General features: G+C 38.3%; 1 pseudogene; it reads left to right on the top strand.

Moving 5' to 3' along the window:
• The first annotated feature begins 27,888 nt into the window (after window positions 1-27,888).
• LOC143386709 (heparan sulfate glucosamine 3-O-sulfotransferase 3A1-like) lies at window positions 27,889-118,052 on the top strand (annotated as a pseudogene).
• Window positions 118,053-144,179: the final 26,127 nt, after the last annotated feature.

The following is a 144,179-nucleotide window of genomic DNA, read 5'->3' as shown; positions in this document are numbered from 1 at the left end:
TCTCCTTCTCTCCTTCTCCTTCTCCTTCTCTCCTCCTCCTCCTGTCCTCCTCCCCTTCTCCTCCTCCTCTCCCCCTCCTCCTCTCCTCTTCCCCTCTTCCTCCTCCTCCTCCTCCTCCTCCTCCTCCTCCTCCTCCTCCTCCTCCTCCTCTCCTCCTCCTCTGATACCTCCCCTTTCTTCTTCTTTTTTCTTTTTCCACCTTCTTCTCCTCTTCTTTGTCCTCCTCCTCCTCCTTTTATATAATTGGTAGATTGGGCTTGAAATTGATGTCAATCATTTCTTAGTTTTTATCCATTTTATCATACTGGGAAAAAGATTTTCTATGAAAAAATTGCAACCTTATAGCGGAAGTCTAGTTGACTTTTTTTTTTAGAAAGGCAATATTTTCTTGATTTTAATACTAATTTTAATTATTAAAAGTGTTTTTATGGTTGTTTCTTCTGTTCACTATTTTATCTCCTGGTGTTCTTTCTTCTTTTCATCCAATCAAATATTGGCTTTTCCCAGTGGTTCAAATTAGGGGGGACCAGATGTCATGACTGATGTTTTGTTTTCTTAATTGACAAAATCAGAAGTTGCACATGGTTCAGCCTAACAGTTGGAAAATGTGGTGAGAATCATGCCTTTGCTTTTCCATGCAGTTTGGTCACTGCAGTGAGGCACACGTCATGTGGGCTGGGACCCCTGAAAGTGTCCACTGCAGTGCCACACAAGCAAGGAGCCTGCACTGGGGAGTTCAGGGAAGAGAGTTGAGCATCAGTTCCTGTTTCTCCACCTGCAGGAACTGCCCTTTGCTTTCCCAACATGTCTCCCCTGTCCACTTGGGCATTGGGACCACTTGGGGCCACACCTATCCCTGAGATGGTTTCCTCCTGGGTATTCAAGGCAGCTCTTGGCTCCATACACATGACCTATTCTTCCATCTTGCTTTCATGCAGTCTGCAACAGTTCTAGTATGCTTTTATTTTTCCTTTTTCTCTCCATAAGCTAATGGGTTCATTTTGAGTGATGGAGAATGTGGGTGTGTTTAGTTTACCATTGAGTTCTTACTTCTTATGAATGGTTTTAAGTAACAATTACTGATCAAAAAAATGGCAGAAAATCTCAATATAAATACTATGAAAAATATTTTTTAATTAACAAGGAGTTGCCTTTCCCATGAAGACTTCAGATCTGAAGTACTCTATGGATAATTCTCATATTATTCTCAAGAAATGTGTAATCTACTTTTTTAAGGAATCTCATTGTTTTTTTTATTTTATAAAAAGATTAATTTTTTATAAGCTCTAAAGTTTGAATGTTTAATCCCACATCAGAGGTTCTATTGGCATTTAGTGTTACGTTCATCTACCTAGATTCCTAGATCATCTCATTTTTTTATTATTAGTTGTTCAAAACATTACATAGTTCTTTACATATTATATTTCATACATTTGATTCAAGTGAGTTATGAACTCCCATTTTTACCCTGTATACAGATTGCAGAATCATATCGGTTACACATCCACGTTTTTACCTACTGCTATACTAGTGTCTGTTGTATTCTGCTGCCTTTCCTATCCTCTACTATCCCCCCTCCCCTCCCCTCCCCTCCCCTCCCCTCTTCTCTCTCTACCCCATCTACTATAATTCATTTCTCTCCCTTGTTTTTTTTCCCTTTCCCCTCACTTCCTCTTGTATGTAATTTTGTATAACAATGAGGGTCTCCTTCCATGAAAGGGAGAGAGAAGGGAAATTGCATGGAAATGGAAGGTGTAATCTACTTTACTTAATCTGACTTATACTTAATATGATGTATACTTTTTTCAGAGCACAGAAAAAATATAAACAACAAAAACAGAAGAAAAAATTGAAAGTTTTCACATCATTTTAGAAACCCAGCTTAATCTTAATGAAAAACATGACAGAAATTGAACACAACAAAAGGCTGGGTTTTTGAGTAGTGAGAATCTTATTTTTGGGGTTTTGGAGACTAAAGACAAGTGTCAGACTATAGACATAATCACCCCAAATAAAATCTTATAAAATGCATATAATAAAAAATAAATAATAATAAAACCACACACCAGTAGGTGAATTGAAGACACTTCAACATTAAAACAAATTGATTTAGAAACTTGATAAAATGTAAGAGATCACCAAAAACAAACAACCACAAAAAAGAAATATATCAGTATTAGTAAAATGTACTAAACAAAATTCAACCATTTATAATAAATTTGTATTTTTAATATTAGAAATAAGGTTGGCTAGTTCCTTATTAAGAAAGAGACTGTATATTGGAATAAAAAGAACACATGTCATAAAGATCACACTACAGAAGCACCAACATTGATAACCTAAGTAGAAGAAAATCTATTATTTTACTATTACTAAACCAAATAATATAAACCAAAGATTACTTTGCAATCTTAGAATTCTAACCAAAGTAACGTGGCATGAAAGACAATGATTTCAACTTTTTGAAAAGAGGATTTTTGAATCTTAATCATCAGCAGATTAGGTGATCTTTCTACTGATAAATCATAAAGCTAGCAGAACTGACTGGTAAAGACAGCAGCTATGGAATATAAATATGGAAAATATGGGGGAAAAGATTTATTCACAAAAGAATCCTATATCCAAGACATTTAGGAATGACTGTAATGACCACACTGGGATCTTATTAAGATAAAAAAAAAATTTCTGTATGATAAAATGGTTTCATTGAATGAGGATAAAAAGGCAAATGTTGTTGGAAGAAATCATATATTATTTTATAAATATGTGAAGCCTTCTCCCATCAATCAATAAAGGTAAAAAAAAAAATTAATGAAAGTATAAAAAGCATAATTGGGGGGGGCGATTTATATAATATACCAAAAATTGGGAAAATCAATTTGAAGAAATAATTATTTTTAAATACCGTTGTCTTCAATAGTTTGGTTTTAAACAATGGACCCTTATTTCTCCCAGTTCCAGAGGCTTGAAGTCCAAGGTCAGGGTGCCAGCATGTTTGGATGAACCCTGGTGAGGGCTGTATTTCTTGTGTGAAGAAGAATCTTCTTTTATTGTTATTGATTTTTTTTTTAAAAAAATAAATGACCGTGGAATGCATTAAAATTCTTATTGCACATATACAGCACAATTTTTCATATTGTATACACAGTATATTCACCCCAATTCGTGTCTTCATACATGTACTTTGGATAATAATGACCATCACATTCCACCATCATTTCTAACCCCTGCCCCCTCCCTTCCCTCCCACCCCTCTTCCCTACCTAGAGTTCATCGATTCCTCCCATGCTCCCCCTCCCTACCCCACTATGAATCAGCCTCCCATATCAGAGAAGACATTTGACATTTGTTTTTTGGGGATTGGCTGACTTCACTCAGCATTATCTTCTCCAGCGCCACCAATTTACCTGCAAATGCCATGGTTTTATTCTCTTTTATGGATGAGTAATATTCCATTGTTTATATATGCCACATTTTTTTTTTATCCATTCATCTACTGAAGGGCATCTAGGGTTAGTTCCACAGTTTAGCTATTGTGAATTGTGCTGCTACAAACATTGATGTGGTTCTGTCGATATGGTATGCAGATTTAAAGTCCTCTGGGTATAGACCGAGGAGAGGGATACCTGGGTCTTCTTGCCAACTCCTCACATGATGGGGAGAGATCATTTCTCTCATATCTCTTCCCATAAGGGAAGTCTCCATCCTCATGATCTCCCAAAGGTCTCATCTCCAAATACCAGAGCTTCAGCATATGAATTCTGGAGACACACAGAAATTCAGTCTATAGCAGCTGCTTTAGGGATTGGAGCCAAAAGGCAATGCATTAATTATGATAGTAACATGGGACACTGACGAGAGTGACAGATCAATTGAAGAAAATAAAATGTCCCTGGGCATATGTCCAGTTCAGTATAAGATAAATGTGTCATTTCAAGTGATGAGGGAAAGAAGGAAAACTGGTTAATCATTTGTGAGAATAGTCATATGGTCACCTTATAACCAAAAGAGACCCTGATTAGGAAAGCGCTGTGGGTTGAATATTTTGTCCCCACCCAAACTCATGCTGTGTTTCCATCATATAATGGTGGAGACCTTAAGAAGTGGTTTGGGTCATAGGGACTTCTGCTCTCATGAACGAGTTAGAGTAGTTTCCTACAAGAGCGGGTTAGTTACGAAGCATCTATCCCCTCCTTTTTATTATACCTGCCCACTTGCCTTTCTGCTTTTTACCATGAACTGATGCAACAGGAGGCACTCATCAAATGCTGGGCAGATGTCAGTGTCATACTTTTGTATTTACAAAGCAGTGAGCCCAAACAAACCTTTTTCCTTTATAAATACCTAGTCTCAGGTAATCTGTAACAGCACAGAACAGACAAAGAAATAAGAAACGTTCTTTGAATCTTCTTCCCTGTAACTCTTTCTGGTCTTCTAGTCTTACTCTCTTTCTTAGGATATTTAATACAGAAGGTTAAATTTCACTATTAATAAAAGTCCTAAACATACACAAGCAGAGTAGGGAATTTTTTTTAATGTCACAATGTAGCCTTGCCTAAAAACATTATTTTGTTTCTATGAAACAGATAATAAAATGTCACATTCTTATATAGTTTGGAAGTTATCAGAGTTCTTTAAAAGAGTGAGTCCTATGTCAGAGGTCAAACTGTAAAAGGATTAAAGGTAAACTTGGACTTTCAATGTTTAATTAGTAAAGTTAAGCATTATCTGTGAAGCCTCAGCTAATACTATTTAACAGTTAAAGGGCAAGATGCTAGAGCACAGAGACAATCAGATACATGAAACACTTTTTTTTTGATTGGGAAATAAAAGTTACCTTCAGAGAACTGAACTAGCTCTCTCAATATCTCTCCTCTCTCTCCCTCTCTTTCCTCTCAAGAATTATGAAATCAGCAAAGTATATAAGAAAATAATCCTGGGGATCCAACATGGCGGCGGGCAGAGAGGCTGCACTTTCACTGTACTCCCAGTGATGGGGGCATAAAGTTGCAAGGATAACTCTTGGATCCTTCCAACGGAGATTCTCCTAGCAAAATTCCATTGAAGAGAGACCGCCCGGGAGCTACTAGGATTTTTTTAAAACGTCTATGTGACCCGGACGAGCGGGACCCTGCCGCTAGACGCGGAGTACCAGATTCACCTTCCACAGTCCGCGCACCGCGGGCACAGCTGCAGATCTGTCCATCCGCCCGCAGCAAAAGTGACTGGGTCCTGCTAGATGCCGAGACACAGCTTGGCAGGAAGAAGTCTTTAGCCAAGCCCCCACGACGCAGGAGCTGAGGCGAACCAGGAGCTGAGGCGAACCGGGTCGGACTAGTTTCACCCCTCCCCTCGGACACTACAGCAAGGAGCCTGGGGCCCGCCATAGCTGAGAGGTGACGTCATCGGAGTTCGGCCGGTGGAATTCCTTCCCAGCAGAATCCACTTTAGCAGGTGCGTGACTTCCCATACTGATACAGGCAGCCAGGAAACATCATTGACTTCTCAGGGGTCGTGTCCGTAGGGAAGCAGAGGGGATCCCAGACCCCAAGGCCCCCATATCACCAGCGGTGACCGCCAGGGTCTTAGCCGCCAGTTTACCACAGCACTGGGGCTTAAAAGGGACACACGGTGGGGCTGCAAGTGTAACTAGACCTCTGGAGAATCACTTATGGGGAACAGGACCTGGCTGGCAGGCTGACAGGAGGAAGGGGGTTAAGAGCTGGAGAAGTGAAATGGCTCGGGACTGACAAGTCTGAGAGACTCCCAGGAGACGCCCTACAGAGATAGCTCTCGGCAGGTACAGAGCAGACGCTCCGCTTGGAGGGCACAGCTTCACCTACTGGAAGAGAAGAAGGAGGATCTCCAAGACTTTAATTTATTTTTTATTTTTTATTTTTTATTTTTATTTTTATTATTTTTATTTTTATTTTTTTGTGGTTGTTGTTGTGGTTGATGCTGCCGATATATTTTTTTTCTCTCTCCTTATTCTCTCTCTGATCCTTTCCCCCCTACTCTTTCTCTCTTTCTATCCCATTTCAAATTTTATTGTTCTTTTCATTCCCCTCTAATCTATCTCTCCCTCCATCCTTTTATCTTTTTAACAGCACCTTCATCCCCTTACCCCCCAACTCTCATCCCAAGCATTACATCTTCCATTGCGTGTAATTGTCTAAATGCAAATAGGTGAATATTTCGAGGCTGTCTATAAGACTCCCAAATACCTAGCTACTAACAACACCCTGATCCAATTGCCCGGTAGTATCCACCTTCAGTGGAGCAATCTCCTAAAGTAGCCAAGACATACTAACCATCGTACCACCAGAGCACCTAACCTAAACGTATAGACCTAAGAACAAACAGCAAAACATTATATGCATACAGAACCTAGAAGCCTTATATGAATTGAATGAATCTGCTTTAAAGCACAACAAAGCCCAACATTTCTAGGCATAATCTCCCAACACAAAAGAGAGACAACAGAGATATACAAAGCCAAAACAAATGTATAGGAGAAAGCAGTTACAAAGCAAACAGAGCTGGATAGCGACGTGAACAATATGAAAAAACAAGGGGAAAAAGGGTTACAAACAATGCAGGACAATCTAAATGTACAAGAGGACATAGCAGAAACAGAAACATGGACAGGGAAAGAAATCAAGACATACCTAATTCAGATGGAACGGAATATTAGAGAAGACATGAGACAGCAAATCCAAGCATTGAAAGTATATTTTGAAGAGGAACTAACCACACAAATTCAATCAGTAAAGAATGAGCTTTATCAGGAGATAGAGGTGTTAAAAAAAATCAAGTTTTAATCATAGAAATGCAAGAATCCGTAAATCAGATTAAAAGCGCTAATGAGAATATTACAAACAGACTAGATCAAGTAGAAGTCAGAACATCAGATAATGAAGACAAAGTTTATCAACTTGAAAAGAATATAGTTAACACAGAAAAGATGCTGAAATCTCACGAGCAATCTATCCAAGAGATATGGGATCTTATCAAAAAACCAAATTTGAGAGTCATTGGGATAGAAGAAGGCACAGAGAATCAGTCCAAAGGAATGGATGGCTTACTAAAGGAGATAATACTAGAAAACTTCCCAGAGATGAAAGATGGAATGGATTGCCAAATCCTGGAAGCTTACAGGACCCCAAACATCCAAAATTATAATAGACCAACCCCAAGACACATAATCATGAAGATAGCTAACATACAGGACAAGGAGAGAATACTAAAAGCTACGAGAGAAAAGAAGCAGATTACATTTAGGGGTAAACTAATTAGGTTAACGACTGATTTTTCATCACAGACTTTGAAAGCGAGAAGATCCTGGAACAACGTATTTCAAACACTGAAAAATAATGGATTCCAACCAAGAATACTGTATCCAGCAAAACTAAGCTTCAGATTTGACAATGAAATTAAAATATTTCACGATAAACAAAAGCTAAAAGAATTTGCAGCCAGAAAACCAGCACTGCAAAACATTTTGACCACAATATTACAAGAAGAGGAACTGAAAAATAGCGCCCAAAACTAACAGTGGGAGGTATCTCAGTAAAGGGGAAGAAAAATAACCAAAGAGGGAAAACTAACCAATCTAAAATAAATAAATAAATAAAAATGACTGGAAGTACAAACCATATTTCAATTGTAACCTTAAATGTTAATGGCTTAAATTCACCAATCAAGAGACATAGGCTAGTAACCTGGATTAAAAAAACAAATCCAACAATATGCTGCCTTCAGGAGACTCATATGATAGAAAAAGACATTCACAGACTGAAGGTGAAAGGTTGGGAAAAATCATACCACTCACATGGCCATCGGAAACAAGCAGGAGTGGCCATTCTCATATCGAATAAAGTCAACTTCAAACCTAAGGTAATCAAAAGGGATAAAGAAGGACACTATATACTGTTAAAAGGAACCATCAACCAACAAGACATAACAATTATCAATTTATATGCACCAAACAATGGTGCTGCAACGTTCATAAAACAAACTCTCCTCAAGTTCAAGAGTCAAATAGACCACAACACAGTAATTATGGGGGACTTCAACACACCACTCTCGCCATTGGACAGATCCTCTAGACAAAAGCTGAACAAAGAAACTATAAAACTTAATAACGTAATCAATAACCTAGACTTAACAGACATATATAGAATATATCAACCATCATCAAGTGGATACACATTCTTCTCAGCAGCACATGGATCCTACTCAAAGATAGACCATATATTATGCCATAGGGTGACTCTCAGTAAATATAAAGGTGTGGAGATAATACCATGCACCATATCTGACCATAATGGAATGAAGCTGGAAATCAATGATAAAAGAAGGAAGGAAAAATCCTGCATCACCTGGAAAATGAACAATATGTTACTGAACGATCAATGGGTTACAGAAGATATAAAGGAGGAAATCAAAAAATTCCTAGAGATAAACGACAATACAGACACAACATACCGGAATCTATGGGACACAATGAAAGCAGTTTTAAGAGGGAAATTCATTTCCTGGAGTTCATTCCTCAAAAAAAGAAAAAACCAACAAATAAATGAACTCACACTACATCTTAAAACCTTAGAAAAGGAAGAGCAAAACAACAGCAAATATAGCAGAAGACAAGAAATAATTAAAATCAGAGCGGAAATCAACGAAATTGAAACAAAAAAAACCATTGAAAAAATTGATAAAACTAAAAGTTGGTTCTTTGAAAAAATAAATAAGATCGACAGACCCTTAGCCACGCTAACGAAGAGAAGAAGAGAGAGAACGCAAATTACTAACATACGGGATGAAAAAGGCAATATCACAACAGACACTACAGAAATACAGAAGATAATTAAAAAGTATTTTGAAACTCTATATTCCAATAAAATAGAAGATAGTGAAGATATCGATAAATTTCTTAAGTCATATGATCTGCCCAGATTGAGTCAGGAAGACACACACGATTTAAACAGACCAATAACAAAAGAAGAAATTGAAGAGGCCATCAAAAGACTACCAACTAAGAAAAGCCCAGGACCGGATGGGTATACAGCAGAATTTTACAAAACCTTCAAAGAAGAATTAATACCAATACTTTTCAAGCTATTTCAAGAAATAGAAAAAGAAGGAGCTCTTCCAAATTCATTCTACGAGGCCAACATAACCCTGATCCCAAAACCAGACAAAGACACTTCAAAGAAAGAAAACTATAGACCAATATCTCTAATGAACTTAGATGCAAAAATTCTCAATAAAATCCTGGCGAATCGAATGCAAAAGCATATCAAAAAAATTGTGCACCATGATCAAGTAGGATTCATCCCTGGGATGCAAGGCTGGTTCAATATACGGAAATCAATAAATGTTATTCACCACATCAATAGACTTAAAGATAAGAACCATATGATCATCTCGATAGATGCAGAAAAAGCATTTGACAAAGTACAGCATCCCTTTATGTTCAAAACACTAGAAAAACTAGGGATAACAGGAACTTACCTCAACATTGTAAAAGCTATCTATGCTAAGCCTCAGGCTAACATCATTCTAAATGGAGAAAAACTGAAGGCATTCCCTCTAAAATCTGGAACTAGACAGGGATGCCCTCTTTCACCACTTCTATTCAACTTAGTTCTTGAAATACTAGCCAGAGCAATTAGACAGACAAAAGAAATTAAAGGCATAAAAATAGGAAAAGAAGAACTTAAATTATCGCTATTTGTGGATGACATGATAATATACTTAACAGACCCAAAAGGGTCTACAAAGAAACTGCTAGAGTTAATAAATGAATTCAGCAAAGTGGCAGGATATAAAATCAATACGCATAAATCAAAGGCATTCCTGTATATCAGCAACAAAACTTCTGAAATGGAAATGAGGAAAACCACCCCATTCACAATATCCTCAAAGAAAATAAGATACTTGGGAATAAACCTAACAAAAGAGGTGAAAGATTTATACAATGAAAACTACAGAACCCTAAAGAGAGAGATAGAAGAAGATCTTAGAAGATGGAAAAATGTACCCTGTTCATGGATAGGCAGAACTAACATTATCAAAATGGCGATATTACCCAAACTTCTCTACAGGTTTAATGCGATGCCAATCAAAATCCCAATGGCATTTCTTGTAGAAATAGATAAAGCAATCATGAAATTCATATGGAATAACAAAAGACCCAGAATAGCAAAAACAATACTAAGCAGGAAGTGCGAATCTGGAGGTATAGCGATACCAGAGTTCAAACTGTACTACAAAGCAATAGTAACAAAAACAGCGTGGTACTGGTACCAAAACAGGCAGGTGGATCAATGGTACAGAATAGAGGACACAGAAACCAATCCACAAAATTACAAATTTCTTATATTTGATAAAGGGGCTAAAAACATGCAATGGAGGAAGGATAGCATCTTCAACAAATGGTGCTGGGAAAATTGGAAATCCATATGCAACAAAATGAAACTGAATCCCTTTCTCTCGCCATGCACAAAAGTTAACTCAAAATGGATCAAGGAGCTTGATATCAAAGCAGAGACCCTGCACCTGATAGAAGAAAAAGTTGGCTCCGATCTACATATTGTGGGGTCAGGATCCAAATTCCTTAATAGGACGCCCATAGCCCAAGAGTTAATAACAAGAATAAACAAATGGGACTTACTTAAACTAAAAAGTTTTTTCTCAGCAAGAGAAACAATAAAAGAAGTAAATAGGGAGTCTACATCCTGGGAACAAATCTTTACTCCTCACACTTCAGATAGAGCCCTAATTTCCAGAATATACAAAGAACTCAAAAAATTAAACAATAAGATAACAAATAACCCAATCAACAAATGGGCCAAGGACCTGAACAGACACTTCTCAGAAGAAGACATACAGTCAATTAATAAGTACATGAAAAAATGCTCACCTTCTCTAGCAGTCAGAGAAATGCAAATCAAAACCACCCTAAGATACCATCTCACTCCAGTAAGATTGGCAGCCATTAGGAAGTCAAACAACAATAAGTGCTGGCGAGGATGTGGGGAAAAGGGTACACTTGTACATTGCTGGTGGGACTGCAAAAGGGTGCAGCCAATATGGAAAGCAGTATGGAGATTCCTGGGAAAGCTGGGAATGGAACCACCATTTGACCCAGCTATCGCCCTCCTCGGACTATTCCCTGAGGACCTTAAAAGAGCATGCTATAGGGATACTGCCACATCCATGTTCATAGCAGCACAATTCACAATAGCCAGACTGTGGAACCAACCCAGATGCCCTTCAATAGATGAATGGATAAAAAAAATGTGGCATCTATACACAATGGAGTATTATGCAGCAATAAAAAATGACAAAATCATTGAATTTTCAGGGAAGTGGATGGCATTAGAGCAGATTATACTAAGTGAAGCTAGTCAATCCTTAAAAAACAAATGCCAAATGTCTTCTTTGATTTAAGGAGAGCAACTAAGAACTGAACAGAGGAAAAGAGCATGAGGAAAATATTAACATTAAACTGAGACGAGTGATAGGAGGGAAAGGGAGAGAGAAGGGAAAGTGCATGGAAACGGAAGGACACCCGCATTTCTATACGAAATCACATATACAAGGTTGTGAGGGGAAAGGGGGGGAAGGGAGAGAATGGAACAACAACAGATGAGATAGAGAGGGAAGATGAGAGGGGAGGGGAGGGGGGATAGTAGGGGATAGGAAAGTCAGCAGAATACAACAGTCACTAATATGGTATTATGTAAGCATTGTGAATGTGTAACTGATATGATTCTGCAATCTGTATTTGGGGTAAAAATGGAAATGCATAACTCATTTAAATCAAATGTATGGAAGATGAAAAAATAAAAAAAAATAAAATAAAAAAAAAAGAAAATAATCTACAGTTTTTTTCCTAAGAAATAGAAAAAAATAAAAATGAGAGAATGTCTAAGAGAAGATAGACCATGGAGTTTTAACATATGAGGGTATTTCTTTTAGTTCTACAAATGTGACCAAGATATAGCAAAGAGCTGCAGATTGACTTGAAAAGGTGCTTTTACTGAAGTCTGTGATAAAATTTGTGCAACTTTTTTTGATACCAGGGATTGAAACCGGGGGTGTTTAACCACTGAGTGACAATCCCCAGTCTTGTTTATTTTTATTGATTTTTTAAATTTTGAAACAAGTTCTCACTAATTTGCTGAGGGCCTTGCTTGCTGAGACTGGCTTCAAAGTTGAGATCCTCCTCTCTCAGCCTCCCAACTTGCTGGGATTATAGGCGTGCACCATCACACCTGGCAATGAAGACCTTTGAAGAGTAAGTTGATTAACTAGGAAAATGCCCAGCCTAGTGATTAAGGTCATTGGATTTGGACAGAAATGCATGAGAGCCTGCTCTTGTTACTTATTCGGACATGGTTACTCATTGTTGAACCTCAATTTCTCCATCTATCAAATGGGATAGTAAAGCCTCCTTTCAAGGGGACCTTATGAGAATTAATTGAGGCAATATTTGCAAGAGTCTAAAAATATTAATTATTATTACTAAACTAATTGCATTGATACATGTATATTATGGGCTATATTACGTCTCAAAAGATATGTTCAAGTGCTAACCCTTTGTACCCATGAATACAACCTTGTTTGGAAGTGATATTTTTGCTAATTAAGATGTAAATTAAAGTGAATTGATACAAGATTCAGGTGGACCCTAAATTCAATATCTGGACTCCTTATATAAAGAGATACACAGAAAGAGAATGGACATATCACATGGAGGCAGAGATTAGAGTGAGGATCTATAACCCAAGGAATGTAGGGTGTCAGCAGCTATTGAAACTTGGAAGAGACCAAAAAATTAAAAAAAAAAAATTCTTCCCTGGAGACTTGGCGGGCAATGTGGCTCTGTCAACATGCTGATTTCAGACTTTAAACTTCCAGAATTATGTGAAAACAAATTTCTGTTGTTTTAAGTATAGGGTGATTTGTCACAGCCACTAGGAAATGAATACAATGTATGATATCTAATCTTTCACTTTTAATTGCTTTATAATAAACCTGGAAAAATATATACCATTGAGTGTAAGGTAAAAATTATAACTACAAATGGGCATTGTTTTATACTGTTGTACTCTATGTTTTTGTTGTCTAAAGATAAACAAACCAACCAATGCAATCATTTGTCCCTGGAAGGTCCATTGCGAGTAACTCATACAGAACTAAGAGATGAGGAAAGAGGAGGTGGGTATTCATTCTATGGGCCTGACATCATTTGGATCTTCCTCTTTGGTGGCAAAAGTGCAATGGAGGAGGAAAGAGAAAATGTGGCCAATAGTGCTGTGAACCTGATCCCCTGTGTGGAAGAGAAGTCTGTGGAGGACCACAGATACAAGTCCTCAAGACAACCATTGCCTGTTATCATTTAGTTACCTGACTACGCATCAAGCTTTTTTTTTTCTCTCTGTGTGATTTTGCAGGTAATGCGGTACCCACCTTCATCTCTACTTTATGCGCTTTCTCAACTAGTGACTGAAGTTGTGTGACAGTTTGGATCTATGAAGTCCCACAAAGGCCCTTGTGTTGAACGACTGGTCTCAACCTAAGATGTTGATGGGAGATGGGAAAACCAACAGGAGTAGGGCCTAGAGGGAGGAGAAATCAGAGGTTGGAAACCCAGCTCCTTCCTCTCTCTTTCCCTTTGATTTCTTGCTTCCACAAAGAGAACTGACCACCTCTGCCCCCACATGCCTGCTGGGACCACAGACTGAAACCTCTGAAATGATAAGCTGGAATAAATCTTTCCTCTTCTTAAGTTGACTATCTCAGGTCTTCTGTTGCAGGGACAGAAAGCCGACGAACACAAGGTGGAATCTGCTTAAGTGGAATACTAAATCACCCAAGGAGCATCTGCAATGATCTTTCTAATTTCAGTTAATATTCATGCTCAGGCACATTCATCATTTTTTTTTTTTTAATGATTAAAAAATTCAGTCTCCGGAAGGGAAATGAGATGAGTCCTAAGAGGACAATCAATTCAAATCTCTTGCAATAAATATGAAGCTGTTTGTGTTTCTGTGTGTCTGTATGCTGATGTGAGATGTGTTTCTGCCTTCACTCAGTATTCCAGAGAACAAGAAATAAGACATTGTGTTAGCAAAGCGAGTAGAGGAGGTATCTCATCTTGAAAGGATGTCAATCTTTACAAACCTTATGAACATGTAATAACTGGACCAAATGAGATTTGTTTACCCTGTTGGAGATCAAACCATTCAAACTTTTAAAACCGTATTTAGATGTGACCAAGTTGATGTGCAGAAAGATCAGCAGTAATTAATCTTTCACTTTTAGAGCTTCATATGACTGAAGCAACTATTTTGTTGGGCAGGAAATAAGAAGCAGAACTAAAGAAAATAAGAAATGTTGAAAAAGATGGTATGGAGAGGTGTTTCAAGGTATGACTTACGTGCTACGTGTTAGTAAACTCATTTAATCTCCATATCAGTGAAGGTTGTAGACACAGAATCCCAGGCTGGGCAATTCATGTGCAAAAGACAACGTCCATGTGCTTTTTGGAAAACTGAACTGCATTTCCATTTTGAAGGTTGCCAGTCTGCTTTCTATTGGTAATGATGCTATACCTCAGGCTAGGAAAATAAAGAAAAGAGCTTTATTTTGGCTCAAAATTCTAGTGGCTGCATCTGTTCATGGTCTTCTTACTGTTAGAATCTGGAGGATGTGCAGAGTATCACATGGTAGGAGATGTGCATTTGTGTATACACAAGAAAGGGGAAGAGACAGAGAAAGAGAGAAAGAAGCATCACATTTAAAAAATAAATAAATCATAAAAATAAAGGAAGCAAGAGAGAAAACCAAGAAAGCCGGATTTACTTTAGAATAGAATGATGTGCTCTCACAGTAAGTAATCCAGTCCCAATTTCCATGAGAAAAACATGAATCTCTCTAAAGATCCTGCCACTTCCATTTCCATATGGCTACTCAGAGGAATGAAGCTTCCCTGTGAGTTTTCGTGGGTCACACCACATTCATACTACAGCTGGAGTTTCCTGAATTCATTCTGGGTTATATCAGGATCTATGCCCCCCCACCTCTTCTCCCACCAAGTCCTTTGTCAGTTCTTCCGTTTCTGTCCCCAAATCCTCAGGGTACTCTTAGAGAGCACAGAGACATTTTAGGGAATTGGGGCTTGGACCCAATTCCTAGGGAATTGGGTCCAAGCCCCAATTAAATATTAAATGTTCATAAGGATTGTAAAGATGAGATATCTCCTCTACTCAAGTTGCTGCAGGCCACTTTCTGATGAGGAAATCCAGGGCTCTTCTCCTTTTCTGCTTCCAAACTGCCCTGAGGTGGGGGTATCTCTTTGAGATTTCCCCCTCACTGTAGTCTCTCAGAGGGTCAAGAATAGGTAGAGGTCTCCTTTGCAGTCAGAGTCCCTTGGGCCTATCTAGAGATCCATCTCTTTCCTCCAGCTCTTGCTAGACTGTGGTTTAGGAAGGGGGTTTTGGTCAGGAACTGCTGGGGAGCATTCTGATTCTTTTCCTCTTGTCTTGAAACACAGGATTTCTTTTAAATCTCCTGCAGAGGAGAGAAACCTATGAAATTCAGATTCTCTTACATTTCAGGTGTATTATTCATACCCCACAGCCTTCTAAGATTCGCCTAAAAGATAATTTTATTTACTAGGAAAAGTACAGGATATCTTTAAAACAAAAGAAAATGACAATATTGGAGTAAAACCAAGACAATTATGGACCCAGTGTCCTCGACTTTCAGAAAACAAGCTGGGACGAGAGAAGAAATAAAATGACCACAGCATCCTCACTGAATCAACTTTTGTCACTAAGGGATATGTTTAGCTATATCTCATTTTTTTCCAACCAAGAGTTCTTATTTCTTCTGATGCTTAATGTTTATTTCAGCCAATTTTGAAAACTTGGATGATTTATTAAAAAGTCGCTCTTCATTCTATTGCAATATAAATGCATTTCGTGATAGGGTTATCTTTCCAAAACCTATACCCATTGCTTTCATATGTCACAGAATACAAGAGATTTGAATTAAAATAGAAGCAAGAGGATATCCCAATGTAATTATCAACCTTTCCAATTATTTTTGGCCAAATCAATAATTCATGAAAATTACCATTTGTCAAGACCTTAGTTAAAACCTCATCCCTTAGGGGGAGTGGGACCCCAGAGAAATAACAGAACAATGGAAATCTCAGATACTTGGTAAAATATGCCCCACCTGGTCTCTGACTAAACCAATCCCTCACTGTATGCAGCTGAGTCCCCAATGTGTTCAGAGAATGCGCATCTTGAGTTCCAGTCAACAGCAGGCTTATACGGATGAGGGTTCTGTTTCTTTTTTTGTTTTAATTTTTATTTGTTCTTTTTAGTTATAAATGACAGTAGGATATATTTTGACATTTTAGACATACGTGGAGAATAACTTCCCTTTTTTTTTTTTTTGTACACAATGTGGAGTTACACTGGTTGTGTATTCATATAGGAACAGGAAAGTTATGGCTGATTCATTCTACTGTCTTTCCCTTCCCTTCATTCCCTTTTGTCTAACGAAGTGAACTTCTGTCTTTCTCTGCCCCCACCCCCCACATTAATGTGAGATAGCATCTGCATGTCAGAGAGAACATTTCTGGTTTTTTGGGGGGATTAGTTTATTTCACTTAGCATGATAGACTTCAGTTCCATCCATTTACCAGCAAATGCCATACTTTCAGATATTCCTGGGTAAGACATGGATACAGGAAGTCTGTGGCCTTAAAGACATGGAAAACATTGGTATTAGACAAAATTTAACTAGTTTCTTTTTGCAAAATCATCTCAGAGATTATAATATGCATGTTTATCATGAAAGTGTCTTAGCCAGCTTTTTACCACTGTGACCAAAAGACCTGGCAAGAACAACATAGAGGAGAAAAATTCATTCAGTGGTCACAGTTTCAAGGGTCTCAGTCCATAATGGCCAATTCCATTGCCGTGGGCCCAGGCAGCTCAGGTCATAGCTACCTCACGTAGAGAGAGAGAGAGAGAGAGAGAGAGAGAGAGAGAGAGAGAGAATGCCACTCACCAGGCATAAAATATGTACCCCAAAGGCAAAACCCCAGTGACTCCCTCCTCTGACCACACCTTACCTGCCTATAGTTAATACCCTGTTAACCTCTATCAATGGATTAATCCACTGAATAGTTTACAACTCTCATAGTCTCATCTTCTCACCCTGGAACACTCTTGCATTGTCTCACACATGAATAGGAATGCTGAAGAAGGGGATATGGCTTCCCAAATTTATATCATCACAGAATAATATTTTACAGAACTTTCCTAGGATGAGGGTTACATTTGAACTCATTCTCTCTAACTCCCAGTCCAGCAATGAACAAATTTCTTTTTTAAATCATCATCTCACCAGAGATTGAGAAAGTGATTTGGCTCCCAACATGAGATTAGCAGGAATTGGGTATGATTTAGACAGTGGTTGAAGTGATCACCGTGGACTCCATTTCAGGCCCACTGTGTTCTTGGGTGATAAGTAACTGGCAACCCAGGCTGCGGGCTCAAGTCTGATAACCTTTATCCCTGCTTGGCTACTTGTCTGCCACCCACTCAGTCCACCTGTCCAGTCCTATTGGCACATCCCCAAGTTAATTTAGAGCAGGGCATCAGTATGCCCGACTGCAATGACAGATGCCAAAGCCAACTAGCAAACACATACCAGGCCACTGCAGAAGGACAGATTCAATGGTGGTGCTTGAAGTGGCTTTTGCCTCCTGTCTTAAAGTTCACCAGCTGTATTTGCCCTGTCACAAACTTTTTAAAATTATTATTATTAGCTGTTCAAAACATTACAAAGCTCTTGACATATCATATTTCATACATTTGATTCAAGTGGGTTATGAACTCCCATTTTTATCCTGTATACAGATTGCAGAATCACATCAGTTACACATCTGCGTTTTTACATACTGCTATACTAATGTCTGATGTATTCTGCTGCCTTTCCTATCCTCTACTATCCCCACTCCTCTCCCCTCCCCTCCCATCTTCTCTCTCTACCCTATCTACTGTAATTCGTTTCTCCCCCTTGTTTTTTTTCCCCTTTCCCCTCGCTTCCTCTTATATGTAATTTTGTATAACAATGAGGGTCTCCTTCCATTTCCATGCAATTTCCCTTCTCTCTCCCTTTCCCTACCACCTCTTGTCCCTGTTTAATGGTGATCTTCTTCTCATTCTCTTCCTCCCTGTTCTGTTCTTAGTTGCCCTCCTTATATCAAAGAAGACATTTGGCATTTGTTTTTTAGGGATTGGCTGCCTTCACTTAGCATAATCTGCTCTAATGCCATCCATTTTCCTGCAAATGCCATGATTTTGTCATTTTTTATTGCTGAGTAATACTCCATTGTGTATAAATGCCACATTTCTTTTTTTATCCATTCATCTATTGAAGGGCATCTAGGTTGGTTCCACAGTCTAGCTATTGTGAATTGTGCTGCTATGTACATCAATGTAGCTGTATCCCTTTAATATGCTCTTTTAAGGTCATTGGGGAATAGACCCAGAAGGGGGATAGCTGGGTCAAATGGTGGTTCCATTCCTAGCTTTCCGAGGAATCTCCATTCTGCTTTCCAAATTGGCCGTACCAATTTGCAGTCCCACCAGCAATGTACAAGTGTATCCTTTTCCCCACATCCTCGCCAGCACTTGTTATTGTTTGACTTCATAATCGCTGCCAATCTTACTGGAGTGAGATGGTATCTTAGGGTGGTTTTAATTTGCATTTCTCTGACTGCTAGAGATGATGAGCATTTTTCTGTGTACTTGCAGATTGATTGTATGTCCTCCTCTGAGAAGTGTCTGTTCAGGTCCTTGGCCCATTTGTTGATTGGGTTATTTGTTTTCTTATTGTTTAATTTTTTGAGTTCATTGTATACTCTGGATATTAAGGCTCTATCTGAAGTGTGAGGAGCAAAACTTTGTTCCCAGGATGTAGGCTCCCTATTTACCTCTCTTATTGTTTCTCTTGCTGCGAAAAAACTTTTTAGTTTGAGTAAGTTCCATTTGTTGATTCTTGTTTTTAACTCTTGTGCTATGGGTGTCCTGACAGATGAAATAAATTAAAAGCATAAAGATAGGAAAATAAGAACTTAAATTATCACTATTTGCAGATGACATGATCCTATACCTAGCAGACCCAAAAGGTTCTACAAAGAAATTACTAGAGCTAATAAATGAATTCAGCAAAGTGGCAGGATATAAAATCAACACACATAAATCAAAGGCATTCCTGTATATCAGAGACAAATCTTCTGAAATGGAAATGAGGACAACCACCCCATTCACAATATCCTCAAAAAAAATAAAAAATACTTGGGAATCAACCTAACAAAAGAGGTGAAAGATTTATACAATGAAAAACTACAGAACCCTAAAGAGAGAAATAGAAGAAGATCTTAGAAGATGGAAAAATATACCCTGTTCATGGATAGGCAGAACTAACATCATCAAAATGGCGATATTACCAAAAGTTCTCCATAGGTTTAATGCAATGCCAATCAAAATCCCAAAGGCATTTCTTATAGAAATAGGTAAAGCAATCATGAAATTCATCTGGAAAAATGAAAGACCCAAAACAGCAAAAGCAATTCTAAGCAGGAAGAGTGATTCAGGTGGTATAGCGATACCGGACTTTAAACTATACTACAGAGCAATAGTAACAAAAACAGCATGGTACTGGTACCAAAACAGGCGGGTGGACCAATGGTACAGAATAGAGGACACAGAGACCAATTCTCAAAATTACAACTATCTTATATTAGACAAAGGTGCCAAAACATGCAATGGAGAAAATATAGCATCTTCAACAAATGGTGCTGGGAAAACTGGAAATCCATATGCAACAAAATGAATCTGAATCCCTTTCTCTCGCAATGCACAAAAGTTAACTCAAAATGGATCAAGGAGCTTGATATCAAAACAGAGACTCTACATCTGATAGAAGAAAAAGTTGGCTCTAATCTATCACAAACTTATACATTTCTTTTTTTGTAAGTTAATTTAGATTTTTTTTCTTTTTCTCTTTTTACCCTCTGCCAACATTGCATTTGGGATTGTAGGATTTCATGACTGGCATCGGATTGTAGCTTCAGCACTGGGTGGTCTACTTTAAGCTGTTCCTATCTATCTCTCATATGGTTCTCAAAGTTTTCTAAAGCACTCCCTTTTTATTTTATTCCTGGAACAGAGAATAAAAATTAGGCACTTGTATTTGAGGTCTGAAAATCCTGAACTCTAATATTTTTTTTGTCTGTTTGTGTTTAGCTATAAATACACCTGAGTTTTTGAGAGCAGGTAGCTTTACATTCCAAGAAGTACTGACTCAGACTTCTAATATCTTAACACTGTTGTGATTGAAATGAGTTCAGAGATGCGAATAGCTTTCATGCATGAATAACTTAACGTTTTAAAAACTGTATTGGAGTGGTATACACACATAATCCAAAGAAGCAGATGAATTTTTGTATCCAAATTATGAATTGGATCTCAAAGAGCAAAGGATCTCATAGTAAATAATTTAGTAGAATGTTAAATATATTATAGGGTAAATAAAGAGGTGGGATAACTACCTCCACTTGTGCTAGGCTCTCTGGAGTCAGGCTAGGTTACCACAGTCCAGGTCAGGCTGGTGTGCTGGTGCCCAGAGAACAGGTACAGTCAGACAGGTGAGAGCAAATGGTGCCTGGCGAGTCTTAGCTGATGAGCAGACAGCAATACTGGCTGAGGTCATTTATAAGACCACCACCAGCAAGGACACCTGTAGGGTGGGATAGAGAACCAAATCTGATAAAATCAAGACAGACATGATGCTCTCACATCCTGATGAATGCTGAAAACAACAATTAACAAAACATCAATGCATACAACTCCAAGCACCCAAGTATATATGAATCCAGCAGCCTAGACCACATTTCCTAGAATATCTCTCTCTCTCTCTCTCTCTCTCTCTCTCTCTCTCTCTCTCTCTCTCTCTCACCTCTTCATGCCTGTGTTGACTCCATCAGAGGAATGCACAACCTGTAACAACTCTGCTGGTACCCTTTCAGCCTGGCATTTCTAGAGAAAAGGGTACATTTTTTCTAGTAATTCCAGAAAAGTCTTGCAACTGAACCTCTGTTCCTGGCTTTATTTTCTTGCACCTTCTAAATCAAACCCTCTGGACATAAAGATGGCTACTTTGATACCTAAACCAAGGGATGAGATTTGCTTTATTGGGAAACTGGAATTTGTAGCATGCGTAAGAGAATCATTTACCCGCCATCCCCCCAAAAAATTAAATGTGGGTGCTTATAATAGAAAAAGAGAAGACAAAAATTAGAGATGGTCATTGTAATAGCTACAGTTGCTAATCTTTCCCTCATCTCCCCCTCTCTAGGTTGCCTTCCAGTACATATAGTAGAAAGCACCTCTCCCCCAGGTCGGGAACAAACCTCATTTGGGAGAGTGTTATAATACATGAGTCTACTTGACACCAGTGTACAAATTAGATTAAGGTGTGGCTTCTTCAAAACATTTTACTGCCAGAAAATTGTCATCATAAATTACAAATCTGCAATGACTAATAATATGGTTTGGAAGTTTTCCCCCCAGAATTCATATGTTGGAAATAGAACACCAAAGTCACAAGTTAATAGCATTTCAACTTGGGACCTTTGGGGAGGTGATTGGCTCATGAGGGTTTGGCCCACAAGAATGTATTAACCCATTCATGGATTAATAGGTTATCAAGGGAGCCCATTGGTTATGAGAGGAGGACTGTTTTAAAAACCAGTTTGGCCATTTCTTATGAGCCCTTCTCACTATGCGATGCCTAGTTGACCTGCCCTAGAACTCCACAAGATACTATTGACCTGCAAGATTATCTAACCAGGTGATTTTCCCATCACCTTGGATCTCCTAAGTCTCCAGAACTGTAAGAAATAAATTTATTTTCTTTGTAAATTCCCTAGCCTCGGGTATCCAGTTATACTAACCAAAAACACAGTAAAGCAACTACTACATGAATGATGTGCCCTGGGATTAATGTGTGGGCAAAACCCACACAACCTAACTACGACACAAAGTTTGGTATTCCTTTGCTCCCCACATTTCAGGTAAACAAGGCAATTTTGTGAGGTTCCTCAAGATGGTCTTCAAGATTGTCACTCAAGATGCAAGTTGAGATAGATAGAGAGAGAGAGAGAGAGAGAGAGAGAGAGAGAGAGAGAGAGACAGAGACAGAGACAGAGACTGATGGAATCAGAAATGATGGGTGAGAATAAAAAAAAAGAAATATGTCTTCTCATCTGGTAACCTCATTTTCAGTAATGGGTGTAAACTAGAGAAAATAACAAGAAATATGTGCAACAGGAAACAGAAGCTACAATATAATGCAAAAGACTGCTAAAATCAAACTTCTGCTCCCAGGAAGCTTCTTCCTTAATAGATAAGAGAAACACTTAAAGATACAACAAGAAAAATATGAAGGTCTAGTCATAGTCAAACATCCAACAAATACTTTTCAACTACTCCTTTGGAATGTCACCTTGGTATTTATTGCTTCTGACACAATATGTAATATCCATCCCCCAATTCCCTCAAGGACCATTTTAAAATCTGCCATCTCCACCAAACCTCCCTTTCAATTGCCAGCGAGTAATTGACTGCCACCTATGCTCTCCTCTAGTGAGAATTGGTTATTCAGCTTGAATTCTACTGTGTTGTCTTGACGATGCAAATATAGCCATGTCCCTGTTCACATACTTGCAACAGAAGTACAGACTCCCAAGAGCATCATACAAGTCTCCTGGTTTCTTCTCTTTCCCAGGCCAATTACATAATCCATTCCCACCAAAACACAAACTGCTTACAATACACCACTTCCTCTCATCTTCTGGGTCTTTCTGTATGTTTCTCTTTGCTACTAAATGCACCCTCTCCATCTCTTCTTTTGATGCAGCACATCTTTATGGGGTACCTCCTTGCATCAGGTAATATCTTAGATCTTCCAGGTATATCAATGAGCCATGGTTGTGGCCCCATGGGGCACATGTATTCAAAGGGGAAGGCATAGACATAATTATCCATCTATATAATTATGAACCCTCTCTGAGAATCTGTACTGGGAGCTTTCATCAAACTAGGAGCAGGAGATGGACAGGGAAGACATCCTTGAAGATGAGTTTTGAGCTGATAATCACAGAACAGGTTGAGAGAGGTGCATTCTAGGCAGAAACTCCACATGCCTTGAGACAGGAAGGAAAAAGGCACATCTAAGAACTGAATTTGGAGCAAAAATATCTGGTAGTTCATTCTAAGCAGTGTGTACATGTTTTGGCTCATGAAGATGATAAACTCTTGTAAGTCATGTTTCCCCACAGACAGGACATATTGAGAGCTCCTAGATCCATATTGCCCTCTCCTCATGCTTTAGGAAATTGACCTGGATATATGACATAAATGGTCTCCTGAGCATTCTGGCTTCCAAATCAGTTTAGCTAGTGTGATGCCTTGAGAGGAGATGGAGGTAGGAATGAAACTGGGGGAGAAAGAGGAAAGAAATGGGGTGTTGGAGGGCTATAACCAGGTGTCTCTTAGATCAGCTCATATCCTGGGAAGGGAAGGTAAAAAGTCCAGGAAAGCACTATATATATATATATATATATATATATATATATATATATATATATAGAGAGAGAGAGAGAGAGAGAGAGAGAGAGAGAGAGCGCTGGGGGTGGGGGATGAGAAATTTAAGGGAAACTAAGCTTATCACTTGAGTTTTTAGATCAGTGAAATTTGGGGAGTGATTTTTTTTTCTTTGTAAATTTTTATATTACATATTAAATTGTCATTTTTAAATGAAAGTGCCTTATTGATACTTTAGCAGGTGGGAGGAAGTCATTTTAAAACATATTCCTTACTTTAGAATGTAAACCCCATGTGGTAAGATGTAAGAAGAGATAAATAACCTGTTTCACAACAGCGTAATGGATCCATAATATCCAAGCTGGGAAGGATTTGATATTCAGATGCCTTAGAGGACTTAGAGTGACATCTCAGGAATGGACATCACATTAAGGAGTAGAGAAGGGGACAGAGAGGCAATTCAAAAGTCCCTGAATATAAACCTCACCTACTTCATCAAGGAGAAGCCAACCAAGAGAGAGCTTTATGCTTTTTTGAGGAGTGAGATAGGCTTTAAGATGGAATTACAAAGAGAAAAGGAAAAACAGGAAGAAACTGGGTGGTAAAGTCTATTGTACTTTCTGGTGTTTGGGTAGACATTTTTCCCCCCTTTAAAGAACCATAATAATTATTAGCTCTGACTTGCTTCCATTCTAATCAATACTTCTGAATACATGAAAGAAAGCATTTTTTCTAAGAGACTGTGGAGTAAGACAATACATAATGCGATTGAAAGTCTTTAATCCCACGTCTTGGGTTTTGTCATGATCAGATGCAACACCACCCACCTATCCCCTACTGTCATGTCAAGACAGTATTATTTTCCTGACTCTTCCCCCTAGGAGACTGACTTCAGCAAGCTGTCTCACAGTGAAGCATGCTGCTTCTATGTGACTTTCGCCTTCTAGTTTCAATTAGCTTTCCTTTCCTTTATGCCTTTACATGCTCCCCGCTTCTAGACCAGGATTATAGTCAGACTCTGTCTTTGCTACTCCTTTGTAAACATTTTTATTTTTATTTTTGTCAATAAACTCTCCATAAATTAGCTTAATTTAAATGTGTTGTCTGACTTCTAATGAGAACCCAACACATATACTCCTGCCACCAAAACAACATCTTCATCTTTGTGTTCTACCAGAGTAGCCACTGGCCCCCTGTATGTATGTAACATTTGAAATGTGGTGGCCAGATCCAATCAAGATGTTCTGGAAATATAAAATACATTGGATTCCAAAGACTTACGATGGAAAAAAAATGAATGAGTATTAGTCTGTTTTCTGCTGCTATGACAGAATATCACAGATTGGGTAAATAATAAATAATGAAAACTTAATTGGAGCATTCTTCTGGAGGCTTGTAAGTCCAAGAGCAAAGGGCTGGCATCTGGCAAGAACATTCATGCTGAATCATGCCAGGGCAAAAGGTAGAAGGGATGGCAAGTAAAGCCTTAATTCATTTGTGAAGGGAGAGTCCCCATAACCTAGTCATCTCTTAAGATTCCTACCTCTTAATACTGTCATGATGGCAATTACATTTTTTTAAATATTTATTTTTTAGTTTTGGGTGGACACAATATCTTTATTTTATTCTTATGTGACGCTGAGGATCGAATCCAGTGCCTCATGCATGAGAGGCAAGTGCTCAACCACTGAACTACAATCCCAGCTCCTGTAATTAAATTTTAATATGAGGTTTGGAGGGGACTTTCAAACCACAGCAGAACATAAATGACCTAATAATTTTTGTACTGACTACATGTTAAAATCACACATTTAGAGATGAGAAGTAGTTTTACCTGTTCCCTTTTACTTGCTTTTTAGATTACAAAATTCAGTCAAAATTTTTAAGTTACCTACATGGCACATATTTGTGACTTATAATTCACAGAGCTGCCTTAGATGTGTGAGGGGTGGTGAGAATCATATTTCCAGCCCAGTATGAGTCTTTAATACCCACATAAAAGAAATACTCACGCTTACAATGAGAAAGCAGGAACACACCATATCAGATCACATTGGAGCTACAAACAAACTTTGAGCCCAACATTTTCCAGATGAGGAAACCCAGCCATGTTTGTAAGCATGTATGGAATTGCACGCTTTTAATTTAAGATGGTCTTGGTTTTCTTCCTTTAGCAAATCAGGCTCAAATAACTGGAGAAAAGTTTGGGAATGTATTAAACTTAAAGCTGGTATTAAATCTCAACTGGTTTGTCAATATCCAATTTTAGGACACAAGAGGATATTAAAGTTTGCAGGATTTGCTGTTCATTCTCGTAAAAGTCCAAAGGTCTATAACATCAGAATGTAATCATTGATGGTGGAATGGTAGTTTATACATAAAAACCATATCCAGCAGTGAGTACTTTTCTAGCAGGGAACAAATACATCCTTTCCATCCAAGCCCCGAGTTAGGTTTCCCCTTTAAAGGCGACTTCCACTTCCATAGCCAAGTAGAATATAGGAAGTAAAATGAGGGAAAAGCCATCAAGCCCCAACACTGGGCAACAGGAATTCCTAATGAATTTCCTTACACCTGGGTAGTGTTGCAGCTGTGGCCTCTACAGAAAACTGCCTCCACAATTTAGAGGGATTGGAATGAAGCTTCCAGGCCACCACCCATATTGCGAAGTGTCCTGGGGAGACAAGGAAGCTTAGAAAAAAAGGAACAAATAGGAATGGAACAAAAACCCCATCCCATGCGGGTTCCACCCGCCACCTCCCGCCATTAAACAGCAAGGCGGTAGGTATCCTTTTCAGACCTGCTCTCTGGGGAGTGAGTGAAGAGGATATAGGATATAGGGTCAGGGAAGGCAAGAGAAAGAGGAAATCTCTGTTTATGAAAGGGCATTTAACCCCTTGAAGCACACGAGCGCTCGCGCACACACATAAACACATACACACAACATTAACTAAAAGACATTTCATAAAAAAAAAAAAAAAAAAACTAGGCATATGGATTTGGAATCAGAGCTGATTTTTTTTTTAATCTTTAATTTCTGTCTTTGATTTATTTACTGGTTCACTTTCTAGGCTCTGAAGGATCCTGGATCATTCTAAATAAATTCAAGGGAATATATATATATATATATATATATATATATATATATATATATATATATATTCATTCTGCAAGAAGAAATGACTTCGTTCAAGGGTCCGCAAAGGACAGCGGTTGCGATAAATTCAGTTTGCCCCAGACAAATGGGGACGTGGCGTGCAGCATGATACTGGGCACCACTGAAACAAAACTTCCAAAGGTTCAGGAGATAGAAGGATCAAGGCAATGGGAAGGGGTAAGGGGTTGACCGATGTATGTGGAAGCAGAAGCAGGAGGGAGGCAGAACGCCGGGAATCTGGAAAGGATCAAGGGTGCAAAGTTCTGAGCAGAGTTGGAAAGGTTTGGCAACCCGAGCGAGCGGCTCTCTGGGTGGAAGGCAGGCCCTAGGGATAGGAATGACTCTAGCTGTCAGTCAGACAATCCTGGAGCCCCGGCAGCCCCCAGTTCCGCTGTCTGGAAAGGGGCAAGACAATTGGGAGTGAGTTGGATCAGTGAGGAAGGGGCGTCTCCCCTATCGCCCCCACCCTCTTCAGTGCCATTGGGCCGCCGCTGTGGAGCCCGCGCCACCTTTTCTCCATCTCACCCCGCCCGCCCGACTGGCCCAGCCCTACGCCGCGGTCTGCGCCCCAGCGCGCTGGTCCGGGGGCTGGTCCCGCCCTGGCCGTTGACGTCACCGCCAAGTTTGCTGCCCTCCGCGCCCCACGTGTGGCTGCAGCAGCCTGGGAGGTTGCAGGGAAGCGCCTGCGAGAACTGGGACCGCAGCAGCTGACAGGTCCCGCGCAGCCAGCCTGCGCCACGCGGTTCACAGGTGGGGCCCAAGAACAGTTTGCAGCCTCCTGGAGCGCACCAAGCTGGGTGGACCGCCTTGGGGCGTAGGCCTTCTGGGTCACACTCGGACAGAGGGACTAGGGGGCACCTCGCACCCAGAAGGATCCGAGCCCAGACCTAGAGGGCGCGCCCAGTCGGGCAAGGAGACTAGAGGAAGCAGGGTCTGGGGCACTGTTGCTCTACGCTGTCTGGAGTGCACGCAGCTCAGGGGCCCTGGAGCCGCGCGTCCCTTCTATGGGGACCAAACCCAGAATGCATGACCTCTGAGGGAGATCCGCGGGAGAGGACGCTCAGGATCCGGGCTGAGTCGCTCTTCTTCGCCACTATCCCAGCGACTCTTAGGGAACTGGGGCGTGAGCGCTGCCCCCAAGCCTCAGGACTTAAGCGAGTTTAAGACCTAAGACGATGGTTTCTTAAGCACGGCATCGGTCCCCCCTCTTCTCCCCTTCGACTGGAGGCAGGGATCCCGCTCAGGGCTCCCGGCGCTCGGTTCCCTGGAGGAGCCCGGCTGCCGCCTCCCAGGGTAGCTCGCACCGCCGCAGGGGCGCACAGCCTATGTGGCCTCGGTCCAGAGCGCTGGCCAGCCTAGGGGATGTCATGGCACCTGGCAGAGTACCGGCCTAGCATGGCCCGCGCGCTGCCCCAAGTCGCCTCCAGCTAGGATAGCCCCTCCGGGCACAGCCGGCGGCCACCCCACCTCGATCGAGCCGTTGTCCCGCAGCATCTTCCGGAAGTTCTTACTGATGCTCTGCTCCCTGCTCACGTCCCTTTACGTCTTTTACTGCTTGGCCGAGCGCTGCCAGACCCTGTCCGGCCCCGTCGTGGGGCTGTCGGTAGGCGGCGAGGAGGCGGGGCCCCGGGTCGCGGCGTCCTGGCCGGAGGCACGAGGGAGCTAGCGGTGTGGCCCGCGGTGGCGCACAGAAAGCGTCTCCTGCAACTGCAGCAGTGGCGGAGACGCCGTCCTCCCTTGCCGCGAGACGAAGGCGACGATGAGGCAACCTGGGTAGAGGAGACCCCTGGCCTGGCCGCCAGTCCCGGAGGTTCAAGGGCGGGAAGCAGCGTGGCGGAGGCTCCGCCGGGGACCTTGGCTCTACTTTTGGACGAAGGCAGCAAGCAGCTGCCGCAGGCCATCATCATCAGCGTGAAGAAGGGCTGCACACGGGCTCTGCTGGAGCTCCTGCGCGTACACCCCGACTTGCGCGCTGTGGGGGCGGAACCCCACTTCTTCGATCACAGCTACCACAAGGGACTCGCTTGGTATCGGTGAGCGGGCGCAGGCCCTGGCGGGGAGAGTCAGAGCGCAGGGGTGCAGGGCTGGTGGAGACTCCGGAGAGCCTTTGGAACCTAGTACATTTCCCTCCCCGCTTCTTGCCGAAGGCAAACCCGTCTCTAAGTTGAGGAAATGAAACCCATTCCTCAAAGTACCTTCTCTTCTGGGGGAGCGGGGAGGTGGGTGTTGAAGGAGAGAGCGAGTGGGAGGGAAACTTTTGTCTTAATAATTTTGGAACTTGGGATTCCCTTTCTCCAAAACCAGTCTCATCCCTTTCTCCTGCCCTGTGAAAGTATGCGCTTACTTAGCTAAAGGGGGTGGGGGAACCTCCCCCCACTGCCTCCCAAGCCCCATAGTTAGAAACCTGTTCACCATTACTAAGTTACCTCTCCCAAGGAAATCTGTTTTTATTTCTTCTTTATCTTTTGGGCAATTCCCTTTGGCTAACACAGTTCTTATCATCAGGTATTTATTTACCTTGACGCTTTGCCAGATAGTTATCCTAGGTGGTAAGTCATATAGAAACACAGTGCAAGTGGCAGAAAGTGGACATAGTTTGGATAATCTAAGTCTCAGCAAGTGCCAGCAACCAGTCACCATGTTTTAAAGAAGCTTCCTTGGTAATCACTTTTGTTTGGGGCGAGGAAGTGAGTTCGGTAAAGGGCTTTTGATATTTATAGGGAAAAGGAACTTTTGTCTCTGGACTAGCAAAAAGTTTTCTAAGCAGCTTCTAGCAATCCTTTTTTACAAATAAGGTAGCTAATTTTAAAAGGTAGGGGAGGGTATGAAAAGTAAAAAAGTACATTGTGGAAAACTCTGAGAATACAGTTTAGGAAATAAGTCTCATTTAGACATTAATGTTCAATTTGTCAAACTCTACAAATTTCAGCCACCTTTAATAAAGGAATTGGCCAAACTCATAAATTGTAGTGTTACCTGGATTTTGTTTGCCATAAAATATTGACTTTTTTTTTCTTCTCTCCGAGTACAAGGAGAAATTATGGGACTACAACTTTTACTTTATAAAGTTTATTGTGTTCATAAAATATTCATTCTTGTTATTTTAACTGAAACAATATTATCAAGAGTTACAACACAATTTACATATACTCCAAAAGTCTGCTCAATTAACCATTCATTCACCAAACAGAAATGGACATAATTTGACAAGTTTATTTACTTGAGGGGTCAAGCACACCCTCAGATTGATTTCAAAAGCCGAATTTATAGTAATTCAGCTCACGAGGAAAGGTTTGGTCCTAAAAATCATATCCAAACATTGAATGCTTTTAAAAGAGTAACTTTCCATTTGTTGGAAAGAAAAACAAACAACCTTCCCTTAATATAGAATATATATCATTTAAAATCATCGGCCACTTAAAACTATCCCCTTGTGTTTCTGTCATTTATGTTATATCCTCTGGGAAGTTCTTATAAAAATGACCTGTTGAATCTGGAAACAACAGGTCCTTCTTTTAGCACAAAGGCAGCTCTGTTTTTTTCATCAAGGACACAAGAAAGAGTGAATAAAGACCCCTAAAACTCTTATCTGTAGCAGCGTGCATTGAATTTGGGTTCGTACAGTTCTAGAAGGGAACACATTTCAAGCCGACAGTCTGAACCATCTAATCCAACATTGGGCTCTGAGGTGCTATTAAATATGGTGAAATATTTAGTACTAAACCCCTTTATTTTCGTTTTACCATATAAACTTTATTTCCACAAAGTAGGATTGTTTCTTCTCACTCCAGCAATGAGTATTTGAGGACACAGTATATCTACAGACCTGGATCTTATTTTCTGTAGAACTTTTTGAACAAATGTAAGACAGGAAGGTTTCAAGGTAACTAGAAACACAAGTATTAAAAAAAAAGAAAGAAAGAAAAGAAAAAGAGTCATAAACTTTGAGGCCTCTCCTTTGGAAACTGGATGCATGCTGTAAAGTAAATCTCTGCTTGGATTGTTTATACCGGCAGAAGAGTTCTATAAAACAATTTATGGTGGTTACAAAAATAACTGCACAGTAGACTTCATGGTTTGGTGAATTTAATTTTCCAAGTGTTGGAGCAATATCTTTGTTTTACCATTTGCAACTTTTTTTTATTGAATGCATAAATTTAAGCTTAACTCAATTACATAGAAAACTTTTATTAAAAAAAAAAAAAACCTATGGAGCCTGGATTATGTGATTATTTAATGAAATTTCCCCATAGTTCTCTTTCATCTTGGCTCTGAACTTGGAGTGTAATGTTTGTAAGAAAGACTGAAGATTTAGCTATATTTAAAAAAAAAAAAAAGTACCACACAGAATGTCTCTTAACTAGTAAATGCATTCTCACCACTTATATTTAACTAATATTCCAGAATAGGGTATTCAGTTAGTCCTTCCTGAGTTGCCCCAAGTTTGCAATATAGGACTTCTACTCACCCTAAAGACCACACACGTACACATTCACACAAACAGAAAGAAAAATCCCAATATTGCTCCCTAAAGTTAATGATGGAAGAGAAAAATATCTAAAAAAATATTTTTAGGCACTCACTGACTTGGGAGAATCCTTGTGTTTTTTTTTTTTTTTTTCTCAGTGGAATCTCTCATGTTGCCATAATAGTTTGCTGTGGCAGCGCCCCCTACTGTTCTCATAAGGAGACACTGCTATTAGGAAGTTTGAAGAAAAGCTCTTGGAGAAGGAGTTTGAAAGTTAGAAATGCCTGTTACGGAGATGTTCCAATAAATTTGCATGTTGTGTTCAGTGAATCAGACAGTGCCATCTCCCCCAAGATTTGATCTTAAATCCTCAATAAACCCTGAAGCATCTTGAAAAAATAAATAAATAAATAAATTTCCGTCACTCAGAAGAGAATAAAATTATTTGTAAACTGCATCTCTAGAGTCGAGTCATCAGCTCTTTGTTTTGTATTAAAAACAAAGAAAATGAGTCTGTTAGGTGAGATCTCCAAAGAAAAAAAATATTCTTATTGATTTAAAATGTTTTAATATCCTAAACAAATCTCCTGGCAAACTTTTATATGTGTAGGACTTTGTTAATAATAATTAGGACACTTCAGTGGAGTTCACTGGATATGAAACTCCACTCTGATAGGGTTTAAAAAACATTCCTCATTACTTAATTTAGCAGACTATGATATCAGTACAACAAATGTCTGTGGCTTGCATATCATGGGAAAGCAATCCTATTGCAATGAATAGTCTCCATTTCCATTGTATGTGTGGTGGGTTCACAAAGGAAAGTGGAAAATTATTTAATTCATTTAAAAAATGTCAAGATCTTTCCTAGAGGTCTAGACCAATTGCCTCTACTGTAGTTCCAGAGCATGTGAGCTTACTTTAAGAACAAGAATTTCTTCTCTACTTATTTATACCTGCACCAACTAAAAGGTATGTTTTTTAATCCTAAGATAATAGACACTTTTTACTTATAAAGTAGTTAAAAGATATATATATATATATATATATATATATATATATATATATATATATCCATCTAAATGTGTATATACCTCCCCACACACATAGGCACACTGTGGGGGATTTTTCCATGACCCGCTATGTATACCAAACTCAGATTTTCAAGTACCTTATAAATGGCATGATACTTTGTTATAACCTATGTACATGCTACTTCAAATTATTTCTAGATTACTTAAAAGATCAAATACAATGTAAATATGTTGTAACAGTCAACTGTTATACTGTATTGTTTAGGGAATAATGACAAGAAAAACATCTGTATATGTTTGGAACAGTTAAGAATATTTTTCTGAGACTTTGTTTTGTTTTCTGTTTTGTCTTTTGAAGTAGGGTCTTGCTATGTTCCCCCAGGCTGGCCTAAGACTCATGATCCTCCTGCCTCAGCCTTCTGAATAGCTGGGATTACAGGAATGTGCCACTACTGCCTGGCTTAGTTTCTGAATATTTTTTATCTGTAATTATGAATCTGTGAATTAGGAACTTGCAAATGCAAAAATCCTACTATGAGTCTGTCTTTCTATCTGTCTGTGTGTCTATGTACATATAAGCTCATATATAAGTAGACTTTATGACCCGTTAGTCTCTTATTTTGGTATAAGATAGGAAGTACTCATGAGTTTCTTATTCTGGCATGTCTACTTCGTATATTTTCATTTCTTTGATAAGTGTGAACAATTTCAGCAGAGAAGAATATCACTAGAAGCACTTTACAGTGTATAGGAAGATCAAAGATTACTCAGCTTACAGTATGAAGTTAGTACTCCCTTGACTTCATCAAAATTTGAAATCTTATGGTCTCTAGTGATCATGGCCTTATTTTTCGAGGCCATTGGAGAGACAAATTGAGCAGAGGCACTTTCAATTCCTATAAGGAGAAATCGGCATTTTGTAGCAGCTGGGAGCAGCTGCAGAGTACCTCCATGTGCAGTTTCCCACCCTCCTGAACCGAGAGCCCTTCTGTGTGAAGGGTTTGAAATGAAATTGGAGCCAAGGGAGCTGCAGGGCTGGCCACCCATGCAAGGCCATATGGACTGAAGTCCTAAGGCGCTGGCTGACCTTAGAGCAAGGGAAGAACATTGGGAGAGGCTAACAGCTGGGAACAGGGTAGGAAGAAATTGCTTTAGACCCTCAGTTTCACATCCATGCTCATGGAAGAAGAGGGTATAACTTCTTTCTTGCATGTAGTTCTCAGAATCTCTTAGTGACTAGACACTTGCAACCCAGCAAGAGGTTGATGTGTCAAAATGTTGTCATTTTTTCCCCCTCAACTCTGGGCTCATCCCCAGTAGTGATGGAATGCAAGTCAATCAGCCTAGTTCCTGTGTGCATGCATGTGTGTGCACATGCATGCCCTCATGCACATGCATGCCCTCACGCACATGCATGTGTGTGCAAAAAAAAATACCTAGAAGGTAGGTAAAATGTAATGGAATTTTTAAGAGTAAAGTCATGAATTGGTTGGGGAGCTTCTAAGCAATATCAGACATCATGGATATGGAACAAGCTTTAAAGACATTTTTGGTGAATCTCAGAATTGGAATACCTTGTGTGAGTGTACATTCCCTTATTATGATGAGGTTTATGGTATACCAATATACTTTATATGAAAGCATAGGCATCTTTGGGTAGAAGCTCACTATAGCATTGTGTTCTCCTGCCTTCCCCTCAAAAAGAAAACACTCTGGCCAAAATATTTGTCTCATATAAATAAATCTTGATTGGCCAAGGAAGAATAAGTGCCAAGTCTGTATTTTGGAGGGGTCATGGGAATAAAATAAGCCTGTGCAATTAATGACAACAGGGACTAAACTTACATAGACCAGATGCTCACATAATGAGGAGAAGAGTGTCAGTCTCAGAGCAAACAAACCTTCCTGATATAAAAAACACACAAGGGGCCTCATAGATCTATTTGGAATGAATATGAACAATCACAAATTGCAATTACCACCGGTCAAATTGTTAGGCCCATTCAGGAACTTGATATTCTTAGTTCTTTTCCTTAGGGGGAAATCTTCCACCATGAAGTAATAATAACTCGGCTGATAAAAAAGCACCATGGCTTGATCTATGCTTCCCAATGACATGAGACCCTAAGCTTTTAGAAATTTGTTTCTTGCTTACATAATTGTGAAAATAGATTGTATTAAATATATGACTTTTATATGTAATTGGAGGAAACTGCACAAAGTAATATCTTAGCTCCCTAGTATTTGTCATTCTAAGAATGTCTTGAAATATTTGTCAGCAGTTTAAATTCTTTGCTAATTTGATACAGTTTTAAAATCTCTTGGGGAGTATATGAAGATAGTTAACAAACACACTTACGTGAAGCCAAAATTTAGGTTATGTGAAGCCAAAATTTAGATTTGAGGCAAATGCTGAGTTCAGCGAATCAAAGAATCTCTCCAAATTCTTGCCTGTAATGATGTGACCCTTTAATTTTTTTTTTTATTTCTCAAAACTATTCATGCTCAGTGAAAATTTACAATGATCCTAAGATCACTTGAGTACTATATTCCAGACTTCAGATTTGGCTCATTTCAGAAGTTGTCTGGTAACAGTAAATTTGAAAAAGGAAAGGGGAAATGATTATTAAGAATGCATTAAATCCTTGCCATTAGAGAAAAACTTGCAAGGTTATAAACAAAATCTTGTTCACTGAGAGCAGCTTAATTTGAATGTGATGTGTAGTGCCACCTAGTGGTAGGGGGAGCATCAAAGACCCCCCCCCCAAACACACACACACACACACACACACACACACACACACACACACACACGGCCTCCCCAGAGGGAGAAATTGGAAAACTTCATCTCCATCAGGGTGTATTTGCAGTCTCATTTAAAAGAAGAAGAAAGAAACAAAACAAACTGTTCCGGTAGTACCCATAGCAAGTCTATTTTCCTAGCACTCTGAGCTTGTACTTTGCCTCTTTCACACAAGGATAGTTCATGTCCGTTAGGAAGGGAGTTTATTATTTGGAAAGAAAGAAAAGATACTTGACTTGACAATAAAACTGAAAACCAAGATATAAATGATTAGAGGATTTATATTAGAAATATGTTTGGCGGAAAGGAATGCCATATGCCCCAGATTACTTTTGTTAGTGTGTTTTGCCTCTGTTTCTGATAGCCGGCTTCAGATGAAAATACTTCCAGATGATTTTATTTCAACATCACTAATGCAGACTTATTCCTTCCCCTGTGTGGTACAGGCTCTGGAGGAGGGTCCCCTGTTTCCTAGCAGGCAGCAAACAGAAGCCTTTTTAACCCTTAATGCACCTGAGATACCCTGTGGAATAATCCTGCCCTTTGCACAAGGAGACAGCTTCTCAGGGGACAGTGCTCTAGCAGTTCCACAGCAGGGAATTTCTAAGCTTGCAGTCCCGGGACTAGGGATAGTAGGTTGGGAGGCAGGGTGATGGTTAGGTTAAATCGAGGACAGAAGGAAAGAGATGAATAGAAACATTACATTGGGGGAAACCTGGCAGACACCCCCTTAATCAAGTGACCAAGGTTAATATCCCTGGTTATGTTGAGGTCATGTTTCCCTGGTGTAATCCAGAGAGAATGATGCTTCCTCTCTGTGGACTACTCTTCCCCCACATCCATAAATCCAGTCTGACCATGAGGAAAACATTGGACAAACTCAAATTGAGGAACATTCTACAAAGTACCTCAGCAGTACGCTTCAAAAGCTTCATGATCATGCAAAGCAAGTTAAAACTGATAAACTCTCTCAGATGAGAAGAAACAAAGGTGACTCATTAATATGAGTAAATAAATATAGGGATAACCCCTGATTGGATTCTTAAACAACAACAATGAAAAAAAAAGAACTTAGGCATTTGTGGGGGAAAAAAGGGGGGGAAAATATGAAAGATGTGTGTAGTTTAGTTAACAGTATTAGACAGTAGTCCCCCCCTCTCTTATCCAAGGTTTTACTCTCTGAGGTTTCAGTTACCTGTGGTCAACCACAGACTTGAGAATATTAAGTGGAAAATTACAGCAATTAACAATTCATAAGTTTTAAATTTCCTGCCTTTCTGAGATGCTACTCACACTGTCCCACTAGATTGGGACTCAGTCCCTTGTCTAGCATATCCATGCTGTATACACTACCTGCCTGTTAGTTACTTTTAGTTACCTCACTTTCTAGCTCCATTGTTGTGGTCTCATAGTGTTTTTGTTTAAGTAACCTTTCATGTACCTAAAGTTCTCAACATATAGGAGTAGTGATGCTATGTGTGTACTAAAGAGAAGCCACAAAGTGCTTTCTTTAAGTGAAAGGGTGAACATTCTCAATTTAACAGGGGAAATATCAGATATGGAGTCTGCTAAGTGATATGGCAAGAATGAGGCTTCTACCTTTGAAATTGTGAAGAAGAAAAAGGAAATTTGCATCAGTGTGTCGGTTGCTCAAAATAAACGAGTTATAGCTACAGGGTGAGATAAGTTCTTAGTTACGATGGGAACAGCATTAAATTTGTGTATATATGTGTAGGAAAAAATATAAGGGCTCAATAACATCTGTAGTTTCAGGTATTTACTGGGGTCTTGGAACATGCCCTCCTACTGTACTAAGCTAAATGTCTTTGTTTGGATCATCATATTTGTACCCAAGGTAGTATAAGATGACCTCACCTTAAGGGAGTCTGGGTGACTGGTATAGGGAAATTCTCTGTGCTTTTTTTTTTTTTTTTTTTTTTTGCAATTTTAATATCTAAATTAATTCTAAAACCAAAAGTAACAACAGTAAAGGAAGAGCCTAACCAGCCTCAAAGAAGGCAGGCTCATGCTGAAATACTCTGTGCTAATTTCCTTCATTCTGTGTTCCTGCTTTCCTTGGGAAGACTCCTGGAATGGGCCTGCTGGCCTACCTCCTTGAAGCACCTGTTGCTTCCAGACATGGTGATTCTTCCCTCAGAGCTAATTGCATAATAAACCTGGCTGGTGGCTTCCCCACCTATTCATTCTCATATCCTTGAAACAGGCATAGAGAAATTTGCTTTTTTTTTTCCTTTCTTCCTCTGAGATGATTGGTAAATGTAAAATGAAGAAGGTATAAAAGAACTCCATCTCTGATTGATTCCCTCCAGTGATGGAGAGCAAAACCTTTCCTGTAAATGGAAGGTCTTTGAGAACCGAAAGGGCCCAAGTAGGGGTCAGAGGAAAAATGAATTTGGGAAGCTGGTTTTTGCAGTGAAAACCTGGAACCAGGGCTGTGGATGTTCCTTAAGGCTAAGGTGACATCATGATCGAGATTTTTCCAAACCTACTTAAGCATTCTGTCTACTTCCCAGACTTGGTTTTTAAACCCTTGACTTAAGTACTGTGGCTTATGGACCAGATGCAGGAACAAAACAGACCTAGAGCAATTATGGTGTTCAGTAGAGAGGGAAGAAGAGAGAGTCCAAACTCCAGAGCTTGCAGGACCAGGTCTTGAGCATCCTACAGCTATGCCAGACTCCAAGTCCCCTCTCTAGGTGCCACGCTAGCAATTTCTCCTTCTGTTTTTAAACACAAGGGTGTGTTGCGGGGCTTTTGGGTTAGCAGAGAAATGAAAATCTCCCTCCAAACATTTCCCCTTTAATATTTATAACAACTGTAAGAATAGTTTTCTCCACATTATTTTTCACTTAAGCAAAATAACACCCGCTCCATCTAGAGACTCCAGGAAGCTAACAGTATTTTCTTGTATTAGATGATTCACTTATCTTTATTGAATCGATTTTATAAACCACTTTTATGCAAGGCATTGGCTACAAATGCTTATTTAGATAAAAAATAATTTCTGTGATTTAATACTTTTCTCCACTTATAGTTTCTTTCATCATTCTAGTGGGTATATGCTGTTCTTTTTACCCTTTGAATCAGTTTTAGAATAGCAAAATACTTGAACCCTGTAATGTATATCTGATAAAATCCATCATTTTAGGTGAAAAGTGACAATAACTAAATATGTTGAGCCCTCACTAAGCACTCAATGAAGCTGAATGATCTGCTGAATGATATTATTAGTCGTATTAAATATTTTTAAAGAGTTCTATCATTTTCTGCATTTTATATATCAGAAAACAGAGGCTCAGAATGGTGAAGTAAAATCCCAAAGTCAAAGAATTAAAAAACTCATACAATTGGTGCTGAATCCAGAGCCACCCACTTGGGAAATGGCAGTACTTCCCTAGAGGAATATTCTATGATGTTCTTTGACAGAATTTCCCATATATAGTTCCTCCCCAAATAGCAAGCCATCAGCGTCCACAAACAGAGTGGCCTTTGAAAGGCTGTCCCATGCTGGAGAGTTGATTAGGATACATTTGACCCTGATCTTTGACCTTCCATTAGAAAATTGGGCAACACATCAAAATTCAGTTTAAAAAGGTGAATTTTAAAAACAGTTTAAAGATCCACATTAGTTTATTGGCCTATTATGTGGCATAACCAAAGTCACCTGGTTTTTGTCAACATTTTTTTTTCTCTAATCTGATCACAGAACTCATCCTGTTGGACCCATCAGAGAAATCTTATTTTTGTTTTGTTGTCAAAATTGTTTTACTGATTCATTAAAAGTTGAAGTAACTGCTACAGAGACCTCTTCAGTAGACCAAATGAGCAACTTCTAAACTGTTTCAGGAAGAAGCCAAAATATTGTTAAGAAGTAAAATCAGCAGGATGCTTATGGCTCCTGTAACTGGGCAAGGTGAATTGATGGGCTTGGTCTCACCAAGTGGTCTGTGGTCCCTTCTGCACTTGCAGGGATAACCCAGTGAACATTCTCCAGGCTAAGTACTGTCTTTCTCATTCTTTATATATCTCTAAAGTGACAAAAAATGTCAATTTTTATCCTTTAGATATGTTAATCCCTCCAAGCAGGGCACAGCCCCCAAGAACTATCCTATCTTCATTGCTTTTGTTATTGATAACTTTTATCTAAATGATTTCCTGACAGCTGGTCATTATTAGCACCAAGCCCTTACTAAAGTGACCAGGCTGTCCCTGAAGAAATGGCTGTTGATATCCTTTAGTTCCAGTGAGACAGAAATGCAAACCCATAGCATGTTGGACAGAGTAGGTATCTTAGTGATAAGGATCAACTTTTACATATAAAGAAGCAGGGGTGCTTTGGCAAAACTTAAAAGACCAAAGAGACTATACATGGGAAAAAACTTTGTGTGCCCTGACTTTATATATATATATAAAAGTTTTGGAGGCTTTGCAACAATGATACACATATTCCTTGAGTGAAATCAGTTACAGCATTATCTTTTTCTTCTCCCAGAACTGGTGAATTAAAGCATTGAATGGAGTCGGATCAGGGGTCTATTCATCTTTAGATTTCTGTTTTTCATCTCAGATGTTTTCCTCAATATTTTGATGCATATAGATTTTGCAACCCAGCTAGCATGATTGGCCTTTGGATCCTTGTAAGTAATTTGTGTTTTATGGTTGTTGCCTGCTTGTAAAAGATTAGTGGGAGAAATCCAAGTACAGACAGGAAAAAGTTTTCTTTTTCTCTCTTGGGTGTTCAGAGTAGGAAGTAATCAATCAAATTATGGGAATAAAATTCCTTTTCCCTTTTGCAGAGTTCTTACTTGGATTCGATCTCTTCTTTCACTAGGAAATATCAAAGTTGCCAGGCTGGTTTGAATGACAAAGTCAAAAAAATGATGTGTTTGTTACAGTCATAAATCCTTGCAGATTCTCGTTAAATTCGGGTATTTAACAGAAGGAACTGGATTAAGCTACATAAAGTAATCTGCCCCGAGCTAAGAGCTGGCTCTCCTCATCACCTTTCTTAACTGAAGCCTTGTTGGCACACACTTTGTGTTTTGAAAAGTTCTGGTGGGAGGGAAGAAAATGCAGCAGCAAAAAGCCCTGATTTTATGTCACAAACAAAACTATTTAAGTAAACAAAAATACGCATCTGTTTTTTCTTTCTTTTTCTTTTAATTTCCTGGTGGACTCTAATTATTCTTGTAGTTTCTTTCATCAAATGTTGTGGGTTATTTTATTTTAGGTTTTTTTTTTTTTTTTTTTTTTTTTTTTTTTTTAGAAATAAAGGCCATTTGTTTTTCTTTCTAAAGGGCCTTACTCTTTCTTCTTGGTGTAGGAGGCCTTGGGATTACAACAGTATCTGTTAAAAAGCCTTTCTCTGAAGCCAGAGGGTCTACTAGAATGCCCTACGAGGGTTTAATGATGGAAAGAAAACAAATTGGATCTGTTTTATATTTGTATGGGGGGAGGTTCGTGGGGAGCTAATGTACTGTGATGAAAATTCTTGGGATTTTCAGGTGCATTTGCCCTGTGGCGAAGGGTAGCAAGTTAGCAAGCACTGGAGAAAATTCTCCTCAGCTCCAACTGATGATTACTGGGTAGAAAAAAGGGGACTTATGATTTCCATGTCCTCTGATTTTTCCAAAAGAACATCAGAATACAGAAATTTTAACATTTTCGAAAATAATGCATCTATTAAAAACCTGAATTAAAACAAAACAAAAATTCTGCAAGGAATGAGTGAGTCCATCTCAACTGAAGCTAAACAGCTACTAGTTTATCATTATGACTTGTGGTGAAGACCAGAGTTAGACCATAGAAAGCTGTCCTGCACCAAGACTTTTTCAACCTGTGAATCACAGGACATCAGTGCATAAGAAATCAATCTTTTTATTTTATTTTATTTTATTTAATGGTACTACTGTAAAGGTAAAATCTGTAGAGATATAAGAGTTGATCCTGTGTAGTAAGCAAGGCAAAGGTTACTTTGAAAAATGTTAGTTCTGTTTGTTATTTGCATATACAGAAAGGGTTAGGTGTATAATCTGCCTGTTATTGCGGATCTTAAAAATTTTTTGAAAAACACTGAATAGTGTAAACACAAGTTCTGTTTGAAGAGGCTGAGGTCAGTGTGTTTCAAGGACTCTTTAGAAACTATGAGTTTTCTGTGCTATGAATTCTAGGTTCTTTGTCAACCTTGCATGCTTGGGACCTGGAACTATACCTACCTGTCACATATTGGGTTTACCTGTTTTTAAATGAAAAAAAAAATTGTAAATAACCCCTTAAGCTAGGAGTCAGCAATGTTTTTCTGGAAGAGGCGGATAATTAACATACTAGGCTTTGCAAATCTGCTTTTGAATGAATGAATGGGTGTGGCCGTGTTCCAATAAAACTTTATTCACCAACACCACAAGACCACTGGCTATTGTTTGCCAACTTCTGGGATAAGCTAAAGTCCTCACACAGCTCGTGCACTCTTCCTTTGTATTATTTCACTTACTTTCAGATAAGCACCCCCAAAAAATATCCAGGGGAAGTGAGAGAATACACAACATAAGCAAATAACCTCCCATTCCAGGTCCATTCAGAAATGAGAGAGTCCCCTGCTGTTGTGTGGGAGAAGTGAATTGGGATTTTCCATCTGCAACTGCAGGGCAGAGACATAGGAGGAAATTTTGGAAATATGCAGAGTTGTTTGAGATGATGTCATTTTCTATCAGTGTGATGAGTGACTCGAACTACAACCATTCTATTTTGGAATGGGCCCATAAGCACCAAAGAAATTGTGTTTTATGTTTTTAAGCTGAATAATCCATAGAGTGTCCATGACTCTATACTTGAGAGTGTTTCATTTACAGATCTTCTCTACTCACCCTTTTCTTTTTTCTTTCTTTTTTTTTTTTTCATTTGGATGCTGGGGCATCATGGGGATCATTTGAAAGGATTAGTATATTACACTTATTCCCCCTGATCTCTGCATACAGAAACAATCCAAAAATGTGGTTTCCTTCAGCATTCTTTAGGTACATCAAATTGGGAAACAAGATGGGAGAAAGAGTTTTGAGGATTATTAAATGGAATATTTGAGGGTCTTGGACTTTAGACCCCATCAGCAGAATGTAGAAATGAGATTTGAATGTTCCTAACACAAATGATTAATGTTTAGGGAGATGGAAATAATAGTTATCCTGATTGTTACACCTTGTATAATGTATCAAATTATCACACTACATTCCATAAATATATACAATTATTATTGAATAAAAATATTTTTTTAAAAAAGAAATGTAATGGAAACTGTATGTTTAAACTTTCTTGTAGCCACCTTAAAATGGTAAGAATAAAAAGGTGAAGTTAATTTTTAACAATATTATAATTTAGGCCAATGTCAAAACATAGTTCAATATGTGATCAAAATATAATTTAAGTGAATATGTCTAAAATTTACTATAACATGTAGTCAAATTAAACACGATTAAAGAGATAGCTTGCATTTTTCATACCAATTCTTCAAAATCTAAAGTGCACATCACACTTACATCACATCTTTATTTGGATTAGCTACATTTCAAGAGCCCAATAGATCCATGAGGCCATTGGCTACCATATTGGCTCCACGTAGCTCTAAAGGCAGCATTGGGAAATATTGAAGCCTTTTATCAGAGGACTGTTTCACAGACCTCCTGGTTCTGCTTAGGGAACCTAATCCTTAAGGTGGCTTCTGAATGCATAGTCAGGTAGGTGGCTGTTGAAGAATCTAGAAGATATTATCGATGGTGGAGGCAGGGACTTACACAACTCAGGGAGCATGGGAAGTGGGGAAAGATTAGCTGGATGTTTTATTATTGGGAACTATAAAACTGTGTATGGAATGCTAGCAATGAGGAAAAGGAGAGAAACTGGAGAATATTTGATGATTATCAGCTTAGGCATATTAATTAGTAACTATACCTCTGATAGTGAACCAAAAAGGGGAATAATAGCATCAAACAAACTAAACAACTGTAGAAATGGAAAGTGCCCTGGGGATGTTCAAGTTTGTGAATAAGGTCAGACTTAGGAGGTATCACAGGACATGGTTGCTGAGGTTGTGTCAGTTGTCAGCTAAGCCGAGGAGCAAAGGTGTGTGGCAGAACATGGGGACGGTGGAAAGACTTTATATTCTGGCCTCAAAGGGAGATAGGTTTCTGTAGTTTATGTCCTGTCTTCAGAAGTGTTTAAAGCAACTGTACCAATGCCTATGGTTTACTTTTGAAAAGTGGATTGATGGATGGATGGATTTCTTGAAATTTTTGATAGAAGGATGGAGAAAGATGTGTCAATAAAAGAATAAAAATACACATTTAGAATTAAGTTCATGGGGAGATAGGTGTTTGTTGTATAGTTCTCAAAACCATTTTTTGCTATATTTAAAATTATCACAGGTTGTTGGTGGGGGCAAGGATAGTTTCAAGTTCAGTTGTGTCAACTGCTCTAAGGAAAAGCTGAAAAGAGATTTGAGAGTGTTAACCTTGTCAGTGAGGAAGTCTTTGGTGATCCTGTCTCAGTCTCTCTCTTCTCTGTCTCTGTCTCTCTCTCTCTCTCCTATTAATTGCTGATTGTGCTCTTGGGGCGGATGCTGATGGTTTCCTGCATTAGTTATTGAACACAGGAATCTGATATGCCTGTTTATATGCCTGAGTATTTTTGTAAAAGAGTAGTCGCTCCTTTCCAAAGTAGTACTATACCAGCCTATTCTCAATCCCGGGACAAGAGTGAAAAGAAAATCAAACTTGCTTTAAGCATCTCTATTTTTTTTTTAATACTTGATTGAAAGTTCCACGAGACAGTGAAGAAATTTAAATACTTTATGTTTTCTTTCACACACACACACACACACACAAAATTGAAATTTGCCTTTGAAGCCTCACCTGTTGGCTGTTTGTCCATCAGAACATGGATCCTTATTTCTTCCCCGTGAGCATCAAATACCTGGATAAAGTTCAGACACTCTGTCCCTGCTCCTGAAACTTTCTTTTCTCTTCTCTGAAAATGTTGGTATTGAGGAGAAAGCATCAAAAACAAAACAAACAGAAAATCCCTGAGAATGAAAAAAACCAAAGCAAACCAATTGACTTCCCTATTGTCTGACTCACAGATTTATTGCTTGTGCCCCCAAAGCACACCTGGTGATAGGGTTTAATTTCTCATTTAATTGACAGTGACTGGGACTGGAACATTGTGAATAATTCATTCATTTCCCTATCAGTGGCCTTCTAGTCTGCTCAAAAATCTACCAGGGAGTCTTTAGCTGACAGATTAAGGGGGGATGTATTTGGAGGATATGAGGGAGTTGGGAAGAGGGGCCCAGAGAGATGAAAAAGAAAAAAAGCTATTGGCTTAAATTGACACAAATAAGTGCAAAAAAATATATATATTTCCATCTCTAATACCCCGATAGAAAATAGAGGCAGCCTCCAGGTGACCCTCTACACACGTGTGACAGGACTTCAAATGTTTCACTGCGTGACCAGAAACTCCACAAAACTGGAGAAGAGGGGAAAGTAGGAAATTAGAACAGAAAAGAAAACATGCCACTGATCAAATGCTTCACAGACCAACCCAGAAAAGCACCAAGGGGCCACCAGGAAGGAGGTCGGTTTAAAAAGCAGTTCCAGGATTTTTTTCGTGGTCCACCTGGATATTTTGACGGGGATAACTCTGGAGACTTTCATGAGTCCTGAAATTCACAGGTGTTGAAATGCGCGTCCTGACTCTCTCGCATCTCCCCAATTTCATGCCTCTCTGTGGTCCTGGGTTTTAGTGAATGTCCTGGTAGCCTCAATTTATAGTCGTTTCAGTTTCCGCTGTCATTTGGTTCCCTGGGTCTGTGTTTCACAAAGAAGCATTTCTCCCTATTTCTGGAAAATGAATTGCTGTCCTGTTGTCCCAGGAATTTCAATGATCTACCTCTACAAAATTGTGCAGGGTACTTACACGTGAATTGTGCAGGAAACTTACACGTGAGCCGTGTGAACCTGTGCATGCTGAGGGTCTCTGTGGATGAATGACAGTGTTAGTTTAAAAATATGGCATTTGGAAAGACGGTCACAGTGTTTCAAATACAGCTTCTAATAGAGTACTGATTTGTCAGTGGGAAGAAGCACGGAAATCCTTAATCAAGTATTATAACCAATGAGAAAGCAGTGCTATGCAAATATAAAAATGTGATTATTATGAAATGCTTAGAAATCTGTCAGATATGAAATGTGTATATATGTATATATATATATATATATATATATATATATATATATATATATATATATATATATATTTTTTTTTTTTTTTTTTCCCCCTAAGCATAACCCTTTGGTCATTCAGCGAGCTACACAAATGGATTGATTGTATTTTGGTTTTATTCCTCCTAAAATTTATTTCTTAAAAAAGCAAATAACCAATAGTTAATTTAAACAGCTTTATGAGTATATTGATTTAGACATCTTAATTACATAGACTTATTATCATAATATGCAAACCGGGACTTAAAGGTTTAAAGAAAGTCATTGCCCTTCAAAACAGGAAATTGAAAAAAAAAATTAACCATTGGATTTTTAAGCAACTGAAATCTATTGATTTCGACATCTTACATTTTATATGTGTCTGTTATCAGACTTTTGTAGAATAAGCTGGTTCGGTTTTGAAAGCTCAGGCAAAATCATTTTTCTTGAAAACAGAAAGTTCTTTTTCTTCCTCCCCAAGGCCTCTAGAAATTTGAACTATTGAACTCAGATTTGAGTGATGATGTACTATACTTTGCCAAACGAGTTGTTTCCCCTTTTATAACATCCATCAGGAAAAAAAAAAGGAAGTGTTTAGTTGGACAAACTGTTCTTCAGAAAAGACCTTTCTTGTATGTGTTTATTTAACTCAAGGTAATTTTAAAATGAGAGGAAGACTTCACACTGTTCTCAGGTAACATTTAGTTGTGGGTCTGTGGGTTGTACTTTATTGACCCAGAAATGCCAAAATAGTAGTTAAAAAAATACATGTTCTCCCTTACTAGAAGAGAGTAATTTAAACTGTGTAATAACATTGTGTTTGTAACAAATAGTGAAAATGAGAGATATTTCACATATTAGTACCTTAGTTTTGAGACAACTACAATAAAGTGCCTTTTTAAGCATTTTTTTTATTAATTAGAATTATGAAGTCTCAGAATGGTGTGACTGAATTTACTTTCATTCTATTTTTATTTGAAAATCAAGGAGTTTGTACCAAATCTCCATCCTTTGGGAACTGAACTTATTTATTCTTATCTAAAAGTAAAGTGCCTGATTATGAAGTGAAACGTGCACTATCATTAAATCTCATTATTAGCATTGGAAATGACCTGGGGGTCATTTAGTTCAGTGCTTATATGATAGAACAAAGTTTATTAAAACAGTCCTATAGTTATTCCTGTCATAAAAATGTTTTTAAGATAAGTTCTCAAAATATTGATATAACATAATTTATTTGGATTGTCAAATATTTAGTTGTTCCATTGCTTGTTTTGCCTACTCTTTGCCCAGGAGATTCTTTTTTCATGTGACTGGTTGTTTGGGGGATAGTGTAGTGAGTGTGGGAAACTTTGAAAATTTATTTTATTAGCTTGTATTAAAATTTATTTATTAGGAAGATATCAGTTTTGAAATTGTGAACTGGGAAACCATTGGAGCATAACGTGAATTTTGCATGTGTCTTACATATGTTCGTCCACAAGAAAACATGGGATGAATGCAGAAAACTGCATCCAACTGCACCCAGACATGCAGGAAAACACAAACATACACCTATATGCCTTGGTCACTGTGTGTGCTACAAGTCATACCCATCCATGTATGATGTCTTCTAAATGTTAAATATTTTTGTAAAGTGCAACTTTAAATAATTCTCCTCCCATCACTTCACAGTAACTCACGAGCTGCATTCTTTGCAGTTCCCACTTCCACATGAAAACCTTAGGGCTTTTTCAAGAGCAAAGTGTCATAGTAATTATAGTATTTATAGGTTGCTTAACCATTTACCATGTGAAAATTTTGCTCCCATTGTTATTTGATCTTTTTTTTTTTGGTTTTAGTGTGGGAATGAAAGAGTTGTTAAGTACCATACCTTAACCCTGTATTTTCCCATGAACCCTAAGATTTTTAGTTTGCAAAATTTTATATACACCAGTGACTAGAAGTGCATACATTGGCATTATCACACAAATGACTGTCTTTGCTCATCCATTACAGAAACCGTAGCAAGTGCAAAAAAATGACAACCTTTACAACCAGCTAAATGTATTTGCTCCCAGGCATTTTTACTGTGGATCACAGTTTGTCTCGCTCTAGTGATGTGTGTATATTGTTTTTAGCCTAATTAGAATAATAATATACGTACAACTTTTTGTAATTATGACTTAGAAATGTGGCATGAACATTCTCTTACTCTATTGTTAAGTCTTTTGTAAATATTGTAATGACTTTTAAATTCTCTTTTAAGAAGATATCATATTTTACTTATTTCACATTTTGGATACTTTCCAATCAGGGCTATTAGAAACAGTGCCTTTGATGGAATTTTTTGTAATGCTTATTTTACTATGGAGTTATTTATAGTGTATTTCCAGAAATAAAATTACAAGTTCAAAGGCTAAGGATGTTTGGTACATACTGATAAACTGATTTCCAAAATGATTATATAAATTTATATTCCCACCGATATTGTACAGACAAAACTATGATAGAGTTTGCCTGTCTTTATGATGGGGAAGCTGCAAAGATAGAAACATTCACTTAAATGGTAAAATATGTTCATTATATGAATGTTTTGATTTTTTAAAAAAACATAACACACTCAATGTCAGGCATATGGATATTTTAAAATATACACTGTATGATATGGTCAAAAATGTTCATTTTTATCTAATAATAAAATATTTTTTCTAGACATTTAGACATCAGTCAGCTACAAGTTGCTTGCATATTTTGTACAAATGAAAAATTTGGATATCACTAATAATGGAGAATCAATGCCTGTTTTCACAACATGAGGTAGTTCAAACTCAGATAATTACCATACTTGCAAATAATTGTTTATATTGACATAATCTTTATAATTCCTGGGGTAAAAGTTTGTTATTTGGGTGCATCCAGTGTCATGCTAGGAATCTAGCTATCATGCATTCATATACTCATTCATTAAGTATGACCAAGTCCTTGTCCCGAACTGAGCACTGTGACATGAATAGAAAGAGAAGCCAAGGGATCCAGACTCCAGATTGGGTTAAATCAACCTTAAGATGACACCGCAGAAGCCCTGTCTTTAAAGTGGATTTTAAACATTTATAAAAGAAAAATCGAAAGGCTGCATGATTCTGTTATCTGGATGTGTCATAAGTCACTTAAGCATCCATTGTTTAACTTGATTCCAATATTTCATGCTAACAAATACTGCTGCAGTGTGTTCCTTATAACTAAATCACTAATGCTCACCCATGATTATATTTTCTTAGGATAATTTCTCAGAAGAACGTGGTTGACTAAAACTGTACTTATATTTTTTTAAAGATTATGGAGATATTTTGCAAATTTGCCCTTTGAAAAAGTTGTGTCGAATTCTCACTTGGATTGTGTGGAAGTACGTTTGATTGGTTTCTACATTGATACCAATTTTGAGAACTTGTTTACCAATATGTGTGTACGTGTGTGTGTGTGTGTGTGTGTGTGTGTGTGTGTGTGTGTGTGTGTTGGGTATTAAAAGATTTCTCAGAACGTCTGCATGTATATGGATAGTACCTATATCATGATGTTTTGATTTGCAACTTTTTGACTTTATTATAGTGTAAAAGCCGTATGTATTCAGGAGAAATCATAGTTTGAATTGTGAATTTGGGAATTTTCTCTGGCTTGCAGTATGTGACCCTGTGATCCCATCCTCTCATACCATGCTGGGCAGGTCTAAGGAGCCAGGGAGCCTGAATTGTCAGTTCAGCCCTGCCCCCCATCACATGGGGAAACATTGAGACTCTACAGCATTTTTTTTTTTTTTTTGCTATTTGATTTTGTGTTTTCATATCCAGTCATGCCTACAAAATGCCCATCTGTGTGTACATGAGATATCCAACCCTTCATTATAAAGTGGGCTTGTTTTAGATGATTTTGCTAAACCATGGCTAATATAACTATCTTGAGTATTTAAAATCAGCTATGAGGTCCTGTCGATTAGGTGTATTACATGGTATTTTCAACTTATGATGAGTCAGAATGTAACCCCATCAAAAGTTGAGGAGCACCTGTATATATTATTTTGTGTAAGTACACATTTTGTTATAGACATAAAACAAAAACTTATCAAAATTTCTTGGCTTTCTTCGGGTAGTCATTAGACATAAAAGTTGGTGCACACCTGAATTTGATGCAAATGGCAATCATATTGATTATGGTAATAATGTGTTTTCCAGTGAGATCTAGACCTGGCTTTGTCATAAATTAGATTTTACAAGACACTTGATTACCTTGTGACTGAGGTTTTTTCCAACTTCCAATTAAGAATGTCAAATCCAGTGATTTCGATCAGTTCCCTCCAAGCCTGAAACTGTGCTATTCTTATATATGTTCTGTACTATGTTGAATGAATATGGACTGGGGAGAGCATGTAAGCGGGACTCTCTCCTTCTTTCGTAGGAGGGGCAGTTAGATTTGCAGGTTTCCTCAGACCTAAAGGGTGGGTAGTGTGGAAGCAGAGGCAAAGGCAGCCTTTCTTTAAAGAGGTGGCTAGGAAACAACCCCATAGACACATTGGAAACTGAGAACCCATAGTGGCCTGGAGGACGAGGTACTTGCAAGAGCTCATGCAGACCAGAATCAGAATTTATGTAAACCTCAATTGCATGAATTAATAGACTGCTGGAGAGCTCGTCCTACCAAAAAAATACCTGCCACATCATTGGTGCTGGACACGAAAATTGTAATTAATCACATTAATCAAGTTCCTGCCCCCCCCCCTCAAAAAAAAATTCCTTTACAGTAGTTGCTTGCTCTAGGAACAATGAACTAATTCTCAGGATGTCTCTTGATCACCCACAGTGACCAGTTCAATTTTTTGATGCTGGTGCTGGTGCTGATTGAAGCCAGGGTCTTGCACAGGCTAGGCAAGCGCTGTACCATTAGGTACATCCCCAGCTTCCCATGGTGATCGCTTTTAAGTAACATTAAAATGAAAAGTCTAGATTCTCTGTACTGTTTAAGGTTGCTGGACACCTCTAACATTGTTGAGTTGGTTTTAAGGCTATGTCTCTCTCTTTCTACATATCCCTTCTATTATAATATGTGATATATTATATTGTATATATAATTATATATAATGTAAATATAATTATAAATATATATCACCTGGAGTCCCAAGTGATCCTGATGCTGCTATATAATTATTATATTTGCTATTATATACCATTAGTGTTCTTATTATTTTATATGTCATAATATATAAATATATATAATAAAATATATTCATATTTATATCTGTTACTTCATTTTCAAGAAGCAGAGATTAATCTTCCTCTTCTTAAGTGTGGGTTGAAGCCTAACCTGTGCAAGACAAGCGCTGTACCATTAGCTACACCCCCAGCCTCTCACGGTGAACACTTTTAAGTAACATTAAAATGAAAAGTCTAGATTCCTTGTGCAGTTTAAGGTTGCTGGACACCTCTAACATTGTTGAGTTGGTTTTAATGATATGCCTCTCTCTCTTTCTACATATCCCTTCTATTATAATGTGATATATTATAATGTATATATAATTATAAATATGTATCACCTGGAGGTCCCAGTTGATCCTGATGCTGCTATATAATTATTATATTTGCTATTACATACCACTAATGTTCTTATTATTTTATATATTGCAATATATAAATATGTATAATATAAATATATTCATATTTATATCTGTTACTCTTTTTTTTCAAGAAGTGGAGATTAATTCTCCTCTTCCTAAGGGTGGACTGAAGCTAGTGACGCACTTAAAACAAATAGAATAGAGCAGAACTAATGCCATGTTTACTTCTAGGATTGGCTTATAAAAGATTATGCTTTTATAAAGTTTTGGGTTTTGGGGGTCCTCCTGTCTGGGGCTACTTGGAGTGGGAAAATCAGCTGGGATGTCTGGGGACAGCCCTCTGGAGAGGCCCACGTGGCAAGCAACTCTAACCTTCTCCTGGCAGCCATGTGTATGAGCCAGAGATGGATCTTCCAGTCTAGTTTTTAGCTTCATTGCAACTGCAGCCCAAGCTGACAACTGTCATCTCAAGGGGGATAGGCTGAGCCACAGCTACACACATGAACTGCTCCAGGATCCTTAATCCTCCACAGTGGTGTGAGCTAATCAATGTTTGCTAGCTTAAGTTATTAAGATCTAGAGTCCCTTGTTATGCAGCTGTTGGTTAATACAACCAGCACGTGTTTGCTAAGGCACTGCTTCTCAAGCCTGAGTGTGTGTTTAAATCACCTGGAGAGTTCATTAAACCACAAATTCTTGGGCCTTAGTCGCAGAGAAGCTGATAAGGGTGGCTTAAGGTAAGGCCAGAGCATTTGCATCTCTAAGGAGCTCCCAGGGGATCCTGTTGCTGCTAGTTAGGCACCATCCTGTGAGGGCGAAGGCCTTTATCTGCTTCCTGGAGTGCTTGCTGTGAGTAGGCTCCCCTCGGCAAGGGAGAGCTTTTCTATTATGCTTTCCTGGGAGATTTTCCCAGCTTTCCCAATCCACCTGGAGTCTGTCTGTGTTTACTCCTCAGCCTAGAAGGGAAGGAAGTGAAATAGTTAAATTGGCAGCCGGCTCATTCTTTCCCTCCCTTCTTAACTTCGGTTAGTTGGATTCCTTGAGAACTTTTTGCATGGTCTTGTGCTACGAAGAAGAAATCCTTTAGACGAATGCTGAAGGAGTTAAAATCTATTAACCTATAGTATGAAAACTCTGAGCTAAAATGATTTTTCCTTCCTTCCTTCCTTTCTGTTCCCCACCCCCCAACAGAAGTCTCTACAATTGGAAGAGATGGAAAGAGCAAACCTACTTAGTTGAAACTAAGAATCAACTAGATATCAATTTATGAGTCCAGAGTTTCTGTGGCTCCTTCTTCCAAGAAAAAAAAAGTCTCTGCTTTTATCTAACCAGAGCAGTTGCATTTCCAACGTCTTATCAATTTGGAAAAATTATGAAATCACGATCGAGGCTGAGAATTTCATTCCTTTTTAACTCCAAGCATCATTATCCAACTTTCCTGAGCCCCTTAAAAGCACTCCCCACCTCAAAGTGATGGAGCTTGCAATTTATGCAAAGATCAGCAAAGAATCTCAGGGTAGCACAGCCTATGCAATGCCAGGTAAAAGGTGCAAGTCACAAGTATCAGGGGATTTCAGAATCCAGAGCATGGAAGAGAGCTGGGCATATGGGAAAAAACTTCTTGAAGCCAATGATATTGTTTATTTATTTATTTTTAATGGTAAAGATTTGGTAAACAGACATTGGAAAGAAATTCCAGGAGGATCAGTTGCAAAATGGGGTGGGAAGGGAATAATTTTAGATTTTTTTTTTATATGGATATAGAGAACTTTTTTGGGTAGAGTAATGACACTTGCCCTTAAATTTCTTTTTAATTATTTTTTATTTGTTCTTCATGAATACACATGATAGTAGAGTGTAGTTTTGGCATATTATACATACATGGAGTATAACTTATTTTAATTAGGATCCCATTCTTGTGGTTGCACATGATGTAGAATTTCACTGGTTGTGTATTCATATATGAGCATAGGAAAGGTAAGTCCCATTTATTTTACTGTCTCCTATTTCCATCCCCCTCCCTTCTCTTCATTCTCCTTTGACTAACCCAATAAAATTCTATTCCCCCCCCCCCCACCTTATTGTGTGTTAGCATCTGCATATCAGAGAGAATATTTGGACTTTGGTTTTGGGGAATTGGCTAATTTCACTTAGCATGATAGTTTCTAGCTCCATTCATTTACTGGCAAAAGTCATAAAGGCATTCTTTTTTATGGCTGAGTAATATTCTATTGTGTTTGTATATATCACATTTTTTAAAATCCATTCATCTGTTGAATACCCTTAAATGTTTTAGGAAGATTTATATAACAGTATGGACAAACTGAAGTAATTTGGAGAGATGTTGAATGAGGGGACAGAATATTGGAGGTAGAAGCTCCACCATGGAAACTGTCTTAGTCTATGTGGGCTGCTATAACAAAAAATACTGTGGAGTGAATGGCTTACAACAACAGATATTTATGCCCTATAGATGTAGAGACAGGAAAATCCCAGATCAAAGCACCAAGTAATTTAATGTCCAACAGGGGCAATCTTCTTATTTGCAGACCACTGTCTTGATATATTCTCATATGGCAGAGAGAATAAACCAGAAGTAAGCACTCTTACTTAAAGGGCATTAATCCCATCTTGTCCCCCACTCTGTGACCTCCTCTAAAACTAATTACCTCCAAAGGTCTGACCTCCCAATACCATCACACTGGAATTTTAAAGGAATACAAACCTTAAATCTATAACATCTGGGTAGATGTCAGTTGTGAGGGAAGAGGGTACCAAAGGTGGGCACTCCATCAAGGGATGACTGTAATCCTTTGATGGTTCACAGGTAAATGAAGACCTGGGCCAGGAAGACTGGAGAGGAAGGATCATCCAGTTTTGGAGTCTGATTGGTTTGGGAGAATAAAAAGGAATAAGAAAATAGCATGACTCTGAGCTTTCTCTGTGGCAGTATGGGAGTGGGTGAAGCAGGTGTATGGAGAGGTGGCAATTCCAGGTGGACAGAGTGAACAGGCCAGGGGGGTGGTTAAGTTCCACCTGGAACCTTCCATATCAGAGAGGGGCGTAATGTTGCAATGCAGACTTGGAGTGACCTGCTTTGAAGGAGAGGTTTAAAGATAGAGGCCTTGGAAGAAAACTTAGTGGGGTCATTGGGCTATGCAAAGATGTTTTAAAATGCTAAGAGAAACTGAATCCGAAAGAGGGATTCTAGAATGCCCTGGGACTGAGGGCAGGGGACGTTTTAAACGTGGGCAGGAAGGAGGCTCTGTAGAACCAAACTAACTAAACATTGAATGGTTGGCCATTAAGAGGTCAGGATCAGCAATCTCACACATATTCAATATTTTGACCAAAGTCAAGATATAAAGGTAAAAGATTTACTAGAGTCAGTTGGACCTCCTGATCTCCAACCTATACCCAAAGAAAGAAAAGAAACAAACAAAAACCCTTTCTGCTCCCATTGGGGACCAACCTGTTAAATGAGCAGGATCTAAATGGTGGTAAAGGGTCATCTGCTTTGTCCGATTCAACATATAAAATTTTAACTTATCCTTTTTGTGTGTAACAGGATGTTTTGTTCCTTGAGTCTGTTTTGCTTGATTTTTAAAAAAAATTTTCCTGTGGTTTCTGGCATGGTGCCTGGCACATGGTAGAAACTCAGAAAATAGCTGTCGAATTCCCCATCTCCTTAATCCTGTAAAATAAGAGCTCAGGTCTGAAGACTAGGCAGGCAAAATGACCTTAGCAAATTAAAATACAGCCAGGAACCCCTCCTCTGGGATCCCAGACACTGGGAACAGAAGCCAGAAGTTCGATAGCAGCCAATTCAATTTTGTTATCAACCTCGGGGGCCTCCAATCCCTGTAGCAGCTCTCACATCTCCTCTGCTAGCTTTGTTCATGGGTAATCCCTGTTAACCCTAACTTTTTCAAAGCCTCCATGTACATTTTCCAAATGCATTGGCTCTCTATGCTTTCCAGTAAGTGTCATCTGGGAGATAAGAGACAGAGAAGCTTAACTTCTGTTGCAAACTTGCCATAGGATGACTCTGTTTGGGATCCATCATCTCTCTTCTTTAGGACTCAGTTTTGTCCTCTCAAAAATGGGTTCATCTCAGTACATTCTGATCCTATTCGATCAGAAATATAGTAAAATATCCCTAAGCAATGCATAGAGGGGAAAATGATATGTCAAGGGTTGAGATGAAGAGATATTGGGGGGGTTGATATATCTAGCAGCATTTTGTTACTCAGAAAAGCATTTTCCTATGGAGTCTTCATATTGTTTAAAAAATACCACTTTATTATTTTTTTATTGTCCCTTCTCTTTTTTAAATAATTTTTTATTTATATATGACAGCAGATGCATTACAATTCTTCTTACACAGCACAATTTTTCATGTCTTTGGTTGTATTCAAAATATATTCACACCAATTCGTGTCTTCATTCATGTACTTTGGATAATAATGACCATCATTTTCTACCATCATTTCTAACCATCTGCCTCCTCCCTTCCCTTCCCACCCCTCTGCCCTCTCTAGAGTTCATCTATTCCTCCCAAGCTCCCCTCTCCCTACCATACTGTGAATCAGCCTCCTTATATCAGAGGAAACATTCGGCATTTGTTTTTTGGGGATTGGCTAACTTCACTCAGCATTATCTTCTCTCACTCCACCCATTTAGCTGCAAATGCCATGATTTTATTCTCTTTTATTGCTGAGTAAAAGTCCGTTGTGTATATATGCCACATTTTTTTTATCCATTTATCTATTGAAGGGCATCTAAGTTGGTTCCACAGTTTAGCTATTATGAATTGTGCTGCTACAAACATTGATGTGGCTGTGTCCCTGTAGTATGCTGTTTTTAAATCCTTTGGGTATAGTCTAAGGAGAGGGATAGCTAGATCAAATGGTGGTTCCAGTCCCAGTTTCCCAAGAAATCTCCATACTGCTTTCCATGTTGGTTGCATCAATTTGCAGTCCCACCAGCAATGTACGAGTGTGCCTTTCCCCCCACATCCTCACCAACGCTTATTGTTGTTTGTATTCTTAATAGCTGCCATTCTGACTGGAGTGAGATGAAATCTTAGAGTAATTTTGATTTGCATTTCTTTAATTGCTATCGATGCTGAACATTTTTTTTCATGTATTTGTTGATTGATTGTATATCTTCTCTACTTGATTATTGAACTTTCCAATAAACAGCAAGTTAAATACTTTACATGAACACCCATCTCCCCATCTCCCCACTGCCCAGATTCTATTCTTAACATTTTCCTCTACTGGTTTTATCACATATCTTTCTCTTATCTATCCAGTTGGGGATTCCCATTTTTTATGTTTTTTTTTTTTTTTTTTTTTTTTTTTTTTGATCCTTCTGGGCATTATCACCAATTAGCCATGGAGACAAACTGGAGTTAGCAAATTGGTAATCCACACCATCTTGGATGCCCTCTGAACAAGATTTCCTTCCTATAATCTCAAGAGCAGTGCATTTGCTAAAAGAAGAATCAACAGAACAATGTAAAATACTAAGAGGGGAAAATTGAGTTATAAAAACAAAATAAAACAATGTATAGATCCAAATAAGTAATATTCATCAAAGCAGTATTCAGCAGAGGTTATATATTTATTTCACTATTCCCATCTCACATAGTACTTTGGGGGAGTGGCTATTTTTCTTCTGGAATTTTCCCTCAGAAGTATGTCTTACAAAAAAACAAAACAAAACAAAACAAAAACACCCAACAAAAACAAAAAGCAAACAAACAAAAAAAAAACTTACTTTATGGCTTCTGAATAGGCCACGAACTGATTGGGCCTATAATCACTACTACTCAAAACCACTCTTTTCTCCCATTAATTCCATCTGTGCCTCTAGTTTTTATCACCTGTAAGTTTGTGTGGGATGAAGCAGCCCATATGGATTCCCTACCAGCAGTCCCACCAGCAGTGTATGAGTGTACCTTTTCCCCCACATCCTCACCAACACTTATTGTTGTTTGTATTCTTTTAAAAAAAATATTTATTTTTTAGTTGTAGTTGAACACAATACTTTTATTGTATTTATTTTTATGTGGTGCTGAGGATCGAACCCAGGGTCTCGCATGTGTGAGGAGAGCGCTCTACCGCTGAGCCACAACCCCAGCCCTGTTTGTATTCTTAATAGCTGCCATTCTGACTGAAGTAAGATGAAATATTAGAGTGTGCAGACATCTAAGGAGAGAGCTTAAAATCACAAGCTTCCCCAGACTCTCTGGGATCCTGGGCAATTCACTGTCAAATGCCTGTGCCTCTATTTCCTCTTCTGTAAAATATGGCTAAACTTTTTACCTTGCCCTTAATGGAGAGTTGTTGTGATGAGAGAGAGATTGGGTTTTCTTAGGAACATAAAATCCTGGTAAATATGAAAAATACATAGACATTATGATTTTAACTATATTTAAATAAAAGCCAGAAGGAAAACAAAAAAGAGGAATACAGAGAAATACCAGCATGCTAGAATTATAGATGAGTGATGATTTCTTTTTCTTGTTTCCAAAGTCATTTATAATATGATATTATCTTTATCATGAAAGAGTGTATTAGAACAAAACAGTGGCTGTTCTTATCATTTTCGGACAAAAAGCAATGATTTTGGGAACAGTTGGCTGCAGCAGGAAAAAAACAACAACAAAACCCAGCCATTTGGGAGAGAAATTTAAATATCATAGAGCTGAGACAATGTGTCGAATAATAGTAGCTCCGACCCTGATTTATACCTTCCAGGTCCTAAGATCATTCTTTTCCTTTGCATCCCCCCTGGGGTAACAGCTGGAGGTTCTCAAATGTGGGGAGAATATCCGAATGTCACTAATTCTTGAAGATCTTATCACTTTTGAGCTATAAGAGGATTTGAGGAGGTTAGAATAACTGTTTATTAACCTGCTCACTCTTTATCTTCTGCATTATGCTGCTTTCCAAGTGGGATTAATGGTGACTCCCAAAATAGACTTGCCAGCCTACACATCCAAGACAAAGCTCCTGTGAGCAGGAAGGTGGGTGGAGTGTGGAATGGCTAAAGACCCACTTTAGATGGATTTGAACAAAGAATGTCCCAACAGGGAGGTTACAGCCAGTGCTAACGATAAGCCCGCTCCAAGAAGGACATAGCTTGGAAATTCTTTGGCTGGGCTCTTCTGTTTTACCATTCTTTTTCGCTCCACATTCTTTCTCCAGGGGTTGAGGTTACATCAGAATTTTACTTCCAGGCTTGGTCTCTTGCATTGAAGTTTTAGACGTTGATAATTGTAAAAAAAAAAAAAAAAAATGAACATTGTTAAAATTGTTACTTGTTGTATAAATTGAAATGGAAGGATTGGCAGGGTCCTGCCAGAGGACCCCAGCAGAGAATCACCTGATTCACTCCGGTTCTGTGTACCTGATACCATCCTGTGCCATTTCACACCATGGTGTGTATCTGTGCCATTTCACACCATGGTGTGTATCGGTCCTGTCTTACAGTAATGCATACAGATGGTGAGTGCTACCCTGCTCTGCCAGAGTGATGCGGTACCTAGACAGCCTCATAATTCAGACTTTTCATTCTCTCAGAAACATTTCTAGCAATGAGATGGATTCATCTAGGGAAAGAAGGGATCTGCTTCCCTCCTCCCTCTACCCGCTGACAATAAGCACCTAGTTCATAACATATAACAACCACCATCAGAAAAAGGAGGACACTAGCCCAAGTTCAAAGAAAGGTGATCTGCGGGGACAGGAAGTGACGGCTCAGGAAGCAGGAGACAGGACGTAGGGCTGAAGGCTGATGTTGTAGGATTTGGCAATAACCTGCATTTGTCCTGGGAGACAAAACTCTGTTCTCAACATAAAGCCAAATGTCTTTCCAAACCTCTTGGCTTCATAGATTAGAAAGCTTTCCTTTTCAGGTTCAGAAGAAATTGCAAGGAAGCTTACTCCTTCTCTGTAGACTTTTGGACAAAATAAACAAACCAAAATCACCCCCCCACACACAGAATTAAAACCCCCAGATCCAAGCTCTGTGTTTGCTTGTGGTCTGGGTTCCTGCTTCCTGTGAAGTATGAGAAACCAATGAAGAACTGGTCTCAGAGCCACCAAAACTCTTGGTGTGAACGGCAAAAGAAAGACAAAAACTGCTCTGGGTGATTTTTCACAAGTTGGTTCTCAAGAGACTTCCCTAGAATGACCCACCACAGTCGAGGATGAGTACGCAATTAGAAATTTCAATCTTGTGAGGAAGGAAACCAACCATGAGGATAACCATGAAGACCCAGCTAACCCCAAGACAGATGTGAGAAATATAACCCATAGAAAGACATTCACATGCTTGTCCAAAGAACTAAGGAACTAGAATACAAAAATCATGCTGAAAAAAATCAGCAAAAAAGAGATCTGAAAATGAACTGAATAGAATGTGAAATGAGAAATCTGGAAGGTTGAAATGAAATACGCAAGGGCTAGGACACATTGTGGATTAAAGCATCAGAAAAATCTTGTAAGATTGAAAAGTTAAATGATCAACTTACTGAAGAGCAGAACAAAAACACCTGAAAATATTAATAATGGAAAGATTCAAGAAACTTACCAAGGAGATAAAGACATGGGAACTATAAAAGGGTGATTTGCACAGAGACTAGACTGAATAGGTCCAAGATTCATTTAATAAGACTTGTAGAGGGCAGGATATGAAGATCTTTCACATAAACAAGGAGAATTAACTGCACGTAGACCTTTGCTGAAGCAATTACTAAATGACATGCTACTGTAAGAAAAAAAATTGAATCCAGAGGGGAAGCAAGATGTGATAAAAGTAACAATGAACCAAGAAACTGATAAATATGCTTATACATCTAAATGTGCAATAGCTAAAAAATTAATAAAAGGTAACACATGAGTTGGATGAATAACATCTTTACTAGTGCTAAGGTTAGAATAAGTGCAAGGTGGAGTAGAGACCACAGTCAGAATGTTTTAAACCCTTGTATTGATGGAAGGATTGTAAACTTGCATTAGATTTTTTTAAGTTAATTACCATACTCTTGCTCTCCTCCCCAAAAAACCTCTTAAATATAACCACTTTGACAATAAAATAAACTTGGCCTGCTGGGGTGGTGCACACCTGTAATCCCTGACAATTTGGCAGGACAAAGCAGGAAAATTGCAAGTTCAAAACCAACCTCAAAAACTTAGAGAGACTCTCAAATAAATAGGTAGATAGATAGATAGATAGATAGATAGATAGATTGATTGATTGATAGATAAAATAAAAAGGGCTGGGGTTGTGGCTCAGTGGTAGGGTGCTTGCCCCTCAACCCCTTCAATCTCTAGTATAGCAATAAATAAATAAATAAATAAATAAATAACTTCTAAACTAGAGGAGAATAACACAAAATTGAAATAAATTTGGTTACACCAATAGAAGAAACAAAGAAGCAAATATCCTATGGTCAGGGAACATGTCCAAAGCTGTAAGTCATAAAAATAAATGTAAATGAATTAGAATCAAATATTAAAGTATTATCCGATTGGATAATTGCCCTTGGAAATAGAAATCTCTGTCCAAAAGCTCCCGAACATTTTGAGAACTTGCCTTCAAACTGCTTCAAGCTATTTCAGTTCTGTTATCTTCTATGCAAGGGGTAAAAATGCATGTTTCTGTGAACAGGCAGAAGAAAGCTCAGTATATAAATAAATAAATAAATATATATATATATATATATATATATATATATATATATATCATAAATATCATTAACAATTTAAGCAATTTTGCTTAAATATATCATTAACAATTTAAGCAATATCATTAACAATTTAAGCAATTTTGCTTCCATCAGCAGCCCCTCATGTCATTAACCATGACATGAGGGGCTGCTGATGGAAGCAAAATTGCTTTCTCGGATTAAGAGCAAAAACTTCATAAAAGTTGTCTACGTTCCTTAGCTTCCTAAAAAGGAGAGGTAATTCAGCCTTTGGGTCTATGGGACTAATCCAAATGTTTCATGATGTCATTGACCCTTTCATTCAACAATAATTAATTAAGACAAGCTATATGCCTGGTGCCAGTGCTTACAGTTGCAATTGTGTGATTTTCAAGTTGCTCTCTCACATCTACTTAATAGTACTTAAAAAGTACAGAGTACTGGACAAAGTGGCAAGTGTCTATAGTCTCAGCTACTTGGTAGACAGAGGCAGGAGGAACACTTGAGCCCAGGGGTTCAAGAGCAGCCTGGGAAAAATAGCTAGACCCTGGCTTAAAAAAGTAAAACAAAAAAAAAAGAAAGAAAGGAGAAAAAGAAGACAGTGTAGAAATGGATACTCAGGAAAGAGCTGCAGCCATGTTCTCTGGCAAAAGGTTTCCACAGCCCGAAAGGGAATAGCAGTCTTCAATCTGATTCTGGGGACCTGTGGTCCCTCAGGCAGGTTTTGAGGCTTTGCTGGACTTCTCTATCCTCTGGACTCTATCCACTTAGTGATTCCTAGTATCAGAGTGTGTCAGAAAGAACCTGCATCATTTCCAACCCATGAAACTTTGACAGAGACGAAGAACAACTGAGCCCCCCACCTCCCAGCCCATGCACCCGTGCCTGGGGGATCATCATCCCAGAACAGGAGAACAAATGGCATCTTTTTCGTTTGCTTATGTTCTTCTCCTATATTATCCACAAGAATCCCACTCCATTTCCCCTGGTCCTGGCTGACGTAAGATCCATAGGTTTGATGATTTGAGTGAAATGAATCATTGAAACCAGCCCACATAGGAGCACCTCAGTTAACTGTAGGAGCAGAGAATTTGTCCTCCTCTTTCTTTAATAATTAGTCCCTTCTAAATCCCTTCCCTCCTCTTGTGTTCCAAAGTTCATTTGCCTTCAATACCATGACCAACCTCAAAAGATGTTACTGTGGGACTGAGGTTGTAGCTCAATGGTAGGTAGATTACTCGCTTTGCATGCGTGATGCACTGGGTTTGAATCTCAGCACCACATAAAAATAAATAAAAATATATTGTGTCCATCTATAACTAAAAAAAATTTTTAAAAAGATGCAACTCTGCCTGACCCCAGGTTTGAGAGACCCCTAATTTTCTTTCTTTCCAAATGAAATCCTCTTGTCTCTGGAGGTAGAAGGATCTGGGAAGAAGAAAATGTCATCTTCTTCCACCTGCAGCATATGAGATAACAGATATATAATTTTCCACCTTTGGGTACACCCCTGAGAACCTATGGAATCTTGTAGGTCTGATTTGGTGCCTTTACCCCACCCAAGTGATTGAGTAACCGTTGGCTGACTTAGATTCTCAGGCTGTGCGTTTTGCATTTGATACACAATCCTCTTGTTTTAAAAAAAAAATCGCTAGGACCTTTCAGGCAACCAAATGTAGGCAAAAATCATCTTTTTATGAACTCCAATGCTGGCTGTCATAGTAAATACAAGATGGTTTACAGTCACAGGGCACACTGATTGGCTTCATAAAGACAGACTCCTGGAACTCAGCTGGGTGCCTTGATATTTGACTCTTTGGATAGAGTTTGGCCCAGTGGAAATGTTTGTCAGTGATTTCCATCAACGTAGAAAAACAGAACTTGCAGCCCATAAATTTTCTGCCTGGCCAGGGAGGATGGGGGTGGGGAGGGGTGGAGGTGGACTGTGGGGGGGTGGAGAGTGGGCATAGTTGGGTCCGGGGGCAGGACCAGAAGACAGAGGGTGGAAGATGTTAAAGAACTTCCATCAGGATAATGTTTCTTGGGTTTTTTTGAATCTGTCTTTCACGCTGGACATTTTTATAGGGGCATTCAATCCCAGGATGTAATGGAGATCAGAGTCAGGAAGGAGGGGGCTGCGATGTCAGGAATTGGATAGGGTTACTGTCCCCCTCCACCCTCTGTCCCTCGTGTGTGCCCTGGCTGCTACACTGGTGACAGGATGTTAAATGTTTGCAGAATGGACCAGGGTGTCTGTGCACAACAGACACGTTTGCCCCCGGCATAAGAGAGAGCTTGGCTTGTCCCAGCCAACCTATGCATGTCTGACTCATCTCCTGGCACATGGAAGGAGCTCAATAAACTGTTGCAGGCTGCGGGAGCTCCTTTTTGACTAGAGACACAACCAACGTTACTATTCTGTTATTCCCCAAAAGACAGTGGTAAAGGTGGTGGAGAGAAGGAAAAGAATAGGCACAGTCAAATCTGTCATTTGTTTCCGTTTTTTAGGTATTTTTGAGAGGGTAAAAACAGTGGTGTTTGCTTGCAGGACTCACTGTCTAGAAGGGACATTTCCACTGTGACTTTATCAACTGTGGGTTTCTCTTCCAGCAGAGCTCCCTGGCCCCATGGGAGCCCATCACCACTAAGCCCTTCTGAGTTGGCTGGGAGATGCAAATTCAGATGCAGATCAGGGTCACCATATCCTCTCTCTCTGCCCCTTGTTGTCTCCTCTCTGCACCCTTGTGATTGAATTTTGGCACTGGCAAAATGCACAGCTCTGTCTTTTTGATGCTTGTGTGAGTGAATTGCTTGCCATTTGGTATGATTTTTTTTTTTTTTTTTTGTCACCTGTTGGAATTCCCGTGTCTCCAGCCTGGCGGCATGTCTGATACAGTTGTTGCCAATGCATTTAGGAATGGTTCTGGCCTGGCAGTATCTCAGGGTGAATGCTTTTAAGAAAATCAGCAGCAGAGGCAAAGAAAAAAATGGAGGCTCCTGTTACCTCCTAGGAAGGGAGACGACTTGGTGGTGATGGAGAAAAGTACACCACACCCAAAGTTTGAGCTTCCCGTGCACCAGGGCAGTGGGTCTCTGTGCTGGCTGCTCATTTCAATCACCTGGAAAGCTTGTAAATGCCAGTGTATCAGTTTGGTCCTCAGAGACTTGAATTTTATTGGGTTAACGTGGGCTCCAAGGCATCAGTGCCTCTTCTAAAATCTCCCAAGATGATTCCATTATGCAGTAAGGAATGTGCTCCTCTGCCTGAGATGTGTTATAAACAGAAACGGGGGATATGGAAGCAATTTGATTCTTGTCTCTTAGTGTGTCTTTTATACCTGCATTGCCCATGGGCTAAACATTTCAAGGTTTTGCACTTTGCTGAACGGTATGGCTGGGATTGAAGTTTGAATTTCACCAATACTTCCTCAGTGCGTGAATTTGAGGAATGTCACTTTAATGCGCACATTTTCGTTTCTCTTTTAAAAAGGAGAAAATGTTTAAAGTTTTTCCTGAAGTACTAAGTACTTTTAGTTCAAAGACAGAGTCTGGATAGGGCACCTGTCATGCAATTGCACTTTGAACAAAATAGAATTATAATGTTTAATAATTTAGTGATACTTATATATGATATTTACTAATAGAGTTAAATTGGCCTTGAGCAAAATGGTTGACTCTCTCATTTAGTGCATTTGACCTTAAATTCTGCTTGATCTTCTCTCTCTCTCTCTCTCTCTCTCTTACCCTTATACAATTGTACTTTATGATTTTTTTCTGCTTATCTAACTTCTTTGCTCTTCATTTTACTTTTCAAAATTGTTCAGGGATGCTTTGTTGCAATCTCTCATGTATCAGACTTGTTATTTAAGTGTCTCTGCAAAGCTGCACATTGCTCGTTATCTTTTGTTGTTTTCTTAATACCTGTACTGATGTTAGGGGTTCATTTCATTTTCCTTTGTGCATGTGACTCATATTCATTGTTTAACACAACTGTATTCCAGATCCTATTCATTGAATTGCATAATTGTTACAATCACTCCATGAGACATGTATCATTATGAGTCCTCCTACAAGGGGAGTGACAAAGGCATTGTCCTTTGCCTAAAGTCACACAGCCATTAAGTGGTAGAGGCACAATCTGAACACAGACTGATATTATTCCTCAAGTATTAAGCCATTGGATGATACCTCCTGAGACATTTTTTATTACTTTTAAATAACACTGGATTTTTTCGTAGGCTAATTTTTCACACTGATATTTTAAAAAATTTAGATTTTTCACATTCAGCTTATTTGATTATTAAGCCTTTTATTCTCCTGTCTCCCCATTATTCAGTTCTTTAAAAAAACAAATTATATATAATGCATCAAGCATACAAATGATTCAAACAATCTCTCATGTATCTGACTTGATATTTTGGCCATATTGGCTTCAGACACAGCTGTAGTTGGAGATTTTGTGTAAAGAAGTAAACTGGTAGAGTTATAGGTGAGCCTCTCTGTGCCTCTCTTAGATTCTGCCATCTTTCCTGTTCCCCTGGTGGTAACCATCATCTGAATCTGCTTTTATTTTTAATCATCTATTTGCATTCCTTGATTTTTAAAAAAATTAACTATTATTTTCTGTTTAAAATTTTACATAAATTTTTATACATTTTTATTTTGATTTCTATGGATTCATTGTAGTTTAGGTAATATCTTTAGCATTTCATTAAGATTCTTTGGAGGCACTGAGATTGTAGCTGAGTAGTAGAGCCCTTGCCTAGTATGTGGGAGGCCCTAAGTTTCTTTGACAACTCTGAAATGAAAGAAAAAAGGATAAAAGATTTTTATACATCCAGTTAATTTTTAAAAATCTTCCTTTACAAATGAAATTTTGTAAAACGTATTCATAGGTAATTTCCTTCAAAATTCTGCAGTCTGATTATCTGATTCCTGATCTTATGGTATTTGGTGGTATGAAGTAAAGGCTTTAGACAATTTCTTTTGTCTTGTTCTTAGTTAACTTGTAGAATTCTGCTTTTATTCTTAAAATCTAAAACATTTACAGCCAGACACAGTAGTGCAGGCCTGTAATCCCAGCTACTTGGGAGGCTAAGGCAGGAGGATTACAAGTTCAAGGCCAGTTTCAGCAATTTAGCAAGGCCCTAAATAACTTAATGAGACCCTGTCTCCAAATATTAAAAAGGCTGGGTGTGACCAGGCATGGTGATGCATACCTTTTGTCCCAGCAGCTTGGGAGGCTGAGGCAGGAGGATCGTGAGTTCAAAGCCAACCTCAGCAATTTAGTGAGGTACTTAGCAACTCAGCGAAACCCTGTCTCTAATAAAATATAAAAAGGTCTGGGGATGTGGCTCAGTGGTTAAGCACCCCTGGTTCAATCCCCAGTACCAAAAAAAGAAAGAAAGAAAAGAAATTGAAAACGTTTAATGGCACACATTGCATAATCATCCTTGCAAGTAATTTTGTAAATGGTGAACATTTTCTATCTGCAGATGCAAGGGCTTGGAGTGTTTTTGCCAGAATTTCAAGTTACCTACATCGTGAAGCTGAATTCTCTAATCCATCTGCCCTTCTTTCTTCCTGTCTTTATCTCCTGATAGCTTTCCTCTGCAACCTGGGAGAAAAATGCTTTTAAGTTTGCCTTCCACATTGATAATCCATCTACTTTTGCATCGTTAGTTTCTTTTCATGATTTTACCTGACCCGTTTTCCTTTATATCTACCTCTTAGGCTATTCTTCCTGTTAGTATTTCCAGTTCTGTCTTTGTATTGACAAAGCTCCTTTTTTGATTTTTGTGAATTTTGGACAAGTCTTATTAAAAATGTACCTCGGGTTCTGTTGGTTCTATTTTTCCTCTAAAACATACCTTGGCCGTCTCTTCCTAGTTAGGATTTTTTTCCTTTCCTCTAATCTTGTGGCTTCTCTTTCTAGAACTTAGGTTGGTTGTTATCTGTTGACTCATGCTTGACTGTTCAAGGTTTCATTCAGGCTTTTAATTTGCTCAAAAAGTAGAGTGTGTGATTCACTTCAGATAAACAGGAGGTTCAGCTAATGAAAAAATCCATTCTAATTAAGTGATTCAGCCACTGCCAGGAGGGGAAGAAAAGATGGATCTCAGCACACACCCACGGGGAAACATCCCTGGGTCTTGCTCATTTTTTTTTTTTTTTTAATCAGCTGGGTTGGATGGTTGCTTTCTCCGTGTGCTCTTGTTCCTCTGGAGTTTATTGTTTGTGTGTTCAATTTGGGTCAGCTGCTCCCTCTCTCTGGCTATGCTGTTTGCCTGGGTCTGACCTACTGGCGATACCGATACTCTGCTCTTTCAGGGAGAATTCCCAAGGTTTTGAGGATTTCCTGCTGGGGAGAAGCATTGCTGCCCTTGAGAACTGCGGTTCTCTGTTTGTCCTATGACTTTTCCTTATGTTCTAACCCTCCCTAGATGTAGGGAATTTGAGGCTCTGGTGTAGCCCCTACTTACCATTGACCACAAAACACTGTTTTACCAAAGGGACCTCAAGTCTATCCCTTAACCTGATTCCATCTAGATTATATCCACAGAGGTATCTGGAAGCAGAATGTGGATTGTTGCTGTTCACTTCTGTTCAGTGCTAAAAGGAAGGCTTCCCAGAATTTTATTCTCCTTTCATTTTGTTTGCATGGGGTTGTAGAAGGGACTTGAGAAGAAGGAAACATCAAGAAGTCAATAGCATCTCTTATTTCATAATTTGAACCTTGGCTTTTATGCTTAGAAAACACCTCTCTAGGAATGTGTGCATATTTCTTCATCAAATTCTTAAATTAATATAACTATACATTTAACTCTTCACACCTCTGGAATTGACTTTTGTATGTGGTTTAAGGTGCCAATGGAACTTTATTTCTTAGTTAGGTGATTGTCCCAGCGCCATCTGTTAAATATTGTTCTAGTTTTCATTGTTTTGTGAAACAAAACATTTACTTTGTAAGAGATAAAATAGATGTCTTTGGTGGAAGTTAGGTCTTAAACTCCAAGTGTTGGTCCATAGTTCTGTTGTTACAACAAAGTACCTGAGACTGGACAATTGATAAAGAATAAAGGGTTATTCAACGCACTACTCTGGGGCTTGGGAAGTGCAAAAATATGGTCCTTGGCACCTGCTGGGCATGTGGCAAGTGTCTCATGCTGCATCATGAGATGATGGAGCATCACATAATGAAGAAAGAGCAAGCTTGCTAATTCAGGCTTCTCTTCTTCTTCTGATAAAGCCACTAATGTCATCCTCCTGGCTCTACTGTCATGACTTCCTCTAATCCCCAAGGTCCCACCTTCAAATACACTTAACATATGAATTTGGGGATTGAGTTTCCAGCACACAAACTTTGGGGAACACATCGGAACCATGGCTGGCCACATATCAACAAGTTCTTAGGTAGTCTGACATTCAGCTGAAGAAAACTCTCTATTCAGGTCTAGAGAGATATAAGGCAAGCTGTTTCCACTCCAAGGGGCCTTGTGGGATGTGGAACCTTGGGAGGAGACTGGCAAATCCCAGCACCCATTGAACATCCGTCCAAGGATCTGGCATTATGTCCATTGTGTGTGTCTCTGAGTTGCTGAAAAGAATCTGTGTAAGTCACCAGGACTCACTGTTCAATATGACACATCCCCCCTTTAAACAAGGGGAGGTTCTGTTTTTCCTTGCACCTGTTCTGATCCCTGCACTGTGAACCATGTGGTAGGAAAAGCACTGGGGGGAAGGTTCCTGGAGTGGATGGAGGGCAGATGAGCTCCAGGCAGACAGGGACCGGTAAGGAGGCAAGAAGTTTCAGTCTGGGCCCAGGAGCCATGGTGTTTCGGATCAACAGAAATGCAGGTCATAAGCTGGGGAGAGGTGGGTGATAATGCTGTGGAGGTAGGTAGTGTGGGACCAATTGGAAACAGACTGGAGTTCCAGATTGAAATGTTAGTACATTATTTGCAAATCAGCCAGGTGCCTCTGGAGGAGTTTAAGTAGCACTGTTATCAGAGAGCTTGAGGAATAGCAATTTGGCACACTTCCCTGCAGGATGGAGTAGAATGGGGGTATGAAGTTATTGCCACAGTTTAATTTCAAGATAATAAGTTGGAGAGGTGGTGGGGATGGAGGCGATGGTGGCGGGAGGTGACATCTCTTAGAATCTCAAGGATGGCATCTTATCCTATCCCAGCAGGTCTTAAAAATCTGAATGAGCATTTCCTTTTCCTGCTTGAAAACACAAAACATTGGCCTTATCTCTCTTCTGAAGGAAGGCTGAGCTTGCTTCTAACTAGTTTTCCCTGGAAGGTTTGGGGACTTGACAGTTCCAGTTAGCCCCCCGCTCAGTGAGGAAGGCAGTAATCAGCCCTGCACCATTCAGAGGTTTGCAGGGAGCTGCCCCTGAGCTCCCATCCTGTGACAGTGTCACAGAGATATCAGCTCCTCGCAGGGCCTGGTGGCTGTCAGATGTTAGCTCTGGTAACGACTGTATCTTGTAAAACTTCGCAAATTTTTCATCCCCCTTGTGAGCACTTTTATTCTTCATTTTTTATTTTTTAATAAGCTTGATACATTATACATTGCTCATTTGCTGCTAAAATTGGAACCAGTAGAGCAGTAACTGGCAATTACCTCCCGAGCACTGTGAAATTCCCTGCTACCTTTCTGGAATTGGTGGAAGGCTCAGGGCTGCTAAAACCAATGAGACTTTGGCCTTGGGCTTTGCAGCTAGACTGACAGAATTGCTAAGCTTCTGTCCTGTTTGAAGCGCATGCTGGCTGGCCATTCAGTAGAAACTCTGAGAAAAACAAAACCCTTCAGTTTAATGTCCACAATATCTTGTTTATGGGGCAAAAAGTCTCCAAGAATGTTCTTTCTCCTTTTCATTATGTGATTTTTTTTCTAGTCTCCTTATGTCCTATTGAGATCCACCCCTTGCCTGGATGCCTAGTTTACTTTACAGATCCCTCCCTAGAGAATTGATAGAAATATTCTCAGATCATGCATTGCCCTACAGCGCCTCTATGTAAGGGGTATCAAAGGAAGACATGCTCTTCTGGATCATTTTAGGAGATGTATTATAAAGAATTAGATATTTAAGCCAAGAGCCTACTTATAGTTTTTAAAGAAAATATGTGAGGGGGGAAATGGGTGAGAGAATTAGAGAATGAAGAACTTAAAAAATACATATTTTGGGCCAGGCCTGATGGCACACGCCTATAATCCCAGTGGCTAGTGAGGCTGAGACAGGAGGGTCACAAGTTCAAAGCCAGCCTCAGCAACAGAGAGGTGCTAAGGAACTCAGTGAGACCCTATCTCTAAATAAAATACAAAATAGAGCTGGGGATGTGGCTCAATGGTCGAGTGCCCCTGAGTTCAATCCCCAGTACCCCACAGTATTATTTCATGTGTCTAGAAAGAACTCTAGGAGCAATCAGAAAGGAGTCAATTATCTGACCAGGGATATCTCAGAAAAGAAGGCTTTAAAGAGTGATGGGCACAGGTATTTGGCTGGTGATGAATCAAATTAAAGAAATGGAGGGGGATTTGAACTTCCATTTAGATTTTGGAAATGTGGATTTTTAAATTTGGAATGTATTCCAATGTGCACAGGTCTTGAGGACCTTGAAGAACCAAGGCTAGAAAAGATCTTAGTTTGCATGTATGTATTTACATCCATTTCACTGTCATTGTCGAAAGTGCAATGTCATCACAAAGGGAATCCTTGTGGATGCTGTTGTGAAGCTGTTGGGATGAGCAGAGAGACCTCTAATGGCTTAAACCGCTAGTGGGTGCAGCTGTGAGATCCACTTTTCTCTGGAAGCAGCTTCTCTTGTATCGGCCCTATCAAGGAAGTCTTGCAGCCATTCTTAGGGCTGCCGCTGGTGAGACACGGGTGGGTGTCCTGTGCCCTGGACTCTCATCACACTTAAATTCATTCACCTCATCCCAGCCCTTCACTGTCATTGTCGAAAGGAGGAACATCCCCAGCTTCATGCTCAACCTTAAAGACACACTGGAATCCCTTGTCTAACTACATTTCCTATGTGCCTTTGGGCCAAAGCAATCCTTACTTATTGTGTAGACTCTGCCTCATAAAAAAAAAAAAAAAAGAAAGAGAATTTAAATTTATAGGACCATGGAAAGACCAGGAAGCAGCCTTGAACTTATGACACTAACAGGCCACTTTTCTAGATAATTGATTGCAATTTCCCTCAATGCTCAAGGGGAAGGAAAAAAAGTCAGCACCCTGGGAGTGATGGGTTCCTTGACTTGAGGCTCAAATTTATTTCCATGCAAAGGAAAAATGTACAAAGCATTAAGCCTTTCACCCCCGCTCTACTGTCATCTATTTCCACTTCACAAGTATGTGAGCTGATGCTGATGCTGGATTAGGAGAAGTGTTAGTTGTACTTTTCTCTGTCTTTATCCACACTTGGAAAAGCTCTCCAGACCTGCCTGTAGTAGTTGATCATTTTTCGGTTCAGCGCTCTCTCTTTGGCCAGTAGGCAGAATTCTGGAGAAAACACATTTCCATATAGACAAGATACAGCCAAAGTCAACCATATAAGGAAAAGCAGAAAGATCCTCCCTTGGACTCACCGTCCATCCTGCCCTTGAGAATGGGGAAGATGTGTCAATCAATACCATAATCATATTTTGCCCTGACATGCTTGGTTCTTAGACTGTAAGTACCCTGGTCAGCCAAAGGGAAATTAACATGTTAAAGAACCAAGTACAGTAATTGCTAATCAGACAGTGATAACATCAGGTCTAAATCAAATCAGTAAGTGCCTAGTCTGTTGGCTCTTTTTTATAGAGGGGGGAAAAAAAAGAGAAATAAGATTGTCCACACATTGGCAAAGCATGCCGCTTTGGTGGATAGAGGAGGCTGAGACCTGAAATCTTACATAGTAACTCTTGAATTTAATAATATTAAAAAAAGCATAGAAAACAGGAAGGGAACTTTCACAGGAAATTCTACGTGTGTACAGAATAGATCCTATGGTAAAGTTATACAGAGGAAGTAGTTGGACCTTGATTGATAAGGGTTTCAGATGAGGATGAAGATAAAGGATGAAATTCTTGGCGTGGGAAGAAGTTTAAACACAAACATGAAAATGAAAGCATAAACGATTTATTTAAAAGAACATAAAGAATGCCACTTTTTTTTTTCTTTTTAAAGAGCAAAATTCATTTTATTGGGGAAAAGAGTTTGGAGTTTGAAAGTGAAGGACTCTGGCTGAGCAGGTTAGAGTTCTTGAGAAACAGGGCAGTAGCATGGTCACATGAAGGGACAGTTCATCTACTGCTATGTGCAGACTACAAAGCTCTTGTCAGTTCAGAGGTGGCTGCTATAGCAAATAAATGGTCATCTTGGGAGTATTTAAAATATTAATAGTCTGTTCATGACGGATGTTGCCACACTGACTAGAATTTTTTAAATATTGCCTCTTATTTATCTTTACATCTGAATCTTTTTGGTGCCCTCTCTCCCATCCCCTACCCCCACCTACACTTAAATTTGATATTCAAGGCAAATACTCGCTTTACTTTTCTTGGTCCTGGCCCTGAATGAGTTTCTACATAATTTGAGTGTCCACGAGAATAAATGAATAATGAAATACAATTATTTTAATTTAATCTGATGTTCCATGTACACACACACACACACACACACACATGCACACGCATATTTACACACACACATATATATACATACATATGAAAACTGACCCTTCTTTTCATAGAACATCCATCAATAGCCTGTGGGAGTTTTGGCAGATGATGGGCTTAGAGGAACGGGGTGTTTCGAGGTCATCAATAAGAAATGAATAAAGGATCCTGTAACATTACCTGTTTATTTACAGGAGTTGGACTACTATGAAGTTTAGGAATAAAATAGACTGGAGATCAAAAATTCTAGTTGGTTTTTTAATCTGAACATTCTCCAGTGTATGGAGAAACCTAGTGGAGACATGCTGTGAGCTAAATGTCTGCATGCCCCCTAATTCTATTTTTTTTTTTGTACCAGGGATTAAACCGAGGGGTGCTAAACCACTGAGCCACATCCTCAGTGCCCCACCTACCCCCATTTTTTAAACAATTTTGTTTTGAGACAGGGTCTCACTGAATTGCTTATGGCCTCACTAAATTGCTGAGGCTGGCTTTGAACTTGTGATCCTCCTGCCTCAGCATCCAAAGCTGCTGGGATTACAGGCATGCACTGCCATTCCTGGCTTTCCCTAATACTTATGTTGAAACACTGACCTCTAGTATGATCATATTTAGAGGTTGGGCCTCTGGGAGGTAATTGGAATCAGGTGATGGCAAGAGCTCTCAGGGTGACCTTAGTGCCCTCAATAAGAGCAAGAGAGGAGATTCATGTGAGTAAAACCCTAAGAGATGACTATCTATAAATCACAAAGAGACAGTGAATGTGGCCACACCTTGATCTCATACCTCCCAGACTCCTGAATTGTGAGAAATAAATGTTTGTTGTTTAAATCATCCAACCTATGACATGGTGTTATAGGACCCCAAACTGGATGGTAACAATATAAAATATATTGAAATATGTAAAAGTAATATAGCTACAAAGTCATTTAAGACAATGAAAATGTGAAATATGACAGCATGAAAAGTGAGACTTTGAACTTAAGAGTATAATATTGAAATGAGTTTATCAACATTACATTTGACCCCAAAGGGGTTGACCTTTTCCTAACCACCCACCAATTCCCCAACTCTGGACACTTGCTGGGTGTCTGACAATTGAATTCAATCTTGACATTTTTTATCTAAGGGTCGTGTTCGATCCCAGGAGTTAAAGTCTCAGTCCTATAAGAATGTTTCTTCTTCATATGTCAACCACAGTTCTCCTGGCCTCCTGACGGACTCACTATAAATTGGGGTTTCTGTGGCTGCCTTCTTAGATTCAACAGTACACTAGAAGAACTCACAAAATTCAGGAAATCAAGTTACTCCCCAGTGCTGGCTTCTTTTAAAGGATACAACACAGAACCAGCCAAATGGAAGAGATGCTTAGAATAAGGCCTAGTGGAAGGGAAGCTTCTACAAATTCTAGGAGTACACCATCCTCCAAGGTGGACCTTGATGTCCACCCATACAGAAGATCTCTGAACCTTAGCTTAGGGTTTTCATAAATGGAGGTTTCATTATGTAGGAATGATTTATGGAATCTTTGGCTTTTGATGTTTAACTCAATCTCTAGCCCCTCTCTCCTCTGCATGGATTGGAGGTGGTGCTCAAAAATCCAGTTCTCCAATCATGCTGTGTTAAACCGTTTTTCATCACTGTGACCAAAATATCTGGCATTAAACAACTTAAAAGAGGAAAGATTTATTTTTGCTCAGGGTTTTGGCCCCTGGTTGACTGGTTTCAAGAAAAAATGAGGGAGAAAAAAGACCAAGGACAAAAATACAGTCTCCAAGGGCAGACTTCCAAGGACCCACATCCTTTAGCGAGGTCCCACTTTCTGTGGTGTCCACCACCTCCCAGTAATGCCATCTGCTACAAAGCCTTCAATAGGTTAATCCACTAGTGAAGTCAGAGTACTCACAATCCAGTCATTTCCCAAACACCCTCACCTCTGAACACTGCTGCACTGGGGACCAGCCCTTCAACCCACAAGTCTTTGGGGGATCCTTCATATCCAAACCAGAATACATGAGTTGGTCTTCTTGGCAATCAGACCCCACTCTGAAGCTGTTCAAGAGTACTTAGCCACAAAGCAGTGCATACAAAAGGCACTTTTATCCCTCCAGAAAATCTCGGTTCTAGGGACTGAATGCCAAGAACAGGGTCTTATAAAGACCAAATAGATACTTTTTATGGTCATAGGACTTAAAAAGACAGAGTGTTCGATGCTAGGGTTGGGCAAGGACCAAGCTGAAGACTCCTTTTCTTCCCCTGAGATGGATGGGAGTGAGAGTTTGGTGTCTGTATAAGAGATGTGGTCACAAAACTTAATAACCAGAAGGAAATGTGGTAGTCACTAAGTCTAATACGTGTTTTGAGAGGGGTGCCTAGGCAACATGCAAAACACAAATCCCGTGGTTAAATGATGATTAAATGAGCCTGTTTCTTGTTGCATACAATATAGTCTTGGGGTTTCATATGGATGATTAAAAAAAATCAGAGGCTCATGGCTCATGTATTTCTTCATACTTATTAAGCATCTATTACTTTCTCTGTAGAGGGAAGCCTGGTGTTCTAGAAAACATGGTTTGAGAAATGGTGACCTTGTCCAAGTTCCTCCTTGTCTGTGTTAAAAACTGAAGTCTATAAATGATCAGATTTGGGTAAAGGGAGCAGGTGAAAGGTTGAAAAGGACTGGGGGGTGTACTTTCCATAGAAAATTCAGCAGGGAAAATCTACAGCAGGACCTTGGAAATCAGAGCAGACAGTCATGAAGTCCAGGAGACAAGATTTGTTTTTTTCTAAGGGTGACATATAAAGATAAAGGACCAGAAAATGAGAACACACAACATCTTGGTGAGGAGAGCATCTGCCTGGTAATCATATGAAAGTGGAGAGGCATGCCTGGTGGTAAGAAGCAGAGGAATGCACATAGGTACTTCCACCCTCTAGCAGTCCCCACGACAGTGAGACTGGAGTTACACACTTACCTGCTAGTTTTTGAGTATTATGCTGGATGCTCTATCTAGACAGGGACATGAGCAACAGCAGTTTCTTCCACGGATGCATTGGAAGAGGTATTGCAGTCTTGGCTCAAGGCCTATACTCATTCATATCCCAAGCTCCATTGTGTTACTTCGGAGGTCACAGGACACACAGGACCACAAACCCAGGAGCCCAGTTCAATGTGACAATTCACAAAAATTCCTCTCCTAAGCATAGAGACACTTAGCTCCCAAGTACAGCTTGGAAGGACTGGGGGAAGCTTCTCAGATGGTGAGGGCATCCTAAGGGAAGAGAAAAAGCCAGAAATAAATTTTCTACTTTGATAACCAGCAAATTCTGCCATGAGTTGTTCAGGGAAGCGCTTCCATATGGAGTGAGCGCTGATCTCTCCACTCATTGTGCCGAGTCCCTCTGGCACGACTTTCATTATTCGGGCACTATCTGGTGTCATTAAGATATCAATTTTATTTAGGTGTATCTGCATTGGCAGTTTAATTATGTCTGGGTAAGACTCTGTATTTATTCATGGGTGATCTTTGGTAGTTGTCAGACACCAGCCTGGTGATAAAGGCAGAGTGACTGAGGAATGCTAATGCTCTCCTCCAGCTTGCCACTTGACAAACACACATGCCAGTTATGACCAAACTGATTATTTCAATCATTAACAGCACATACATCAGCCTCCTTCACCCGAGATTGCCACATGCATCCGTCTTTTCATAACCAATTATCTGACAAGGGCACTGAGAATTGATGCTCTACGGGGAATTGTCCCACTTGGGTCGGCCACAGGATGCAGCAAGCTGAACACCCCTGTTAGCATCATTGTTTCATTAATCAGATTAAGACAATCACCCACGGAGGGAGCGCCATGTTCACAAACAATAACCAATCAGGGTGCCTTTGTGTTGTTTGGAGTTGTGGATGCATTTCTTTCTGGAGGATGCTGCTTTGCAGATCCCCTTGGAAAACCTGGATCTCTGCTCATCCTATTATCCATCTCATTTATAATAATTAACTTTTGTGCTGAGGAGCAGGATGTGAGAGAGACACTGCTTTTGTGGAGGTGCCATCTGCTCCTTATGGCTCACCTGAGTCACAGCCTTTTGACATCACTTCTCCACAGTAATGTGAACTAGACTGAGCACACAAAGAGGCTGGGCTGTACCAGGCAGCACAGGGCCTGAACTGTGATGAAGGTTCAGGGATTCAATTCATTGTCTCCTGGAAACATTCTACTTGTTTTTTATAAAAGCATTTCACTTGCTTATTATTTACTGTATTATAAAAGGTGTTACAAAGGATATAAATGAACAGCTAAATGGAAGAGATTCACAGACCTAGATGTGTCAATTTTCAGGGAACACAGTTGAGTTCATGACAGGGATAGAAAGTTTCCATGCTTTCTCCAAGCACCTCCATGTTTTGAGCTAACTAAAGCTCCCTGAATCAATTCTTTCTTTCTTTCTTTCTTTCTTTCTTTCTTTCTTTCTTTCTTTCTTCCTTCCTTCCTTCCTTCCTTCCTTCCTTCTTTCCTTCCTTTCTCCTTCCTTCCTTCCTTCCTTCCTTCCTTTATTTCTTCCTTTCTTTCTTTCTTTCTAATAGTCTTCATTATGATTGATCACATCATTGACCAGTGGTGATCAACTGAACTTTCAGTCCCTCTCCCCTCAGGGCTGGAGAGTGTGTTTTGGGGGTGTAGAAAGGTTCAGCCCTGGGATCTTATTGGTTGCCCTGTCAACCAGTCTCCAAACTAAGGCTGTCTAGGAATCCCAGTCAGGAGTTATCTCATTAGCATGCAAAAGACACTGACCACTTCAGAGATTCAAGGGTTTTTGGAGCAGTGATACAGGAGGAAAACCAAATATGTATCTTAATAACAAGTACCATAGATGGATTGACTTAAAAGAAATTTATTTTATCACAGGTCTGAAGGCAGGAAGTTCAAGGTCAAGGTCTTGGCAGATTGGTCTTTCCTGCATTCTTGCCTTGATTTGCAGATGGCCATCTTCCTACTGTGTCATCAGATGACCTTTCCCCTATGTGGGCATGCTCCTGTTGTCTCTTCCTTTTCTTATGAGGACATAAATTCCAATAGATTAGGACCCCAGTTTTATGTCTGCATCTAACCTACTTATCTCCTTTAAGTCCCTCTATGAAATACAGTCACATTGAGGGTTAGGACCTAGATATGTCAATTTTCAGTGGACACAGTTGAGTTCATGACAGTTACCAGTGAAGTCAAGGCATCCATTTCTTCAGTGTACTTTATTAAATATACAGAAACCAGAGAAAGCCTACACCATTCACAGGTGCAGGAGGGTTTTGGGGTCTGTGTGAACTATTTGACTTCCATTTCCTTACTTCAAGTGGCCAGTCAGGATTTGTGTCCACTGAATGAACACTGTGTAAACAGCCAACAGATGCTCCTCTGGCCAAGATGTTCAAAGGCTCAACCTCAAACAACATTGAAACTTGTCAAGGCGAAGGCAAGGAATATGATTCTACTAAAGAAAGAGAGTTCTCAAGGGGCATGAGCGTCTTGGAACTGACTGTCCTGCAGCTCAGGATGTAGATTTGGAAGAATCACCCTTTCAAATCTCAAAGAAACTGGACTCGGGGGATTGTTTTCTTAGAATAGGTTTGGAAGTTGGAGACGGTGATTATATAAACTGGCCCTTCCATTCTCCAACATGCATACCAAGAGCCAGCGAGACAGTGATGAATTACCCAGGATGTGGTTCGAATAATTTAATAAAAAGAGGTGGAAATGGGGTCCTTAATTTCTAACCTTTGGCGCTGTGGCTAAAATCCATTAATAGAACATGGATTAAGAAGTCCAAAGTAAGATTACTCTGCATCACCCGCCAGTGAATCACTCTGGCACTTGGGTCAGAATTAACATCTGAGAATCCTTTGAAACGTTATGGCTGGGATTTCTCCCCTCCCCCTGGCTTAGCTTCTTAGCCTCTTTAGCAGAGGAGATAGGAAATCTTTGGCATCCATTCAAAACTCATTCAAACCACAGGGTAGAACCTTAAAGGAGGCCGTTGGGGATAGACGAGGTCAATCTGATGGCTTATATCATAGTTTTCATTTGAAAAAAAAATTCTTTTATAGAGTATCAGGAGGGAGATCGCAATATGTAAATAGATACAGCAGGATTTACAAATCCACATGCGCTCTCTGAAGCAGAAGTTTTTCAAACTTTCAATGACCTTAGAACTCTAAGTTCAAAGGAAACTTTACACTAAAATAAAAATGAACTAAACTGACAAGAAGTTGCTCTGCTTCAATAAGAATGTAGGGGTCCCTAGACCTCCAGCCCTTTCCATTTCATACTTTTGAATAATCTTCTAAGAAGAAAGATTGAATGCCTTTTGTGTAGGAATCTGATCTCTTCTACATTGAAATTTCTCTCAGTGAACTGCAAAAATGTGTGCAGGAAAGCTGACTGTTCAGTAGGAAGTCACACTTATTAAGTTTAGAAAAATATTTTGAAAATGAAGTGTGGTCTTCCTACATAATGCGGATATTAGAGGAAATATATTTCTTCCACTGTAGGAGCATTTTAAAACTCGTTGTTGAAGGCAAACTATTTTTTTAAAAAAGTATCTTTTATCAATTAAGCATGCATTTTGAATTTGCTAAGGCTTGCAATGTTGAAGATGTAAGGAGACCCTATAAATTTAAATCAAGGGAGATAATTACATGAAAGTACTTTTGACCTACAGCATATTTTGCAATAATAAATGTTGATGAAGATGATATTCTACTCCTTCTTTTAACTAAAGCCATAATGTGCCTTTAACATTCAACCCTAAACCCCTTAATGGAAATTCAGAAAAAGGAAAATTATCTTGCCCGATGTCCTGCAGTTAGTTACTGACACATATAACACTAGAACATAATAGATCATTGCTTGAGGACATTGTGATCTGTCATAAAAACCTGATAATCAGAGGTCAATTGGAAATTAAAAAGGAATAATTTACTTTGTCTTGTACAAAAACATGTTTCATTTATACTTAACCTTTTCATTGGAACTCCAAAGGATAAATCTGTCTAGACCTGCAAGTATAAACCATGTTTTATGGAGAGACCTTAACTTTATTTACTAAGTAAGGTCCAAAGCATTATACAATTGCAAGTTGGGAAACTTATAGAGTGGAATCTCATCTTACATGTTTGGTAGTGAGTTTTTAAAGTCAGGGAAGAAGGTAAAGGCTGTGTAAAATAATAATATTCTGAGAATCCTTTGGACTTTTAGAATCTCAGTGAAAAATCATATATTATTTTGTCCACGGAAATTTGGCTTACGTGTTCCTTTTCCTGTGATATTGGAAGTCAAGGTCTCTTTTGAATTGAGAAAGGTAAGATAAATGAAGGGGAATTTTGTTCTCTTTCAGCTTGACTGTTTAACTATGCTGAGGATTTACGTATGATCAGATTCCTATACAAGTTTAACTGTTCGATTCACACATTGATGATTGGTGATAGCACAGACTTGAAACTCAAATCAATTTGAAATGAGGATATAGTAACAAAGACACAGTGATGTTTAAGGAAAAAGGTGTTCTCTGGCAAACGCCTCTTACCTGTGGAGTGAAATTATGGATCACGACCATTAACTCTGCCAAGTGACCTTCAGTATCCTCATCTGTGCTAGAGTCTGGGTTCAGAAGAACATTGAGGGTTGCTTTGGTTGATTGTCTCCCCAGATCGACGAGCAATCTCTCCTATCTGTGTTTGTGTGTGATGTCAATCACAGGGAGCAGGGCAGCACTTAGCCAACCCTTCCTATGCTTCAGAATCACCAGCACATAAATGTCACATAATATATTAAGCATGGAGTTTTGGGGTGCTTTGTTCTATAGCTGCAACTAACATTCAACCACAGGAATGCTGACAGATTTTGCTTCGTAGACTCTTCCCTGACCCTCTTCAGATAGGGCCTTCTGCTTGGACATCCTCTGATGTTGCCCAGAATCACTGTGAAGAAATGAAAACCAAAATCAAATCCCAAGGTCTTTCTCAGTGGTGGACCTTGGATGAACTTCCCTTCTGCTCAGATGATGGAGCTGGGGGAGTTTGCCTTTTGGAATCCCTTGATGTGGTGCTTAGCTCTGTAGGAGTGGTCACCGATGTAGATCCTGGTTTCTTAAATTTCACACTCCATTTTATTTTACTGGTGGTCAGTTTTCAAGACCCATTACCAAGGTGGCATATAAAGACCAGAAATAGGAAAAAGGGACAATTAAGGAGTAAGCAGGGTTAGCAGAATGAACTTCCAGGGAAATCTGATGTTACCATTAATAAAATAACAAGAGGCAACTTCAATGACTTACAGAATGGTGAGTCTACTTCCGTAGTGAATTTGGATGAATTTTGGAGCCAGACAGTAATCTGTCTTTTCAATCATTTGTAAAATAAAATTGTCTGGGGAAAAAAGAAAAAGTTGAATCACTATGTAGAAACCTAGAGTATCTTATCCTTCTAGTACCACAGTAAACCTTGTTCCCTGAAACACAGTTGTAGGATGTAACCATCACCATTAAATAGTAAGAACTACTTCTTTTGGATGGAAGAAATACTATAAATGTGATGTGCCCTTTAAAATTCACAACTGTAGACCAGATAGAGATTTCTTGATAGAAAACACCTTCTAAAATCTTGGCAGGATAAAACAGTCTGCTAAATATTGTTCTCTGTATTCAGTTAAATTCAGTGTGTTGTCACCTAATCCCAGATTTTAAATTTACAGAAATAATGATGACATAAAGGCTGATGACATCAAGAATTCTTATTACCTTCAGTGCCTTGGAATAATCTCATACCTGTGAACTATAGAAAAATGCTTTACCACTGTCATCTGCTCTCCCTTGTCCCCTCCCCTGTATCAGAGGTAGTTCTATCCTCCATTGATTGGTGTCTGGTAGAAATTTTATAAGAGTTTGCAGTGAGGCATCAGTTGCCTTTAATACTTGGAAGAAAATTGAATGGAAGGATTCAATTACTCATGTGAAAAATGAACCGTCTACCCAAGGTTTGGCCACGGCTAGTATGCGTGTTTTAAATCTGAATTATAGTTGCAATACATTTGCCAGAGACAAAGACATTAATTTCTCTCAAACCATTTGAGATGGGGAGGACAGAATAGGAAGGAACAGAGAGAAAATAAGATAATAAGAGCTTCCCATTGATTTATTCACCTTTGTGCAAAGTAATGGGTATAGGCAGGAGGCTGCCCCGGGAGTCTGAGAGAGAGAGATGGAAGAACTGTGAAGGGAAGGATTTCAGGGCAGCCTGCCAAACACAGAGTTAGATTGTTGTTCTTAGATGATATAAGATCACTTTATTTCTCTAGCTGCTTTATAAAAATACATATGCATAAAATATGCCGCGTGATGCGGCTCGAGCGAGCGAAAGCCACTCTGTTTATACAGGAAAAGGTTGTATTCCTAACCTGCCTGTCTGTTAACTCATTCTTTAAATAAAGATAAACTCAGCCTGTGCATAGGGGAGCTGAAGTTGTGATTCCAGTGCGTTTGATTCTGGTAGTGCGTGAGAGATTGGATCACAACCCACCTGGGCAGAGGGATGGATCCAGAGGCACAAAATTGACAGCACACACGTCTGTGTATGAGAGCTATCCTGGATCCAGGGAAGGTCCTGTCCCTCACAGATGGGATCAGATCAGTTAGTGCAGGTGGGTGAAGCATAGGATCACAAATTCATGTAACTCTTTCTCAGACATTCATGAGCTCCTTGTAGAACCCGGGTAATAATTTGAGTGGCCCAGCACAATATGCGAATGTAGGGCTCCTTTAAGAAAAGATTGATAAATTTAAGAATGCAGTGTCAGAGCATTAAATTAAAGACAGAGCCCTTTTTAATATGGGGCCTGTCTGAGTGTGGCGTCTGTACAATGGCACAGGTTGCAAACCCTGAAAATCTATCTTGGCTTCATGATTGTATGACAAGAAATTTCTTGTGTATTCAGATAAGCCAATAGCAAGTGACCAGTTCTTTTACTCTGGGGTGTGGAGCACTGGTGGGGACAGTCAGCAACGTTATTGGTCAAGTTCGACCTGCTTTATGTTATGGAATATGTGTTTTAGTTTCCAAGGACTTCTCTTCCTGTTTTAAGAATCATGCAGAGGGTCCATGCATCCTCTTTGTTACCTAGGTGGCAGGGTACAGAAATCTGGTGGCCATTGGTCTCATGGAGCGCGCGCACACACACGTAAAAAAAGATTTACATTAACAAAGAAAAATCGTATTTCCCCGTGTATAAAAGAAAATCAAGTTTTTTCAGTACATTAAAAATTAGTCCTAGCCTTTCTTTTAAAACAACTTATATACCTCTTTTTGTCTCCAAAGGGAAATATTACAAAGTAGTATGAGCTTATTTATTTTGGAACTGACATTATAGGTAAAGTTGGCAGGTTTATCTATGTGAAAAGAGAAATTCAAACCTAAAATCTTCCTATATAGTTTGGGCTCCGAATTTGAACTTCTGGGAAAAAAAAATGAGAATGGTTGGAAGTATAACTTTTCTTGCTTGAACCATAGAAGTATCGCCAAATCCAAGTGTATGACTTTGACTTGTGAGTTCTGAAAAATATCCTTCTCTGCCTAGCAGCTGCAAAATACATTACTCTGAGGTTCCCTAAAACATTCCGTGAAGGTTCTGGAGTCACACAAAAAAATTTGCTGATATTTCAGTTTGTGGGCTTAATGAGAGAATCTAGTCTAATTGTGTGGATTTGTTCTTTTTTCCTGTTTTCATGGCCCAAAGTGTAGCCCGTGAGTTAGGAAAAGTCCAGAAGCCATTCATTAGCAAAAAAAAAAAAAAAAAGACATATGATATCAACTTGCTATTTGTCATTGAATTGAGTGTGTTTATAGCCTACACACATTTTTATAAGAGGGGAAAACTGATTTGGGAGAAGAAACCTACCATAATAACTTTGGTCAATTTTCAAGTTTTAAATTTTACATTTTCTTTTATTCCTCCACCTAACAAACATAGTCTATCCTCAATTATTCCCAGATTTGCATTTTCAAATTTGCCTACTCAATTAAAATAGATTTGCAATTCCAGGATCAATATTTGCAGCACTTTCACAGTCATTTGAGAATATACTTGGAGTTGAAAAAGTAAATTGCTTGAGGTTTGCAGGAGAGGTGACAGTCTGCTTTTTTGCTCAACTTTAATGCCATAAATTGTTTTTCTTATTTTAAAAAATTACTTAGTGACATGTTTTTCATATTTTTATGCTTTTGGTTGGTAATTTTCCTGCTTAATCCATTTTGTTCTTTTATCCCAGATGAGGAACACCTATAAAAACTTTAAATAGTGTTTATAATATATGACATAATTATATAACAGTTAAATGATAGTAGGAAGAAAATTATACTATAATCTATTATAATGATATACCTAATAAACTCTAGATTATTATTTACAATCTATTTTAATGTATCTCTGTCCTTTTCATTGAAATATCCTCAGAATTGAAAACTTGAGACTAAGTAGGTTAAACTGACCCCTAAGCAGAATATTCTAGTGCAGCCTTGAATCTCTTTAAACACTAGAAGAGAAAATGCGTGTGTTAGATAATCATCCTGAAGGCATGTGTTGTAGTGCTTTTGGCAGTGGCTCAGTGTTAATGAATCGATAATGTATACTAAATAAGATTTCTTTTAGTATATACACATAAAGCAAGGTTATGAAGGTTATTAATTCAACAGTTGACAAAAAAGTAGAAGCTCTTAAGAACCTAGCCCTGTGTTTTCTCTAGGATCAATTGTTCAATATTTAGTTCAATATTAGTTGTTCACAGTAGCTTTGTAGAACATAAGTGTGGGGACAAGTGCATGGAGTACTGTATACATGGCATTTGTTAAGGGAGTCTGAGTGGCAAACCACTCCCCTGTGCTAGGCATGTGAGCGGCACAGTCCTGGGTGTGCAGCCGCGTGTTGCAATCTCTGCACTTGCTCCACAGCCCACTCCTGGATTGGACGCTGCAGGGACAATTGGCCAGAAATTGCATTGGTGGCTGCCTGTAACCTGCTTAGTTACTACCTGAGTATATATACATGTTAGCTGCGCAATAAAATCAGATCTGCTTCCTGCTTGGTCTCCAGAGGTCGTGATTAGTGACCCTGCAGCCACAGTCTCCTCTACCCTGTTCCATGGACCTCCTTACTGGATGAGAGAAAGTCCAGGCACATAACTATTTAGAATAATCAGAACTGACTGTATGGGTGAGTCCATTCAAAGCCCCAAGGATTGCAAAGTGTAACACAAGGTATCCTATCCTCCAAGAGTGTTTAATAACAGTAGTAGGCATTTTGTAGTCCTTATTTCAAGCACTTTAAGTGTAGTATCTACTCTAATTCTATCAGCAATACTGTAACTTTAACTTCATGTGTAGAAACAAGACTCAGGTTAGCACAGCTACTCAGTGGCACAGACGGGATTTGAACTTGAATCACTGACTTTCCACATCTGTGCATTCACCCATCCTCTTGTGCTCTTCTGTCTGTGCAGCCCTGAAACAGAAACCTTGCAGGTTGCTATTGTATAAAACAAAAACAACAAGAACAAAAAACTAATACTGTGATGGCTCCAGGATCTATTGAGTTGAGAAAAAAAGAAGCTACTAAAATGTATATTTTCTGGCTACTTTTCTTGAGTTCACCCTAATTTCTTTCTCTTCCTTGCTTCAATACATCATTAAAATGTTTTCAGAGAAGCTCTGGAATTTACAGTCCTTGCTTAATATGTTCAGTCCATGATTTTCCAATTTATGTCATTAAATATAAGGCAGAAGTTTTAAGCAAACAAGAAAAGAACTTTGTGCATGATCCTATACCATAATAAATGTCACTTTATGGTGTTTTTGGTTGTTTGTTTTTGCTTTGGTCTTCTATTTCATTCATTTTTATCCTATTTGAACAATATGTACACCCCACCCAAAGCTTTAGGAATTTGTTTCCATGAAAGTAACAATTTTCTATCCTTATACAATCAGATTTCTCTTATATTATGTTTACATCTATCATATTTTTTAGATTTATAATGTGTTTTAAACTCATTACCAGTGATGTAGCTCATATTAAATGTCTTACACACACACACATACAAACACACACAAAGTATATGTTTGTGTGTATGTATGTACATATATGTATATACTATATATGTGTGTGTATATATATATATATATATATATATATATATATTTATGCCTTAAAAATAGCTTTTCAGTTTATTAGAATTTTTATTTATTTTTTTCTTGTTTTCACTTTAAAGGTTTGGGGATTATTTTAAAGCAGGGTCTGTGTTCCAGACATTTTTCTTCCAGACAGAACTCAGGACAGTGGCTTTTAAAATTTATTTATTTATTTATTTTTAAATTCTCTTGCTCCTTCAGGGTTGTTGTAAAAATAAAGTGAGGTAACTTCCACAACTCACCTTATCTAGATTGTAGCATATACCTGTTAAATATTAGTTCCTTTCTTCCTTTCTCAGCAGTTAAACTTCTGTTCAGCACTTGGGGTAATTTATAAAGCTACTGTGTAAATGAGAAAGTCCAACTTGTATAGATGTTACTCTGTATAATAATGGAATTCTTTTTACAGTTCACAAAGGACCCCACCCCCACCCCCACCAAACTCCATCCTATTCAATTTAATCCTTATGAAAAGTATGGAGTAGGCAATATTGATCTTTTCTTTCTTTCTTCTATCTTTTCTTTCTTTCTTTCTTTTCTTTTGGTAAAATAATGAAATAATGAAATTGATATCTAGAGAAGGCAAGAAGACTATTTAAGGATTAACCAAGAAATCAGGTGCATGTATGAGATGGATTCTCTCATGCTTTATGTAGAGCACACATAAAAAAAATATATAATGCTTTATACTATAGCAGGTGGAAATGATGAGTCATGATGGAAATAGTGGAAATATAACAAGTTATTTTCAGTGACCTAGTAACACATATGCTTTACATTTTAGCATATGCATGTCATGTGTATGAAATACCATTTTGTTTAGTTGCAAATATTTCATAGAAATATTCAACAGAGATTATTAAGAAAAAAAATCTGACTCCTACATGCTGCTTTTATGCTTTTATCTTCTCTGCCCAGAAGTCCCCAGTTTCAGACTTCTATCTGATAGGATTATGGAGAATGGTTATCTTCCCTCATCTTTTGTGTCCTGTCAACAGATACTGAAGAATACTTCACTCTCTTGTAAATTCCTAATACCCACTTTCCTTTGCTGCATTGATTTCTACCATGTTTCACTTTCATCCTGAGGCTTCTTCAGCCCTTGGATTCTCTTGGAAAACTCCTCTCCTTGTCACCAGGTCTTCAGCTTGTTCCTGCAATGCTGTTTTTTTTTTCTGATTTTTGTGACTTTGACTTCCTCTTTAGAACTTGCTTCTTTCTCCCTCTTTGTCAACCTAAAAATGTTTTTGGTGGAATTGAGCTCTGAGCTTCCTCTTGATTAACTCCAGGTCTTCCCTGTGTTCCTTTGCTAACTAAGGTAACGCTATTTGTGTTCTCTCATGTTGTTCGATGACCATCAGTCTGTTTGCAAGTGCAATTGTAAAGGAACCTGGGTGCAGCCAGCCCTTGCAAGGGCATAGAGCATGGAAGATCTTTATGAGCACGGGGAGACCCCATGTCCAAGTTTAGCGGGGGCCCCCTCTCCATCCTGAACAGCAATTACTGGGAGGAATCACTGGTGAGGGGTCTGTGGCTTTTCCAACTCCGAGTGGGCTGCTTCAACTCATCTGGCTGATTGTGCTTGCAGAGAGGCTTGGTTTTCAACTCTAATTACCAGCCACTAATTCAAGCTTGGCCTTCTGGTCATTCATCTTTTAAGTGTTCAGCTTCTGAATCCCATTTGGTTCCCTGTCCTCCCTCTCTTTCCTACCACCTCCCCTTGATGTGGCCAGAATAGTTAACTCGGACAATTAGTAAATGCTGAATCATTGAGTCCATGAATGAAGCAAGTGTCTGTGTGAGGTATACAACTTCCTGAGTGGGTTTAATGGGAGCCTAAAGAGATTTTTCACAGATTCATGGGTTTTCAAAGGAGAAATTTGCATATTAATAAGAAGCTGTTCAGACTGATTCGCTTAATGTGTTTGGAGTAAGTATAATTAAATGTCAAGGGAGATATATCATGAAGTAGTGAAGCTGAAGCCAATTTATCAAAAATAAGGTCTGGAGAAAGACATTTCAAATAATAAACAGTTCTCTAACCTTCCTTTTTAAGGTGATTTGCTTAGTCTGGGCCAAGATTTACATGTTTTTTTTTTTTTTTTGAGACTCAGTTCAAACAAAGATGCTGGGAACGAGGTGGGGGTGGGGAAGGAGAATGGACATTTTTCCTATTCAAGTTTATAACGTTCAAGGAGGTCTTTCCTGTCTGAACCAATTTTAAAGGAGACACAACCTATTTATTCTCCATCAGATATTTGGAATATGATTAGGATCGTCACCCTGTAGGCTTCCCTCCCACCCCAAATATAGCCGCCATTTGCAAACTTTTGTTTGGATGGAAGGGGAGGTAATAAACATAGGAATTGTCTCTACAAGCAACATTGATGAAACATCTCACCCTGGGTTCTTGATCTTGAAGAGCAAGTGCTTGACTCTGTTGAGCATGTCTAATGACTGGTCACTGACTCTTTGAACACACTCAATTCATGCTTTGCTTAAAATTCTTGTAGGAGAAGTTGTGATTTTTTTCTTTCCTGTTTCGTTTTCTTTCTTTTTCTTTTTTTCTTTCTTTTTTTTTTTTTTTTTGGTAAGCTATTTTTTTGCACTAGGTGGATTCTTTGACCACTTGGAAACCTGACCACATGGAAACACCCAAGAGCATCTCGATTGTGTTTATCAGGATGTCAAAGCCATTGGGTTTGTTTTTAGACATAGCAGAGCAATCAAGACCCTCCCTGGCGCATCCTGAAATGATCTCAAAAGGAAAGAGAAGGGAATTGAGTCAATGACCTAAAACCACTACACAGAAGAGGGGCAGTGCCTGCCTTGTACTCATGTGTCACACTCAACAGAATGAAAAGCCACATACACAGAGAGATTGAGTTGTTACACTTTGACCAACTGGATCATGTTGACTGTGGCCAGGGGGAGGACTAAGCAGAGAAATGCTATGACTGATTCAGGAATATAATTAAATTTAAAGTTTGCATGGTAGCACATTCTCTCAAATCCCACAAAGGGAGCTTATCCTTGAAAAGCATTGAGAAAAATCTATTTTGTCCTATCTCTAACAGATTTTTTTATGCATAATTTTTAAAATTTGGTGTGATCCTCTGCCTTGGTCACTGTGCTGTCTTTGAAGTCAGCCTGTCTTGATTTCAGGTTCTGCCACCTCCCCTTGTCATCTGGGTAACTGTGCCCAAGTTACTTTAGTTTCATCATCTGGAAAGTGGAGATAATAATTCCTGTCTCATTCAGCTTTTGTCAGGATTAGAGGTAGTGTGTGTGAGCTACCTTGTTGTCATTTCTGTTGTGATTTTTTATCATTCAACCCATGACCTTATGTAGCCACCTTTTTTGGACTTATTTATAGACATCCTTTATATTTAAAAATGATTGGAGGCACTGAGCCATGCAATTTCCTGTTTATTCAAAGCTAAAAATAAGAACTAGATTTCAGATGGGATTGTGTATGTCTGAGCAGGAGAGTATTTGGGGAACTCTGTTGTATTTGTTCAGATAAATGAAAAATAAAACATTTCTTGCAGATATCAAGCCTGTAGGCATACCCCTTTTTTTTCTGATGACTTGGCTGATTTGTTTCTCTGTGTATGTGTAGTGTGTACCTAACTAGATAGAGAGACCCCTAGGTCAATTACAGTTGTGGTTTCAATTGTAGAGCTCATTCTTTAAAGAACAATCTGTGGCCAACTCTGAACATATAATAGAACTACTACTGACTGAATGGGGAAAGTATTTAGCACCCATATTTTTAACCACCCTCTTACCCCATCAGGTGAGTCTCAGACTTTTTCATGGAACTTCTAGGGTTGTGTTTAGTTTACTTTGAATGCAAAACTCATTGGCTTGCATTTTTTTCTCTAGCTATGTGGAATAGGTTTGAATGGTTTAGTAATCATTTTAGTAATGGACAATTGTAATTCCATCACTAAAACTTAAAAATGAACACATGAATATTATTGCATTGTAGTCACAAACTAGAAGATGACTTTATATAAAATGTGCCTGAATTTTGCACTCTAGAAGCTCTTTCCACAGACAATGGTTTGGCAGTTCAGCAAACCCTAAGACCTGAATATCTTATTCATACATTCAAAAGTGTGTTGCCAATTGTGAGTTTTTCTTCTCAGAAACAGCCAATTGAATACTCTCAGGTCCTGCTGTTAACAGGAATCACCACTGATTGATGCTTGGAAGAACCATCCCAATACCTGATTGGGAAAAAAGTCCTACCTTTATTCTTGGGTCTAGAGGTAGGAAGTTTAAAAATAAGAGATGAAGCTTTGTGAAACTAGAAGGCAATTATTTTTTTTGTTTGTGTTTTTACTACTATCAAATTTTGTTACGAAAGGCCATTGAATTCCTCAAAGTCAACCCACAAAAGATATTCCATGTGTTATTTCCATAGTGCTCATAGAAGTTTCAAAAATAGGAGGATTGCATGATTAAATATGAATGGGAAATTGATTCAACAAAGTTGACTTTTAAGGGGTGTTTCCAGGGTTCACAGTGAGAAGTCAAATGGGATTTGTCATACAGTTTTTCCCATATGAAAACGATTGGGTGACATTTATCACATAAACCTCATAGGACTCTGTTCTTGGCACAGTTTGGGGAAGGCATTATTTTTTGTTTGTTTTTGTAATCAATGCAAATCTTTATTTATAAAAAGAAATCTTCCTTATTGTTAGGATCTGGTATTAAGGAAATTATTCCAGGACCCCATGAGCGGGTCTTTTTTCTGTCCTGGAGAAGTAGACTTTGAATTTCTTTCCTGAAAATGTGAGCCTGGAGAGTGAATTTTACATGATAGATTGATGTTATAATATGATTGATTTTACTGTACCATGGGACAAGCAAATCATTCTCTTCCCTAACAAATAGCAGGTGCTATTCGTTCAAGGAAACCACCTACATAGAAGTAAAATATCTTTTTTTGAGGGCTGTCAAAAGTACTATCCTATGGAATTCTCCATATTTTATTGCTTTGGGTAGCTCATTATTCTCCCAGGGCTACCATTTTCCTTTATCAGAGTCTACAAGCCAATAGGAGCGTATATATGAGGCATTTATGACAGCTGTTTATATTGGATCCCATATTTCCAAGCTTTACTCCCTGCTCCACCCCCACCACTGCATATGTCCACACTCTTTTTTCCATTCTCTACCCATGGCCTCACATCCTGCAATTTTATATCTTTGTTCCTTGGTGCATGTGTTCACCCATCTGATGAAAAGCCCCGATTTCTCTTTTTCTACCTCTTAAACTTCCCACAGATTCTTCAAAGGTAAATTAAAATGCCACTCCCTTCATGACTTTGCATTCTCCAGTCCCCCCAGTATGAGATTCAGGACACCCTTTCTGGGTTGTATTTCTCTTGGTTTGCAACTCACCGGTATACCACTATTTGAGTTTTCTGGGAAGTAGATCTGAGATGGAGCTAGAGGTACAGAAGGTGTTTGGGGGGAGGCACATCTATAAAGGAGAAGGGAAGCATGGTGCTTTGGGCAAAACTCTTGGATTCTTAACAGTCTCTTCCTGCATGGTGAGGCACTCTGGAGTAAAGATGGCTCATGCCAGGAGTCCCAGTACTATGCTAAAGTCTGGGTACCACCACTTTGTTCTGTCATTGATCAAGATCTACCTGGAGGAGAGCATGTGCTGAGTTGGAGCCTAATGGCTGTAAGAGCTGAGACCTTTCAGCTAACTCTAGTTCCAAAGTTGGATGGCATCTGAGTAGCTGGTGCACCTCTGTGTCTGCCATATTTCCCATCTTTTATTGTCTATCAGAATTTTTATTTCTTGACTATAAACCTAGAATGTTAGATGGATGTAGAAGGGACTTTGGACATCATGCATCCCGCCTCCACATTTTGCAGATAGACAATTTGTTGCTCATGTTGGGTTATGATTTCCTTGATTGTGTGATTCCCTACTGAACTGAATCCTACATCAGAATCTAGTAAGTCAGTCTAGTCATTCCCATTGCTATGTCCTATCCCGATCACATGCTTCATGGTATCTGCTTTTCTCAGGTCACCCCAGGAGGCACTGCCTTTTCCAGGGGGCCAAGAGGAAGGAGTGCTGATAGATGTCAGGTAAGAAAATGAGAAAATGATTAGTGCTATTTGCACCATGCGTTGTAGTTCAATGACACATTTTTTTTAACAGCATTTATTGACACAAATCATTAGGCTTTTGTGACTTGAAGTTCTCAAACCATTACAGATAATGAGAGGGAGCTGTAACCTGCAAAACCAGATCCGCTACAGAAGAGTGGGGAGTTCATGAACAAACCTTTGTTCATGAAAGGAAGAAAAATCAGTGAGCAGAATGGGAATCCATTGCAGCAGAGTTTGTTTCCATTTCTGCTGGTCAGTCACCCTTCATAGAGACGGCTCGGCTGCACACTTATTTTAGATGCATTTTCAAAAACTCCGCCTGCACTCTTTGGCACTGTGTGGTGAGCCGACTCTTTGCTGGTGGCAGTTGGAGCGGGGAGCGCCACTCCTCACCAGGGCTCTGCCCCACTCCCGGGAGTGACTGATAATGTCTTAATTACCAAACCCAAAGCAGGTGATGTCTGTCTGCTGGGTCCTGAGGGCTCTTGATTAGCTTCCTCCCTCAAAGGAAACTCTTTCCACATCAATAATTAAACAGAGCAATTAGGGGAATTTAAAAAGTATAATTAGACAGAATCAACTCTATGTCCCTTGAGCATTTTATCTCTTTTTTTTTTCTACTTCAACTCCATTCCCTCCCCCTTCTTTCTCTAAAGTATCCTTTTGTGGAGGCAGCAAGCCTCTGTTCTGGGTCTTTAAAGCCCAGACAGGAGAGAGGAAAAAATAATCAATTTATAAGGATGAACGTGAGGAGCCGAAGGTAGGCACAGACCCAGCCTATCTGGTTTCTGCCCTGGGCTTGCTGCGTCTTAACCATCAAACAGCCTCAGCTCTTATGGCTGCAGGAGTGGAAACAGGGTAGGTTATTTGGGATTGGCACTACAGTTTTGCAGGAGATCTCTGGCAGTAAGGTCCCCTGTCCTTGGAATACTGCTGAGGCGGAAACACAGTGTGTAGCAAGCTGCCCTGAAAGTCACCCTAGGAAACAACCTTCGAAAGTACCTGTCACTTGCTTCATCCATCTGTCTGGTACCCTCAGGTACAGAGATTTTGTTTTTCTTTTCTTTCTCAAGGAAACGAAAAATCAGTCATGCACGGTCTTAGTCTGGTTGTGTGGCTGTAACAAAATACCCAAGGATGGATCAGAACAAAGAGGCTGATTTGGCTCACAATTCTGATGGTAGAGGGTTCAAATAGCAGGGCTGTCATCCTGGCTAGGGCTCTCTGGTTGCTTCACAACATGGCAGAGAAACACAAAGAAAAATAGCCCCAGGCAGAAGTTGCAGAAGTCAAGTGTGTGGCATGGCCTTGCTTTTAACAACTCACTCCTGTAAGAACCAACCACTCTCACACACGCTAATCCAGTCAGGAGGATGGAGCCCACGTGATCTCTATACCTTTCACTGGGACCCACTTCTTTTTTTTTTTAATATTTATTTTTTAGTTTTAGGTGGACACAATATCTTTATTTTATTTTTATGTGGTGCTGAGAATCAAACCCAATGCCTCACGCATGCTAGGTGAGCGCACTACCACTTGAGCCCCTGGGGCCTACTTCTTAAAGTTTCCACCGAACTATAATATACCAAGTGTCCAGGATGAAGAAGCATCACCCAGACCTATAGATGGCCAGTTTGGGGGTGTAGCACTGATCTTGGACCCTCCTGGGAGATCATGTCAGGGACAGTTGGATGCTTAGTGCAGCCTACCTTAGGTCCTGCTCTCACTCACACTCTAACTCCTCCTTCTGGGATATTGGACTTTTAATTGGACAACGGAAATCACAGACAAAAGGTAGCCATTCTCTTCTCCCTCCCTCTCCCCTGACAGATTTCCCGAGGAACTCAGAAAAGCACAGTACCTTTCGGCCCTAAATATGTATAAATATAGATTCACCTCTGGTGCCCTTTGTGGTTGGCGAGGAGAAACGTGATCAAACATAAGAATCCGTCATTTGAAAGAACAGAACCAATTGGTGGAAGCAGAGTGAGTGTCCGTCTTTTCTGTTCCTCTGTGTTATAGAGTTTCAGTGTAAAGTGGGAGAAATGTTGAGAAAATAGCCAATTTGTGCTTTCAAGCAATTTTACAGCCTGCAATTGTGAAAGATTAACTGAATACCATATGAAAATAATAAAAATGGCCCCAACGTATCTTGATTCCAAAAAGAGCAATTTAAGGTTATAAAGGGGACAACAAACACACAGGAAAACCCTTATGATCAATTAGATGAGAAAAATGGGTTGCCTCAAAGAAGAAGCAGGAAATGGGCACTGGATGCCTCTCCCAAAATATTATTTCCGAAAACATTAGCCTAAGATTTGTAGTTTTAAAGGGAAAAATATTTATGGCTTAACAATTTTAGCTATCCAAATGGTTAGTGTAAAGAACATGAAGCCATCCAAATAAAGAGGAATGAACTAAAATTATATAACACAAAAGGAATTAAACAGATGTGAGAATTATTTTATATCAGACATATTAAAACACTATACAGTAAAATCTAAAAATGTGAGGATGGCTAAAACTGACTTACCAGATTTGTGTGTGTGTACACACTCAAATAGATAAAAGAAAGAAAATAAAAATTAAGCAAGATGGGTCCAATTAACATCAGACTACTTTTAATTTAAGGTAAAATACTTTAAATGAAATAGAGTCGTTTTTATCAATCTAGCACAGAGTTTGTAGCTTAATATTCATGAACCTGAATGTGCTAGATGATATGATCATTGAACCTCAAAATATGTGAAGTTTTGATGCTGTCAGAAATGCAGTTTTTTATTTTATGGGTTTTTTTTTACTTATTTATTTGACATAACTGCAGATTTACATTATTGCAAATAAATGTAAAAATAGTCCTGTCTGCCTTTCACCTAGCCTCCCACAATGTCACCATCTAGTGTAACTATAGTAAAACATCAAAACCAGGAAACTGATATGCATATAATACATATAGCAGGCAGAGAGTTTTGAAAATAGAGTTCTGGTGGATAATTCTAATACACCCATTTGAATCTTTGCCAGAGTAACTGAAACAGTGTGAATAAACATATGGAACTCTAAAAACATACTAGATTTTAATAAGTAGCTATTAGAAAGCTTCCAATTTTAACTAGCCATCTTTTCAAATGTCTGTGGAATATTTATAAAACACTTATATATTTAGTCACAGGAAAATGTAAAAGATTTTCCTGAAAATTCAAATAGTATTAAGCTTAAACTCTGACCACAAGTAAAAAGTAATAATAAAGGAAAAATAAAATTCATAAAATTAATACTTTTGCTGGGGAAGGGTGGTACTGGGGATTGAACCCAGGGGCAGTTACCATTGAGCACAGTCCCATCCCTTTTCATCTTTATTTTTAGACAGGGTCTTGCTACATTTCCCAAGCAGGCCTTAAAGTTTGATCTTCCCACTTCAATCTTCCTGGGGCAAGTGTGACTGGGATTACAGATATGTGCCATAGTGTTCAGTGAGATCAGTACATCTTAAAAACTATTTTCAAACTTGTCTCAGAAAGGTAAAAAATAATAATAATAATTACTCATAGACTTAGATGAAATCCATATTAAATTAAAAAAAACAACATAATGCATGCAATATATTACTGATGACAAAGAAAGTTTCTAAGTGGAAAACAAAATCCATCTCTTAGCATAGGTAAATAATAGTTTGGGTTTTTTTTTTTTTTTTTTTTTTTTTTGAGAATCAAGATACTCTTATCAGTGCTTTAAGTTAGATTTTTTTTACATCATCCACATTATTTATATGAATACACAAATACATACAAAACCCATGTTTATGGAACAATATTTACTCTTATAGTGTGTTATCTGATATTTTATATCTTATTTTATTCTTCGTCTTTTTTTGTTTTTAATAGTGGTTGCAATCTTCTAAAGCAGTGGTTCTCAACCAGGGGGCAGGAGATGTTTAGCAATATCTGGAGATATTTTTGGTTCTTGTAACATTCTGAAAGGGAAGTCGGGGAAGGGAGGATGCTTTTGGCATTCTCCTTGCAGGGATGTTCTCAAATCCCACCATGCACGAAGACAGTCCCACAACTAATGTCAACAGTACCAAAGTTGAGAAACCTGGACAGGGGTGTGCACAGATCTCAAAATGTTTCTCCCAGTTCTGGGGTTACCAAGAAGGGAGAAACATCACCTGTAATGATAATGCTCAGTTCTTCCAAGAGAAATATGTAAGAGCAATTTACATCCTTATGAGGACCTCACAAAGTGAGCCCCATTTTCCCTTATTTATAATGCTTGATGACCTACTCTTTCTTCAAGTTTATGTCAACTTGTGGAACTCAGGTCCTCAAGGCCACACAGGGCACTTTGAGGTTAAAACATTAATGAATGCCTCACTAAAGTGTCCATGAAAGCTGATTCATCACTCTGGGCGATTAGCTGTGTTGGGTTAGAACTAATGAGCTTCGGGTGCCAGGAGCTGATGTTTGAGCTTAGTGGGGCATTGAGACTCAACAGCACTCAACTTCTTTCTGACCTGCCTGGGCCTTTATTACTTCAATACCCAGTAGGGAGAAAACTGCTGAAATGGCTGTTTATTCCCCATCAGGCTAATTACCTCTTTTCCCAAGATCAAGACTATATTTGGGAAGGGCTGAGACATCTGAAAGCAGAGAACATCCTGCTTACTGGGGCAGAGAATCTCAGGCAGTTTTTGTGCCCCTCTAAAGAAAGAGGCTATTAGCAAAGCATCTGAAAGCAGAACACAAAATGGAGAAACTTCCAATGTAGTCTTGACCCACTCAGCCAAGAGGCAAGTTTTGAGCTAAAATTAAGAAGCAGGAGTCCGGGAGGTCTAACACCTTGGACAGCTGTCACCACGTAGGGATGACTAAGGGACCAGGAAAGCCCAATAGAATCTTCACGAATGATGAAGAATTTGGAATGATGCACATGAAGTGTTTGAGGTTGGAAAGTTTGAGGTCGTGACAGCAAACGCTAATCAAACTGGATACATAGGGATGTAGTTACTGGTTGTCTTATAAGTAAGCAATCTTCTAAAAACTCTCAATGGAAACATTTGCATATTCATCAGCATTGTCAACTGGAATCAGAATGAATTGATTTGATTGACATACATGGATGGGAAATATTTTAGAGCTTGCCCTGGCCTGAAAGTTAGTGTCCAAGATTTTTGTTTCTATTTGGTTGGTATAACATTGACAAGTTACTTTATGTTTCCTCACCAGCGTCTCCCAATATGTGAATGTGTGACATAACTTCTACAGATCTGTTTCCTCTCCAACATACCATAAATTTAAGAGGATTGGCTGATAATGGAATGGTTCAAAATAAAGTATATCTGATCTTGTTTATATTATTACTCAAGCAGACAGAAAATAAAAACATACTGGAGAAAAGAAAGCTAGTAGTAAGTCAAAATTTTCTGGTTAAAAAATATAGAGTGTCAATTCCACCAGCCTACTAAGTCTCCATGTTTCTTTTACAGGCATTTTAATAATTTCAGGGTAAAGATAGGGAGCTGGTAGCAAATAAACAAACTTGACTTCTATAGCAAAAGTACCTTCATTATTTCCATTCAATGGCTTTTGAGGGTTAGATATGGAGAAATTAAGACACTATAGGTCACACAGTTATCAGAAGATGAAACTAGATCCTCCTGGTCCTCAAATCTGACCGATTTGCTTGTAATTTTTCCATTCTACTCTCTCTAACAAATCTGTGCCTCATGCCAGAAGATAATTCTCTGATATTTTAGATGCCTACCATTATTTTAAGTGCCTTGCAGGCAGTTAAAAGTATTTGTTGAAATTTAACGTAGGGTGACTGAACCAATTTAATCAATAACAATTTGCAATTACATTTTTTTCCTGAACTTGGTGAAGTTTGAACAGTAACCATATCTTCTCTCAGACCGTTGGCATGAATGAAAGAAATAACCATACACCTCAGTTATTTGTAAAGTAACTGAACTATTTTAATAATCTGGAAGGCCAAACTAAAACCACCTAGAGGAGTTTGATAGATCTTATGGTGATCTGCTATTCATTGGCTAAAATCATTGTTACCTTCATCAACATAATAATTGCCATCATCACCATCATCGTCATCATCACTATCCTAAGCACTCTCAGTTGTAAGACTTTTGCACAGCATTTCAGGTATTTTAAACACTCTCTTACTAGGGCCTTCTCTAGTCATAATAGACATAATCATGAACTTGGTGACTCCCCGCCCACAATAGAGGGGTGACTTGCATTTTTGCAAAAGAAAAAATGGGCAATATAGAGATGAAGGGACACTTTCACTATAGGTATTGTAGACAAGAATGAAAACTATGTATTCTAAAACACTCAACAAACAATCTCAAAACTACCTCTACTCAAACATTATCTTTGGGTTCTAGGCAGTTACCAGGATTGACTTGTTTTTCTCTTCTAGTTTTTTTTTTCTTTTGGCATTTTAAGAATAAGTTAAGGAAATAAAATGGATAAAACCAAAAGTACTAGCTATTCTATGTCTGAGGATGTATCAATACATTCACTGCTTGGAAACACAACAGTGGTTAACGGTTTCATTCCCTAGAGGTAACCATTGTTAGTAGCTTGGTATGCACCTGTCTATGCTTCTGGTAAGCTTACATTGTATATAAATACAGCAGATCAGTTATCTATAACTAAATTATGTTCCATAACATTACCACAAAACCTTAGAGACACACAAGAGTTATTTATTGTACAAGTCTGCAGGGCTTAGCTGATCCAGGCTCGCTTGGGATCTCAGCTGGTGTTTCTCATGTAGTCAGCTATGGGTCAACCAGATGGCTCTGCTGATCATGGCTGGGGACTCAGCTGCTGAAGGCTGATCTAAGGAGGCTTTTGCTGAGATAACAGGGGTGACTCAACTTTGTATTTCATCCTCCAGAAATCTGTTCCAGACATATCCTCACTGTGATGGCAAGGCACAAGGGTAAGAGCCGACTATGTAAGAGGTTTTCCAAGCCTCATCCTAGATTATAATTACTAATGTTTCATTGGCCAAAGCAAGTCACACAAATGAATTATAGATCAAGGTATGAAAAACAATCCCCCCATGTTGAAAAAGCTGCAAAGTTCATGGGAAAGGGCAAGAATAAAAAGCAGGATGAAGACTTGGGACTCACGGAATCGTGTTCTAACACACATTGTTTCCTTATTGCCTGTTTTCACAAATGTAAGATAATAGCCTATTATCCCATGGCTTATTTTGTGACCTACTACTATTTTACAGATCTTTTTAAGTCATTACAACCAGACAAAGTTCCATCTTTTTAATACTATAAAATTGTACATTATATGAATATTCCAGAAGGTTTTTCTTTTCTTTTTAACATTTTTTTTCTAAAGATGAATTAGGTGAATAATGACTAAGATATTTCCTGTGTTGGGAACTTTATAAATAGGACTACAATGGACAGACAGTCTTTTACATAATACATGCACTGTTTTTTCTATAAATTATTTACTGTCCAGCAAGACTGAGTCACTTATAGTTCCCTGAATATGCCACAATTCCTTAACACTGATATATCTTCAAAATATAAACTCTTCCCTGTCCCAAGTTGCCCTGAGAAACTGTAATGAAAATTTGTGATAAGATGAATTTACGTACATCATGATTGGTGATTAGCTCCCATCTTCCATATCTGATTCACTCTGTATTTTCTCAAATTTATGGTCTATGCAATCAGATTCTTTGAAGGCCACTCACAGGCCCACTCTCATTATCTGTTAGCATCAAACACTTCTTTATTCATGAAGCCTTCTCTAAATCCATTAGGCATATTCTGTACTCCTTCTGTGAATATAATAAACATCCCCATTACATTAGCTCTCCAATGAGGTACATTTGTTATTATGTCAGTCTCCCAACTAGATGTGTAAGCTCTTTGAAGGTAGGAGCATTGTCTTTTATTTCTTTTCCCCATGTATTTACATCTTCTATGGGGATAAATGGCCAAAGTAGACACTTAGTAAATGTTTGCTAAATCAAGATCTTGCACTTAATATCAAGCCTTAGCAACATACTAGCAATTTGATAAGTACTTATTTATTCATTCACTTAATAAATATTTAATGGGCATGAGCAGTGAATTATACAGATGGTCCCTAACTTACAGTGGCTCTATTTATGATTTCTTGACTTTTGTGCAAAAGTGATGCACATTCAGTAGAAACCATAATTCAAATTTTGAATTTTGATCTTCTCCTGGTCTAGGTGTATGTAGTAGGTTACCCTCTAAATAATGCTGGGCATCTGTAGCAAGCCACAGTTCTCAGCCAGCCCCAAGATTGAGAAGGTGAACAACCGGTACTGTGTTGCTGTACCAGGGTGGTGCATAGGTTAAGTGTTACATTTCCAGATGATGACATTTCCTGCCAGCTTGCAGTGGTCTTATCAGAACATCTCCTATCATAAGTTAAGGAGCATCTTTATTTGAGAGGAGAAAGAGGAGAGAATGCAATTGTGCTCTATTGAAATGTGATGGTCTTTTTAGAGGATCTGATGGAATTTCTCACATGCTCATTGTCACATGTTTAAATATACTTATTGAAAGAAAGGTCACTGATTCTTGATACTCATTCTTGGCACTCAAGTTAAGAACTTATAACTTAAATTGATCGGAACTTGTCCCAGTGTCAGACTTAGATCTAAGGACAGATATGGGGGACTAAGTTTAGACCATCTGTCATGACACCCTCAGTATGATTTTTCATTCTTTTATTCTTACTTCATAACAGGTGGCCTAAATACAGATTGTGTCATATCCATATCTTCATCTACATTTTAGATATCTTGCCTATCCCATTTTTAAGATTCACATGTTAGTTTAGGCTACTGATGATGAATTATATACCGATAGAAAGATTTACCCCAAAGATGTCTCATGGCTCATGTGACATTACTAACAATACTTCTGTCAATATATACATCTCTTTGATTTATTGGAAGACAAAGAGTGTCAAAAAGATCACTGGATAGGAAATATAATGTCTTTGTCTTTAAAAAATGTAATTTTTAAGGTTCTAGATAAATGAAACATCAATATCTCAATCAAAAAAGATGCAAAAAATAGAAAATATTTTGGAATAATCACAATAAGAGGGTAGGTGACTTGCTTATACAGAGCCATCCTAGGTTTCAAACCTTAGCATAAGCAAAGAACTCTTATATAAGTACTAAAGCATAATCCACAAAATAAAATGATACACTGGACTTCATTAAAATAAAATATTCTACTCACCCAAAGACTCTGTTAAAATAATAAAGAGAAAATTGCAAACTAAAAAAAAAATTTCCAAATCCCTTATCAAATAAAATACTTCTAAATTATATATGAATTATATATGAAATATATAGTGGTCACACATGTGTGTGTGTGTCATGTATAAACATTCAACAGAGGCAAATAAGCACATGAAAAAATGTTCTGTATCATTAGCTATTAGGAAACTATAATGAAAACCATGATGTGATATCACTACATGACTATTAAGTGGCTAAGATAAAAAAAAAAAAAATCAAAAAGTACCTGACAATGTAAAGTGCCGACAAGGATGTGGGAAAAATGAAATTCTCATACATTGCTTTGAGAAATACAAAAGGGTACAAGCATTCTTTAAAACAGTTTGGCAGTTTGTTATAAAGTTAATCATATAACTATCAGATGACCCAACAACTCCTTTCTATGCTATTTTTCTGCCTTTAGAAAAAAATTGTTTACTTATAAAATCCGTTCTGAAAGTTTATAATAATTCTATACATAACTGTTGGAAACTGGAACCAACCCAAATGTTCTCTAACAGCAAATAGATAAGCAGATTGTAATGCATCTCCACAATGAAATGCTTCTTAGCCACAAAAAAAAGAACAAGCTATTGATTCATGCAGCCGCCTGAATGAATTTTCAAAACTTTATCCTGAGTAAAAGAAGCCAATCTCAAAAAGTTATAAAATTCCACTCATTTGACATTCTCAAAAAGATGAACCTATAGTGACAGAAAACACATCAGTATTTGCCAGAGGTAAGAGTTGAGGGGAGGGTAAGACTACCAAGCAATTGCACGATATAAGTGATGGAATTCTCATATTCTGATTGTAGCAGAAGTTACACAAATCTACACATATTTTGCATTTCAGAGTTGTACTCCAAAAAAAGTCAGTTTTACTACATGCTAATTTAAATTTAAAATAAGAGTTCAACTGAACATTTGTATAAATGAAATATATCATTTTCTTAGATTGATGGGGCTTGGTATAGTAAAAATGTCTTTTCTTTCCAAATTAGTCCTGACATTTTATGAAATTCAGATTTCAGTGGAAGTGAAGAAGAGAAAGGGAAAAAAATTGTAATTCTGCAGTCCATTTGGAAGAGAATATATCCAGTAAATTACATGCGAAAGTAGAATAAATAGAAAATTTCTTGTTAGATTTGAGATGTATAAAATTGCATTAAATGAGGGTTCTACTAGTGCCAAAATGAACATAGAACAGAATATAAAAAGTTCATGCACAAAATGAGGGTTATAAGAGAATTTAGTTTCTGACACAGTGGCATACTGGATGAAGGGTACATACCTGGTTAGTATTCCAAAAGAAAAAAAAAATACTTTGAATTCAACCACAACCGTAATTTAAAGTGAATATCCAAATGAGTAAAAATAAAATCAAACACAGATATTTATTTACTTAATATTAAGTTAAGGAAGCCCTCACTCAGAAATCATAATAGAGGTAGACCAAAAGACACAGGAAAAAGATGGATAAATTTCAATTCATAGAAAATTGAAAACACCATGAACAAAAGAGAAATAAGAAATGAGAAACCAGAATAAGGGGTAAATTACATTAATATAAAGAAAATGTTTAAAATCTAGGGGAAAAAAATCATGCCAATGGAAAATAATAGGTAAAATACTAAGCTGAACGAAACCAAAACATAACCAGGAAATAGCTCTTAAAAAGCATATTCTTCATAAATAATCTGGGAAAATGTTCATGCATTAAAAATAAGTATTAAATATTGAAAAAAGTTTCCCTTATCTTCACTGGTAGCAATCATGCAATATAACACAGTATTAATGAGTACACAAGAAAACACATATACTGAAACAGAACTAAAATATTTAAAATAACATGGGAACATTAGAAGACAAAATTTTATAGAAAGTTACATGGCAATATGATTCAAGAGCCTTTAAAATAGGCATGCTTTTATTTCTACTTCAAGGAAATTAACATGTGAATGAAAATATAGGTTTCAAAAACAAGCTAAATATTCAACAATATAGGATTCATTAAACATTTTATTGGCACTTAGTATATAGAATACTGCACAATCATTTGAAATGAGGTAGAAATGTATTTAATAGTAGGAGTGATGTTTTCTATTTATTCCTAAGGTCAAAAGCAATTTAGAATAAATATATAGATAATATCATTTTATTTAGTAAATAAATTATAAAGATCTACAATAGATCAAAATTTGGATGGGTGTATTTTAAAATGCTACACCAGATGGATGGGTGAGTTATTTTATTATGGACAATTTTGTGCCCCTCTGAATTTTCTAATTTTTCCTCTAATGGACCTTTTTCACTTGTGTGATTTAAAAAAAATGTTTAATTAAGTAAGAGAAAACTCATTTGGAAGGCAACTGTGTTCTCTCTGGTCTCATCCTAGAATTTGTGGTGTTTTGTTTTCCTGTGCTGAGAGGGGGATCCCTGTTTAGTCAGTCAGATGTGAGATGTGGGTGACATCTCCACTGTGGTGGAACCTCAGAGCGTAAGTGGAGTGCTTTGTTTGAGAAGTTCATTTGCTGACAGCCCTCAGGCTTATTTGGAACCAAAAGCCCTATCTGTCTGCCTTGCTTTTCATTATAATGGCTTCTCTGAGTCCTGTTGGATTTTCTTCAGGCCCACCCTTAACATTTTCAAGTCCCTGGACAAAAGTGTAGATGAAGGCTCACATACCATATGTCTAAACATTTAAAAAGTCATAAATCAAGCTAATATACGATTAAACGAAATACGGTCTATTCTCCTATTTTGACAAATATTTCTTCATAACAACAAAATAGAAAAAAAAAACAGGCTTCAATCTATTGTTTCTTTTTTATGTCAGAAAGTTGGCAAAATACCAAAGATGACTCAATTTAATTATTATTGCTCATTTGGGTATTCCATTGATGGCCAGCAATGTTTGGATGAGTAATAAAATAAAGACATACACAAATCATGACCTATGATATACTTACACAGCACGATTTATTTTTCATCCCTCAATTTCGGCAAAATACTAATTATGTTACAATCATGATTTTTATATTAATTTTATTCTATTGACGGTAATGGTCTAAATCACGGGTGGAGAAATGTTTTCTGAAAAGGTTCAGGCAATAAATATTATAGACTCTGCAGGCCATATGTTCTCTGTCACAACTACTCAATCCTGTTCAAAACTCCTTAGACAATACATAAGCAATTGGGTATGGCTTTGTTTCAATATAATTTATGGAAATAGCTGATCACCAACACTACCTAATTCCAGAACATCTTCATGACCTCCTCCCTTCAGTCTCTGGCAACATCTAATCTGCTTTTTTTTTTCACTCTGGGCTCAATTATCTTGATGTTTCATATAAATGAAGTCATCCAATAATAGAAAAAAATATCTAGGTTTAGCTTGTGGGTCATAGCTCATTGACCCTTGATCAAAAAGATTTTTTTTTTGAAGGGCAAGTGTATGAACTGGAATATATTCTGATTAAAATTTTAAATTAAAATAAATGTAAAACTTCAGAAATTTTGTTGCCAGGCACAGTAGTGCATGCCTGTAATCCCAGCAGTTTGGGAGGCTGAGGCAGGAGGATCATGAGTTCAAAGCCAGCCTCAGCAAAAGTGAGGTGGTAAGCAATTCAGTGAGACCCTATTGCTAAATAAAATATAAAATAGGGCTGGGGAGGTGCTTCATTGGCCGAGTGCCCCTGAGTTTAATCCCTAGTACCGAAAGTAGATAGATAAATAAAAGAAATTTTGTTCATGTCTTCAAAAGTTGTTTTTTTTCAAAAATATTCCAAGTTAACTATCAAAATCCAAAGACTAAATACAAAGTATAATTAATCTGTATAAAATTTTGAAACACAAATATTTAAAATGGACTTTTTATGACATTTTTTAAAAATTGTGATTCTTACTAATTATTTTTGTGAAATGAGAACTGTTCTTAGTTTCAGGTTTTGACATCCATCTAGCTGCCCATAGAAAGAATTAGTGTCATGCTTGACCTGTTTCACCAAGACCCAGATATGTATGAGTGTCCGGGTAGCCCCATTCATTTCACCATATGAAATGCCCTTCTGCCTCCATGTGCAAATGTTGTGAGTACTGGGGTAATGGGTGGGTTCCTCCAGGACAATTAACTAGAATAGGAGGTGAAGCAAAGAAGTGAACACTCATTCATACTAGGAAATGATACTGAGAAGTGAATACTGAGAAATGGTTTCATGCTACCTGATGTAAAACACTTGGTAAGTTGCTAAATTTGTTTTTCTTCTTAACTCACTTACCTTACTTACATCCTTGTGCATTCTGGAAGCATGGTTCCTCTTCAGTGTTAGTAGCAACAAAACCTGTGCACATTTTCAGCATTCAGAACTTTCGGTTTGAAGGTTACAAGGCAAGGTATTTGGAGAAGCATTTCCCTGGGGTCTGATCAGTATTAGCCACAAGATTGGTTGTTTAGGGCTGCAAGTTGCACGGTGCTAATGTTTGAGTGATGATTCCTGTAATGAATTTGTGCATGTGAGTATGTGATTTGTGGTTCTTTCTAAATTGTGGACTTAAACTAGACTCCACCTTGTCTGACTTTTTATGGCTAGGTGGCTTTACCCCTTTGTGTTGATGCAACTCATCGGTTACTTTCCTGAAGGTTGTCTTGCCTGTGTGCCTCATTTCAGAATGACTTTTTTATTCTGGAGATTTTTTTTAATCATAAGAGTGAAATTATTCCAGAAGTTCTGTTTGGATCTTAGACACAAAGTATATCATTTTTCTTTTTCAAGGAAGCTGAAATATTCACTAGAGTGCTCACAGCAAATTTTAGAAAGAATAACCAGGTAGTCCAAGTCCCACACCACCCACACCCCTACTAAAATCATGCCTATAAGATACTTTTTCCTATTTCAAAGTTAAAAGACCTTCTGACTTAGCACCTATGTTGTGTCTAGATCTTAATGAACAGAATAAAACAAACAGAAAAAAAAGGAAAAAAATAAAGAAAAAGAAATACCCATCTTGGCCAAAATATAACAAAGATCCTTTTTAAAATTTCAGATTTATCTTTATCATGGTCCTCTCTTAGCTTCTCCACTGTCCTTTGATTGTTGATTTCCAAACAAGGAAAGCACGTTTTTTGCCCCCTTTATCTTCAGCTGCACATATGCAGAGACCTGATAATTCCAGGCTGATGAAAAGACGCTATTCTGAAGCAGCTGTCCCTAGTAGCACAAAAGCAGATAGCGCAGCTCTTGAACTAATCATTTATAAAACTCCTGTCAGGAGCCAAGATGAGCCTACGTGGGGAGGGTTTGCTGTGGCAGTGACCAAGGACTTGAGAGAGTGCCTCCCCTTAGAATTCCATTTCCCTCTTCAAAGTTGTTGACCTTATATTGTGGTTAAAAGTACGAGATAAGTGTAAAAAAACCCGTCTCTCCCCTTAAAGTGAGGACACACATTTAATATGACTTTTCTGGTTCAAAACATGACAGGGAATTTTACCTCCGTGGATGAATTAAATATTTTATATTTCAGGGACTTGAAAATTCAGGGTGGTGGAGCCCTGGGAACATTATATTTCCAGAATTAAGGCAGAATGACAACATGTAGATAGAACAGTGACCTAAGTGTCAGGAGACAGAATCTAAGGCCAGCTTCAAGTCCATTTGTCTACAGAAAGTAAAAGAGGCAGTTCTCAGATCTTTGCAAATCTGTGAAATTAAGGAGCTGAATTTTAGGGAATTTCTGAGACTCCTCCTAGTTCTAATGTTCATTGGAGCCTTTTAGGAAACAGCAGGCTTTGAACTTTCCTGTCTCTGGATGATTTATCTCTCTCTCTCTCTCTCTCTCTCTCTCTCTCTCTCTCTCACACACACACACACACACACAAACACCTTCTTGATTTCTTCTTCTCTTTCTGCTTGTAATGTCTTCATTTATCCCTCTCTTTATCCTCTTCCCATTTCTCTCTGTCTCTCTCTCTCTTACACACACGCTCTTCTAAGGGCTTGTTAATACCAGACTTTAGATTCTAGATCTAACTAGTACAGTTCTATTTCATTCCTGATATTTGTACTCATTTTTATAGCTGCATTAATAATAATTCATAAGGGCCTATTTTTATTCTACATGATTTTTAGATTTTGTTTTTTTTTTTTTTTTTTTTTTTTTTGTACTCAGACTTCCAACTTCCTCATTCTGGGGTTTTTAATTTTGCTCTTTTTGTTGTTCAGTTTGTTGTTTGCTTTTGAAGCAAGGACTGTATGCAGACTAGGCAAGTTCATTACCCCTGAGCTACATCCCCAGCCCTCTGCTGTTCAGTTAACATGAACTTGTAAATTTGTTTTTTTCCAAAGTTTACACAGGTGTTAAGTTTTTGAATCTTTGCATATCTGAAAATGTTGTTTTGATATTACTTCCAATGAATGACACTCAGCCGAGTATAAAGATCTTTTTCTCCTTTTAAGTTTTACTATCTTTGGGCACTCCCACTGAAGTTCAAGGTACACTCCCCAACCTCTTCATTTGTCAGTATCTGTGTTGTGGTTTCTTTGTTTCCATTTGTCTATGAGTACTTATGAAATTCTTTAATCATAAACTCTGAAAAAAAAAAGAATTCTAGTATTTTTCAAAATACCAGGAGCAGGACAGGGATAAGGCAAGATATACACTCAGATTTTAAAAATATAAGAAGGCACTTTGCTTAGAAAATGCAAGTAAGTTGAAGAACAATCATTACTTTTTGCTCCGAATATAACTAGTGTCTTAAAACAGACAGGCCCCCACTATGGAGAGGCATGAAATGTATCTATGTTCTCCAAGGGGCTTCTTAGGCTCTGTAGACTAAAAGGAACACATTGGTTCCTAAGCACACTTGAAACAAAGTTTGGGACAGTGCATACAATGTTATAAACGATAATTTAAATCTTAGGGATACATGAATTTTCCAATGAAGTAATCATAGAAGAGATGATGCTGGTGAAGCAATAAGCTTTGTAAGATATGGTTCTATTTATAAAATTTCTCCCCAATGAATGAGATAATGAGTGGACTCACTTGGGAAACTCCAAGGATCAACATGAACGATTTTTTTCCTTGAACTGATCATCAAGGTAACTCTTACTCCTTCCCTCTCAAGATAGCTTTTTGACCTGAGCTGACCACAGATGTATTCATTCTCTGTCCTTTATTTATTTTTTTTTGCAACCTCCCAATATTAGCAATCAAGAATTCTCAGCTTGTCTCTCCTCCTCTGGAGTTCAAGGAACGTTGTATTGCTTTCCTAAAATCGGGATATTATATCTTAAATCCTGGTGAGAGTCAGAACCATTTTTTTTCTCTCTTTTCGTTACTCGATCCTTCAGAGTTCTGGAAGGAATCTACTATCCATAGCACTGCAAAGGGTCTAGCCTCTAAATCGGATGTTTAGCTTGATGACAGTTTGATTCTTGGACTTGCACATCCAGGCTGGCCAGTGTGGGAGCCGGTCAGAAACCTCAATCTTCCTCTCCTACAGAAGCCAACTCAAACATCACCTAATGGGAGTTTTCTTTCCAGCCTCACAAGTCACGTTTTGAGTGAGGTCTCACATAGCAACAGCAGGAAAAGAAATATGAATGTGAGTGGGGCTTGGCTCCAGAGACAGTGGGCTGACAGCCCTGTGTTTGCAACAGTTTCCTCCCCTCCCAGGCACATGCCATCAGGGACCCCCTGGATCTGCATTCATGCAGTGGCCATGAAAAGAGCATGCTCTTTCTAGCATTTGCTGCTGTTGGAGGCTTACAAAAACAGACACAAGTTCTTGTTGAACTGTGCAGACTAAAAAAGAAAAAAAAAGTATGTGTACATGGGGCCCGATTTATTTATTCCTCAAGGTAAATTGCTTTTGCATTACAACTCGGGAGTTCCTCTGGCAGTACATTCTTCACAGACAGAAGACAGCTTTTGAAAAACATGTTATGTGTATTAGTTGCTTGTGAGATTCAGGGAAGGGTGATTTGCATTCTACAACGAATAGGAAAGCCATGTAATTAGTCCTCAAATGTGTTCTTTCAGAGTGTCAAAGTCGGTCAGTGACAAAGTCGGTGGGAGTCACGGTCATGTTGCCTGGCTTTTGGGGGATATTGAAAGAACATGCACTTTAAGACTAAACAGACCTACATTTTCACTCTCTCTCTCTTATTCATGACCACTTACCTTTGGACAAGCCATTTTATCTCCCCGAGCCTAGGTCCTCATCTGTGAAATTAGGAAAATAATTCCAGTTTTTCACTGTGGCTGGGAGACTCAGGGAATATGACACCAGGTCTTTGGTCCACGGTAAAGGCTTACTAAATATGCATTTGCTTTTGTCTTTATCACAGTCTTCCTAAAGCCTTTGAACTTGAATTCCTGGCTGCCTTGCATCTGTTATTTTTATTGTAGCCCAATCCATGAACTTCATCTTCCAAGAGTGACATCTTATTTGATGTTCCAGGCATGGGGGAAGCATGATACAGACACAGGTCTCCTTTGTCACAAACTTGCCTTATCAGATATACTAAGACCACGAAGCTGATGGACTTCCTGGTTTTTCTCCTGCCCCCAAGCACGTGGGAAGTGCCGAGTTAGACTTCACTTGAACTAACCTCAGCGCTTTTTCTCTTGGCATCAATTATCTGAACTACATTCTTTCAGGCTTCATTGATTTTTGAAATCAATTCTGTCGATGTGGAATTGCCCTGCATAATTATTTATACAAATCTCTTAATTTGATTGGTGGAATTGCACTGGAGAACACAAAACTCTACAAAGCTGTGCAGAACTTTAAATTTGAGAAATTAACAATGGATTAAAGTCCCAAGCCCCACGTGGGATCTTAGAGTTGAACACTTCTAGATACATTGAGGACAATAGCTTTGTTTTGCTTATGAAGAAACTGAAAGTAACTTCTTCAATATTACAAGGTTTAGGTGGGGCACATTGGCACACCTGTAATCCCAGTGGCTGGGGAGGCTGAGGCAGGAGGATCAAGTGTTCAAAGCCAGCCTCAGCAATTTAGCAAGGCCACCTGCCTTCTTTTCCTGCTCCACTCTAACTTGAACCCTGCCTCAGATTTGATGCATCCCTGACGATAATTATACATCATTTCTTCAGTCTTATTTCATACGACTCCCCAGTCCAAACACGTAAATTCCTTCACCTCATTTTTATTGTGTTAAGAATTTTGGTCTTTCAGGATCTTCTCAGCTATGTTCTGGATAACTCAGACTCTCTTGTTCTCCATCTGTTGAATTTATTCCATCTGAACATTGTCTGCTTACTCTTTGTCTGAGCCCCTTTGACTGATGACTACCTCTTATCTGCTGTAGCAGAAATAATGTTGTAGCAGCATTAGGAAGATCCCCATCATCTTCCATGTTCTGACTATGAGAAATTCAACATGCTCTGAGCTGCTCTGAATCTCAGCGTCCTCATCAGAAAAATTGGGGGATCATAATACTTACCTGATCTCTAGGACAGCTATGTAACTCCCCACCTTTTCATGAGCTCACTGAACACTTGATTATTGTCCCTTCTATGAAGTTGTTATTCAAGGTTCTTGTTCAATTTTTTTCTTGTGCTGTTTAGTGTTTCTGTGACTAAATTTCTATGACTAATTTATAGGATCCCTGCACACAATGGATGACTTTTATCAGAAAAATGTATTTTAAATAGTTTTACCCATTCTGAATTTTTCCTATTGGTCAGTTAGTAGTACCATTTGATAAAACAAAAGTCCTTATTTTTAATTTAGTCTAATTTGTCACTTTTATTATAGTCACTCCTTTAATAAAACTTAAAAATCTGCTTTTTTCCAAAATCATCGTGTTATTCTAGATTTTCTTCCAAACATTTCATTGATTTATCATTCATATTTACATAGGCAAACAATATAAAATGATTTTTATGAATAGTAAGAGGCAGAGGTCAATCTTTATTCTTCCTTGGGAAGGACCCATCAACAGAACACTATTTATTAAAAAATGCAATAAGGGAAAAATATTTATTTGTTTATTTATTTAGGAGGGGCTACTTACAGAAAGGTCCAATAGCAATTCTAGAGAGAGGGTAGAGAAAGGAGAAGACAACATGGGGGTAGTGAGAATTTAGTGGAAATGGCCCAAATGGATTTCAAGAAGGGTGAAGCAATGGTGGGTTCTTTTTTAATACTTATTGCACATATTAGATAAATAACAAATATTTGTTGCATTTACTGAAGGCTCCTCTGGATGGTGCTCCTAATCAGAGAAGTGTCATGGTGTGGCCAGCACTAATGTATTGGCTATTTTATCCAAAGGAAGGATAGGACTCTTAGACCGTCAGTGAGGCAGGTCCATCCTATGAGCAGCATGTCAGAGGAAAAGCCTCATTTTAGTACTCCAACCTTAAACTACTGACTTGGTCTAGGGCTTGAATAGAAAAGAACGGTCTATTTAGCCTGTCTATCATAGTTCCTCCTTGGTCCTAACATTTCCCACACCAGAGATGGACAGCTGCACAAACAACTCGAGGCCCACAGAGATTACCCAGGGTGGTGGATCAGATCAAAAATGAAATCTGCAGCATAGCAGGGTGGCACGGCGTTTGCATCTGATGGATGTGTACGGAAGGAAATAGTATCCCCTTAGAAACTAAGCTCCTGTCTCTCACACCGTAACAAGCTAGTCTCTGTCCTTTCAAAGAAAGCGGCCAACTCATGGCCTTCAAACCAGACTGCTTCATTGTCTAAACATCAAATGGGCAGATGTGTGAATGCCCCAGGTCTATCTCTGACTTCCTCTGGACCCTTCTTATCTGTGCTGAATGGGGTTCTCCCCGCAGTGGGGAGATCACAGCACTGGACTTCACTTTCTTAAAAACAATGCTTGGTGTATTCTCTATAGCCACGGTCACGCAGGTATGGCTCTCCATTAAGATCCTGATTTCCTGGACATTTGGCTTGGTTTTTTTCGCGGAGAAGAATAAACGGAATTTAGTGACATTAAATTACTAGCTCGTGGTCACCCAAGAAGCAGTGGGAAGAGATAGGCCCCAGACCGCATTTTCTGATTTCAGGTCAACTTCACAAAATGTCATGAATTATTTTATTTTTCTTTGGTCTAGGAAGAGGAAAGAAAAAAACCACAGCTTCCTCTAGTGCTTGTTCTCATGTTTAATTATCTGGAAGGCCAAATGACCCTTTGTGTAACTAAATCTTATAATGCCATTAAAGCCTTTTTCCTTTCTTGAGTTCTTTTTTGTTATTTAACAAAACTTTACATATATATATATATATATATATATATATATATATATATATATATTTAAAATATTTATATATAATATTATATATTAATATATATTTTATATTATATATTAATATATATTTTATATTATATATTTATATATAACATAAAATTCACTATGCTAAATTTATTTTTAGGTTCAGTAGCATTAAATACGTGCACATTGTTACTCAGTCAATCTCTGAAACTTTTGGTCTTAACAAACTAAAAGCTCTTGTACTCATTAAACAATTCCCCATTCCCAGCCCCTGGTTGCATCATTCTTTCTGACTCCATAGTTTTGACTAGCTACCTCATATAAGTGGAACCAGGCAGTATTTGGTCTTTTGAGACTGGCTTATTTCTCTTAGTGTGATATCCTCAAGGTTCATCCATTTTATAGCATATGATAGAATTTCCTTTCTCTTTATGGATGAATAATATTTCATTTTGAATGGATTTACCACCTTCTGCCTACGATTCATCTGTTGGTGGACCCTTAGCCTGCTTTCCAATTGGGGCTATGGTGAATTCTCATTGAGCCCTTTGGAGACAAAGAACAAATATATATAACTCATCTTGTAATAATCCTTAATTTGCATGTGAAAGCTCTTCTTACATTTCACTTCTTTAAGAAAATCAACTATTCCTTTCTAATTTCTTTTGGTAATTTTGTTCTGTACAATATTCCTCTATCCCTATACCTATTATAGAATTCTCCATCCCCATACCTATTATAGAATCCTTCATAATTTAGAACTGAAGTTGGAATAATCTATACTATATAGTCTTTAAATAAAGTCCTCCTCAGGCCTCATCTTCCCACCTTTTAATTCTCACCTGCTTTACCTTCATGAAAACATCATGTGTCTTCTCTCACACCTTGTTCTCCCATAGCCTGTCTGGTATTTCTTCAAACCTCTTTCTCTACTGAAACAGACTCTTCATTGCCCATCCTGGGCCATGTGCTTACACAGAGTCAAGTCAAAACATGGGCCTTACTCAGATTAAAAAAAAAGGACAATTTCCAAGTTTTCCTAAACACCTGATATGCAGTATTGCAATTTACACGTGCATTTTGTCTTTTTGTGAAAGATGAGTACTTTGGGGGCATACTAAAATCCAAACTGCAATAAGGAAATGATCTAAAAATTGAAAAAGGATATTACAATGTAAAGAATCCTGCAGTGTGGCCATTAAAAAAAAGCAACTTTTCTTTACAATCTAAACTTTGTTTAGGATTTATTTAGACTATCACTTTATCCTTTTTGAAAAAAGTAACCTGTAGGCAGCTTGTAGTTCAGCCCAACTCTCCCCCCACCCCATGCTAACCAGTTGGTTCTCCTTCTCCTGCAGATGAGAGTATATAGTTCATGTGTTTTCCTTTTAAAATTCTATTTTAGCTGCTTCCTCTTCAAACTCCTATTTGGGTTAGCTCTTTTCCCTATTCTATTAAAATAATTTAAAGTATGGCTTTTTTTTTTCAGAGATCTTAGTATTTTGGGGGGGGGCAGGTGGGCAGCATAATCTATATCTTCAATCTCTGAGAGTAGTAGTAAGTGTACTTCTCCCCCTCCACCCCGCAAGGGAAGCCATCCAGGAGATCCGGAGTGAAATCAGCTATCAGGACTTTAGATTTTGGCCAAGACTTGAAATAAAGTAGTCAAAATCAAAGATTATAGGAAAGAAGAAGGAATGCTGACTTATATTTTTTTAATCAACAATTTTCTTTCTTATCACTTCATGTATTCGATGTTTGCTTTTTTTATAGCCTGAAATTTTTCCATGCATTTGGACAAATTTCAGAGAATTTCAGCCATCTCTGCATGGCTAGAATTGCATTTTGTCTTTGTGTGAGAGACAAAATTGGATACTAAAATCCAAACTGCAATAAGAAGATAATCTAAAAATTAAAAAAAAGGATATTACAATACAAAGAAGATTACTCTGACCAACTTCTCAGTTCAGGACCAGAGTCATACAAGGGAATAGGCATGCATAGGTGACAAAGGACAATGTGTGTCCCCTCTCAAACTCCCTGTTCTTTGTTTAATATACCCAAACTTTAAGGTATATTTCATAGGTGGCTAGTTGAGGAACATCACCGTTATGTTAACAAAAGAAATTGCAAATTTATTTTGACCATTAAAAAAAGCAAGAGAAATCAAATATCTAATTATCTCTCTACCCTCTCCCCCAAAAGATAAAATTAACCTCATTAAAATTACCGAAGAAAATGAAAGTAGCAGAAAAACTGTGTCATTAAGAGGAAAGGATTATCAGTGACAGGTCATCATAAAAGTTGCAGGATTTGTGTCAGATAATCATACAGATGGAGTATTTACAAACCAAGTGATATGCTAACCTGTGTTGTCAACATAATCCAGTTGACATGGTGGGGCTATGGAAATGAAGGGATTGATAAATGAAAAAAGCTATAGTTTTTAATTTTTGAAGGATAGTTTTTAATTTTTGAAGCTGAATGTAAGGTACCTGTAATTCAGTTTACAATTTTCTCTACATTTATGTTTGACATTTTCTACAATGGATGCTCAATAAAGGGTGTAAACTGGACATAAGTGTGTAAGTGGGACAAAATTTGAGGCAGTTACAAAGCCAAACTCACAACACAATATATGTCCTTTCGTTGCAAATGCATAGCAGACACTGATTACAAAATTAATAACATGATGAATCAACAGATTTAAAAATAAGCACACCCCTGGATAATGCTTGCCTGAATCAAGAGGGAAATCAAAACTGTGAAATGTAATCACTAAATATTGACTTAGTTACCATAATAATAAGAATGTAAGTCAAAGCTTTGGGGATTTTTGACCAAGACTGTACCTAAAGAGAAAAATATAGCCTGAAAATGCTTTTATTACTCAAAAGATAAATTGGAATCAATGAGGTAAGTATCCATAAAGTAAATTTGAAGAACCATAAAAAATATAACTTTAAAAACTAAAGAGAGACATTAGAAAAATAAAAATGAAAATCAGTGAATTAGAAAAGATAATTGAACCAAGAAGGTAGAAGAAAAGGAAAAAAAAATACAAAAACATGGTTGAGAGTGGGGACATAACTCTAGCTACTTAGTGAATGACTTTTAGAAAAAATGATTTCCCAAATCAACAAAACACAAGGCAGAGCATTGCAAAAGGCTAATACGTATACAAGAAAGTGAGAAAATATTTAAAGATCATATTATCTTTGCTACTTTCATTCCCCAGAATAGGAATATGAAATAGCTTCGTAGATGACTGCCAAGAAATATTTATAGAAAATTATTTTGTTAAATTTTTTAAAGAAAAATATGGAATGGTTTCAACCCATTTTATATGTAGAATAATGTAGAATAATTTATAGTCTAACAATTTATTAAGTTATTAACAGAAGAAAAATGTTAGGAATATTTCATTAATGAATGTGGATGAAAACTTCAAAACAAAATAATGACAAGTCAAATCCAAAATGATATGCAACTAACAACACACATCAACAACAGAGTTTATTCCAGGAATAAATGTAAATGCAATATAAGGATATTTATAAGTGGGATTCTTTTTATCAGTAGGTCAAAGGACAAAACACATTGAGTCATTCTAATAAATTTCCCAAATTCATCTTATCTAATACTGATTGGAGCAACATCTATTTCTTAGAAAACTTGGAATTAGAAAGACAATGCTTTAATGTTAGAAAAAAATACACAGCACATTTTTCAAATAAATAACGCTTTTAATGGAACCATACTTAAATTGGAAGAGCAAGTAGGTTTTCTCTCTCCTGCTCATGTTTTTTTTTTCCCTATATGCCCTGCAGCTCTGTTACTAGTACCAGAGTTAATCTGTACTTTCATTTGTATGACCTGATGCTCTTGCACTTTGGGGCTCTTATTTCATAAAATAGGGGTTACTTGAACAAAAGCACTGCCAAATGTGACAGTCAAGTTGTTAACTAAATTTGTTACCAAGTGACTAATGGATAGGAATGCAAACATCATGGCTACACTGGGCCAAGGAACAATTTATATCCTGGGCAAGTCAGAGTGGGACATGGTGAGATTTCATCATGCTACTCTGAATGGCATATGATTTACAGTTTTTTAATTGCTTAGTTCTGGAACTTCCCACTTAATATTTTTGGACCACAGTCAAGGGCAGGTAACTGAAACCAAAGAAAGAAAAATGGTGGATAAGGGAGGGCAACTCTGTTATGATACAATGTTAAATATCATGGCTTTGTCCATAGTAATACCCTGAGAGAAATTACTGGGTTCTTGTGTCAAGGGCAAGATGGACAGTTATCAGGAATAGAGTAAAATGTGGATAGGAAGAGCATGGATAGTAAATATCATCTCATAGCAGTGTAATTGGGTTTATTACTGCTCCATCCAGACTCTGGTGGGATTTCTATTCAAACATGACTAACTGGTAATATTATTCTTCAGGAATAATTAACAAGACAAAAATCATCATGATCATGTTAAATAGCAGAGTATTCTGATTCACCTAAAGAATTTGACCAAGGTTATTTTTCTCCCAGCATTGTAGATCCATAATAAAAAATGAAAACTTGGGCTGAGGCTGTGGCTCAGAGGTAGAGGGCTGCCTAGCATGCATGAGTCACTGGGTTCCATCCTCAGCACCACATAAAAATAAAATAAAGATATTGTGTCCACCTATAACTAAAAAAAAATAAATATTAAGATAAATAAAATAAAAACCTTAACAGAGTACTTATTCTGTGCCTGGGGCATGTTTCTAAGCTATTGAGGTATATTTACTCAACGAATCATCTCAACAACTGCATGAAAAAGGCGACATTATTCTCCACTCTATGCATTCGGCACCTAGAGGTCAGAGTGATTAGGTGACTTCTCCACAGTTAGTAAATGGGAGGTGCAGTTGGAACCCAGGAAGTCTGGATCAGATTGCAGGTGGAGCTGCATGTCCTTGGAACCACCTCTGTAGGTAAAGGTAAAGCTCTTCCATTACTAACTTAGATACTTCTCTGCTTTCCTCAGGGACCTGATGCCCAGGACCCTGGACGGGCAGATCACCATGGAGAAGACGCCCAGCTACTTTGTCACGCGGGAGGCGCCCGCGCGCATCTCGGCCATGTCCAAGGACACCAAGCTCATCGTGGTGGTGCGCGACCCGGTGACCCTGGCCATCTCGGACTACACGCAGACGCTCTCCAAGCGGCCCGACATCCCCACCTTCGAGAGCTTTACGTTCAAAAACAGGAGCACGGGCCTCATCGACTCGTCATGGAGCGCCATCCAGATTGGCATCTACGCCAAGCACCTGGAGCACTGGCTGCGCCACTTCCCCATCGGCCAGATGCTCTTCGTGAGCGGCGAGCGGCTCATCAGTGACCCGGCCGGCGAGCTGGGCCGCGAGCAGGACTTCCTGGGCCTCAAGCGCATCATCACGGACAAGCACTTCTACTTCAACAAGACCAAGGGCTTCCCCTGCCTGAAGAAGGCCGAGGGCAGCAGCAAACCCCACTGCCTGGGCAAGACCAAGGGCAGGACCCACCCCGAGATCGCCCCGGAGGTGGTGCAGAGGCTGCGCGAGTTCTACCGGCCCTTCAACTTGAAGTTCTACCAGATGACCGGGCACGACTTCGGCTGGGATGGATAACAAAAATAATTTAAAAAGAAAAAAAGAAAAAAAAAAGTATGGAAATATAATATATTTTTTTACCAATTGGTAGAGAAAAGGCAGTTTAATATTTGTGCTGACAATATTTGTTTCAGTATTTTTTTTGCAATGAATGATTGTTTACTCCGCCCCATCTGAATGTACAATCGACATCATGCATTTGGATAAACAGAAAAGGAAACCTTCCTTCTCTCACATAAATACGTTCAATTTTATTTTATGTTCTACATACCCAATCATCAAGTATATGCATTTTAATTTCCATTAAAAAAAATTGAAGAAAATCATGAGGGTAATCTCCCCCACACCACCATCCCTTTTCTCTCTCTCTTTAATACAAGACCCTGATAAAATTAATATCCATCCTTGTGTTTTTCTCCCTTCTTCTTCTGCCACATTTTTTCCCCATAAGTCATTTATCATTTAATAATACTATATGTTTGTGCATCACTTCAAGGTTTTTATAGTGCTTTCAGATACATGTTTTGATCCTTGTAGAACTAAGTGGTTGGTACAAGAACATAGTACATGGAGATCATAATCTCAGATTTTACAGATAAGGGAAACTGAGTCTCAGGGAGGTTAAATGATGTAAGGCCAGATGATGAATCCTGGACAAAATCCCATCTTCCATTTGTTTTCTATTCTATGCCACTTTTTTCTAGGGAGAATGAGAACTAAGCTTTCCAGTTTAGAAGTTAGTTTTAGGATGATCTGAAAAGGGACAGACAGAGATTTCTTATTGCTTTCTAAGTTCCAGGCTAGCCTTATGGCATCCAGTATCATTACATACTTGTACTCCAGAAAACCACTAAGACCTGGACACAACCTCTTTGGAGAGCCAGTCTTAGCTATTGGCTGATCAAAATACCTTGAGACACAAAAATTTAACTGACCAATACTTGACTTGAGTTTGCCAGAAATCACTGGATTCTTGTATTTTTGGCTATCCTTTTTTTTTTTTTTTAAGAGAGACCTACTTCAATTAGAAACTACAAGTACCAATCTCACTTTTCCTTCTCTCTCTTTGAAGAAAGAAAATCTACCTTTCTTTGTAATATCACACTGTTAAACATTGGAGCTAGTACTAAAGAAATGATCAATTAACAGCTCATTTACAATGCTCTTATTTTTCATGGGTGGAGGACTGATACTTGGTCCCTTTATTCTTTCTTTCTCCATTTCCTCTTTCTACCAATTATCACCTACTGCTCATTCACATTTGGAAAATATTCTAAGACATGCAGTTCTGGGTAAAATAGTGACTTTCCTCTTCTCCCGTCTGTTCTTCACCTTCCTGCATTTAAATCACTCAAATAAATCAAGAGTTTATTAAGAGTATTCCTTTGGTCTCTGAGTGGTATTAACAAGATTAGCATTAATGGGAATTAAATTGGTCTAGAGAGGAGGCACATATGCACGAAATATATAAAACATTTATAATTAGCCTGTCAGCAACGTTTTATATTTAAACCCAAGAGGAAAAATGTCTCTTTTTCATGGAAGTTTCCTTTATCTGCCAAGATTTAAAGGACCAGATACTCTAGTATGAAAAACTATTGTTTCTTCTCCAATGTTGTCCATCAAAAACAACAAAATTTAGTTGTTGTTTTTTTTTCTTTTTAAATATGTTGTGCAATTGTGCATTTATCATAAATGCTATATCCGGGGATGTAAATATTTCTTGAGAAACCTAACACAGGATTAAAATGAAGGGAAAAAAATGTTTTAATTTTCCAGATATTTTGTCATTGCTCCAAATCTGTGGGTTTATTTGTTCATATTTCATTTATGGGAGTTAAGTAAACCCCAAAGCCAGGTCACCTTTTCTCAGTTGATGTCCTTCACTTCTGGGACCTCAGTTTTCCAACATTTACAGCCTGTTTGTGTACTACTTGAATGTCGCTAGCAACAAGAAGATATTTATTTTAAACTCTCCTCATCTTTTAACTCATTTTGTCTGTGCTTCTGAATCTTTTGTGTTTGTTTGCTTGACCTTATGCAAAAAATGACTTGCACAAAGAGACAATTGCATCTAACAATTGAATTCAGTAACCTTCCTCTTTTTGTGTGGAAGAAATAATAAAAGAACAAAAATTGAGTGCCTAACATCTCTTCTTACCCATAGATGTTTTTGTTCCTGTTATTTTTAAAAAGAACACTGCAGGAAAACTGTCAAACTTTTAAGATTTCCAGGAGGAGTGTTTGAAGTTATAGGTCTCAGAAAAATGTAAAATGATCCAGACTCACTATCCTTTAAGATTTACCCACAATAGGACTGTTCCATTTTCTGCCTTCAATATGGTTGTTACTCCTGCTGTGAATGGAGTTGGTCTCCATTTTTGGGGGGTCTATTTAGCTGCATCAAATAATTAAGTGTCTGGTCTTCAATGGACCATTTTAGCCATACTTTCTCCAAGTCATCTTCTCCAAAATCATGACTACCAACTTCCTTCAGTTTTCTTAAAGGTGGAATATCTTTGCAGGAGAATATCCAGAAAACATCTACAGCTTCAAGCTGAACAGATTGCTTGTGAGACCACGTATAGACATGGACAGCACAAAGTTTTAAAGCAAGTCAATTTTGTTCTAACAACCGGGTATCAATAAGCTTCTAGAGAATGGGTATTTACTATTCTGGAAAGAATAATCCCACACTATTTTTATTTCCCTCCCACAGGATCTGAAAAGCTAGAATAAACCTCAGTGGTAATTTGGATCAAATATCCATTTCACACTCAAATCATAGATGTGTCTGTAAATTCTTAACTATTGATTTTGCAGTTAAAAAGGGGATACATTTCTCCTGAACACCCTCATCATGTTCTGCCATCTGAGACCTGTTACCAGTGAAGATTTCTTAAAGGCAATGTGAATAAACAAATGTGCCTCTAAAACAGTAACACCTAATATTTATGTAACAGATGCATCATTTCACCTTTAAAAAACAGCCTCTCTCCACTTTCATTAGGGTCACTTTACAGAAGAGGGAAAGTCAGGCTGAAGACTGTGGTTAACAAAAGAAGCTTTGCATCCCACGGCAAGGTCTGGGGACATTTTGGTTGTGTCAAAAGTGGGATATAGGATGTTATTGACATCTCATGGGAAGAGAGGCCAGGAGTGCTCCTAAACCTGCTTTAATGCACACACCAAGCCCCATGACAAAGAATCATCTCAATCAAAATGCTAGTCATGCTGAGGTTTTCCTGGTTTAAAACAAGGAAGTCGCACAGCTAGTGTGTACGCGAACTAGATCTAAAAGCCACTTTCTAATTAATAGTGATTCTTGTATTTGCCATTTTAATGTTTCTTTCAGAAGTCACAATAAGAACAACATTTAATGTTGTGCTCTGCCTTCAGGAGTGCTAAAGGAAACTGAAATGGATTTTTCCAATGGAGATACAGGAGTAGCTCATAATAAATGGATAATTTCTGTGGAGTGGAATCAATCAGCTTGAGGTGAAAAAAAAACCCAACACTCCAACAATGCATTTCTAAAAGCCCTTTCAAGTTCATGTCTTGCAGTTTCCATCTGCCTCCATGACAGTGCTGTGACAATATTTCTTGTCACCTGAAAAAAACCAAAGTGTGGAGAGAGAGAGAATTAAATATCTCCACTTTTGTTAAACAACTAAATTCAGATGGGTGTGCTATGGTTACAGATATCCTCGGGTTGCTAAGTAATAACAGAGGAAAGCAAATTCCTGGTGCACATATCCTAGAAATGCGGAACTTGGTGCATAATTTCTATAGAATCAGGGAGAGAAGAAAGTTATGCTTCCCAAACAGGAAGAGCGTTTCTGAAATTCAGTGCAATGCAAACCTCAATGTAGAAATAAAATTGGAACCTGTAATCATTGAAGAAGAGTGGGACTTTAAAATCCCAGACCTTAAGCTCTGTTGGAAAAGCGTTGGTGTTATTGTAGAATCTGTGGCCCTTGAAATATCTGCAACATGCAAAATAGATTTGCATTCAGCGTCTCCATTAGACGGGAGAAGAACACGAATAGGGAAATTATAAATCTGTTTGTTACATAATGGAACGTAGAAATGGCAGGTCTTCCCTTTAAGGCTTGAAAAAGGATGAATTTGGGGAAATTATGAAGCAGTGCAACGTTATACGCAAAGCAATAAAACAATTTAGTTTAGTTATGCCAGGAGAAAATAAAACTGTAAATAGAAATTGCTCCTTACATATGGATCTATTGTGGGATATTAGGAAACATTAGGCTGTTTCAGGCTATAACCTGGATTTGTTTAGTTCAATTTCCAACTGTTTGTGATGTTCTTTTAACAGCTATATGTTCAACTACTCACTTTCCTCTAGTCTTACTGTCAAGGGAAAAAAAATGTGATGATAAATGGGGAGCATATGTTCTATTGTGAATTCTTTTTATCCCAAAATATCTGGGGATGATGTTTTAGGTAGATTTGAAGGAACAGATAGGGTAAGATATGGTCCTTTGTTAGCTTTGCTAGGTAGTGCATGAGAAGGCAATGTTTGGTGCTTGGTGCTAATTTGATCATTCTTAAGGTCCCCAGACTGGTAAGCTATGGTCCATGTACTCCAGACCTCTCTCAAAGCCACTATACAGTAAACCTGGACTGTTAACCCCCACTCCCTACTGGGGTCTTTCTTCATTGCAAATGCAGTGACATTTTCCTGCCACCCCTACATTCATACTTTCCTCACATTCTGGTCCATCTCCCACCCCCATGCCCTGCTGGCCTCCAGTGATGATTGGCATCCCAGCCTCTACTGGCCTCCATTCTTCCCTCTCTTCAAATGCACCATATTGGGTGATATGCGTTTCCTATTCAGATTTCTGGGGAACCCCCGCAGTCCATCTTGAGCAACCATTCTGAGTTTCAGCTCTAGAAAAATTAGTCTCAATATCTGATTTTAATACCAAGGGAGACAAAGGTCAAATAGATTTAACTTTTCCCTCTTGCCTCAGTCTCTTGAGTTGCTGAGATTACAGGCATGTACCATCATGCCCAGCAACATTTCTTTTTTTTATCATAATATGGCGAATCATGCTACACTTTTGGAAAATGAAAACATTACTCCTGGAGCAAAGCCAATCTTTGACATACTCATAATTTTTATGTGGAAGGATTTGGTGTTTTGTTTAACATTCCTAATATGTTCATGCTACCTTTGGTGTTCAGATTGTGCTGAATCTTTTAAATATTCCCATCTTTGTTCTTCTGGAAAAACACTTGTGCAAGAGCTGAATTTATTCTTCTGAAAGGCTGGTAGAATTCTTTGGTTAAAACCATTTTGGACTTCAGTTTTCTTTGTGGAAGTTTTATAATTATAGATTCAATGTCTCCTATAGATATTGAATTTTCATATTTTTCTATTCGTTTTATTCTAGATTTTGTAAAATATGTTTTCTTAGAATTTTCCCATTTCTTGAAATTTTCAAGTTTATTGGTATACTTAGTATCTTATTATCTTCTTAATATCAAAGACTGGTGATATTTATCTTCCTATGTTCTAATTTTTTTTTCTTTTTTGGGATGCTGGAGATTGAACCCGGGACTTTGCACATGCTGGGTGAGTGCTGTATTATAAATCCAGTGCAAGATAGTTTTTTTTAGTACAGTAAGCATCTGTAAACATACTTCAAAATTTTTGGTTGAATATTTTTAGAGTAGGTGAAGTATATGAGGAAATTTGGGTTATCCTAAATGTAATGGTTATGTTTCAAATTGAGTGATCATTCCATGACAGTATGATGAACACACCAATGCTTCATAAAATAATAAGATTTGTACCTAGTATCCAGAGTTGAAGGCAGGCAGATAGCCCAGTAGTATGGACAAGAACACACATCCTTGTTTTCTTCTGCAACCAACACATCAATGAACAAGCAAATGATGTTCTCAGCATTGTGTGGAAGGAGGTAGGAGCTGTTCTGAGTTCTAAGCTGAGAGTTGGCATCTATGGCATATCATTCCTGTATTCACTCCCATGAACCTTGCTCTTGCCATTTGTCCCTCCCTGCCTCAGGACACCCTCACTCTGGAAGTGTCCAGTTCAGTGTGGGTAGGAAGTAAACCCATCTTCTGACCATCTGCCTCTGTCCTGCAACTCTGCTGGGTTTCCTGCAATCATTCATACCTAATGTCTCCTATACTGGCAGGTAAAACTGCTCTCAGCTTTCTTTATGATCTCTGAAGATATTTTGAAAAGAACCATTTCTATGTGCTTAAAAAAATCAAATTGTGTAATTATTTTTCCTCCTAATAAGTGAAATATTCACTTTCAACTTCCATTTAAATGAGTGTCCTCTTCCTTTGTGGAAAGATAATCTTAGACCCATTCTCCTTCCAAATAACTACACATTTTCAATTAATGTATTTGAAGTTAGGCATCCTCCTTCCTGGAATAATGAGCTCAGACGGTGGACAACCCACAGTCTGAAACTCCCATAAAACACATTTACTTGTTGAATGAAGTACTGATTTCAAAAATTGTTTTTCTATAATTAAATTGTGAATAGAATCATTATGTAAAATAAAGAATAAAATAAAATAAAACTTTAAAAATATCCCAGCAAATTACTGAAGATTCCTGTTGAACCTTAAATGACATGGTTGAAGGGACAACATTGTGACCATCGCCCACAACACATTTTGGAACTTATCTGGTCCTGAATACATTATGGCCATTGTCTATTTTTTAATATTTCCTAATTATATACTTGGATGCATCTGTAATTTTCAATATGTTTCTTTAGCATCTCAGAGAACTTTTTTATATTTTGAGGATTTGTGAGCACACATATTTTAAATAGGCAATTGTACATCTTTATCATCTTCTCTCCACCATAAATATCAGATGCTATAATTAAAGAAAGGCATGAAACAAGGGTACAAAATAGATGGTATGTCTTCCAAAAGTACAACTTTGAAAGAAAAAAAAAATCCTTGTAAAGCAACGGGAATGTGCTCTGTGATTATGTGCTCTGGGGTGGTTACACAGCAAGCATCATGGGATTACAAATTTGCTAGCTCTGTAGGAAAGATATGCCTATTAACAGAAACCAGCTGTTCGGAAAAAATGTTATGCCCGGAGAAGTGAAAGGATGTCTTAATTTAGCTCTGGGCCACATTTATTACAGCTGAAAAAATTTTTTTTCAAAACTATAATCTCTGTTCAATTAATAACATTTCTGTGAAATTATGCAATTTACCAAGGAAATATTATGAATAGTTCATCTAAAGTCAATCAATTTCTATGACTTAACACCTTTCTTTCCCCACATGATATCTATATGCTTTCTAACTTGCTATTTTTCACTCAGGTCTATGAAAGGAAGAAGTATAGTCATGGTGGTAGGAAATGTTTGTGCTTACCTCTTTGGGATGACCAATTGACTGGAAATATCACTAAAAGAGTCCTTCCTCATTGAGCATGGAGGAGAGGGGAACTAACTGCCTTTAGCATTCATTGAGCATCCAATCTCTACTTTTCCTAATTGGTAACTGACATAGTTTAGATATGAGGTGTCCCCCAAAAGTTCATGTAAGACAAGATACAAGAAAGTTTAGAGGTGATGATTGAGTTAGGATAGAGCTTTAACCTAATCAGTGGATTAATCCACTAATAGGGATTAACTGGCTGGTAACTTTAGGCAGGTAGGATGTGGCTGGAGCAAGAAGGTTACTGGGGGTGTGCCTTTGGGGTATATATTTTGTTGCTGATGAGCTGAGGTCACTCTCTCTGCTTCCTGGTGCCATGTTCTGAGCTGCTTTTTCTCTGCCATGTTTTTCTGCCCTGAAGTTCTGCTCACCTTGGGTCCAGGGCAATGGAGTTGGCCATCTGTGGACTGAGGCATCTGAAACTGTAAGCCACAGATAAACATTTCCTCCTCTAATTCTGTTTGAGTCAACTTTTTTTTTTTTTTGTTTTTTTGGTTGCTGTGACCAAAAGACCTGACAAGAACCAAAACCTTTATGTAAATATTTGGTGTCTTCCTGAATTTAAGTAAAATTGTATTACATCTTATGGATTATGGAGATAATTAACTCAAAAATTTAAAATGCACAAAGGTCTAACCAGAATATTAGGTTGCAAAATAAAGCATAATTATTTGAAGCTCTGAAATATCTTCATTTCCAGAATGATCTCTATCATCTATTATAATAAGGGTACTTTTGCTTAAGAGCTATTAATGGACAGACAAAATGGTACACACCTTTCACACAGCATCACACAAGAGAGAGATTTCCTCTTGAAATTTGAGGCAAAACAATTAGTGATTTCCAAAGCTATGTGGTAAATATCATGGAGATACTCACAATGTCACAGGAGTCCAGAGAATGAGCATTGAAAACAAGCAACTGACTCAGCCTTGGGTGTGGCTCATGTGTGTGCCTGTGTGTGCATGCACATATATACTCTTCCTAGGGAAGGAGACACTAAGATGAAGAATTGACATACTGGTTGGATTTATTGAACATAGTATGTTGGATAACACCAGGAATGGCATTTCAGACGAAGGGGTCATCATGGACAAGGGCTTTTGAGGAATTACTAAGTTGTGCAGCCTTTTCAAAGAGTGTCAGAGGACTGAGGTAGAGCTAGCTGAGGTCAGAAACACGCAGAGCACTAGTTGAGAAAGGCTTTGTGAGCAATGCCAAGAAGTTTGAACTTTATCTTAACAAAGCAACAAAAAAACCTTGAAGAAGTCTAAGGAAAAGAATAACACTAGATTGAAGCTTTAGAGATTTTGATACCCAACTCTTTCAAGATATCCATTAGCTCAGGTGGTGTGAACACAGGTTTTTACCTGAAAAGATCCTGAAAGTCAAGAATAGCCTGTCGAATGCTATTAAATATCAGAATTCAGATTATTTTCTGGAAAAGTGAATGAATTTGATAAGTTTTTTAAAAAATTGAATAAATGAATAAAAGAATCTCTGAGGGTACCTTAACTAATTATCTCTCTTCTACAGACTTAATCTGGATTTAGAGATATGGCCTGATTCTAGCTTACATAATGCATTCCATGCCTCATTAGTATTGTCCCTGAAAAAACCCTAAAATAACCCAGTTGTTGTTATTAGTCACATATTTGATTTGTCATAACACACATTTATTGAAAATTTGTGAATATGTCTGTCCTAGGTGTTAGGACAACAAAGCTGAAACTTTATCCTTAAGCAGCTCTCTCTCTTCACCCATGATTTCCTGCTATCTAGAACCTTACTTTTTATCATTGAAAGGCATAGTCATCACATCAGGGTATTTCAGGAACTCTAATGCTCATTATATATCTCACTGTATCAATTTTTAACTACTCAAAGGACTTGATATTATTTCATGAGAATTTATCAATCTCTGTTTTAATTAATAAAATTTAACATTAGTTTCATTATCTTTACCATATCAAAATTTTATCTCTTTATTAGTGCATTACAGTTAAACATAACAGTGGGGGTCATTTTGATGTATTCATAAAGGCATAAAACAATTGTCTTCATTTTAACAAATGGAAATTTACAACTCTGCACATCAGTGGGTAAAAGCTTGTGGAATTTGGGTTTCCCATTTTAGTATACACAGACTAGCCTTGGTTTGCTTTTTATACACGAATCTCATTATTTTGGATTCCTTTTCCTCATAAAATTTTCATAACTGCTCTATAGCCTCTTATGCTGGAAAATGACTGGGATCCTTATAACAGCCCTTTTTTTTTGTCCACAGGCTAATTGTACTGGTTAAAATTTAAAAATGCTGTTAAATGAGTAGACATGAAAAATGTCGAGAAATCAATCAAATGTCAGAAAAAAGGAATGCCTACTGTTGTTTTGACTCTTCTGTTGCAGATCCATGAGGTCAATTTGAATTTGTAGTTTCAAATTTACTCTAAAAGCTAACACTTTTAAAGCATGATACTGAAAAAAATTATAATTCCAAATTTTTAGATTGGTTATCTTTATTTTGAAATACTTTTAATATGATTAGAGTGTATATCATAAGATTACTGCCCCATTATTGTACATTTTTGAATGTTGAATGCTTAAATTTTGCACATTTCAATAATTCTTTGGCACTCATCTTCTTTTCAAGTAAGAAAAGAGGAGAGAAACATTTAAATCTGTAAGAAGATTACATGGTACATTCTTAGTTTTCAATATCTGGGTCAATTTGAAGTGTTGTTTAGTTATGCCATTAAAGAAGCGTTAAAAACATTTTGCGAATTGAATGAAAGAGTTCAAAGCTTTGAATACTTTAATGATGTCCTGGATATTTTTTCTGGTGGTATATACTGATGGTGTACTTATGGACAAAGAGAGGAGCTGAGCACATAAGCCTCTGGGGTCACTATGCTTCCTAATCTGAGCTGGCCTACAGGCTCATAGCCACTTCTCTAAACATGAGTTTCTTGGAAGACTACCATATGGGGAGGGCTCAGGAATATTGAAAAGGAAACTGCCCTTTCACTAGAGCTACATCATGCATCTCTGGTGAGTGACTCTTTTTTCCCCTAACAATAACAATAATGAGGACAATTAGCATTATCTAAGAGCTGGCCAAACCCCAGCCTTTGCTCACAGCTTTGTAAGAGGTCACTTTTTCAACTATGTGAAGGAGGTTTAGTGTCCACATTGGAGAGGTGAGAAAATGGGTTTATAAGGACTGGGCAACTTACCAAAAGCCACAAAAGGCATTGGTAGGCAGGATTGTGGGTTTAAGCTCATAGCCCATGCCTTCAGGCACTTCTTGGGCTCATTGACAGCTTCTCTCTTGACCCCACTGTGCTAGTCTACACCCCACAATTTGGAAGAAGATCTGGGCTTTCCACACTGATCCCTTTCTCTTCCTTAGGTTTCCATTCTGGTACCTAAGGTCCTCATGGACTTTCCATTTCTATCATAATCTACTTTTAGGGGATTGTATATCATCATTATGAAACATCTCTGTTTAGAGACTAGGACGTGACACACTTCTCTTAAAGGGAATGGTTACCTCAACTCCTGGACAGTAATACCACATTCTTTCCCTACCCCAGCTTTGTACATGATACACAAATAAAAATAGATATTTAGGCTATACATTATTTGTTTATATTTTATATAAAATGCTTTTTCAAAAATTTATTTTAATTAGGTATATATGACAGCAGAATGCATTTTGATGCATAGATCACAATTGAAGCACAACTTTTCATTGCTCTGGTTGTACACAATATAGCATCACACCCTGTGCAATATTACCTGTACCTAGGGTAATGATGTCCATCTCATTCCACCATCTCTCCTGTCCCTCTGCACTCTCCCCACCTTCCCTCCCCTTTGTCAATCAAAGTTCCTCCATTTTCCCCATGCCTCCCAGCTCTGTGTTTTGGATCAGCATCCACTTATCACAGAGAACATTAGGCCTTTGGTTTTTTGGGATTGGCTTACTTCGTTTAGCATTATATTCTCCAGCTCCATCCACTTTCCTGAAAATACCATGATTTTATTCTTTTTTAATGCTGAATAATATTCTATTGTATATACATACCATAATTTCTTTATCCATTCATCTATTGAAGGGCATCTAGTTTGCTTCCACAGTTCAGCTATTGTGAATTGAGCTGCTATGAACATTGATGTGACTGCATTACTATAGTGTGCTGATTTTAAATCTTTTGGGTATAGACTGAGGAGTGGGATAGCTAGGTCAAATGGTGGTTTCATTCCAAGTTTTCTAAGGCATCTCCATACTGCTTTCCAGATTTGTTGCACTGATTAGCAGTACCACCAGCACTGTATGAGTGTACCTTTCTCTCTACATCCTCACCAACGTTTATTGTGGTCTGTATTCTTGATAACTGCCATTCTGGTTGGCATGAGATTAAATCTTAGAGTAGTTTTGATTTGCATTTCTCTAATTACTAGAAATGTTGAACATTTTTTCATATATTTGTCGATCAAATATACATCTTCTTCTGAGAAGTGTCTGTCCAGCTCCTTAGCCCATTTATTGATTTTTTTTTTTTTTTGGTGTTAAGATTTTTGAGTTCTTTATATGTCCTGGAGATTAGTGCTCTATCTGATGTGTGTGGCAAAAATGTGTGTGTGGCTCCCAAAATGTAGGCTCTCTGTTCATTTCACTGGTTGTTTCTTTTGCTGAGAAGAAGTTTTTTAGCTTGAGTCCATCCCACTTATTGATTCTTGATTTTATTTCTTGTGCTTTAGGAGTCTTGTTAAGGAAGTCGGGGCCTAATTGACATGATGAAGATTTGGGATTACTTTTTCCTCTATTAAGCACAGGGTTTCTGTATTAATTCTTAAGTCCCTGATTCACTTTGAGTTGAATTTTGTGCATGGTGAGAGATAGGGGTTTATTTTCATTTTGCTGCATATGAATTTCCAATTCTCCTGCACTAATTATTGAAGAGGCTATCTTTTCTCCAATGTATGTTTTTGGCACCTTTGTCTGATATGAGATAACTCTATTTATGTGGGGTTGTCTCTGTGTCTTATTAAAGGAATACAAATAGGAAAAGGAGAACTCAAACTATCATTATTTGCTCACAACATGATTCTATACTTAGAGGATCAAAAAAATTCCACCAGAAAATTTCTAGAATTAATTAATAATTCAGCAAAGTAGCAGGGTATAAAATCAATACCTATAAATCAAGTGCATTTATATACATCAGTGATGAACCCTCTGAAAGAGAAATTAGGAAAACTACCCCATTCACAATAGCCTCAAAAAAAATGAATACTAGGAATCAACTTAGCAAAAGAGGTGAAAGACCTCTACAATGAAAACTACAGAACACTAAAGAAAGAAATTGAAGGAAGACATTAGAAGATAGAAAGATCTCCCAGGCTCATGGATAGGCAGAATTAATATTGTCAAAATGGCCATATTACCCAAAACACTATATATATTCAATGTGATACCAATTAAAATTCCAATGTCATTTCTTAGAGAAATATAAAAAGCAATAATAAAATTCATTTGGAAAAATAAGAGACCCAGAATAGCCAAAGCAGTCCTTAACAAGAAAAGTGAAGCAGGAGGCATCACAATACCAGACCTTAAACTATACTACAAAGCTATGGTAACAAAAATGCCATGGTATTGGCATCAAAATAGATATGTAGACCAATGGTACAGAGTAGGGTATAAATTATTTGATCTCTTTATATATTTACCAAAATTGTCTTAGTCCATTCTATACCCCTATAATAAAACACCACAGACTGGGGATAGATAATGAACAGAAATGTATTTGACTCATGTTCTGGAGGCTGGGAAGACCAAGATAAATGGGCCACATCTTTCTTTGTCATTTCATGATAGCAGGGGCAGTGAGGGGGACAGAATAAAACAAGGGTCCAGGGAGAGTATTGGGTGGCAGAGAGTGGAAGCAAATCTCCATTTATTAAGAAGCTACTCCTGTAGTAAAGGCCTTAAATCCTTCAGGACTTGCACACCTCTTCAGGGTCCCATGTCCTAATACATTTGCACTAAGGATCAGGTTTATATCACATCAACCTTGGGAGGACACTCAAGCACAGCAATAGTCAAGATAAGTAGCTTATCCACCACCTCACATAGTTAACCATTTCATGTGGTGAGAACACTTGATCTACTTTCTTGGCAAATTTCAGACAAGTAATAAATTATTCTGAGTAGTCTCCATGGGGTACATTAGGCCTCTGGCACATATTCACCTTGTACCTGAAGGTTTGCATACTTTGACAGTATCTTGCCTTTCTCTTACCCCAAGCCCTAACCCCTTGTAACCACCCTTTTGCTCTCTGTGATAATGGCTATGACAGTTTTTTTAGATTCCTTACATTGATGAGATCATATAGTATTTGTCTTTCTGAGTCTGGTTTATGTCCAGGTTTGTTCATGCTGTAACAATTGGCAAGATTTCCTCCTTTTTTAAGGGAGAATAAATTTTATAAGTATATGTGCCTATACATACATATGCATGCATTTTTTTAATTCATGCATCTGTTGATAAACTTAAGTTACTTTCATAACTTGACTATTGTGAATAACTCTCCAATAAACATGGGGGTGTGGGTGTTGTATGTTATAAGTTAGTGATTTATAAGTCAGAGGTGGGATCGGTGTATCATGTGGCACTTCCCTCCCTGAGACTTCTGGTATAACTTTGTGGGACTGTCAATAGACTGTGGCATATTGTTCCTACTTCACTGGTCCATAAAGCTTGGGGTGTTTTTCTATGTTCTATCTCCATCTCCTTTCTAAATTCTGATGTGATCCTCCATGGAAGGAATGAAGCCTTTCACTACACAGAACACGGAGAAGTCACTGATCCTGTGTGTTTTGTATCTCCCTAAGGTCTAGTCAAGCTGAAGGACTTAAAAAGAACTGTCATAAGTACATATTTCCCACATGGAAGTGTTTGACTACTGGACAATGATTCTTAAGAATTAATCATCAGGAATGACTCATCATACCCTTTCCTCACATCAGTCAGGGAGCTGCTTACATAGGATATAATTCCTGAGCAGCTGCAGCCTTTAAATGATTGACCTTCTCACTCAGGCATTGCTCAATTCATCCCAAGGGCTGAGATGTAAAACTTTGCCTTGTTTACTTCTCTGTTTATGCTTCTTTAGTGGAAGCTAAATATTATGAGTCCCTTCTTGGATGCAGGAAAATATAAAATCAGAAATATGTTTCTTCCTTTAAAAAAGAATCTGTTTTAATTAAAGGAAAGCTAAGCAATTTCCTGGAGGAAAAAAAAAATACTTGTCTATTCAGTTTCTGTCTTATAAATCCCTTCAGTATGCTTATAGGAAAGCTAGACTCTCAGGGCAGCAGTTGGGCTCAGTGGTAGAACAGTTGCTCAGTATGTGTGAGGCACTGGGTTAATCCTCAGTACCACAAAAAATAAAATAAATGTACTGTGTCCATCTATAACTAAAAAAATAGATAAATAATAAAAATACAAGGAAGCCAGACTTTCAACTCAGTAAAATAGACAAAAAATCCTCAAACTTGACTGTGTTCTGCCTTTGTGATGTTGATTTCTCTGTTGTGTTGAGTCTAAAGAGAAAAGGGCACACCTAATATCTCTATGCAGCAGCAATGAAACATCATAAATGTAATTCTTGGCATTTGTCTTTTGAGCTTAGGAAATAAACTTCAGATGATTGAGGAAAGTTCTAGAACATGACAAGTGGGAAGAAGCAATAGTTTGCTATTAACTACATTTATGGTTAAAATACACAAAGAATCAACTGAAATGAACTTAGTGTCTTTTATCCTTGGCCTACTCCGAAATAAAGATCTTTATTTGGAATACACATAAAAGCCTTAGTAAAATTTCTAATATTTGGAATCAGCCTGAGCTTTAGTCTCTCTAGTCTTTCAAGCTTTAGAATAAGCTTGAAATATACTTCCACAACTCAAATCCAAATAATATTATATAAGTTTGTCCATATTTTAACACAGACCTCCCAATTCCAATAGTATTTCACTTTGTAAAAGTCCATAAGTTTCTGTTTCCTCCCAAATCCAGGCACCTTCCCTCATGTACATAGCTCCCAATTCCCCAGGATAAGTTGCTGCCGACAGGTAATCTTAGATTTGGGTACTTTGTTAAAGACTCACGTAAAGGGAATAAGAGTGAACACTTTTTATGGGTCTTGCTGAGACTCCTGCAATCATATTATATAAGTAGCTAACTTAAAAAAAAAAAACTGCAAGAAAATGTTGGTAATGCTGCGGCTGACACCAACAACAAACAAAAATGAAACTGCAAACATAACATGCAAATATTGTGTGCCAGGAACTCTGGGAAGAGTTTTCTACTTGTGTTGGCATTTGAGAGTTACAAAGGGCATACTTGACTAGATTAGCAAGTCCTGGAGCAGGAGGCTTCTCTGTTTATGGGCTGTCATATCTCCAGACACCACACAGACCTCTGCTCAATACTTAGGTAGTTAATTATTGAAGAGCTACCATCACTCCTGCCTTATGCTGTGGAGATGGAGAATCCGAGAGGTTGCAAGTTTCCCCAGAGGCATATGGTGTGCAGGGCAACTGTCTAATTTGCCTTCTTGCACTAATAGGTAAAAGTAATTCTGGTTGTGTGGTAGAAGCATGTAAAATCAAAGGGGAGGAGGCCCTAGGGTTTTTGTAATATAAAGACACCAAAAGCTGACCTCAAGCACAGAGCTGACACACAGCTTTCTTACACAGTAGTCTCAATAGTTTGAGCTCCTGCTCAGAGGACAAGAAACGTCACATCACAAGAGTTTGAGGCTGATCATCAGGCCTGAATTTAGTGGCAAGAGGACTTACTCCCTCTGTTGCTCCTAAAACTCCCAATCAGAGAGTGACAATGCTTTATTTGTCATCCAAGGTCTCAGCTACGGAAAACTTGAATCTACCCATAGAACGAAAACATTTTCTCAGCTACAAATTTCAAAATGTCTTCTCTTGTGGATCCCCCAGACTGCATCAATAAGTGTAAAATTTTATTCCAGTGCAGTAGTTTGCTGGGTTTATTTTCTCCACACATTAGATTGTGCTCTTGCCTGTGAGAAGTCAAGTTCCTAATAGCCTGAGAGTCTCCAATGTCCCCCTGGTGCCTCCCCAACCCACACTACATAGAGACAATAAACAGCTTGCTTTCAAGTCTTTTGCCTTCTATGGAACACAACAACACTCTGGGAAAATACTTTTTGAAAGTCATATGCTTTTGACAGAGATCCAGGTTGATACTGGAACCAAGACTTCCCCATGTAGAATTTGGCCTCAATGAGAGATTCTTCACAGGTGTCCATGGGGAGTCTTGCTATGGCTATATTCTGACCAATCTATGCTTCAGACGTTTGAGGGAGAACAGAAAATTTACAAGTGTCCTTCTTTGACTTAAACTCCTTTTTATTTAAAGGAGAACTACTTCTCTCATATATTCTATGGTTAGAAGATTAAAATGTGGAGATTTGTGACTTTGCATGAAACAGATATCCAAGATATTAAGCAAAACAAAACCAACCAAACAAACAAACAAAAAACAAAAAGACACTAAGCCTCTGGCAACGTTTATAAAATAAGAAAGACCAACTCTTCTTTGAATGTAGGAGGGGATGGAATTGAACAGAGGGGATCCTTGGTTACTAAAAGATGGAGCTGGCAGAGAAGCAAATCATGCTTCCAGCAAGTCTTCGAGGAGGTTGTCTCGATCACCTAAGAGGAAAGCCTGATTGGGTGTGGAGTTGGCACTGTCACAGCACACTCCTTTCTACCTGCTCAGCTTGTGTCTTTTAAGCTGTTCTCTTCTCTAGACCATTAAGCTACATGTACAGTCTTCCTGAACTGTAATTCATCCAGCTGATTGGGAGGGGTGGGCCCACATCAGCCTCACTAAGTTCAGCTGTCTGATTCACTTTCTCCAGCACCAATCGAGGAGGGGTTAGTTGATAAGTCACCAGGTCTGCAGAATTCATGAAGGATAGTGTACAGTAGGGCATAGAGAGATGATAGGAGCTCAAGAATTCTGAGACTTTCCTCATTAAAAAGCAAACAAACAAACAAAAAACCCACAACAGATCAAAGATAGAAAATTCACCCTAGAGCATTGTCTATTTCAAAATGAATATTTATAAAATTTTAGGTAAATCATAAAGAAGTTTAGTGTTAGACTGAAGGGAGAAATGAATGCAGATCAATAAAAAAACTTTCAATATGGTAATTATTATAATTTTGAAGAATATTTTTATTACTCCTCAGATTCTAAAATAATTTCAGCTATGTTTTTTTTTTATTTTGGAAAAAATAAACTATGAAGAGAATCTAATTTAATTCAGTTTTTTAAATGTATATGGCCCCAAATCTGTATTGTCACCTGTTTCAGTGTCCCCATTTTCTGTTTCAAAAGAGAATAGCAAAGATTTGGCTGGAAGTATGGTTGATTAGAGACAACTAAGAAGATAACAGCCACATGTAGTCCCAGAAAGATCCTAAATGACCTCATGAAGCACTAATTTTTATTTTCTTTTGTTAAATTATCAGCTTACGCTTTGATGTGGTTTTGGAGTACCATTTATCTAGGAATTTATTTTATGTTGTTTATCTTCGATTCTTGGATTTTAATTCCTTCTGGTGTAATTCAATTCAGTATTTAGTGAGATGACTACAGGCTTCCACGTGTATCCAAGAGGGAGTAATAGAGACTAAATTCACCCTCCCTCACACAACAACCAGGAAAAGCAAGCACAATGCAGAAAATAATGTTTTTTGAGGCAATGCCAAGCAGTGTTCCCTGAGAGATGGAACAAGTAAGATGAGCCTGCACCTGTCCAGGCTTACTGTGGGGGCAAACTCCAGGTGCTGGTGGAGGGGAAGCCCAGGAAACCTGGAGACCTTCTGGTGTGAGAAGATGGATGTGGTGGGGCAGAGAGGGGGAGGGAGCACTTGAAATTTACAGAGGTCTCCTCATTTGTTCTGGCTAAGAAGACACTACCCCAGGCCAGGGAACAACCATCCAACGGGTTAGAGACAGTGTATGCTCTCACTGAGGGGGAACCTGGAGCATACAGTGACTGTTCCCACCAGTCAAAACAGAAAGCTTTATGAGGCATCAGGAGCTGTACCGGGTACTCGGGAGTGTCTGGCAGCAGTGGAGGGGTGTTTTGATCCTTGAGTGATCGCTGCTCTTGTCCCACCCAACAAATCTTGAAGGTATGATCTGAAAGGATCAACCTGCTTCCAGGTAAAATAATCCTGTTCCAATGAAACTCAAGAATAACATGTCAGAATACAATAAGACCCAACACCCAACAAAGGAACGTTCACAATGACTGGCATCCAGTCAAAAATTAGTATCTGTGCAAAGACACAGGGACACATGATCTATAAGAAGGGGAAGAAGGGGCTAGGGTTGTAGCTCAGTGGTAGAGCACTTGCCTTGCACAAGTGGGGCCCTGGGTTCGATCCTCAGCACCATCTATAAATAAATAAAAATAAAGATATTGTGTCCACCTACAACTGATATATATATTAAAGAAAAGAAGGGGAAGAATCAACTGGAACTGATGTAAAAGTTAGGAAAGATAAATGTTACAATTAACAGAGAAGGACATTAAAACAACTGTTACAAATTATTTCATCTGTTAAAATAGTTAGGTAAAGACATAAAGGACATTAAAAAGATTCCATGTTTAGTCAGTTGATTGAATTAGCATGTGGGCTGGCAAGAAAGCAAAAGGTATGAGGAATAAAATGGGAAGGCGGTTTACCTAGGGCGACCAGGGGTGGCAGAGGTAGAAGCTGCATTTTAATGGAGGGGAAACAGAGATTCTGGATTTGAAGTCATGAGACTCCCAACAGAGCCTGTTTTTGGACTCCTCTATTTCTTTATAAGTATACCGATCTATTATTTGTGTCATTGTACTTGGATGACATAAAGTCAGCTCTGCATCTGTGACCGCTTCATCTTCTAGGAATTGTCTGGTCAGAGCTGAAACTGCAAATCAGCATTTCTCAGCTAGGGTCTGGATATTCTGTGGTGCTTTCAGATGCATTTTGGACATTTTCAAGTTCTCTGCTTCAAAATCAGTGGTCTAGAATGTTTTTGCTGATCATTCTTTGTTGAATGAGTGAATTGTGTGAGTTATGGGGAAACACTGTTTACGGGCCATGCAGTTAAAACATTTTAAAAGATGGTACATTTTGTTATGTTTGTGATGTTAGGAGAATTTTGATGATTTTGTACAGTTTCTGAAAAATATACATAGAAGTTCTAATTTTCAGTTTCAAAACTGGGATGGAAAAATTCAGAAAGAAATTACAAGGACATACTGGGAATTTTGATTTTTTGTAGCAGTAGAGAACAGTTAAAATTAGATTACTAGAGTTGCAAAATAGCACTTATTTTAGTACAAAATAAAAGCAACTTTGTTGCTCAAAATGTAAATGGGATAAAGCAAATATTTCATCCTTAAGGCAAAAGAGAAAGAAATCAAATTTGATTTAGTTCAGACAATTAAATTTAGAGGAAACTCAGACACCATGGGTCCTCTAGCTTATTTCATATGATTTCTATTTATGCTGGGCAGGTATATAGTTAAGAGAGAAATTTGTTGCCACCATTTTCAAGGTATTTCTCTTTTGAACAGCAGTTATTTGTGGTCTGGGTCACACATTATAATTGGGATCTTGGTTCTCTGAGCACAGAGATACTTAATTCTTGGTCTGATTTGTCAGAGCTGTTAGCAGTCACTAATTCCTCTTGATAATTGTAGGAACAATTATCAAGAGCTAGATAGAAATAATTAACATTTCTAGACTGTATTTAGTAAAACAAATTTAAAGGCACGAAGTTCCAAATTGAAACACCCACGAGGCCATAATTCTGTTTAACACAAAGAAAATATTGGGCTTCAGTGAATTATTTTTCTTGTATGAAATAAGCCAGTGATATTCAAGTTATTCATACGTGGAGAAACTCTCAGGATAATTACAGCGTGTTCAATCATTAAAGCTATGGAAGAAATGACATATCACAAGTATTTGATCTAATATTCAGTTTTCATTTGTATACCCCAATCCAACTCAGTTCTTAATTTACTACGGTTTTGGAGATTTCTGGCTATATTTGCCTTTTTAAAAATCTATCTTTGCTCAGTGTCTAGTACTTTCACAGAAGAGCAGAATTGAACATTTTTATAGCTTTGTGACATTCCCTATCTCTTAGAGTTCCATCAATTTGAATGTTTAAAGCCTATGCATTTGCATTCTACATCTGCACATCAAAGTGCTCATTTCTTGGACCCTGCTTCTCAGAGGGAGGAGAATAACCACACAAAATCAGTCATCTCTGAGTGCCAGCATTGCCACTGACTCCTAAGGGCGGGGAAAGTGACTTCTGTCAAAAACACTCCTGCAGGGCCAGGATCCCACTAAGGAGCTGGCTTCAGACTTGAGGAGTCTTTTAATAGATCACTTTTTCTTCTGCAAATATTCACCTATGACTTTAGTCTGGCAAGTATTTGGAGTCAGACCATGAGTGATTCTAGTCTCTCCTGTGTACTAGTGATCTGGATACCGGGTTGCATGGCACGTGTACCTTTGCAGCTAGGTGGCCAGTCTTATGGCTGTGTCAGCAAGGGAGCTTCGCAGAGCCACACGGAGGCCGTTTTGGAAAATATCACTGACTCATTGAGTGGGTAGGCAGAGCTTTTCTTCCTCAGGGGAAATTAAATGGTTCTGGGTGGAGAGATCTATTTATCCAAGAAAAGCCCAAAAATGTAGGCTAGAGGGAGGAGGTCACGTAGAGAAAAGAAAAGTGTTCAGTTCTGAGGAAACTGGAGACCAAAGAGAAGGCCTCTGGAATGGCCAGAGGGAGTAGGTCAGTTCCAAAGGGCAACAGAAAACAAGAATAAGGGCTGGCTCCTGGATGGTATAGCCAAGCGGGAGGCCTGGGGAGATGCCCCAGCTCTTGACAGGAATGCTAACGTTTGTTCTGACCTGTGATTCCTCCAATTCATCACCGCTCTCTTTGCTTCACTAGAGCAGTTATTCCAATATAGTTCTTTCTTCTAGAATTTCCTGTATTCCTAGTGTGATTGCTTACTTATATACACACAACTACATTCTTTTCTAGGTTAGAACAGATGACTACTATTTGAAAGAGGAGAAACAATGACATCTTACAGCTCTAATGTGTTTTTAACCTTTCCAAACTGTTTTGGATCCATTGGTCATTAGAATATTTGAATCTCACAACAAACCAGGAGATATGTTGTAGAATTATTAGGCTTTCCATTGGATTAAAAAGGGAAAAGCAACTGAAAAATAAGAGTAAGAAGGAGAAATAGGTGAACATATGGCAAATAGCAAGTAAATTTAGCTAACTAATACTATAAGGATATTAGATATTTAATGGAAAAGATTGAATAACTATGAAGGATTTTCATGTACGTTTTTTTGATTGTGTGGGTGTGGCTATTCAAGCTCCCAGGGAATTTCTGCTCACTGATTTTTCTCTGCCTGAGAGCTGTTTTCTTTTGTGTGGCTATATTTGGATCTTGTATTCTCAAATAATACAGCAGGATTCCTATTGTCACTATGGGCTTTGGGGATATCTTGAGGTAAGGTCCTGAAGTAATTAAAAAGGAAGAAGGCATTAAAAAAATGTAGAAGGCATTTCACAAATAATTAACCAGTCACATGCAGCCCCTTACAAAGTGGTAAGAATAATGATAACAGAACAAAGAATCAGAGCCCTGTTGCCCTGTATCCTTTATTTCCAACACTGAATTTTGTAGGGTGATGGATTTCTGTTGAACTATCTTATCCATAAGATTACATTTGGGACTAAGCTTTCCTTTTAAACCTAATGACCCATGATAGTCTCCAAAATTGTTCATAGAATTGTGGTGGATAATGTTTGTAGAAAAGATAGTTGAGGTAAAACTACATAAGTTGAATATCCTTTGCAAAATGGTTATGATAGTGTCAATAAACTCTCATGCTCATTTTTAAATAGAAAATTACAGACACTTTATTGAGTCTACCTCAAATGATGAACCCATATATTGTGATATCTATAAATTCTAAAATTAAATGGGGGCAATGTTGTAAATAATTTCCCAGATTTTATTTAAATTATGACAATGTTTCCTTCAGAGGTATTTCTATATGTTAGAAAACCACTTCTCAAGGGACAAAAGTTGTATTTTAGGACCCAGATTTTTTAGTATAAAAAGGTGATTTGAGATACTAGTTTGCTTTGTAATGATTAAAAAAAAATCCAGTGTCACTTGATGCACAGATTTTCTATAATTTTTTTTAAATTAAAAAATTATATATTTTTTTCTCCTAGAAAAGCAAATGTGCTATCATAAATTGTAGTAGAGGGTGGAGAGCTGATGTCCCTAGTAAAAGCTAATGAATTAAACTTGCTATGAAAACATTTCTCGTTGATGAGATCATTAGAAATAGATCCCATTCATTTAACAGGTATTCACTGAGTGATTAGTGTATGATTTGCACCATGCTAGATCACAGCAAAAGAGTTCGTGATACTTTTGCATTTTGAAAATATTTTAAAAGTGACAACGTTTTTCCTCCAAATAGTTTATTTGGTATGGTTCTGTCCAACTGTATGATATAAACAAAAGTTCAACAAGAAATAAGTTATTGTTGGGAAAGCAGAACAATGGTGTTTTGAAGAGACCACTGGTTCAGGAAGTGAGTGGATTGGGGATGAGGATGAAAAAAATAGCATTTTAAGCATTGAGAGCTTCCTCTTCGGAGGACTACAGCTGCTGACATGGGTGGTGTGTGCTGAGATGCTGCTGCAGAGGGAGGAGTTTGGCACTTATGTTGAGGTGCGGTGGGAATTTGTGGGAGGTAAGGCCAAATAACTGAGAGCTGGGAATGACAGGGGATCTAGACTGTAATTTCAGACACAGGGAGTCACTAACCCCATCTGAGAATTTGAAATTAGCATTTGAAAAAGATAAACCTGAAAGAAGGAAATAACATATAATTTGGATATGATAGAAAAAAAGTATTGTGTTGTTCAAGAGATTTCCTTGCTTATAATTTCCATTTTACAATTTACTACATATCAGAAAATCACTGAACTATTCTGGGCTCCCAGAGAATCATCCATAAGATCTGCGTGAACATGAGAGAGCCTTATTAGAAATATATTTTCTTTCAAATTTAATTCTGTCTCAACCTGGCTAGAAAGACCAATTATAGTATTATACTATTAAGCCAAATGTGAATGGTGGTCTGGAAAAACTAATTGATTTATCTAAAAAAAAGGAAAAACTGATCAGAGAGGGACTCATTTTTATTTTATTTATTTTTAAAAATGTATTTTTAATTGTAGTTAGACACAATATCTTTATTTTATTTATTGTTTCGTGGTGCTGAGGATCAAACCCAATGCCTCACACGTGCTAGGTGAATGCTCCACCTCTGAGCCACAACCCCAGCCCCTAGGGACTCATGTTAAAATTTTTATCTATCTATCTATCTATCTATCTATCTATCTATTTATTTATTTAATCCTGGGAATTGAACCCAGGGATGTTCAACCACTGAGCCACATCCATAGCCCATTTTTATGTTTTGTGTAGAGACAGGGCCACTCTGAGTTGCTAAGTGTCGTCCTGAGTTGCTGAGGCTGCTTTTGAACTCAAAGTCCTCCTGCCTCACCCTCCTGACCCACTAGGATTACAGCCATATGCCAGTGCACTTGGTGAACTTGTTTACTTTAAAGAACCACACATACACACACACACACACACACACACACACACACACACACAAAAGATAGTCTAGTTAAGAGAGGTCTGGTGTGAAATAATTAGAGATGTCCCCACTTGTGGATACATTCACTATGATCTGATGCTAAGATATCCAATTCCATGACAGAATGTGATGAGTGAATAGTATTTATTGCTGAATTCATCTTCAGGTTATATTCTTTCGTATTTTTTCTGCTTTCTCTTATGCCAGTGGATCTTTCTTTCTTATGCCAGTGGATCTTTCTCTATTACCCCATGCTACTACCTACCATAGATAACACTGTGCTTACCCAGTTCTCTCCTTCATTTTGCATGTAGTCACATGGATTACTGCTACAGACTGGGAGAAATTGATAAGAAAATTAGGAATACTAAGAGAGTACATCAGGAATATTAGAAAACTTGGCTAAATTAAGTCAAGTCAGTTTCCTGCTTTACAGGAAATTTCATAGTCTTTATGTAAGAGATTGAGGAAAGTAAAGAGGAAGAAGTCAGTCACTTTATATGCCATCCATGGACACACAATATTTTCCACAATAGATCCAGGAGAACTTGGTGATGAGATAAGATAAAGTTTATGAAATTGGGGTGGGGGGCATAAATTTAATTAGGTATCTATGCTATATAAAAAAGGCTGGTAGATGTGGTCCTCTGGCCAAAATTTTTAGAAGTTATAACTTGAGGGTGATTCTTCCTTAGTAGGTGCAGAAAGGGCTTCAGGGGTCTCTGCCGATAATCTAAGAAACCTGTGGGATGGGTAGACTTGCCCTCCATTCCCATTTCACCCACCCTTGGGAACCAAATGGTCACTTCCTTAATGAATAAATGGCAGCATTTGTGAATAACTCTAACCCTGGGCCTGGCTGGTGCCACTGAGCTCACCTGCAGCCCTGCCGTGTCTACTGATCTTTATTTTATAGAAAATATTTGATCATACTGTCCTTGCTCAAAACATGGAATTGGCTCTCCATTATCTGTGCATCAAGCACAAAGCCCTTCACAAACAGGTGAGTGATGTGGCTCTTGCTGACTGCTATAGTTTCAGCTCGCTCTTCTTTCTTCTTTGCCCTCAGTTTACTCCATAATTGATCTTTTGAGATTCTTCAAACACAGAGTAGAGCCCTTTTTCCTTCATGTAGTCTCCTGTGCTTAGAACTTCCCTCCTTCACCTTCAAGACTCTGTTAGCTCATGTCCAGTTCATCTCGAGTCTCAACTTCCCTCCCTGTGGGGGGTCTTCTTGAGTCCCAAGTCCACACTCTCCAACCTCATCACACCGATAGTTCTCCTGTCCCGTCAACACACATGTGACTCTCTTCTTTCCTGACGGTCTTACTTCTCAGTCTCTAAACTCTTAGTTTGCTCTTTCCCTATTTTCCTTGCCAGTACAGTGGCCTCCTGGCTTCCATCAGGAATGTGTTCCAAGGCCCTTGGGGGCACTTGAAACCATGGATAGTCCCAAATCCTGTATCTTCTCATACATTGTGGCCACATGCATTGCAGTTACAATAGGGACAGCAAAACTAGCATGAATTTTGTTTCTGTTCTTCATGATTTCATGAGGAACTATGAAGATGCATTCTTATCATATGTCACATCTATAGTCCACTTACTCCAGGACAGAGGGGTAGGTTGCCTGGGAAGCTTACAGAAGATCGGTGACTGCTCCAAGGAGAGTACATTGGCAATACGCCTGAACTAGTAGCACCTCCATCTCTCTTGGTGTCTCACCAAGCAGCACCTCCATCCCTCACCACACTGTTCCAGAAAAGAGCACCTCATCCTTCAAATGGTGTTTTGTCCAGGGGTGGCTGGCTGAATGAGGGACA

Source organism: Callospermophilus lateralis, unplaced genomic scaffold (assembly GCF_048772815.1).
Source record: "Callospermophilus lateralis isolate mCalLat2 unplaced genomic scaffold, mCalLat2.hap1 Scaffold_120, whole genome shotgun sequence".
Classification (NCBI taxonomy): domain Eukaryota; kingdom Metazoa; phylum Chordata; class Mammalia; order Rodentia; family Sciuridae; genus Callospermophilus; species Callospermophilus lateralis.
This window is presented reverse-complemented; position numbering and strand designations above follow the sequence as displayed.